This window comes from Polypterus senegalus, chromosome 8 (assembly GCF_016835505.1).
Source record: "Polypterus senegalus isolate Bchr_013 chromosome 8, ASM1683550v1, whole genome shotgun sequence".
Classification (NCBI taxonomy): Eukaryota; Metazoa; Chordata; class Cladistia; order Polypteriformes; family Polypteridae; genus Polypterus; species Polypterus senegalus.
In genome coordinates this window covers 57530120-57674298 of record NC_053161.1, presented here as the reverse complement: position 1 = coordinate 57674298, position 144179 = coordinate 57530120, and the positions used below count along the sequence as shown (strand labels likewise).

Sequence of the window (144179 nt, the reverse complement as noted above, 5' to 3'; positions counted from 1 at the left end):
GATTTATTTTGTTTTATAATTGTGTCTTTCATTTTTCTATTCTTTAATATGTAAAGCACTTTGAGCTACTGTTTGTATGAAAATGTGCTATAGAAATAAATGTTGTTGTTGTTGTTGTCCAACAGTATCTAGTTTTTGGGGCATTTTTGGTGTTATCTCAATAATCACATCCAGGGTTTCAGGATTGCCATCTGAACTTCCTGAGGCCAACCTCTTAAAATGTCTCCTACTGGCCCTTTGACTCCCTGCAGTCCTACACCAGAGCACACTGTTAAAGGCCATAACATGCCCAAAGATATCTTGCCAACCTTACACATAGTAGAAGACAATGCATACCAGTGACAGTCCCACTTGTTGCCCCTACCAGACTGGGCATGTTCAGTTAATTGGTTATAAATCCTCCATTGTTCTCTGTCTCTTTCTCTCACTGTATCCCTAATGCTCGTAGAATAACAACATCACGTGGATGCCCTATAAATGTGCACTCCAGCTTCCTCTCAAGCAGTACTTACTTATGCCTATTTCCCCTCTTGGGGTATAGGCCACCAACAAGAGCTCTTCAGACATGTCTGTCATGGGCTAGTATCTCCAATTGTCTCCAGGTGTGACCTTTCCTCTTGGCATTGACTTTTTGGTCCTGGTACCAGATTTATCTTGGCCAGCCTCTTTTTCTCTTTCTCTGGGTATTTCTGGTCCTGGTGCCATGTGATGCTTGAGACTGGCTTACAATGGATGTGGCCTATCCACCCCAATGTCATTGGAAAATCTTTTATTCTACCGACTTTTGTCTTGTCTTTTTTTTTTGGTTACTGATGGTATCAGGCCAGCTAATCCAGAGGTTCCTTCTCAGACAGGTGTTAATAGATTTAACATAACATAACATTTTGGTGGTGGTTGCCGTCGTTCTCTGTGTCTCAGCTCCGTAGAGTAGGACTGGCTTCATGTTGGAACTGAATAGCCTGATCTTGGTGGTGATGGACAGGACATTGGATCCCCAGACGTTCTTCAGTTTGGGGAAAGCAGCCCTTGTCTCAGTGATTCTTGTCAATGATACTGCCAAAGTTGGTGCACCGTGCCACCTTTTTCCGTGCTTTGCCTTCCAATGTCATCAGGGTTGAACTAACAGAGTTGAACTTGAGGACCTAGCTGTTCCTCCTATGGATGTTAAGTCCCAGGTAAGTGGAGTTGTCTGCAATGACACTAGGCTTTTCCTGCATCTGTTGGGTGTGGGAGAGGAGGGTCGGGTCATTCACAAAGTCAAGGTTATCCAGTTGTCCACTAGATCCTGTTCAGCTTCTGTGCTATGGATGTCTTAATAACACAGTCTGTTACCAGCAAGGTGACAGCAAGTAACCCTGTCTAATTCATGTCTGTACTTGGAAGGCATCAGTGAGTTGACCACCCCATACCACCTTGCAGTTCATCTCCTTGTAAGAGTTCTGGAAGATGTCTGTGATCTTCTATAGCGCCCATAGCGTCTCAGCAGCTTCAAGAAGGTCTCCCTGTCCATTTTATCAGTGCCTACTTGTACTCAATAATGCAATACTGGAGTGAATTCCACTCCAGCAACTGTTCCAGGATGATGTGCAGTGTTGTAATCTGATTGATGCAAGATCTGTCCTTGCGGATGTCAGCATGGAAATAGTTCAATCCTGTTCTCTGAGGAAACTTTACAAGTTGGGGTAAAAAAACTAATTAAAAAATAAAATGAACACAGAGTTACTAGAGTGTCTACATTTAGTGTATTAGCCAGTTGTGAGGTTCAGCGTCACATGTTTTTCACTACGATTAGCCACTACTCTCAACTCATAATAGTTAAACTGTTTTCATAATTTACCATGCTGACAGCCATGTGTTGATACTGTTCTATAAATCTACTATATGGAGGTACAGAATGCACATGTAATGTGACGAGGAGCTTTTCGGTAGCTATCCTGCACATTTACAAATTTAGACTAGATAGAAGATAACTATTAATGTTCTTCATTTTTGTCTTTACAGTATGTCATGATGCCACATATACTGTAGATAAGGATGGGAATTAGCAGACAAAAACAAATGTGAATTTCTGCTTATTGTGCAACAGAGCCCCATGTTCAACTCTGCTTTCTCTTGCTATCTTCAGCATTTTATTCAGGGATTGGCAGAGTGGAGTAACAGTGCTTTAAGCCCCTGCCATTTTACCCGAATTGGCCCAAGCGGCACCTTTTGCTTTATTTATTTGATCATTTACGCTACTTCTTTACTTTTTGGTAACCTTACGCTACTTTTTCACTTTTTAGTGACCTAACTGATCTCTTCCGAACACAAGCGCACACCTACTGTTTGCAGCAAAAAGAAGAGAAAAAATAAGAAGTAACATAACTAACTACATCTGTTGATAGATCTGTTGAATTTTTTTTGTTTGAAATCGTAAGAAGATGCATAGATTTTTTCAGAAGGACTAAGCAAATGTAACACACCAATGGTATGGAGTTCACTACTTCATATTCAAGAAATACTATTTTCATTCACCTGTTGAAATTTTGCAAACTCACCATCATTGTTTGCTGGCTACTTAGCAGTTAAGCAAATCATTTTTAAGCTATATCAGTCAAGTCGGCACCCAGGATTTTGGGGTACAGACTTCAGTTTCATACTTGTGCATACCTTATCTCCTCAAGATATTCAGTTAACTAAGTAAGTAAATTAGTCTTTTTTGTATTTGGTATAAAGTGCTAACATACTGTATACATTCCCTGCTGTGTGTGTATGTGGAATATATTTATAAATGGAAGTGCATATTTGTAGCTGGAGATCCATAAAGGGAGAAAATAAGTCATGTATCTTAAAACACCAGGTGTCATCATCAGAGGAAAATGATATAGCAAGTCAGGGGTGGGGTGGGATTATAAGGGGAGCAATTAATAAAGTGGTGCTCGGAAGGTGTTGGACATAAAGTCTTTTTTATTATTTAAGTGTTCTTCTTTTTAAGCCTGCATGTGCCAGGTTCAAGTCCAAGTGTCTGTTAATGGCATTTTCATTAGAGAGCGTCACGCTTCAGCCAGCTCTCTGGCACTCTTAGGGCATTGCAATGTTCCTGTGTATGCGTTGGAAGGGTTTTAGATGTTTGTCCCACATGTACCACTGGGCGTGCAGTGTATAGGATTTTGCAAAATGTGTTTCTTGTCCCTGTAGTTGATTTTTTCTGCTTTTGACATTGAAAAAGATAGTCCATAATGTGTTTGCTGGTCTGTGCACTATTTTGATCTCAGATCTGGACAGGACACGTGCTGTCATTTCTGACACACCACAGTGATAAAGGAGTGTGTGGTAAGTGTGGAGAGGGACCAATTTGAAGTCAATTGTTTGCTGAGGTCTGCAGGGTCTCCTATATAGGCAATGCTTAATAAATGTCTTGGGGTAGCCGTTTGATGTGAATAGACGAAAAAGATAAAATCTTTCATTCCTTTTTATGTCCATTGTGTTACAATGGGTGTTAATACTTTAGAAAAAAGTCCTAACATATCTCAGGTGTGTGATGAAGAGTGGTTGCTGGAAAAGTGTAGTACTTTGTCTGCATAACATTCCATGCAATAGACACTAATAATTAAACCGGCGTGGTTTTGATGGACATGTCAAGGAAATTAATGAGTCTGTTGTTTTCTTTTACGATCGCCAGCACAACTCTGTATTCCCAGCCATCTAATTCACACTATTGGAAGGAGCCAATTTTCCAAAGCAATATCTACTCCCCAAGTATGACAGCCATCAGAACGACCAGACCAATAAAAGATGAACCCACCTACAGAGATCTGGCCAATCCCAGGTCTGCACACCTCAGAGAGTGCCACCATTGAAATGCAGAGTTTATGAAGCTCTTCTGACTGCAGAGGAGGATGCTCAACATGCTGGATAGAAAAGACTTTCCACGTGCCTACCTGGAGGGGCCATCTCAAATTGGGACCTGAGTGCTGCCTTGCAGCGGGTCAGGACTCAGCACCACACCAGTTCCAATCCCCAACAGGCCTGACCCCATTGGCTCTCTGGTGGTTTTGACTTTTCTGGGGATGAGGCCCCCGAGGGTTTTCCCCCATCCCCTTCTAAATGTGAGCAGCCTTACTTAGGGTGGCTGCAGCAGAGCTACTTCCATGGAGTGCAGAAAGGAGTCCTCTATGCCATTTGGGAGCCACGTGATGTTTTTATTGTGGCTGGCATGACAATCCTGCCACCAACCTCCAAGATTTTCCTGCAAGTTGGAGGACCACTTGTAGGGCCGGATGCAGTTTAATGTCATACCAAGGACTGAGGATAGTGGTTGAAATTAAGGGCAAGTGCATTTAAAACTCAGCCAGGAAACGCTTCTTTACAAAAAGAGTTGTGGTAACCTGTACTAAACTACCAAAACATGTAGTTGAAACAGAAACCCAGATAACCTTTAACAAGTAAAACCAACTGGCTGCAAAGATGAAGATTTAGGTGTGTCATATTAAATCAGGTGAATACTAACACAATCAATTATTTTTTGTTTATATTTGCAATTTATACCAATTTGCAGATATCTGTTTTCACTTTGACATGATATAGTCTTTGATACTTTTACATATATATATATATATATATATATATATATATATATATATATATATATATATATATATATATATATATATATACACACTGGTGTAAAAAAATATTTGCCCCCTTCCTGATTTCTTATTCTTTTGCATGTTTGTCACACAAAATGTTTCTGATCATCAAACACATTTAACCATTAGTCAAATATAACACAAGTAAACACAAAATGCAGTTTTAAATGATAGTTTTATTATTTAGGGAGAAAAAAATCAAAACCTACATGGCCCTGTGTAAAAAGTAATTGCCCCTGAACCTAATAACTGGTTGGGCCACCCTTAGCAGCAATAACTGCAATCAAGCGTTTGCGATAACTTGCAATGAGTCTTTTACAGCTCTGGAGGAATTTTGGCCCCTCATCTTTGCAGAATTGTTGTAAATCAGCTTTATTTGAGGGTTTTCTAGCATGAACCGCCTTTTTAAGGTCATGCCATAGCATCTCAATTGGATTCAGGTCAGGACTTTGACTAGGCCACTCCAAAGTCTTCATTTTGTTTTTTTCAGCCATTCAGAGGTGGATTTGCTGGTGTGTTTTGGGTCATTGTCCTGTTGCAGCACCCAAGATCGCTTCAGCTTGAGTTGACGAACAGATGGCCGGACATTCTCCTTCAGGATTTTTTGGTAGACAGTAGAATTTATGGTTCCATCTATCACAGCAAGCCTTCCAGGTCCTGAAGCAGCAAAACAACCCCAGACCATCACACTACCACCACCATATTTTACTGTTGGTATGATGTTCTTTTTCTGAAATGCTGTGTTCCTTTTACGCCAGATGTAACGGGACATTTGCCTTCCAAAAAGTTCAACTTTTGTCTCATCAGTCCACAAGGTATTTTCCCAAAAGTCTTGGCAATCATTGAGATGTTTCTTAGCAAATGTTCTTTGTGCTTAACAGTGGTTTGCGTCTTGGAAATCTGCCATGCAGGCCGTTTTTGCCCAGTCTCTTTCTTATGGTGGAGTCGTGAACACTGACCTTAATTGAGGCAAGTGAGGCCTGCAGTTCTTTAGACGTTGTCCTGGGGTCTTTTGTGACCTCTCAGATGAGTCGTCTCTGCACTCTTGGGGTAATTATGGTCGGCCAGCCACTCCTGGGAAGGTTCACCACTGTTCCATGTTTTTGCCATTTGTGGATAATGGCTCTCACTGTGGTTCGCTGGAGTCCCAAAGCTTTAGAAATGGCTTTATAACCTTTACCAGACTGATAGATCTCAATTACTTCTGTTCTCATTTGTTCCTGAATTTCTTTGGATCTTGGCATGATGTTTAGCTTTTGTGGTGCTTTTGGTCTACTTCTCTGTGTCAGGCAGCTCCTATTTAAGTGATTTCTTGATTGAAACAGGTGTGGCAGTAATCAGGCCTGGGGGTGGCTACGGAAATTGAACTCAGGTGTGATACACCACAGTTAAGTTATTCTTTAACAAGGGGGCAATTACTTTTCACACAGGCCCATGTAGGTTTGGATTTTTTTCTCCCTAAATAATAAAAACCATCATTTAAAAACTGCATTTTGTGTTTACTTGTGTTATATTTGACTAATGGTTAAATGTGTTTGATGACCAGAAACATTTTGTGTGACAAACATGCAAAAGAATAAGAAATCAGGAAGGGGGCAAATAGTTTTTCACACCACTGTATATATATATATATATATATATATAATACATTGTGAACCTCCAGGTGCACCAGAAAGCCCCAAACCCCAGAAACCACTTTACAGACAGAGGTCCTGTTCAAATAAAAGTGGTTTATGATCATCTTTAGCTTCCAGGAAGGGTACTTTCTTATCTCCTCCTCGACATCTCCCAGGCGAGCTTTGTTCACTTCCACCAGACACTGACTCACCTGGATGACGTCAAGTGTCCTCTTTATCTTAGATCCAGATGAACTTCTGGTGCTAGGGCATAGCCAGATGGAAGTATTTCTGGGTCATTTGGAAGTTCCACAGTATTTCGATTGTTAACCCATTCAGCTCCCCTGACAATTCCCATAGAACACCACTGGGCTGCATCAAGGCATTACAGGTTCCAGCATGCATTGCAGGAGTCTGAGTAGGAACTTTAAATTGGGGAGGTTGCCACCTGACATCTCGGGGGAGGAAATGTACCAGATCGATTTTTCTTCCCAGTCCTTCCATTATACGGGCCTCTCGGCCGGGTAGTATTCCTGGATATAACCCAGCCAGGATGCCAGTGTATTCATTCTGGCATTGGCATCCCCTGCCTGTCTACTTGGCAAGACAGACTTTGCCCAGTTTCTTGGAGTGGCATCTGGCTGGCCTCCTGTATTACCTTGCCTGAAGAAGGGGCCTGAGTTGCCTCGAAAGCTTAAATATTGTAATCTTTTTAGTTAGCTAATAAAAGGTGTCGTTTTGCTTTACTTCTCACTACATCCATAATGGCTAAAACAATACAACACCTAAGTACTACTTGCAAAAAAATAGGGTATACAAAAAAGTTTTATGTATTCTACATGTAGGATCTCCTAGTATCATAATAGAACAAACAAAAATAAATAAAATGACTGCCTTTTCCTTTCTGAACATTGTTAGCTTTTGGTTTTCTGTTTCGTATCTTCCTTTTGTGTCTTTCAGTGCTCTCTATTCCAGTTCAATGTACTGTTGCCCCTTACCTTGACATGTGACTCTTTTAGTTGAAGGAGATAAAATGTTGCAACACCAAAGCCAACCATTTTGTATTTGGTTCATACATTTAAAGATTATCACAACAGCACAAGTAGCATATGCATAAACATTTATTGAGTTTTAATCAATATCTAACACCTTTTCAGGAATTTTCACAAAGAATCATGTAAATGGCTTTAAGAAGTTACATTTTATAAAATAGAACCATACAAACAAATGATCAATCTTTTCTTTACCATGTCCAACAGTACTCACTATAATAGCCAATAATATAAGCATAATTTGCAAATGTATTTGTACTTTATGATATGCATTCTCCAAATGTTTTTAATAAAGTGACTATGTATGTTGCCCTGCGGTGGGCTGGCGCCCTGCCCAGGAATTTGTTTCCTGCCTTGTGTTGTGTGCCTGTGTTGGCTGGGATTGGCTCCAGCAGACCCCCGTGACCCTGTGTTAGGACATAGCGGGATGGAGAATGACTGACTGACTGACTGACTATGTATGTCTGGACAAAATCTACTATAATGCTAAATCATTAGACCTTACTGATGATTTACATTCTTGCCATAAATTTACTTGTATGTTACTACTTCTTATGCAAGAAAGGACAAACCAAGCCATAAAAGAATCATTAGAAAGATTATTAAAGAATGTGATTTAAATTTAGCATTTTCAGATCTACCACGTATAAGAAGAAAAAATCAAAACATCAGGTGTTGTAGGCGCCTAACTTAATTCTGATACACTTTGAAAAATTAAGGCCAAAGCCTTCTTTTTCTTTAGGATTTGTTGTTCTTAGAACACAATGAACATGAGCAGCTTTTAATGTACGTGTAATTGAAGTGTTGGGAACTGCTTTTAGCTTGGTTGCAGGTTAAGGTCACATTTCTCTGCTCTGTTTCAAGAGCCTGACAACACATGCAAGTAGACTTCATAGTTCCAGAAGAAAGTGAAATACTAAAAAAAAAAAAAAAGAAAACAATGAGAGGCATATTTTTTAGATGTATGGATTATTTTCTTAATTTTTTTTGAGGTAAATGTTATTGTTATACAGTATTTGCTACAAACCTCAACATCGTGCCAGCAAACTGCAGAACACCATACAGATTTAATGGTGTTTGGTAACTGCTTATCATATGTGACATACAAAGTGTACTAAATCAAGTTTATCTCTTTGTTACTCAAGTTACTAAAATCAAGTTACTAAAGTCTAAATCAATGTACAAAATGAATAGCAGAGTGTCCAATAACTCATTTTAGGAAACCATACTCTAGATGGGACTCACATGTATCATTAATGATTTACTGCCACTAGTTTTATATTTAGTGCTTGTTATTGTCCAACCGCTTGGTATTTACTGCACTTTGGCATTAGAGAGCATGAAAAGTAAATAAAAAATGAATCAGTACCTTGTCTCAGATGAACAGCTTCCTTTACAGTTTGCCACTTCAAATTCACCATAGCATGCACCAGTGTTGAATGTTACATTTGACACTATAACATCACATTGTTGTGGTGGTGTTTCTAGAAAATAAAGAGAATGTTTTGTAACTGATCTTGATATTTTGTTGTCAATTCATTGATTTTTGTGACATATGTTTTTTTTTATCTGACTTGGTATTCTATCGACTGCATCCATCCTTTTTAAAATCTGCTAATGCATTTATTACAGATTATTCCACCTTTCGCAGCAGCAATGGCCACACAGAAGGAGGCAACTTAAGGCAGACTCATTCACACACCTGGGTGTCAGAATAACTAACACTTTCATAACTTTGTATTGTTTTGTTTTACTTTTTCATTATAAGAAACCCTGTCCTCTGTACTTGTCTCTTCTGTCATGTATAGGTGGGTCAGAGACACCACGGAAATAAATATTACTCTTCAGTGTTCATGTTAAAATATTGAACTTTTTAATTTAACACTTCATATAACAAATCCTTTTTCTCAGACTGACAAAAATACTGAAAATTTCCTTACCACATTTATAACAGCAACCACTGGGGTCTGGTACATGAATTTCATCCTCTGTACAGTTTACATCGCAGATGAATGGCTCACAAACTTCTGTTAGAGTGACGGCATCACATTTGCAACTGTGACAGTTGGATTCCCATGTATCGCCAACCTAATCAAAATTTAAATACGATCAATAGTTTGAGCCTCAATCTCACCTGTAGGATCATTTATAAAGATTTCAAAGATTGTTTATAATATGTTAGCCAATTATTAATCACTGTGTTGAAAGCCTGTCTTGGTAATTGGTTAAGACTGATAAATATTACTTGACTCCTTATCGTATACTTAAAACTGTTCAAGTCTTTAACACAAAAGAAACACTCAGTCGACTACATGTGTTAAATTTAAAGCAACTAACAAATTAAAATTATTAACGTATTTCATTAAACTAAGCCAAATTTTGTTATTACAAAAATGTAGCAAACATTCCATCCATGTTGACAGATTTACATTCTGTTTCTAAAGTTTTTTTTTGTGTGTAAATTATACATGAAAGCTTATTTCCTTATAATACAGTGGAACCTCGAGATACGATCACCTCTGTATACAAGAAATTCAAGATAAGAGGAAAGTATGAGCGAAAAATTCAGATCTAAATACGAGCATTGGCTCGCGTAGAGCCACGAGCCAGGCTGTGGGTATGCGTGAGGCGTTTCCCGATCCACCTTGACTCGGGGATTCACCCAAGCTGACGCTGCGAGCCCGTCAGCTCACTCAATGTTCCTTGTTCTCCCGTAGTGTGAGGATATATGCATTTGTGCGCTTGTGATTTCATTGTTTCACTGTAGCAGTTCGCCGTATAAGCGTATCCAAACATATCGCGGACATGCAGACGGAGAATAGGAGACGACTGCCCCCAAGAGGAGGGAAAGAGAGACACGTGCGAGAGAGATAAGGAGAGAGAGACGCGCACGAGAGAGAAGAACCATCAGCTCAGTTATGATCACATGACGCTCAGCAGACAAAGTGTATCCATACTACTTGTATTGCAAGACATTGCTCGTTTTATCAAGTCAAAATTAATTAAAAAATTTAGCTCGTCTTACAAAACACTCGTAAACCAAGTTACTTGCAAACCGAGGTTCCACTTGTATATATTATTTATCAGTGTTATTTGTTAGGAAAATTGATTTTTATGTTGATATTTTTGGGGGTGCGGAACGGATTAACTGGATTTCCATTATTTTCAATGGGGTAGTTTGTTCTAGATATGAGAAATTCGCTATACGAGCTCAGTGCTGGAACGAATTAAACTCGTATATCGAGGTTCCACTGTAATTGCCTTGTTAGCTCGAAATATGTAATGATCAATGAACTTAACAAGTACTGAATGTAACACTGCATGTAACCTTTCCCTCCAAAAAACATCAGCAATAAAAGTACTTTTTGGAGACTTTTTTTTCTTTTACCTCTAATTTGAATACAATAAAAAAATAAGATAATGTCAAGAGAAAAACTGATACCTATTCTTAAGAATTAATAACTATATAGAGATAATTTATCGTTTTGTTTTTTTTTACCATTTTGGGTTCTCCCAATGGGCCTTTGCAGTCTAAAAGAGAAAAAAATATGTTAAGATTGTAAAAAGTGTGGAATGCACAAATACTATTTCATTCTATATCAATATATAGAAATATCTCTTAACAGTAATTTAATTAATAATATAAATATAACAGGAGAGTAGTAATTTGGAAAAATAAACAACACACAGTAGTCAGAGGTCACAATCAGTTTACTGTATGCAAACTGAAGGAGGGAGTCTTTTTTACATTACGTTATTATTTTACAAAATGCTTTAGATAAGTGGGTGGCATGGTGGCACAGTGGTAGCGCTGCTGCCTCGCAGTTAGGAGACCTGGGTTTGCTTCTTCGGTCCTCCCTGCATGGAGTTTGCATGTTCTCCCCGGGTCTGTGTGGGTTTCCTCCGGCACTCCAGTTTCCTCCCACAGTCCAAAGACATGCAGGTTAGGTGCATTGGCGATCCTAAATTGTCCCTGGTGTGTGGGTGTGCACGGTGGGTTGGTGCCCTGCCCAGGATTTGTTCCTGCCTTGCGCACTATTTTGGCTGGGATTGGCTCCAGCAGACCCCTGCAACCAGATATAGCGGGTTGGATAATGACTTACTGACTTACAATTAGTAAGCAGAAAGATGAAAAAATGAGCTTAGTCTACATTATGTTAAAGGAAATGATTTCTGTAGGTCTACTCCTATGTTTAGGGTTAAGAAGGTACATTTGTCCATCCATCTTCCTAAGGTGGAGCCCAGCCAAGCAGTCATTGTGCACAAAGCATGTGCAGGGTTCCATTGCAGAGTGAAAACACACATGCACACACACACTTGAGCCACTTTAGCAATGCCAGTTCATCTAAATTGCATATCTTTGGATTGTGGGAAAAAACGGGGCACCTGGAGGAAACCCATGAAGACATGAAAAGAACATTGAAACTTCACACAGGGAGCACCTAGGAAATTAACCCTGGTCTCCTTACTGTGATGAAACAGCACTATCCATAATAAACCGCAGTGCCAACCAGGTACATTTGTAAAAATATAAAACAGAAACAGTAGATGTTATCAAAATATTAAGAGCATGTAGTTATGAGCAAATCTGATGTTAATGTAAAGTAACAAATATAATATAGGGGAATGGCAATTTGAATAGACATAAGAAAAAATCTCCCAAACTGAACTGTTAAAATATATTAGGGAGCCATGCAGCAAAGTTACACCTTTTCTGATTGGTTTTCATTTCAACTCCATTCTGTTATGTCGCCAACTTCTGCAGTTTATTTTAGATAATATTTTATAAGATTTAAATTTTTCTTTGCAGGCGTTTCCTGTTTTTTACCTATGGCCCTTTACATTTTTGACAAAAGTGTATCTTTTCTCTATATGTTATTTAATATTTATGATTTCTGTCTTAGAATAATATGTCTACATTATCTCATCAATATGTATAACAGATTCAAATTGGAAATACATTTTGACACTGGTAGAAAATGAAGCAAAACTGAAAAGGACATAGATAAGAATGATCAAACTGATGTTTGGAGTTTCACAGAGTGCAAAAAACATGAATGAAAAACATGAATGAATGAATGATAAAACATGAGACAGACTTGGTGTGGGAGGCAATAGGTGTGAAGCTCAAGGGGAACAGACTAAGGCGGTTTAAGACAGAAAACGACTGAGTGAGGAGGTTAACAAAGACAAAGGTAAAGGGGATGAGGCCCAGAGAGAGATCATAGGAGACAGGAGTTGTCGAATCATATGAAAACAATTGGTCTTAAAATGTGCTCAGGATCTATGATTTGGTGAACAACTGGCTAACCTGTGTAAACCCAAAAAATCACAGTGAAACTGGTGATGATGATGATGAATCCCCTCTATAGAAAACCAAATTACTTCTTCTAAGTGGATATCAATTATGTCATTAAATAATTGTAATTTCAATTAAATATACTATATTGCTCAAGAAAAATAAAGGAACACTTTTTAATCAGAGTATAGCAACAAGTCAACAAAACCTCTGATATATTGACCTGGTCAGTTAAATAGCAGAGGGAGCTGTTAATCTGTTTCGGCTGCTTTGGTGTTAATGAAATTAACAGCAGGTGCACCAGAGGGGCAACAATGAGACAACCCCCAAAACAGGAATGGTTTAACTGGTGGAGATCACTGACATTTTTCCCTCCTCATGTTTTCTGACTGTTTTTTCACTAGTTTTGGCATTTGGCCATGGTTCGCGTCGCTGCTTGTAGCATGCGGCGACACAGGGACACTACAGAAGTTGCACAGGTAGTCTCCAGGACGGCACATCAATACATGCCATTGCCAGAAAGATTGCTGTGTCGCCCAGCACAGTCTCAAGGGCATGGAGGAGCTTCCAGGAGACAGGCAGTTACTCTAGGAGAGCTGAACAGGGCCATAGAAGGTACTTAACCCATCAGCAGGACTGACTGGTATCTGCTCCTTTGGGCAAGGAGGAACAGGATGAGCACTGCCAGAGCCCTACAAAATGAACTCCAGCAGGCCACTAGTGTGAATGTCTCTGACCAAACAATCAGAAACAGACTTCATGAGGGTGGCCTGTGGGCCCAGTGCTCACTGCCCGGCACCGTGGAGCTTGATTGGCATTTGCCATAGAATACCTGAATTGGCAAGTCCACCACTGGCACCCTGTACTTTTCACAGATGAGAGCAGGTTCACCCTGAGCACATGTGACAGACGAGAAAGGGCCTGGAGAAGCCATGGAGAACGTTAGGCTGCCTGTAACATCATTCCGTATGACCGGTTTGGTGGTGGGTCAGTGATGGTGTAGGGAGGCATATTCATGGAGGGACACACAGACCTCTACAGGCTAGACAAGGGCACCTTGACTGCCATTAGGTATCGGGATGAAATCCTTGGACCCATAGTCAGAACCTTTGCTGGTGCAGTGGGTCCTGGGTTCCTCCTGGTGCATGACAATGCCCAGCCTCATGTGGCGAGACTATGCAGACAGTTCCTGGAGGGTGAAGGAATTGATACCACTGACTGGGTCCTATGTTCGCTTGACCTAAATCCAATAGAATACTTCTGGGACATTATATTTCGGTCTATCCAACACTGCCTGGTTGTACCTCAGACTGCCCAGGAGCTCAGTGATGCCCTGGTCCAGATTTGGGAGGAGAGCCCCCAGGACACCATCTGTCATCTCATTAGGAGCATGCCCTGACATTGTCAGCCATGCATACAGGTACGTGGGGGCCATACAAACTACTGAGTATGATTTTGAGTTGCTGCAATGAAATTTCGGGTAAATAGACTAGCCTGCCGCATAATTTTTTTCATTGATTTTCGGGGTGTCTTTGAATTCAGCCCTCTGTAGGTTGATAATTTTAATTTCCATCAAACAATGTGGCATCCTTTCGTTCCTAACACATTAACCAGTCCATATCAGAATAGATATCCAGCATTATGTTTCTCATTGAGATCTGATGTGTTTTCAAAGTGTTCCTTTAATTTTTTTGAGCAGTTTCTATATTTCAATGCTTTTTATAAAAGAAAGTGTAATCCTCTTTAAATAATTTTTTACATGTATAAATCAGGTCAGTTGCAGAAATACTGCAAGGCCATGGGGTGTGGCCTTGACTAAACAAAAAACACAACCTTTAAGGCAGTATCAAAATGCATAATCCTGGAGTTTAGATGGGATACTTCAATGGATTTAAACATTTCTAAATTATAACTTGTCTTTCAGATGTGATAAAATCAAACACAATATATTTATGTAGCAGACTTTATCTGTTTTGTTCCTGACCTGTGCTTTTCCAATTAATACATTTCTGACAGAAAATTATCTTAAAATACTTACTTGGACATTTTGTAATACACTCTTCTTTGTATATTTCTGCTCGCATCGTGCCATACGGACAAAAACACCCAGAAGTCATTGTTCCCAAGTTGGTTCCTGAGATCACCGCTCTGAAATAATGACAATAAATGTAATTTATAAAAGTCATTATAAAGGTTGCTCCTGCACCTGAATGATCACCATGTTGTACCAAAAATTATACTTTGATGCGGCATGATAGTTTCTATTTATTTTGGTAATTTTTCTCTTTTATATTCTCAGAAATTCTCTCCCGGTGAAAGTACCTGGTGACAAGATTTCAGTCTTAAATCAGGCTTACAGGGGTCTGGGTAAGGCCAGCAAATGTGTGGTGTTGGGCGAAGATTTTCAATAACAGGTGTAATTGTGGAGCCATTAGAGGCCAGTTAATTGAAGCATGCTGGGACATAGCCATCTAGAGTTAGACCAAAATTTGGGAGGTGATGTTTACAAAGTGTGCCAGGAGGTAGGGTTTTAATCCTAAAATTGAATCTTACCCCACTTTGATGCATTATGGGTCACTTCCTATTTGGGAATATTAATGAGCTGAAACCAGAAGGCAAATGAAACAGACCTCTGGCTGGATGATGAACAGATGAATTTGCTAATTTAGGGCAAAGACTGTGTTAGTGTTTCAAGGTAGTCAGTGGTGAAAATTGGGTGGGCAAGCGGGTGATTTTTTTTTGTGCAAAAAGTCCTAGAAGTTTTTATCTGTCCCTTTTTTAATTATTTTTAATGAAAAGGCATTTTTGAATATCTTAAAATTTGGAACAATAGAATCAGAATCTTGACCATGTTAATTGCAGACTCAACATGACAGTGTGGCATATCAATGGAAAGTCACTCACTATTGTGCATTTTCTAAGATTAGTTAGAACCATATGTTAATTAGAACCATATGTTAATCTGTTCTGAGAAGCAAAGAAGGTTATAAACTGCCACACTGCTTGAGTTTAAGTGTCATACACAACCAACCACTGGATATTGGGATGAGGACAATTCAATGCAGGTCAACATGACCCATGATGTTTCAGTGGATTGCACTACTGCTTTACAGCTTCAAGGACCGGGGTCTAATTCCTGGCCCAGTCACCGTTTGTATAATTTTGAACATTCTCTTTGTACTGAAGTGAATTTTTTCAGAGTTTTCAGCCTCCTACCACATTAAAAAATGTATGTCTGTTAATCCAATAATTTATGTGTGTGTATTACTGAGAAGAAGTAAGTGTGTGAGTGTAATTTTCAATAGAATAGCATTCTGAAATCCCCTAGATGGATGCCATTATGTTTTAATAATCAAAGCATTTGATGAAAAGGAATGGATGAATGGACATACATTTACAGTGCACTTACACTGCTATGAGAATGGGGTTTTATTATACAAACATAACAAATAAAAAGTGCTCACATCTATAACAAATCACTACATATAATGTAAACTTTATTGCCTGTTATCATCCACTTGCTTTTGGACATAATACATACCCAGCCTGACAGTAATTATCTGTGTATAACTGACATTCATTAAAAACGGTTCCATTTGGACACTGCACATCTGAAAATAACAAAAAGACATAAAAAATTAATAACCAAAAAATCATAATCACATATTTTCATTGATTAATATTTTTGAAATGTTAGAAAATGCTTTAGATATGTGACTGAAATATACAGTTACATTTTTCTTATTTAGTATTGGGCATTTTGCACAATCATGAACACTCATTTAAAGCATGTCAGTGGCCTTTTACATGACATGTGTCTAAAATTCTTTACATCAACTCAAACCACCAAACATGTCTAAATATAATTTACAATAGATAAAAATATGCAGAACAAGCTGACATTTGGCAAAAAAAAAATAAAAGATGAAACTCGTTATGGTAAACTGGGCTTCTCAGTATTTACGAGCAGATCTCTCCATTAAGTAAAGGTGTTAATCAAGGCAAAGTAACATTTTGCTAGTTTTCTACAGACTTCAGATATCTGTTCATGGCCTTAGCAATAAGAAGAATGACCCCAAATTCAGCTTTCCAAGACCTGATGGATAATCTTAAGCAAAACATTTCACCAAAACTACTGTAGTTATACTTTTACTACCATTTTCATTATACATGTTTGCTTTCTAAACTTGAACTTGGCATCTTTTCTCCCATCCCTGCCCTTCTGCAGATGTCTTACTCCCTAGGGCACATCCCTCAAGAAAATACTTGATCACCCCTCTGTGATTCTAGTGTTTAGGCAGCAGACGTGGAAGGTATAGATGATAAATTGAGACAAAATAAAACATAATACTCTGTTTAAAAAAATGATCTGTAGTTGATCAATGGCACAATTTGAATGCAAGCAAAAGCAGAATACAAACAAAATAATTAATCAGGATTACAAAAAAAACAATGCTTTGAAGAAATGTCCAACACCTAAAGTTCCAGTTAGTTCAGTATGCAGCAATGAGAATCTAAATCAGAAAAAGAACTTTTGAGCACATCTCACTTGTCTTAGCTTTGTTACATTGGTTACCCGTGTCATTTAGAATTAACTTTAAAATGCTACTAATGGTGTAAACAATCTTGCCCCTTCCTATATTTTGGAATGCCTGATCCCCTAAATTGTTCTAATGGTGGAATGCATATCATTCTAAGAGACTGAAAAATTTGGAATAATTTACCAAAAGAGATATGGATCATTCTCAAAAAAATACCAAAACCCAGTTTTTTATTTTGGGTTTTTGTAGGTATATTTTACTTATACTCTTAAAACACTTTTAATTTGGCTTTTTCATAGCTACATTTTAGTTTTACTTCTAATAGACTAATCATGTACAGATTTTTCATATTCATCAATGGAACTGTACTTATTATTAACCTCTTCTTTTCTCTGTTTTCTTTTATGGTTTGTAAAACACCATCTGATCAAAGCACTGTGCAGCAGCCTGTGATGCTTAAATGAAAGCAGATACCCAATCACGTATCCATGAGATCTACTGCATCTAATCTCCAAAGATGAAGCCTAAAAATCAATAAGGAACTACTTAAGAACATTTGTTCTAAGTAGAATACCCAGTCAGGGCTGGGTGGTCTTTTGGCTTTGGAACCCATGTAAATTTGGCTTTTCTGTCCAGCATTTTATCCTTGTACTCATTTTAAAGACTTACTGTATAAAATGATAGTACATCTAAGGACTTCCCTTTTGTACTAATTAGATATCTATTTTTTGTATGTGCATATTGAGTAAGTTTTAGTATGTTATTTATTTTTACCTAATTTAATTTGTATTTCTTTTCTTATAACTACTTCTTTGACTTCTTGTAATACACTTTGAGATATATTCTGTGTATAAAAATATGCCATAGAAATAAATGTTGTTATAATGCATTTAATACTTCCATATCATGTCACAGTCAGAGGAATGAAACAAGGTGTCTAAAAATTAATACAAAATGAATATAACAAATTCACATGGCTTCGCTTTCATTCCCTCCTCCATATAAATTATTCTAGAGATAGATTGAACACTTAAGCAAAAAATTAGGAATAAACATACTAGTAATAAACAAGTAATTGCAACACAAAGACTGACTTAATCAGTTTTAATATGAAAAGATGTAGATGAAAGAAGAGAAGCAGCAGGCCACTAGGGTGGAGAAAAGAAGAGCTGCTCAGGAAGCAGCAAGCGCATCAACCTCTGAGCAAACGAATGCTAAATGCTAAATGTACAGTGAAAGAAAGTCAAGTGTGCGCAGTTACTGGTAATTTTATAATTTGTATCATTTTTTATAATTGAACAATGATGATGGATTATTCTTTCTATACTAAATAATTGGTTTGCATTTTACATTTTCTTCTTGTTCAGTATACCTATTTGTGTTAACTTTCCTGCTTATTGTTGAGGAGTATGATTAATATGAATCCAGACTGCAGCTGTGGAACAGACGAGTACATTATTCATTTAATTTATAATGAAATGCACAATTAAATCAATTTCTCTGTTTAAATATATGAAGAATACCCACCACATATTCCATCTACATATGGTCTCCAGATGACACAGACTCCGGCCTGTTTGCAAAGTGACACAGCTTTTGAAATACTGGAACAGGCCACGTCAGTACTGTTTGTTAAGTTGGTGTCAAAAAAGCAGGCAAGCTCATAAGGCGTAAGATCTACTACTTTAGTACATTCTCCAAAAACTGTCCTAAAAAATAATAAAACAAAGATAATATATTTTAAGTAACAAAATATGTTTCAGCACTGTTGACAATTGTTTCAAATTAATTTGGAAAAAAAGTTACAAATCCACAGTGATCCATTATATTTAAGTGGAAATGTAATTCTGGCAGATTCATTTATTGCATTCCATGTAGTGTAAAGATACATTTGATATCACTGTGACATTATCAATCTTAGTTTTTGAAAATGTTACCAGGCCTAAACTAAAAAAGGTATATTGCAGTGATTGCCTGTTATATTTGCTATGCACAATGATATTTGTGGTAATACAACAATAGCCCTCTTCTGTCATGCATTACTTTGATGGTTTTTGTTTCAGAGAGAATGTAATATACTACAAAAATAAAAACAGTCATCCAAAAATACTGCATGGGCAAATGGCACAGAACAGTATATAAGACTTTTCTTAAAACTTACATATCTTGGTATGTCACTGTGTCATTGTTTTGTAAACAACATTGATTTGTCTTCTTGCCATTACTGAACTGAACTCACACAGATGCAGCCTTATAATTCAGCATCTTCTTTTCACGCCTTAGGTCTGGGCCATGTGTTGTTAAGATTAGTTAGAATGTGAATGCTAAAGTTGACCATGAGGAAGCTCCTAAAAAATTAATAAGCAAGATTCTTGCACACAATTTATAATTAATCATGGAACTGAAAAATGTCATGTTTATCCTGTAGAGAAAAGCCAAGCAAAATGACACCTTTTATTGCCTAACTAAAAAAGATTTTAATTGTCATTTGCATTTCATAATGTGCTTATGATTTCATGAGTTTGTGTTTCATTTTAAAAATTAAGTTATACTTTTTCATTCTGTGACAATGATAATGGTATCTTATGAGGTGTTTTTGTTACCTATTCTGTATATCTTATCAGAAACTACTTTGCAGTTTTTTTAAATCTTTAGAAATACCCCCTTTTAAACATTTATCTGCTTTCATTCCAAGCTCCGAAAAGTTTAATTTAGGAAGGCTTTTACAAAAATACCAGTAAAACAGAATGTGACCAACCCTTGCAAATTCACATAACCATTTGTCACCATTCACAACAAATCAACTTGCAAATTTCATCTGCTCTTCCTTCTGTTAGCTTGCACTGCTATGTTGTAATTTGGATACGAAAACCGCAAAACAGGTTAAAAATGGTACATTAGAGAAACCATCAGGTTAACTTATATGATTTAATTAAACAAGTAATCTTAGATGACTTTGAGCAGAACATGTGTAGTACAAAACAATAATATGATATTCAATATTACTTTTTGCACTAAACACAAAAGAATATTTCACAAAGGCAAAAACAACTATTAAATAAATAAATGCTATGGTGAATGTAGTCAGTTTTTATACTAAATACAAAAGAATACTGCATAAATGTAATCTGGACTATTTAATATACTGTATAAATGCAGACTGAGCACCAATCACTCAACCATAAAGTGATAAAAAAGGCTGCACATGGTCCCCAGTTTATAAGAAGCTGACTGTAGTGCCAATTGATGGTAATTGTGGGGTTTTAAGTGTTAAAGAATATGGCATTTTGTTTTAACAAGCCAAGTGACAAGCATGCTGTATCACCGGAGGCATAAAAAATACCCCCTGCCATTAAGAATTTAAAAGAAAAATAAACACAGTACCACTCATTTACTCTCAAAACCAAACAAATAAATGTTTTTTATAACACACCTGCCTTTTTGAATAAGGAATATTCTGTTGGTAATGTGAGCAAAAACACGCTAGAAAAATTTTACCTTTTTGAAAGTATACAAGTAAAGAAATGGAAATAATACCTGTCTGTGCAAAAGTTAAGCCAAGTAATTATGTTATAAACAGTTCCATTTCATACTTAAAATCTGAAAAATTTAAATGTAATTAAAATATTTTTTACATTACTAATGGAAAGACTGGATAGGTGGAGAAGGGGAAACTGTGCTCTTTTTTATAATGCTGTGAGAACGTTTTTTGTTGTTTTCACCAAATCATCTGGCTGCATCTGTAATATGATTTCATTTTCATATTGTATTTAAACAGAACATTTAAAAAAAAACACTTAAATGTTCATATTTGGCATTTTTAAAATGTTGTTGGGAACTTACGTATTTTGAAAGATACTGCAGATTGAACGATTAGTTAATGGTGCAACTGATGGAGAGGTTATGCTGCCTGTCCTTATTGACATGCTAGGAGAGGAAGGTGTGAAATTTGTTGATATTTTTGTCCATTCTGATGATGTTGAACTTGATTTAGATGAAGATGAAGGAGCTGGAGTTAATGTAGTTGATGAAACACAAGGTTTATATGGAGGATTTGGTGCACAAGATTTTTTTGAAGAGTCATTCGTTATCCAGTCGTATGCAGTTATTCCACAGCACGTTTCAGGTTCTGCTTTGCCATTAGGACGTATGCATGAGTTTCCACCACATTCTCCTTAAATAAAAATAATTAACTTGTTCAGAAAAATATTTAGAATCTATTGGTTCCTAATAAAATATAAACATTGGTTTCAGTCTAGATGCCTACTAATCCTGCTATACACACCATGATCCTGTATATACATTAGTAAAGTCTATAATATGGCCTCACATTTTTTGTTTCTGATAATGTATATTTGTATATATTGCAGCATGATCACATCTAAACTAAATATTTTTAATCAAAAAAATGACTGACATTCTGGGAAGCACAATGGTACAGCGGGAGGGTTTATATCCCGAGTCCTCCTTGCATGGAGTTCAGGGGACAATTTTTGCCTTGTACTTTGTGCTTGCTGGGATAGGCTGCAGTTTTCCTGTGACCCTGCTCAGGATAAAGAGGAATTAGGAGATGGGTGGATGGATGGATTAAGGCTTTAACATGTCTACACTTTACTAAGTTTTCCTGAAACAATTATATCAAGAATAATGACACTATACAGAGAGAAAATGGGACTAGTTTAGTTTCTGAAAGTGACACCACTCATAATGAAAGACTTTTCACTGTTTCCTCTTAGTTAACTTTTTCAAATGATGACTAGCTAATAAAAAACAGTAATTCCCTTTTTGTTAAAAAGGGCAATTATTCAGATAATTAAATTATCTTATATTAGAACATGCAGTGGGGAAAAAAAACATGCAGATATAAATATGTACATAAGGCATAATATTATATATGACATAATATTCAGTTGTTTTCTCCTCATCTCTGCTGAAGAACTTATTGTATGTTAAAGTAATATTTAGCACTTCTCTTATGTCCTTTAATGCAATTCTAACATCTCTTAGTTACTATTTTGCCGAACCTAAACTAAAAACATTCAGCTCCTTATTAGTCTAATGGGTCCTTTCTTAAGTTTCTTTGGCATTGCTATGTCTTTCTTGTAATAATGACATCAAAATTACACACTTTGGTTCATATATTGTCTTATACTGTAAGTGCAATTTAAATAATTATCTTGATTTGTACTCCCACAGCATGTGTATAACCCAGAATCATTTTTACCTCTATATTTGTTCCTAGTAGTGTGTAGTATCTCTAACAATTTTGCAATGTATAAAACTTAACTACAGTTATTTATACTGCTTAATTTGCTATTCATCCCAGATTTCAGTTTTTAGCTGCCATAGAAATTATTCATCACCTGCAAATTCAAACATTTTTGACAGATGTATGTAACCAGAAAAACTGTTCTACAGTAAAAAGGACTGTTGGCCCTAGCACTGGTTCTTGTAGGAATCCACTAATAATAGTCCTTAATGCATAAAGGTATAACACAATGTTTTCTCTGGTTTTAAAGGGTTTACTTATCTGCATTGTGCACTTACTGCAAAACCCCAAAGTGTGATGATTAGTGTCTCATAAGGAAGTTTATCAAAATTTTTTGAGACTCACCACAGTTAATGTCATACATTTATCCTACCTTGGGTGAGTGCATAAACACCTGCTGGCTGTGTCTCAATATACCTGCAGTAGATAAACGCTTTTCTGGTTTTCTGATTACTAAGGTCTGCACAATTTCCTTCTTAATAACATGGATTTGCACTATTATTCTTTCATTACCTTTTGGAAATTTGTAGTACTAGGGTGTTGTACTGTGTTAGCCATTGTGAATGTAGAGAGAAGTCAAGCAAAATGACACCTTTTATTGGCTAACTAAACAGCTTGCCGGAAGAAGGGGCCTGAGTTGCCTTGAAAGCTTACATATTGTAATCTTTTTAGTTAGCCAATAAAAGGTGTCATTTTACTTGACTTTTCACTACTTTTGGAAATTTTAAATTTTAAATGTACTCAAACTATACACATGAAGTATTTTTTTATCATCTTTCCTATTCAGTCAGGTACTGCATTAGTGACTATATAATTAATCATGTATCTTATTAAGCACACCCCTTTTCACTTTATTCCTGTCCTATGATGTTTATGGTTAAAATTTACCATCTTTAAATGAAATCTATTTTATATTTTTTCCAGTTGTCATTCCCATAAAATTGGGCAATTATTAGTATATTATTAATTAATAGTTCAGCTACATGTACATTCTGAATTCAGCCATAATTACTTTGACACATGTAGTTCTTCTTAATCTAGAGAGTTAGCAGTCCTCCTAGAAATGCTCTCTTCTATTACCAGTTTCCCGATTTTGTTATGGAGATTGTGCCCAGCATCCCATTACAAGAACTTCGATATGGCCACTTGCCCTCAAAATCTCATTCTTGTAGTCATTACATACTGTATGTTGTGTTTTAAATAATTTTACATAAGAGAATCACTAAATGAGAATAATTTTACTTACCGCATTGACCTTGTGTATTTTTCCCAAAATACAGTAATGGAACTCTGATGTTGATAGAACCATATATATTAAGAGACAGTTCACTATAAATCTCATTAATGAAAACATCTACTAAAGTCCCTGTTGTTTGCAAATCGATTCCATTGAGACTGTAAGGAGCCTTCACTGTTTTTCCATTAAATGTACTCTAAAATAAGTTTAAAAAAATTGTTATTTGTTACATCCAACAATTAAGATATTCAATGTGATCATAAATATCATTAAATAATTATCCTGCTTGCCTTTTATAACTTAAAAATTAACATGCATAAACATGTCATGTCAATATTTCAACCTGCTTAATCTACAGTAGACTAGAGTCTAAGGGAGGGAAGGGGGTGGGCTTAGGGGACAGCTGGAGCCTAACCCAGCTAGTATAGGACACAAAGTAGGATCAAACCATGGACTAGAAGCCAGTCCATTGCAGGCCGAGCATACTCGCACACACCTACACACACCCAGGCCAATTTAGCACCACCAGTTCAACTAACCTGCATGTCTATGGACAATGGGAGGAAACCAAAGCACCCAGAAGAAGCCCACACAGACACAGGGCGAAATGAAAGCTCCACATAAGGAGGACCCAGGACATGAACCCTGGTCTACTTACTGTGAGGCAGAAGCACTACCACTGCGCCACTATGCACACACCTGACCCATTTAATTTCTTTATAAATTAATTCCTTGTCAAATTAGTATGTAATTCTAGTTTAATTGTTATCATGTCTATTGTGCTAGGATCACCCAATTTAAACAAATGTCACTTTAGAGTTGCATTATTGTTTAAATCACTTATGCAAAAACTGTAACTGGTAGAAAGAGTTTGATTTAAGAATGATGCAAGAAAGACTGAAATATCAAAACATTTTCAGGATAGGTTTTGATTTCCTACAGCTCAGTATTAGAAAAGGACTTTGCAAAATAATGTATAAATCTGATAAGTTTCCATACTATAGCTAATGTTTTTACAATATACAATATCTTCTTATGTTGTTGGCATGGTTGTATCTAGCTTAGTTTACCTGCTTCATTGATCTAGTGTCCTGGGTTCACACCCAGCAATTATCTGTATGGGGTTTTCATGTTCTCCCTGTTTCTGTCGACACGTCCAGAAGGTAGTCTAGCTTTCTTCAAGGTTTGATTAAATGGTAACTCTGGATTGACCTAGCTCTAGGTGTGCCTGAGGGTCCCTACAATAGACCAGTACCCTGTTTAGGACTGTTTCCTGCCTTGAACCCAGAGCTGCTGAGATCCTGATGTTGACCTTTGAATTGACTTAATTATTGCTTGTTAACCAAAAAATACTCCACAAAAAGTAAAAGCAAAACTCACTATTATTGCATCGTCATTTTGTATGGCGAGTTTCACAGTGTTGTTGCGGAATTTTATTATAATTCCTTTTGCACAAGAAGCTCCTGCTGAACAGTAGTAATTGTCAACTGCAACAGAAAACCCATACACTGGATTTTTTTCCTGTACTAAAATATAAGTACAATCCTCCAAGAAGGCATACTGATTGCCAGTGAATGTTATGTAGTGGGGATCACCAAATACTTGACACTGACCTGTAAATACAGGAAAAATAACAGTCAATATATAAAGAATTACATTAAATTGACTTGAATATGTAAAATCAAAATGTTTGAATAATATTGTACTCACAGCCACAGTCCCACGTCTGACAACAGCCATTTTGGATCAATTTTGGAGGCAGATTTTTAGCACATTTTGGTTTTGGATTTGGAGGACAACTGAAAGATATAGACTGAATTGAGCCACTTGGAGTGCAGGTGTGGTTGGCACAGTTTGCATACCATGATTCACCAACAACATATGTCCTGTTTCCTGAAGTGCAAGTTCTAGGTGGAGAAGTAGGTGAGGAAGTAGGTGAGGAAGTAGGCGAAGAAGTAGGTGAGGAAGTAGGTAAAGAAGTAGGTGAGGAAGTAGGCGAAGAAGTAGGTAAGGTAAAGAAGTAGGTGAAGAAGTAGGTTGAGTAGTAGAAGGAAAAGGACTACAACAAACCCGAATTTCATAATCAGCACATATGCTCATGTCATTTATAGGAATCTGGTTTTCATTTTTGCAAACTAAACCTTGCTGTATGTTGCAAGTTACTTTTTGATTATGATAACTGGGATGTAAAGATTGGCACTGAATGTCTGAAACATTGTAAGGACACAATCCTTCCACTTTTTCAAAATCTCCACCATTTTGTAGACTAGGGTGAAATTTATTAATCCAACTTGTCCAGAATCCAGAACAAGGAAATTCTAAAAAAAAACCCAAAAAAAAAAACATTAAAGGTTTAATGCTTACTACTAAATATTCTTACATTTTTATTGTTTATGCATATATATATATATACTAGCAAAATACCCGCGCTTCGCAGCGGAGAAGTAGTGTGTTAAAGAAGCAATGAAAAAGAAAAGGAAACATTTTGAAAATAACGTAACATGATTGTCAATGTAATTGTTTTGTCACTGTTGTGAGTGATGAGTGTTGCTGTCATATATATATATATATAAATATAAATATATATATATATATTTACACACACACACAAACATATATATACATATCTATACATACACACATACATACATACACACACATATATACACACAAATACATATATATATATACATACACACACACACATATATAAACATATATATATACATATACATACATATCTACATATATACACACACAGCTATTTCAGTATCAGTGCAATACGCTGCTTGTTAAAACGGATAACTCCAACTCTTACGTGCAAGTCTGCGTGGATATTATGAACTATCGTATTTGTTCAAGTTCTATTTAAATTTTAAATAGAAGGAATTTTTATTTAGTCGACAGAAATATCTTTGGTAGGAATGGTAAAAACAGACAGGAATATTATTCCTGAATAAATCAATTCAAACCTTAAACAACTTATAATATTTTGCTCTCCATAAAAATATATCCTGTCTAAATTATACAAGTTAGAAATAAAGTAAACATTAAAAGAACAAACATTCAAATTTCTTTACTCTTATGTAATTTTATATTTTATAAAAAATAAACTTAGATTTTAAATATCCCAAAAGATTTTGCTCTCCATAAAAATATATCCTGTCAAAATTATACAAATTCAAATATGAACATGCTGCATAACAAAACCTGGAAATATAAATAGAATGTGTTCCTTTCAGCAATAACAAATCAAATCATTCAGTTGTCTTTGCTCATATGTCATTTTAGAGCTGGACGCCTGGCATCTTTTTTTGGCCACAGGTTCGTTTCTGTTTGGTGTGAGGTTCTGTGTTGTGGAGATTCTCAGGATGGATTGCAGGTGCTCATCAGTGAGGCGACTCCTGTGTGCTGTTTTGTTAGTCCTTATCACTGAGAAGAGCTTCTCACACAGATATGTGCTACCAAACATGCACAAGGTTCGAGCCGCATGTAGACGGACTTTTTTTGTTCTTCAAAGTCACCAAAGCGCCGTGCAAACTCAGTGCGCTCAGTTTATCAGCAAAGTGCATATTTGGGAACACCGTAGTGACGACTTGGTTTAACATTACTTGGTAACAGGGAAAGTGGGGCAAGTGGTTGTGTCTCCCATAAAAGCAGCCTCAATTGAAATCACTTTGTGATTGTGCACGGGTAAAAACGTCCGCTGAAGTGTCAGATTCTTATTTAATTCTTCTGCTTTCTGTATCTTCTGCATTGCATTCAGGTCTTTCAGGTTACCCTGATGTTTTGTTTTATAGTGCCGTCTTAGATTAAATTCTGTAATTACAGCCACAATAGCTCCACAAATGAGACACACGGGTTCAGTAAACATATACTCAGCCTCCCATCGGTTTTTAAAGGCTCTATTTTCAGAATCAACTTTTCTCTTCAGCATCGTGTGAGCTAGCGTTGCATTATGGGATCTGTAGTTTATTGTGTTACCAGTGCTTCATATACCCGGGCTTTAATAACAATAATACAGTATATAAAATGATCTTGCGGGCCGGATATAATTACACGCCGGGCCGGATGTGGCCCGTGGCCCTTGAGTTTGACACATATGGACTAAATAGAACTTGAAAAGATATATTTTTCAAATGTGATCGCAATTCAGATAGAGTTGACGCACTACAGCCTGCATGCCTCAATAAGTCATCCTCCTCGCTCTTACTTTTTACCGTTCATCTAATGAATACACTGAGTATGGCTTTACCAAAACAATCATTGATGGCGAATAAAGTATCCATTATTCGAGTATGTAGAGCGGGATATATATATATACATATATATATACCCGCGTATCGCAGCGGAGAAGTAGTGTGTTAAAAAAGCTAGAAAAGAAAAGGGAACATTTTAAAAATAACGTAACATGACTGTCAATATACAGTATTTGTTTTGTGAGTGTTACTGAGTGTTGCTGTCATCAAGGATTTGATTATCATTATTTCTTTCAATCAGGTTCGTATTTGTAGGATGTGTTGTGTTCAAGTTACATTCCGTGTTTGTCAATCGTTGTAAAGATAACAGGTTTCATTCATCGATTCGTTTCTTACTGCATCAATAAACAGCTCGTCTTCTTCTTTATCTGAGACCTGACACACTGCATGCACGGGTTTTTTTTACACTGTCTTCCTTTAGCGGGACATTGACTTTATCCAACGTGTGCTTTGTTTCCGCAGTAGTTGGATTTATGAATATGCTTGTATGTATGAGACGCTTCATATTTTTTGCTGCCTTTTCAATTGTGTAATTCGGTTTTTGTTCAGCTCTTTGGAACTGTTGCCTTTTATCTGTGCACTCGCGTCAGTTCACGTGAGCCGCTCGGTGTACATGCATCGAAGTTCCCCAGTTGTGCTGGTGCCATCTCGTGCTATGTCCATGGCTGTATTTAATGTTACCTTAGTCCTGGCACTTAAAACTTTCTCTCGCAGTTTCGCTGAGTTTGTGTCAAACACCACCCTGACCATCTCATCTTCCTCTCCATAAGCACAGTCCTTCACCCGTGAATATTTACCCGTGGCAGTTTGCTATTGGATTGCCGCTGACAGACAGCCTTATATGGGCAGGCACTAAATTACAAACGCCAGCGGCAACCTGTCTATGAACTTAATTTAAAGTGTAGGTTTACATCGTGCTTTGTTTCCAAGTAGCAGAACTCATGAATATGGTTGTATATGTCACTCGCCGCTTCTTATTGTTTCGCTGCCTTCTCAATTATATAATGCATGTTTTCTTGAGCGCTTTTTTGAGGTCTTCCTGGTTTTCTATGTACTGCGTGATAACGTGGGAGGCATGATGATGTCACACGAAACTCCGCCCCCACGGCGTTGAAGCTCATCTCCATTACAGTATATGGAGAAAAATAGATTCCAGTTATGACCATTACGCGTAGAATTTCGATATAAAACCTGCCCAACTTTTGTAAGGAAGCTGTAAGGAATGCCAAATTTCAGCCTTCCACCCACACGGGAAGTTGGAGAATTAGTGATGAGTCAGTGAGTGAGTGAGTGAGTGAGTGAGTGAGTGAGTGAGGGCTTTGCCTTTTATTAGTATATATATATATATATATATATATATATATATATACTGCATATATAGTGCACACACTAACAAAGACAAACAATGACAATTCTGTCCAGGGAAGATTCAATGGTATTTCAATTTGTGCATGAATAATTGTGTCTTTTATAAAGAAGTTTCATTCTCAGAGGATTCATTAACCAAGGTATTACTGTACTCTACCAAGCAAGAAATCACACTTGCAGTTAAAATTCAGTACTGACAATATTTCAGTCTTTGAAGGCTTTGTATAAATATGGAGAGAGAATAGCTGGAAAATGACACAAATGTCATTTTGCTGTGACATAGCACTGTAAACTGACATAATAATTTCATACTGGATCCTAATGATCTCTTGAGCCTCTGCAGTTACCTACTTGTTGAGTGGGGTTATCTAAAGAAAGAGTATAACAAGAGTCAGGTAGCTAAAAGACACAAAACATTGTCACAACAAATGGCTACATTAAAGATAAAGAAAAAAAATGTTAATAGACATTCACCTTCCTTGATGTTGTTAAGCAGAAAGAACAAAAGCAGGGTTTATATGCAAAAAGATCAACAAAGTAAAGCTTGAAAAAAATAAAACTACAGGACATGAGCCAGTGAAATAGCAAAATATTACCAGCTTACTGACTTGAAACAAATCTTATGTATTGACGAAGTAATTTGTGCCACATAAAAATGGCATGCACATGATGCGAGGAACAGTTGAGACGCATACATTGTATGATATATACAGTAGCACTTGCAGTATGTTTGCTTTCTTGATTTAAGTATTTCTGTATAAAGTTTGTATGTCCTCTCTATACAGTACTTGTAAAACCCTTTATACAGGTTTCCTCTAGACAATCTTAAGAGTCCAAAGGTGTGTTGTTTGGTGAAAGATTCCAAATTTAGTTGAAAATTTTGTGTACAGGAAAGTGTCCTTTGAAGGTACTATCCATCCCTGTCATGATAGACTTGGACTCCCAGCAATTTAAAAAAAAAACAAAAAAAAAACAGACATAGAATGCCAAAAGCAAAAGCCTAAGAAAAATGTTAAAATGGCACATTCTGTATTTAAGAACATAAATAGCATAGTTAAACAACTAAAAGAGAATTCTCAATGAAAACATTTTCCATGCTTAATTCATCCGCATTGTTCTTAGACAAATGGGCATTTTCCAATTTTTCTGGGGCTTTGGTATCACTAGGCCTACTTTGTAAAAGAAATAAGACATAACAGATGCAGAAAGGCCCTCCGTCACCTGCATACTGGGGGGGATGCCTGTTCTCATTGACAGTTGGTCAGCTGGCTTTTAGAGCTTCATATGATAATAAAAGGTGTTAATCAAATGTGAGGTGACTCATTTCAGGACAAAGAGCACCAAAAGGGACATTAATCCTAAATTTAGACCTGCAAGGCATGTGGCATAAAATGGCACAAACCTTTTTCAGTTTTCTTAATGAACTTGCACCCCTTTAACCAGCGGATGGCATCTGGGACCCCAAGTAATGTGAACGCTCTTAAGAAAAATTGCATCATGCTGGGAAACATACACAAAAGTATAATTCACATTATAAATACAAATTGTTTTATTTATAGAATGCCTTTTCCATGCTTAAGAAAGTAACATGCATTGAGACTTTTTCTTGGGCAGTGGATAAAAAGAAAAGTAAGGGCTGAGTTTGTTACATTACAGTATCTCATACTCTGTGCTTGTGCTGTATTTTTTTAATGGAGAGTTTTGAGAGTCATTAAAACATTCACAACCAGAAATAGTTCATTCTTTGTCCACATAAAAAATAATCAATTCATTAGTCTTTAACTGATAGCAGGTTAGCAAAGTGGAGTTTAATGTTTTCACATCCCCAGTAACATGCTGTTTGTTCCATTGATTGAGTACACTGGTGTAGGATAAGCACCCAGGGGCCTCTAACCCAAAATCTTGCTTCCTCATCAGACTACTATAAATCCATCCATTAAAATAAATATTTCATTTTTGAAAATAATTAAAAATGATAAATTACTAAGTGCCAATTACTGAGTTTGTGAGTAAAAATTGTAATTGAGCACATATACTGTAACTCATTACATGCAGGACTGAAACATGACGGCCTGCAAGTGCTTCACAGATGACCTAATACACATTGTTTTTCTCAGTTTATAATGTATGGAACTTGTTTGGCAACAATTTGAGTTTATTTTTATTTTTCTCATTTACTATTAGCATAATGTGAACTACTGTTCACGAAACTGTGATCATTGCTCTTGTGAGGTAGCCAGAAGTACTGGTATAAATACAGCTGTTGATAAAAATAAATAAATAAACAAAAATCTTTAGCATTAGTTGATTTTAATTCTACGTAGGGCAAGTGCTAGGTTAATTTCAGTTTCAATCCCTTCATTGCCTTTAACTCAGATTATTTGTTTGCTCCAGTGCCCTGTTTGTTCAATATATCTGTTGATCTTCCAGTTTTGATCTTTAGTTAGCACTGAATGTGATTATAGTACATTATTATATCCTGGTCCTTAATCACTCACAATAAATCTAGAGACTATTTAATAACAGTGAAAATACTTGAGTGGTGGAAAGGAATAAACAAAATTCTAAGTAGACATTATTACTCTCCTGTATTCAACACCATATCAGTAATCATAATGATTATAATGCCGATTGCAGATAAGCTGATAGTAACAAGTATAAACTAGCTCCCAGTTCATATAAATTTGGAGAAATTACATGTTATCTGTCAGCAGCAGTACGCAATGGCCAACAAAAGATTAGTGTGTGATTTAAAAGAAGTTATATTTCAGACTTCAGCAGGAAATGTTCAGTGAAAGCAAAACTGTGGTAATGTTTGACAGATAATGTTTATGTGTGATCATGTCACATGTCTGTGTGATACTGGCATGGTTATTGTTTGTAGATTTCATATCCATATGTAATGCAATTTGTATCCCTAAGATACACATACCTGAAATGATAACATTCTCCATAGTATTAATTAAAATGGTACCGCCGAGTACGGTTGCCATTCTGCCGGCTCTGATCAGATCATGTGTTTACTTTTTTGTTAAGTGTTATTTGCTTATTTTACACCCCAACTTTGGATTTATGATTACAAGACACTCAGAAATACAGGGTTGTGGGTCATTCACCACCTTTCTGACTCCATATCTGCTGACTGAGTGAGGTCCTTTGGGAAAACAGCAACAGCAACAGTAGATGTACTTGAAAAAAACACTGAGAGAAGAATGACGGAATGCACTATAGGCTGAGGGTTCAAGCATGTCAACCACCACTACCCTGCACCCCACTAGCCAATGTCCTAGAGAACAAACTGGATGACATCAGAGCAAAGGTAAAGTTCCAGCGAGACATCTGGGACCACGACATTGTTTAACTTACAGAGGCATGGCTGACACTTACAGTACTGGATCCAGCATTTCGACTTGCTGAGTAGCTCTCCATTTACCAAATGGACAGTACAGATAAGTCGAACAAATCAAAAAGTGGGGGTGAATATGTCTTGGATAACAATAACTGGTTTAATCATGCTACTGTTCACCCAATTAGGAGCTATGGACTATTAAATGCAGACCTTTTCTTCGTCTCAGGGAGTTTACTTCTGTTAATATCATGGCTGTGGATATTCTACCATGGGCACTAACAGTGTCCAGACAGAACAGTATAAGACACTAAATTGTCACAAGGATGATAACCTGGATGCTGCCCTATTCATGGCTGGAGATGTCAACAAGGCATATCTTAAAAGAGGCAATGCTGAACTTTTATCAGCACAGTTCATGTTCTACCAGAGGGACAGGATCACAGCCATACACTACTTAAATATGGCTATAAAGCACAAACGCAGCTGCCGTTTTTGCAAAAATAACCATATCTCAATTTTTCAAAAGCTCAGATTAAAAAAAAAAGTTAAATCAAGAAGCTCCAGTCTTTCATGAGATCACACAATGGACAGACCAATCATAGACTGATGATGACATCAATGTTTTTATGGAAGCTGTGATTTCCTATATTGGACTTCGTGCAAATGAAACAGCATAAAAAGTCATTATCAGGACTTATCCAGCAACCATACATGATGCACAAAACGCATGCATCGCGTGCAAGATGGATCTTAAGTCTGTGTATATGGAGGATTACAAAGCTGCATTGTACAATCTAAAAAGAGTTGCAAAAAGGAATAAACCTTGTCATTTGTATATTTTTCAAAAAAGTCAATTTGGGAAACAATATGAAAATGTCATATAGATTAGACTAGCAAAATACCCGCGCTTCGCAGCGGAGAAGTAGTGTGTTAAAGAAGTAATGAAAATGAAAAGGAAACATTTTGAAAATAATGTAATATGATTGTCAATGTAATTGTTTTGTCACTGTTGTGAGAGATGAGTGTTGCTGTCATATATATATATATATATATATATACATACATACACACACACATAAACATATATATATATACATATCAATACATATATACATGTAAACATATATATACACACACACACATATATACATACATACATATATATATATATATATACATACGAGGTGTGGCAGAAAAGTAATGAGACTGGCAACACTGCAAGTGATCTGGCAACGCTGCGCTGTTGTCCTTGATAGAGCACGTGTATCAGTACCCTCCCATAGCTCAGTGTGAGTTTCAACTCCTTCCATTAACTACGTAATTTTTGTGACTGCTATTAGCGAAGTTGTGTTTTTGGTTGTGCGTCACGCAAAATGGAACAGCGGAATTTGGAGCAACGTTGTGCCATTAAATTTTGTGTTAAGCTTGCAGAATCGGCAAGTGTGACGTTTGAAAAGTTAAAACAGGCCTATGGGGAACATTCTTTATACCGAGCTCAAGTTTTTCAGGGAGGCCTTCAACTTCGAAAACCAATGAAAACATCGAACGTGTGAACACTCTTGTGAGATCAGATCGTCGTTTAACATTAAGAATGTTGAGTGAACAATTAAATTTAAACAGATTTACCGTTCATCAAATTTTGACTGAACATTTGCACATGCGAAAGGTCTGTGCCAAAATGGTGCCGAAAAACCTCACAATTGAGCAGAAGGACAATCAAAAAAACGCATTCCTATGGTTCCCCAGCCCCCTTATTCACCTGACCTCAGTCCATGTGACTTTTTCCTAAACTGAAAAAAAGTCCTCAAAGGACGTCATTTCGGGACTTTAGAAAACATCCAAAAGAGTGTAACGGACATGCTGAAGACCATACCGGTTGAAGACTTCTCCATCGGTGTGTAGCTGCCCAAGGGAACTACTTTGAAGGGGATAACATTGATGTTTGAAAAAAATATAAAAATAAAAATAAAAAATCAGTCTCATTACTTTTCTGCCACACCTCGTATACATATATACATATATTTTTACATATCTACATATACACACATACATATACATACACACACATATATACACACAAATACATATATATATATACACAGACACAAACATATATAAACATATATACAGTATACATATACATACATATCTACATATATACATATACACACACACACATATATATATCTATACTAATAAAAGGCAAAGCCCTCACTGACTCACTCACCCACTGACTAACTCACTGACTCATCACTAATTCTCCAACTTCCCGTGTAGGTAGAAGGCTGAAATTTGACAGGCTCATTCCTTACAGCTTACTTACAAAAGTTGGGCAGGTTTCATTTCGAAATTCTACGCGTAATGGTCATAACCGGAACCTATTTTTCTGCATATACTGTAATGGAATTCAGCTGGATGGCCGTGTGGGACGAGGTATCGTGTGACATCATCACGCCTCCCACGTAATCACGTGAACTGACTGTGAGCGCAGGACGTAGAAAACAAGGAAGAGCTCCAAAAAGCGCTGAAGAAAACATGCATTATACAATTGAGAAGGCAGCGAAACAATAAGAAGCGAGCGAGTGAAGCATATTCATGAGTGCAGCTACTGCGGAAACAAAGCACGGTGTAAACCGTAAGTTTAAATTGTTTATAGACACGCTCCCACTGCCGTTTCTCATGCGCAGTGAGGCATACAAGCATATTCATGACTGCACCTACTTCAGAAACAAAGCACGGTGTAAAGCTAAAGATTAAATTAAGTTCATAGACAGGCTGCCGCTGGCGTATGTCATGCCCATGACTAATGCGGGATACAAGTTTAATGAGAGGACGCAGGGTATAAATGAAAGTTTTGATCACTTTGTAACAAAGTTAAAATTGCTGGTGAAGGGCTGTGCACCAATACTCACAGAAAAATCCACAAGTTAATACACACACTCTGAATTCTCCAGGCACTACTTACAAAAGGTTACATTGACAACCATGTTACGTTATTTTTAAAATGTTTCCTTTTCTTAGCACAAGCACAGCTGAGAAGCTTTGATGCATGTGCTCCATAACGCGTTAAAAAATAACGCATTTAATCACACTTTGCATTCCAAGCAAAGGGGAAGTTCTCTCAATGCATGATACTGCGGAAACAAAGCACGGCGTGAACTGTAACTTTACATTAAGTTTATAGACACACTCCCGCTGCTGTTTGTCATGCATACCACGAATGACGGTATTCGCGAGATACAAGTTTACTGAGAAGACACGAGGTATAAACGAGACTTTGGATCACTTTGAAATGGAGTTAAAATTGCTGTAGCAAGAAACTGAACGAAACGTTAATGTTTAACTTTTAATAACTTATAGACTACATTTTATTTTTTTCCCTTGCACTCAGTGAGCGAGGCCAATGGGTGATCAGTTATATATATATAACTATATATAATATAGTATATTGCTATATATGTGTGTATGTATATATATATATGTATATATATATGCCAGCAACACTCATAACAATGACAAAACAATTACATTGTCAATCATGTTACATTATTATTAAAATGTTTCCGTTTCTTTTTCATTACTTCTTTAACACACTACTTCTCCGCTGCGAAGCCCGGGTATTTTGCTAGTCTAATCTATATGACATTTTCATATTGTTTCCCAAATTGACTTACTGAAGTTTTTAGAAGTTGGCCCATATTGATAGAATAGCATCTTGCAGTTGATGGAGATTTGTGGGATGCACATCCAGGGCACGAAGCTCCCGTTCCACCACATCCCAAAGATGCTCTATTGGGTTGAGATCTGGTGACTGTGTGGACCATTTTAGTACAGTGAACTCATTGTCATGTTCAAGAAACCAATTTGAAATGATTCGAGCTTTGTGACATGGTCCATTATCCTGCTGGAAATAGCCATCAGAGGATTGGTACATGGTGGTCATGAAGGGATGGACATGGCCAGAAACAATGCTCAGGTAGCCCGTGGCATTTAAACGATGCCCAATTGGCACTAAGGGGCCTAAAGTGTGCCAAGAAAACATCCCCCACACCATTACACCACCACCACCAGCCTGCAGTGGTAACAAGGCATGATGGATCCATGTTCTCATTCTGTTTACGCCAGATTCTGACTCTACCATTTGAATGTCTCAACAGAAATCGAGACTCATTAGACCAGGCAACATTTTTCCAGTCTTCAACTGTCCAATTTTGGTGAGCTCGTGCTAATTGTAGCTTCTTTTTCCTATTTGTAGTGGAGATGAGTGGTACCCGGTGGGGTCTTCTGCTGTTGTAGCCCATCCGCCTCAAGGTTGTGCGTGTTGTGGCTTCACAAATGCTTTGCTGCATACCTTGATTGTAACGAGTGGTTATTTCAGTCAAAGTTTCTCTTCTATCAGCTTGAATCAGTCGGCCCATTCTCCTCTGACCTCTAGCATCAACAAGGCATTTTCGCCCACAGGACTGCCGCATACTGGATGTTTTTCCCTTTTCACACCATTCTTTGTAAACCCTAGGAAAGGTTGTGCGAGAAAATCCCAGTAACTGAGCAGATTGTGAAATACTTAGACCGGCCCGTCTGGCACCAACAACCATGCTACGCTCGAAATTGCTTTAATCACCTTTCTTTCCCATTCCAACATTCAGTTTGGAGTTCAGGAGATTGTCTTGACCAGGACCACACCCCTAAATGCATTGAAGCAAACTGCCATGTGATTGGTTGATTAGATAATTGCATTAATGACAAACTGAACAGGTGTTCCTAATAATCCTTTAGGTGAGTGTATATATATATATATATATATATATATATATATATATAAACACTCTTTGGGGTGCCGGAATCCATCAAGGAAGAAAAATTAAAAACATTATTTGTACAAAATCTTAATTTATTTATCCATTCCTAAATACAGTGGTACCTTGGTATACGTCTGCTTTGGAATAAGTCCAACTTGGTATACGTCCTGTTTGGACACGAAAACTTTTGCTTGGTATACAACCTTTGTTTGGAATACGACTCGCGTGCTAACCTTGTTTACCTCTCTCGAGACAAAGCCACGACTGCCCACGAGCGTTAGTGCGCCAGTTGCTAGCATTCAGCGAACAACCCTCGCTATAACTCTCTGTGAACTTTCACGTGTGTGATATAGCGATTCCACAGCTCCTGTCAAAGTCCAGCTTTAAAATAAATAATCACCGCGCTCGCAGCTTGGTGAGGGGGCGTGGTGGTTATGTGCCTGAAGGTTGTCAGGGCGATTCGCAATGTGGGCGTTTCTTACCAAAGTGCACCTGTGAGGGACCGTCCGCATTCATGATTGTTCTTGGGGCTGCTTATCTTGATAAACAGAAGCGCGAGTCAGCTAGAAGGGGAGTAAAAAGAAAGAACGGACGAGAGTTTGAGTGAGTGAGTGAGTGAGAGAGAGAGGGCTGCATATCTTGATAAACAAAAGTGCGAGTTGGCTTGAAGGGGAGTAAAAAGAAAGAAGCAGGGGAGCCGCCAGGTAAAAAGGCAACGGGCTTCTTCTTAAACTTTGTTGTTTTTAAGAAGACTTTTTTCTATTGTTTTTAACCTCCACGTTTCACTTCTGATTTTATGGATTATTTATTGGAACTTTGGAGACTGCACTTTAATTTGAACACCATGTTTTGTTAATTGTTTTAATAAAAGCACTTTGCACTTTTTCACCATTCCCTTGCTTTACCGATGAGGTTAGCAGTAAGGCACATTACCGATGGTGTAGGTTTCAAGGGCTCCCCGGCAGCAGATGGGAGCATACAGCAAACCAGCATCGTCACAACATGATTTTGTGTTTTTTTCATGTAAATTTGAATTGATTGTTGAAAAGTATGAAGGTGGCATGCGTATCCGGGACATGGCTGTTGCATACTGTTTGCCGAGAACGACGGTATCTACGATTGTGAAAAACAAAGATGTTATTAAAAAGTAAAGTGAGGTAAAATTTTCATTTATTTCATCTAATTGCTTTTGTATTTATGTATTTTAGTGTTAAGCAGTGTTTAAATTATTTTATACAACCCCATCAATGTATAATATCCCAATAGCAATAGGATTTTTTTTTTCATGGGAACGGATTAATCATTTTCCCATTATTTCTTATGGGAAAAATTTGTTTGGTATAAGTCAAAGGGTCTGAAACGAATTAAGGACATATACCAAGGTTCCGCTGTAATTAAATAGGCAGGATATTTCGTGTCAGTGTCAGTGCAATACGCTGCTTGTTAAAACGAATGACTCCCGCTCTTACGTGCAAGTCTGCGTGGATATTATGAACTATCGTATCTGTTGAAGTTCTATTTAAATTTTAAATAGAAGGAATTTTTATTTAGTCGACAGAAATCTTTGGTAGGAATGTAAGTTAAATGTAGGCATCATTGCATAAATTTTTCTTCACTACAGAAATGTACAGAGTAAATTCGGCTTACATCCCAACCAAACATATTTGTGTCGACTAAATAGAACTTGAAAAGATATATTTTTTCGAATGTGATTGCGCAATTCAGATCGAGTTGACGCGCACTACATCGAGCCAGCGTGCTATTGTGGTATCGCCTGCGTGCCTCAATAAGTCACCCTCCCCTTGCTCTTACTTTTTACCGTTCATCTAATGATTACACTGAGTATGGCTTTACCACAACAATCATTAATGTCGAATAAAGTATCCATTATTCATAAAGCTTCAATTGGTGATCTGTCTTTCTGCGTTAACCCGCATATTTTTTCATACGTCTCAAACCAAGGAGATGCGAGGGTAAAATGAATCGGGATTCGCTGATATATATGTATGTGTGTGTATATATATGTATGTATATATACATTGAAATAGTTATACTGTGAAATAATGCAAAGAGTATGTGACACGTGTTTCGCCCTAATTTTGGGGTCATCAGGCGTACATACTCAGTGCACCCCCTCTCGGGAATCGAATGTCGGTCGTCGGCGCTAGAGGCGAAGCCTCTTCCATGGCGCCACGGTGTGTGGTTTGTCTATTTCAGAGCATGTAGATCGGGGTATATATATATATATATATATATATATATATATATATATATATATATATATATATATATATATATATATATATATATATATATATACCGCACTTCGCAGCGGAGTAGTAGTGTGTTAAAGAAGTTATGAAAAAGAAAAGGGAACATTTTAAAAATAACATAACATGATTGTCAATATACAGTAATTGTTTTGTGAGTGTTATGAGTGTGGCTGTCATCAAGGATTTGATTATCATTTCTTTCAATCAGGTTCGTATTTGTAGGATGTGTTGTGTTCAAGTTACATTCCGTGTTTGTCAATCGTTGTAAAGATAACAGGTTTCATTCATCGATTTGTTTCTTACTGCATCAAAAAACATCTCGTCTTCCTCTTTATCCAAGACCTGACACACTGCATGCACGGGTTTTTTTTTACACTGTCTTCCTTTAGCGGGACATTGACTTTTTGTTGACTTTTTCTGTGCTTTGTTTCCGCAGTAGCTGCACTTACGAAAATGTTTGTATGTGTCACACGGTCATATTTTTTTGCTGCCTTCTCAATTGTGTAATTCGGTTTTTGCTCAGCAATCTTTGGAACTGTTGCTTTTTGTCTGTGCACTGCGTCAGTTCACGTGAGCCGCTCGGTGTACATGCATCGAAGGTTCCCAGCTGTGCTGGTGCCATCTTGTGCGATGTCCACGGCTGTATTTAATGTTAGCTAAGACCCGGCACTTAAAAGTTTCTCTCGCAGTTTCGCTGAGTTTGTGCCAAACACCACCCTGACCATCTCATCTTCCTCTGCATAAGCACAGTCCTTCACCCGTGAAGATTTTGCGGCAGTGTTTCTATTGGATTGCCGCTGACGGACGGCCTTATATGGGCAGGCACTAAATTACGTGGGAGGCGTAACTCTGCCTCCCACGGCTATCGAGCAGAAGTCTATTATAGTATATGGATGAAAAAATAGGTTCCAGTTATGACCATTACGCATTGAATTTCAAAATGAAACCTGTCCAACTTTTGTAAGGAATGAGCCTGCCAAATTTCAGCCTTCTACCTACACGGGAAGTTGGAGAATTAGTGATGAGTCAGTGAGTCAATCAGTCAGTGAGTGAGTGAGTGAGTCAGTGAGGGCTTTGCCTTTTATTAGTATAGATAAGAGCTGTTTCAGATATGAAAAAAACCTAAAGTAGAGAGTTTACAATGACAGAAAATTAAAAAAAAAGCTAGCATCACAAAAAAGATCCTTGTTTTCAATTGCAACACAGTGGCAATTCAAATATTTTTTTCAATAAATAATTAATGTCATTTGCAGCAGTTCTACAGATGAAGACACACTGAAAAATAATAAAAACAACTCCTGTTTTACTCTGACTAAGGTTGTCAGATAATTATAAGTATAATTGAATACTACACCTCACCTATTCTGTTTCTGTTCTCGGTACCCAAATGTGGCAATTGGTGCCACTGCCCACCTGCCAAGTTGTTTGCCTGCCTATGGTAAAGTCATCCCTGATGGAGGATCACAGGAATCATGGGAAAGAGGGGTCCTTTCATCGGAGCAACGTTTCAGCCGTGGAATGGCCAAATGGGGAGGCAGCTTGATGGATGAGGTCTCCAGGACTCTAAAATTATCCAGATCTTATTATGTGATATCATCTACTGTTAAATTCTGCTCCGTACTTCTAAAATTTTTATTATTATGCTGTATTAAGGATTTGTTCTGTTCTGTGTATTGTATTGAACCCCTTCTTTTGACACCTACTGCACGGCCAACCAACCTGGAAAAAGGTCTTTCTTTGAACTGCTTTCCCAAGGTTTCTTCCATTTTCCCTACAAGGTTTTTTGGGAGTTTTTCCTTGTCTTCTCAGAGAGTCAAGGCTGGGGGCTGTCAAGAGGCAGGGCCTGTTAAAGCCCATTGCGGCACTTCCTGTGTGATTTTGGGCTATACAAAAATTAAATGTATTGTATTGTATTGTCCAGAGTCCAGTCAAAAATCTGCCGAGACTATAGGGTGCTACCATTCCGCCAGATGTTTTTCATCCTAGTGTTCAATAATTTGGTTAGCGACCGATGTGCAATGCCTGGGAAAACTGCAAAAACTGGTACTTTCTCTTTCAGACAAGTCGTTAACTCGATGACTAGCATAAGTACAGAGACGTTTTTGTTTTCCATTGTTACAGAGTGGAAATTAAAACATTTTATTTCAATACAAAATTAACGTCATTTATGGCAATTCTACAGATGTTGACACACCCTGAAAAATCATAAAAACAAAACCTGTTTTACTCTGACAAACAGGGAAATAAAAGGCTAATTTCAATTCCACCATTCATATTTGAATGGCATATGGTGCAAAATTAATTTCTGTTTGAGGGTGAAAAGGTAACTTCAGGCTAAATATTAAAGAATATCAAAGTCTACGCTTCTTTTTTTTTTATCTACAGTGACAATTAAAGAGCACATAACAATTTGAATATATCAATGTTAATTTGCTGTTGCAAATATAAAAGTATTGTTTCTCACGTTAGATGTTCAATTTGATACAGACGCCAAATAATGGAAGATAAACACATAATAGAGAAAATAACCTCATTTGTATGTTTATCTGCAAAGAACATCATTTGTTACACCTTCTGTAAGTCAATTTGGAAAAATGTTGAAGACGTGATATATGTGGGAAATGTTTCAGATATGAAAAATGCCTAAAGTAGAGTTTAGAGAGCAAAGAAAAAAAACAAAACAGTGACTATCCCAGAAATGGCTGCTAAATTAATAGGTTATTGATGAAGACGTATCTCACAAATTCATTTATGTTTGCCATTTGGATGAAAGACGTTTGCAAAATGATCTTGATTATTTATTTAATTGGAAAAAGTTTACCTGTTGTTATTATTGTTGAAGTTGTGCTGGGTTTTTCTGTTGAAAGGAAAAACAGAAATGCTTTTAAAGGAGCATGAATGGATCTTTAAACATTTTCAAAGGGAAAGTGAACAACGTCTGGTGCATATTTACTTTCTATTTAGTCTGTCCTAAACTAGATGTAAAATGTAGTGAGAAATGTTGAATATCAAGGTATCTGACAGAAACACATGAGTCTTTTTCTGTTTTGAAGTTGTCAAAATTCATAAGGAAACTAACTCAAAACTTCACTTCCAACATTACTTTGTATTCTTTCTCAGTTTGGCTAAAGATAATTGAAAACAGTGAACTATAAATCGTACGCTGTGAAAAAATGAAAGGATCTGGACAGGCAGCTGTGTTGTACACATGTTCTCTAAAGGTAAGCAGGTTGTCCAGAGTCCAGTCAAAAGTCTGCCGAGACTAAAGGGTGCTACTGTTCTGCCACATGTTTTTCATCCTAGTGTTCAATAATTTGGTTAGTGACCGATGTGCAATGCCTGGGAAAACTGCAAAAACTGGTACTTTCTCTTTCAGACAATTCGTTAACTCGATGACTAGCATAAGTACAGAGACGTTTTTGTTTTCCATTGTTACAGAGTGGCAATTAGAACATTTTATTTCAATACAAAATTAACGTCATTTATGGCAATTCTACAGATGTTGACACACCCTGAAAAATCATAAAAACAAAACCTGTTTTACTCTGACAAACAGGGAAATAAAAGGCTAATTTCAATTCCACCATTCATATTTGAATGGCATATGGTGCAAAATTAATTTCTGTTTGAGGGTGAAAAGGTAACTTCAGGCTAAATATTAAAGAATATCAAAGGCTATGCTTCTTTTATTCTATCCACAGTGACAATTAAAGAGCACATAACAATTAGAATATATCAATGTTAATTTGCTGTAGCAAATATAAAAGTACTGTTTCTCACATTAGATATTCAATTTGATACAGATGCCAAATAATGGAAGATAAACACATAACAGAGAAAATAACCTCATTTGTTACACGTTCTATAAGTCATTTTGTGAAAAATGTTGAAGATGTGATATATGTGGGAAATGTTTCAAATATGAAAAAAGCCTAAAGTACATTTTACAATGAGAGATAAGAAAAAAAAACAAAACGTTGACTATCACAGAAATGGTCGCTACATTCATAGGTCATTTATGAAGACATATCTCACAAATTAATTTATGTTTGCCATTTGGATGATAGACGTATGCAAAATGATCTTGATTATTTATTTAATTGCAAAAACTTTACCTGTTGTTGTCACTGCTGAAGTTGTGGTGGGGGAATATTCTGTTGAAAGATAAAATAAAAATGCCTTTAAAGGAGCATGAATGCATCTTTAAACATTTTCAAAAGGAAAGTGAACAACGTCTGGTGCATATTAACTTTCTATTTATCTTGTCCTATTGTAGATGTAAAATGTAGTGAGAAATGTTGAAAATCAAGATATCTGACAGAAACACAAGACTTTTTCTGTTTTCAAGATGTCAATACTCATAAGGAAAGTAACTCAAACGTCACTTCCAACATTACAATACAATACAATTTTTATTTATAGAGCACAATTTAAAAACAACCGAGGTTGACCAAAGTGCTTTACAACACTATTAATAAATACACAGTAAAACAAACACAAATTATAAAACATGATATCACACAAGCTGTAAACACAGGCGAAGTTCCTAAGGCCAAAAACACAGAACAATAGTTCAAGAGATGTTGAACGCCAAGGAAAATAGATACGTTTTAAGAGTGGACTTAAAAACAGACAAGGTTGGAGCAGTTCTGATGTGAAACGGGAGATCATTCCATAACTTTGGACCAACAACAGAAAAGGCACGGTCACCTCTGGTTTTTAGTCTTGACCTAGGCACTTGCAACAAATTAAAATTAGTAGATCTGAGTGATCTTGGTGGAATGTAAGGCTGTAACAAATCAGTTAAGTACTGTGGGGCCAGACTATGTAAAGATTTAAAAACAAACATTAGGATTTTGTAATCAATTCTATATTTAACTGGCAGCCAATGAAGTGAAATTAAAACCGGCGTAATATTCTCGTATTTGCACTTTCCTGTGAGAAGCCGGCTGCTGCATTTTGGACTAACTGCAATCAAGAGACACAAGACTGAGAGACACCGACATATAAAGAGTTGCAGTAGTCAAGCCGAGATGTTACAAATGCGTGCATAGCTATTTCAAGCTTCTTTAGAGATAGAAATGGCTTTACTTTTGAAAGAAGACGAATATGGTAAAAACAAGACTTAACCACTGTACTTATCTGCTTATCAAATTTGAGGTTACTGTCAAACAAAACACCCAGATTTCTGACACATGAGGTACTGTACGGTGATAGAGATGTACTTTTAAAATCATATACGCATTGATCAGTGGGACCAAACACTATGAATTCAGTTTTACTCTCATTGAGGCTCAAAAAGTTTGTTGCCAGCCAAAGTTTTAGCTCCTCCAAACAATCCAGAATAGGCTTAAAGGTATTCTTATTTCCACGCTTTAAAGGAATATAAATCTGAGTGTCATCTGCATACAGATGGAAAGAGACCCCATATTTACTAAAGATAGACCCTAATGGAAGCAGATAGGGATCGATTCTGGGTCCAGCGTTGTTCTCTCTTTGAGGTACACCAGATCTTAACTGTATCTCAGAAGAGGAATGGTGCCCAATATTGACCACAAACCTCCTATCAGAAAGATATGACCTAAACCATTGTAATACTATGCCCCGTAAACCAACGCACGTTTCAAGACGTGAAATTAGAACGTTATGATTGACCAGATCAAAGGCAGAGCTGAGGTCTAACAAAACCAAAGCCGTAAACTGGCCAGAGTCCGTAGTCAACATGACATCATTTAAAACTCGTAAGAGGGCTGACTCCGTGCTATGGCAAGATTTAAAACCAGACTGAAACTTTTCGCAAATAGAATTATAAGATAAATGTGACTGAAGTTGGTTTAAAACAACTCTCTCAAGGATTTTAGATAAAAAATGCAGATTTGAAATGGGACGGAAATTAGACAGCAGTGTGGAATCGAGATTTGTTTTTTTAAGATGAGGTCTCACTGTAGCAAGTTTGAAATCATGGGGAACAGTACCAGTTTGGAGACACTTGTTAATAACAGACAGCAGATCGGGGCCAACAGTGTCAATAATCTGCCTGAGAAAGCGTGGTGGAATAACATCCTGGGGACACATTGTGGATTTCAAACTAGACATAGTCCTAATCAAGGTGTTCAGGTTCACAGACTCAAATCCAGACCAAATAGAACCAGAATATGGAGCTTCAACCAATTTATATGAAGACATTGACAATGTAGCTGTTATTTCAGAGATCTTATCATTAAAATAAACAGCAAAATTCTCACATAGAGTGACAGATACCTCAGGAAAAAGATTAACTTTTGGATGAAGTGCAGTCTCAATAGTAGAAAATAAAATATTTGGCTTATAGCTGTTTTGTGTTATTAACTCTGAGAAATATTTACACTTTGCTGCCTTAGCAGCTCGCTGAAAGGCAGAAAGAGAATCCGTAGGATTTCATATGAAACTTGTAATTTGTCTTTTTCCACTTTCGTTCTGCCTTTCTACAAGCCTGTCTAAGGGAACGAGTGGTATCATTATGCCAAAGTACTGAATTTTGCTTACGTTTTTTCACCCTTAGTGGTGCGATAGAATTTAAGATATTTAAACAATTATTATTAAAATTACTAAGATGTTCATTTGCATCCAAGCAACAGGTGAGAGAGTCCATAACCTGAGTAGCACTTAATAGTTCATACTTCGAAGAGAATTCTTCTCTTGAGCGATCCGTAAAAATACGAGTCCAGCGTAACAGTGATGATTGGCTTGGGTTATTTCCGTCGAACAACATAGAAAACCGAATAGACAGATGGTCAGATATACCAGCGTCCATGATCTTTATATCAAACAGTGACAGACCACGAGATAGGATCAAATCCAATGTATGTCCCTGAGCATGAGTAGGTCCAGTCACCCATTGCACAAAATCAAAGGAATCAAGTATACTAAGAAAATCCTTTGAAAATGGTTTAGAGCCACAACACACATGGATGTTAAAATCTCCCAGTATTAAAATCCTGTCATAACTAACGACAATTTCACTCAGAAATTGAGCAAATTCATTAAGAAAATCCTTATTAACATTGGGTGGTCGATAGATGACAGCAAAAACAACAGGGTTCACTAGAAAAAGTTGAAACAGCAGAACTTCAAAACAGTTATGAGGCCCAGTTGACAGTCGGCTGCAAAGATACGAGTTTTTGAACACTGTAGCCAAGCCCCCACCACGGCCAGATAACCGAGGTGAATTTAAAAAGCTACAGCCCGGGGGCAGGAGTTCGGTGAAGGGACTTAAATCACCAGGTTTAATCCAAGTTTCGTATTCTTCTCAATATGGATAAAGATAATTGAAAACACTGAACTATAAATTGCACGCTGTGGAAAAAAATGAAAGGATCAGGACAGGCAGCTGTGTTGTGCACATGTTTTCTAATGGTAAGCAGGTTGTCCAGAGTCCAGTCAAAAGTCTGCCAGGACTAAAGGGTGCTACCGTTCTGGCAGATGTTTTTCATCATACATTTCAATAATTTGAGTAGTGACCGATATGTAATGTCTGGGAAAACTGCAAAAATTGGTACTTTCTCTTTGACACAAGTCGTTAACTCGACGACTCGCATAAGTACAGAGACGTATTTCTTTTCCATTGTTACAGAGTGGCAATGAAAACATTTTATTTCAATACACAATTAACATCATGTGTGGCAATTCTACAGATGTAAACACGCTCTTTAAAATGATAAAAACAACTCCTGTTTTACTTTGACAAACAGAGCAATAAAATGCAAATTTTAATTCCACCATTCATACATGAATGATATATGGTGCAAAATAAAATGCTGTTTGTGGGTGAAAAGGTAAATTCAGGCTAAATATTAAAGAATATCAAAGGCTATGCTTCTTTTTTTCAATCTACAGTGACAATTAAAGAGCACATAACAATTAGAATATATCAATGTTAATTTGCTATTGCAAATATAAAAGTATTGTTTCTCACGTTAGATGTTCAATTTGATACAGACGCCAAATAATGGAAGATAAACACATAATAGAGAAAATAACCTCATTTGTATGTTTATCTGGAAAGAACATCATTTGTTACACCTTCTGTAAGTCAATTTGGAAAAATGTTGAAGACGTGATATATGTGGGAAATGTTTCAGATATGAAAAACGCCTAAAGTAGAGTTTAGAGAGCAAAGAAAAAAAAAAACAAAACGGTGACTATCCCAGAAATGGCTGCTAAATTAATAGGTTATTGATGAAGACGTATCTCACAAATTCATTTATGTTTGCCATTTGGATGAAAGACGTATGCAAAATGATCTTGATTATTTATTTAATTGGAAAAAGTTTACCTGTTGTTATTATTGTTGAAGTTGTGCTGGGGTTTTCTGTTGAAAGGAAAAACAGAAATGCTTTTAAAGGAGCATGAATGGATCTTTAAACATTTTCAAAGGGAAAGTGAACAACGTCTGGTGCATATTTACTTTGTATTTAGTCTGTCCTAAACTAGATGTAAAATGTAGTGAGAAATGTTGAATATCAAGGTATCTGACAGAAACACATGAGTCTTTTTCTGTTTTGAAGTTGTCAAAATTCATAAGGAAACTAACTCAAAACTTCACTTCCAACATTACTTTGTATTCTTTCTCAGTTTGGCTAAAGATAATTGAAAACAGTGAACTATAAATCGTACGCTGTGAAAAAATGAAAGGATCTGGACAGGCAGCTGTGTTGTACACATGTTCTCTAAAGGTAAACAGGTTGTCCAGAGTCCAGTCAAAAGTCTGCCGAGACTAAAGGTTGCTGCCGTTCTGCCAGATGTTTTTCATCCTAGTGTTCAATAATTTGGTTAGTGACCGATGTGCAATGCCTGGGAAAACTGCAAAAACTGGTACTTTCTCTTTCATACAATTCGTTAACTCGATGACTAGCATAAGTACAGAGACGTTTTTGTTTTCCATTGTTACAGAGTGGCAATTAAAACATTTTATTTCAATACAAAATTAACGTCATTTATGGTAATTCTACAGATGTAGACACACTCTGAAAAATGATAAAAACAAGTCCTGTTTTACTCTGACAAACAGAGAAATAAAAGGCTAATTTCAATTCCACCATTCATATTTGAATGGCATATGGTGCAAAATGAATTTCTGTTTGAGGGTGAAAAGGTAACTTCAGGCTAAATATTAAAGAATATCAAAGGCTATGCTTCTTTTATTCTATCCACAGTGACAATTAAAGAGCACATAACAATTAGAGTATATCAATGTTAATTTGCTGTTGCAAATATAAAAGTACTGTTTCTCACGTTAGATGTTCAATTTGATACAGACGCCAAATAATGGAAGATAAACACATAACAGAGAAAATAACCTCATTTGTTACACGTTCTATAAGTCATTTTGTGAAAAATGTTGAAGATGTGATATATGTGGGAAATGTTTCAAATATGAAAAATGCCTAAAGTACATTTTACAATGAGAGATAAGAAAAAAAACAAAACGTTGACTATCACAGAAATGGTCGCTACATTCATAGGTCATTTATGAAGACATATCTCACAAATTAATTTATGTTTGCCATTTGGATGACAGACGTATGCAAAATGATCTTGATTATTTATTTAATTGCAAAAACTTTACCTGTTGTTGTCACTGCTGAAGTTGTGGTGGGGGAATATTCTGTTGAAAGATAAAATAAAAATGCCTTTAAAGGAGCATGAATGGATCTTTAAACATTTTTAAAAGGAAAGTGAACAACGTCGGGTGCATATTAACTTTCTATTTATCTTGTCCTATTGTAGATGTAAAATGTAGTGAGAAATGTTGAAAATCAAGATATCTGACAGAAACACAAGACTTTTTCTGTTTTCAAGATGTCAATACTCATAAGGAAAGTAACTCAAAAGTCACTTCCAACATTACTTCGTATTCTTCTCAATATGGATAAAGATAATTGAAAACACTGAACTATAAATTGCACGCTGTGGAAAAAAATGAAAGGATCAGGACAGGCAGCTGTGTTGTGCACATGTTTTCTAATGGTAAGCAGGTTGTCCAGAGTCCAGTCAAAAGTCTGCCAGGACTAAAGGGTGCTACCGTTCTGGCAGATGTTTTTCGTCATACATTTCAATAATTTGAGTAGTGACCGATATGTAATGTCTGGGAAAACTGCAAAAATTGGTACTTTCTCTTTGACACAAGTCGTTAACTCGACGACTCGCATAAGTACAGAGACGTATTTCTTTTCCATTGTTACAGAGTGGCAATGAAAACATTTTATTTCAATACACAATTAACATCATGTGTGGCAATTCTACAGATGTAAACACGCTCTTTAAAATGATAAAAACAACTCCTGTTTTACTTTGACAAACAGAGCAATAAAATGCAAATTTTAATTCCAGCAAATTTTAATTCCACCATTCATACATGAATGATATATGGTGCAAAATAAAATGCTGTTTGTGGGTGAAAAGGTAAATTCAGGCTAAATATTAAAGAATATCAAAGGCTATGCTTCTTTTTTTCAATCTACAGTGACAATTAAAGAGCACATAACAATTAGAATATATCAATGTTAATTTGCTATTGCAAATATAAAAGTATTGTTTCTCACGTTAGATGTTCAATTTGATACAGACGCCAAATAATGGAAGATAAACACATAATAGAGAAAATAACCTCATTTGTATGTTTATCTGGAAAGAACATCATTTGTTACACCTTCTGTAAGTCAATTTGGAAAAATGTTGAAGACGTGATATATGTGGGAAATGTTTCAGATATGAAAAACGCCTAAAGTAGAGTTTAGAGAGCAGAATAAGAAAAAAAAAAAACGGTGACTATCCCAGAAATGGCTGCTAAATTAATAGGTTATTGATGAAGACGTATCTCACAAATTCATTTATGTTTGCCATTTGGATGAAAGACGTATGCAAAATGATCTTGATTATTTATTTAATTGGAAAAAGTTTACCTGTTGTTATTATTGTTGAAGTTGTGCTGGGGTTTTCTGTTGAAAGGAAAAACAGAAATGCTTTTAAAGGAGCATGAATGGATCTTTAAACATTTTCAAAGGGAAAGTGAACAACGTCTGGTGCATATTTACTTTCTATTTAGTCTGTCCTAAACTAGATGTAAAATGTAGTGAGAAATGTTGAATATCAAGGTATCTGACAGAAACACATGAGTCTTTTTCTGTTTTGAAGTTGTCAAAATTCATAAGGAAACTAACTCAAAACTTCACTTCCAACATTACTTTGTATTCTTTCTCAGTTTGGCTAAAGATAATTGAAAACAGTGAACTATAAATCGCACGCTGTGAAAAATGAAAGGATCTGGACAGGCAGCTGTGTTGTACACATGTTCTCTAAAGGTAAACAGGTTGTCCAGAGTCCAGTCAAAAGTCTGCCGAGACTAAAGGTTGCTGCCGTTCTGCCAGATGTTTTTCATCCTAGTGTTCAATAATTTGGTTAGTGACCGATGTGCAATGCCTGGGAAAACTGCAAAACTGGTACTTTCTCTTTCATACAATTCGTTAACTCGATGACTAGCATAAGTACAGAGACGTTTTTGTTTTCCATTGTTACAGAGTGGCAATTAAAACATTTTATTTCAATACAAAATTAACGTCATTTATGGTAATTCTACAGATGTAGACACACTCTGAAAAATGATAAAAACAAGTCCTGTTTTACTCTGACAAACAGAGAAATAAAAGGCTAATTTCAATTCCACCATTCATATTTGAATGGCATATGGTGCAAAATGAATTTCTGTTTGAGGGTGAAAAGGTAACTTCAGGCTAAATATTAAAGAATATCAAAGGCTATGCTTCTTTTATTCTATCCACAGTGACAATTAAAGAGCACATAACAATTAGAGTATATCAATGTTAATTTGCTGTTGCAAATATAAAAGTACTGTTTCTCACGTTAGATGTTCAATTTGATACAGACGCCAAATAATGGAAGATAAACACATAACAGAGAAAATAACCTCATTTGTTACACGTTCTATAAGTCATTTTGTGAAAAATGTTGAAGATGTGATATATGTGGGAAATGTTTCAAATATGAAAAATGCCTAAAGTACATTTTACAATGAGAGATAAGAAAAAAAACAAAACGTTGACTATCACAGAAATGGTCGCTACATTCATAGGTCATTTATGAAGACATATCTCACAAATTAATTTATGTTTGCCATTTGGATGACAGACGTATGCAAAATGATCTTGATTATTTATTTAATTGCAAAAACTTTACCTGTTGTTGTCACTGCTGAAGTTGTGGTGGGGGAATATTCTGTTGAAAGATAAAATAAAAATGCCTTTAAAGGAGCATGAATGGATCTTTAAACATTTTTAAAAGGAAAGTGAACAACGTCGGGTGCATATTAACTTTCTATTTATCTTGTCCTATTGTAGATGTAAAGTGTAGTGAGAAATGTTGAAAATCAAGATATCTGACAGAAACACAAGACTTTTTCTGTTTTCAAGATGTCAATACTCATAAGGAAAGTAACTCAAAAGTCACTTCCAACATTACTTTGTATTCTTCTCAATATGGATAAAGATAATTGAAAACACTGAACTATAAATTGCACGCTGTGGAAAAAAATGAAAGGATCAGGACAGGCAGCTGTGTTGTACACATGTTTTCTAATGGTAAGCAGGTTGTCCAGAGTCCAGTCAAAAGTCTGCCAGGACTAAAGGGTGCTACCGTTCTGGCAGATGTTTTTCATCATACATTTCAATAATTTGAGTAGTGACCGATATGTAATGTCTGGGAAAACTGCAAAAATTGGTACTTTCTCTTTGACACAAGTCGTTAACTCGACGACTCGCATAAGTACAGAGACGTATTTCTTTTCCATTGTTACAGAGTGGCAATGAAAACATTTTATTTCAATACACAATTAACATCATGTGTGGCAATTCTACAGATGTAAACACGCTCTTTAAAATGATAAAAACAACTCCTGTTTTACTTTGACAAACAGAGCAATAAAATGCAAATTTTAATTCCAGCAAATTTTAATTCCACCATTCATACATGAATGATATATGGTGCAAAATAAAATGCTGTTTGTGGGTGAAAAGGTAAATTCAGGCTAAATATTAAAGAATATCAAAGGCTATGCTTCTTTTTTTCAATCTACAGTGACAATTAAAGAGCACATAACAATTAGAATATATCAATGTTAATTTGCTATTGCAAATATAAAAGTATTGTTTCTCACGTTAGATGTTCAATTTGATACAGACGCCAAATAATGGAAGATAAACACATAATAGAGAAAATAACCTCATTTGTATGTTTATCTGGAAAGAACATCATTTGTTACACCTTCTGTAAGTCAATTTGGAAAAATGTTGAAGACGTGATATATGTGGGAAATGTTTCAGATATGAAAAACGCCTAAAGTAGAGTTTAGAGAGCAAAGAAAAAAAAAAACAAAACGGTGACTATCCCAGAAATGGCTGCTAAATTAATAGGTTATTGATGAAGACGTATCTCACAAATTCATTTATGTTTGCCATTTGGATGAAAGACGTATGCAAAATGATCTTGATTATTTATTTAATTGGAAAAAGTTTACCTGTTGTTATTATTGTTGAAGTTGTGCTGGGGTTTTCTGTTGAAAGGAAAATAGAAATGCTTTTAAAGGAGCATGAATGGATCTTTAAACATTTTCAAAGGGAAAGTGAACAACGTCTGGTGCATATTTACTTTCTATTTAGTCTGTCCTAAACTAGATGTAAAATGTAGTGAGAAATGTTGAATATCAAGGTATCTGACAGAAACACATGAGTCTTTTTCTGTTTTGAAGTTGTCAAAATTCATAAGGAAACTAACTCAAAACTTCACTTCCAACATTACTTTGTATTCTTTCTCAGTTTGGCTAAAGATAATTGAAAACAGTGAACTATAAATCGCACGCTGTGAAAAAATGAAAGGATCTGGACAGGCAGCTGTGTTGTACACATGTTCTCTAAAGGTAAACAGGTTGTCCAGAGTCCAGTCAAAAGTCTGCCGAGACTAAAGGTTGCTGCCGTTCTGCCAGATGTTTTTCATCCTAGTGTTCAATAATTTGGTTAGTGACCGATGTGCAATGCCTGGGAAAACTGCAAAATTGGTACTTTCTCTTTCATACAATTCGTTAACTCGATGACTAGCATAAGTACAGAGACGTTTTTGTTTTCCATTGTTACAGAGTGGCAATTAAAACATTTTATTTCAATACAAAATTAACGTCATTTATGGTAATTCTACAGATGTAGACACACTCTGAAAAATGATAAAAACAAGTCCTGTTTTACTCTGACAAACAGAGAAATAAAAGGCTAATTTCAATTCCACCATTCATATTTGAATGGCATATGGTGCAAAATTAATTTCTGTTTGAGGGTGAAAAGGTAACTTCAGGCTAAATATTAAAGAATATCAAAGGCTATGCTTCTTTTATTCTATCCACAGTGACAATTAAAGAGCACATAACAATTAGAGTATATCAATGTTAATTTGCTGTTGCAAATATAAAAGTACTGTTTCTCACGTTAGATGTTCAATTTGATACAGACGCCAAATAATGGAAGATAAACACATAACAGAGAAAATAACCTCATTTGTTACACGTTCTATAAGTCATTTTGTGAAAAATGTTGAAGATGTGATATATGTGGGAAATGTTTCAAATATGAAAAATGACTAAAGTACATTTTACAATGAGAGATAAGAAAAAAAACAAAACGTTGACTATCACAGAAATGGTCGCTACATTCATAGGTCATTTATGAAGACATATCTCACAAATTAATTTATGTTTGCCATTTGGATGACAGACGTATGCAAAATGATCTTGATTATTTATTTAATTGCAAAAACTTTACCTGTTGTTGTCACTGCTGAAGTTGTGGTGGGGGAATATTCTGTTGAAAGATAAAATAAAAATGCCTTTAAAGGAGCATGAATGGATCTTTAAACATTTTTAAAAGGAAAGTGAACAACGTCGGGTGCATATTAACTTTCTATTTATCTTGTCCTATTGTAGATGTAAAGTGTAGTGAGAAATGTTGAAAATCAAGATATCTGACAGAAACACAAGACTTTTTCTGTTTTCAAGATGTCAATACTCATAAGGAAAGTAACTCAAAAGTCACTTCCAACATTACTTCGTATTCTTCTCAATATGGATAAAGATAATTGAAAACACTGAACTATAAATTGCACGCTGTGGAAAAAAATGAAAGGATCAGGACAGGCAGCTGTGTTGTGCACATGTTTTCTAATGGTAAGCAGGTTGTCCAGAGTCCAGTCAAAAGTCTGCCAGGACTAAAGGGTGCTACCGTTCTGGCACCAGTTTTTCATCATACATTTCAATAATTTGAGTAGTGACCGATATGTAATGTCTGGGAAAACTGCAAAAATTGGTACTTTCTCTTTGACACAAGTCGTTAACTCGACGACTGCATAAGTACAGAGACGTATTTCTTTTCCATTGTTACAGAGTGGCAATGAAAACATTTTATTTCAATACACAATTAACATCATGTGTGGCAATTCTACAGATGTAAACACGCTCTTTAAAATGATAAAAACAACTCCTGTTTTACTTTGACAAACAGAGCAATAAAATGCAAATTTTAATTCCAGCAAATTTTAATTCCACCATTCATACATGAATGATATATGGTGCAAAATAAAATGCTGTTTGTGGGTGAAAAGGTAAATTCAGGCTAAATATTAAAGAATATCAAAGGCTATGCTTCTTTTTTTCAATCTACAGTGACAATTAAAGAGCACATAACAATTAGAATATATCAATGTTAATTTGCTATTGCAAATATAAAAGTATTGTTTCTCACGTTAGATGTTCAATTTGATACAGACGCCAAATAATGGAAGATAAACACATAATAGAGAAAATAACCTCATTTGTATGTTTATCTGGAAAGAACATCATTTGTTACACCTTCTGTAAGTCAATTTGGAAAAATGTTGAAGACGTGATATATGTGGGAAATGTTTCAGATATGAAAAACGCCTAAAGTAGAGTTTAGAGAGCAAAGAAAAAAAAACAAACGGTGACTATCCCAGAAATGGCTGCTAAATTAATAGGTTATTGATGAAGAAGTATCTCACAAATTCATTTATGTTTGCCATTTGGATGAAAGACGTATGCAAAATGATCTTGATTATTTATTTAATTGGAAAAAGTTTACCTGTTGTTATTATTGTTGAAGTTGTGCTGGGGTTTTCTGTTGAAAGGAAAAACAGAAATGCTTTTAAAGGAGCATGAATGGATCTTTAAACATTTTCAAAGGGAAAGTGAACAACGTCTGGTGCATATTTACTTTCTATTTAGTCTGTCCTAAACTAGATGTAAAATGTAGTGAGAAATGTTGAATATCAAGGTATCTGACAGAAACACATGAGTCTTTTTCTGTTTTGAAGTTGTCAAAATTCATAAGGAAACTAACTCAAAACTTCACTTCCAACATTACTTTGTATTCTTTCTCAATATGGCTAAAGATAATAGAAAACACTGAACTATAAATTGAACGCTGTGAATAAAATGAAAGGATCTGGACAGGCAGCTGTGTTGTACACATGTTCTCTAAAGGTAAACAGGTTGTCCAGAGTCCAGTCAAAAGTCTGCCGAGACTAAAGGTTGCTGCCGTTCTGCCAGATGTTTTTTCTTCCAAGCCCAACTCCCTCCCAACTCTCACTGCCGTTCCTAGGACCTGAGGGGATGTCCTCCAGGAGTATTATTGGTTGCTCCTACTCACTACCTACTCAGCAGGAGCAACCCTCAGGCCCTCTTGAGCCCCAGCCACATTCTCCATCCCCAGGGCTCATATTTCTTTACGCCTGCTTCTACATTGTCTTTGTGGTTTCTCCTCAATATTTAAAACAACTGCAGTAAAAGTAAGACATTGTTTCGTTGATAAGTGTTTTGGTGATAACTATTTATTTTACAGTGCTGATTCTTGTATATTCTGCAAAGTAGAGTATTACATATAAGATAAATGGATTTCTTTAGTCAAAGACCAGTTTGTTACAATGGGATGTGAAGCTGTTAGCAGTAGGTTGGTTCATGTTTTATTATTCTACCTATTGTTTAAGCATATATTGGTTCAAAACAAGTCTAGCATTTTGTTTAATTGTACTCAATTAGGAAAGCAATTCATGAGAGTAATTAATCAAATTCATTTTGTGGTTTGCTGTTCACCAATCCTCTCATGGACTCTCATGAACGGGAAATACATCCTTACTCTATATTTTATGCGTTAAGTTGTGAAGGAACCATGCATATCCTGCTTTTGTTTGTTTTAAAAATTCTAACTTTTCAGCAGTTAAACACTGCATGACATAAGGGAGATAGATATGGGTAGATTTGGGAGCGGGGTCTTAAAACTTTTAAATTATAATTTACAACATAGAAGGTTGTTCAAAACTTATCTTTGATAGGAGTTGAATCCATCAATGTTTATTAAGCCTTCTATTTGTTAATTAACTTAATATAGCTCATTTTGTTTCCACAAGATAGCTTTCTTACTTATTCCTTTCATTTTGCACTTCTTTATGGAACAGACATTTAATGCAGTGAAGTGGCAGAGCTTATAACAGCATCACATATCTCAGTGTAGGAACAACCCATAACTTGGACAACATTCCTTGAGAGTTTACTGTCATACATCACTCCCAGACTTAATACGGACTTAACCAGAAAATTTATTTTTGGACATTGGCTCAGTAAATATTTTAAAAATCTTTGCTGATTGACATATTTTTGATTTGTGATAGTGGTTTGTTCACAGGATACCATATTAAGGTATGGAGGTAAATTCAATGATACCATGTAGTATCAAATATAACAATATTATAAGAGAAGTATTTTACCTAATTCCAAATCATCATGAATATGATCCACTAACAGTTGTTCCAATTTATTAAAAGTATTCTAAAATTAAGAATAAAGAATTCTGCCAGGGAGAAGAAAGGCAGATGCAATTTTAAGGACCAGGAGATGGAATTGCAACCGGGGAAAAACAGACAAGACCTCAAAACTGGAAAAAACAAAACTCAGCACCTTAACAGCTAGACACATTTCTAGTAGATTATTTGTTGTAGGATTCTAAGCTTTAATGTCAAAAATACTGAGCACCAACGTCAAAAGTATGTGTTAAAATTAAAGCTTTAGAAAATAAAGTAAAAACTAAAGAAAGCATATAAAAGTTTTTGACTTATCCACAATCTTGGACAATCTTAGAATACACAATGCTGACTGCAAGGATGACATCATGTGCCAGACACAGAAAGAAGGTGGCACCCACAGAGAAAAACTCTCATGATAGTGATGCCAACAATAAAATGGAGGAGTGTAACAACAGAAATATAATAAGTTAAAACCTAATCAAAAGTAAAACATAATAATAGAATTAAACATGATACCAAATCCCTAATTATACCACAGGTTGGCAGCATACTGTAGGTGGACTAGAGTGAGGTGAAACAAAATATTAAAATTAATGAAAGTAATAAAGAATCAGATTCAGGGGCTTTTTGCTTTGTCTGAACTGAGCTGACACCTTTAAACCTGGGAAGAGTATGTTGACTCTTAGTTCTTTGTAATAATAATTTAGAAAACTCCACATCTACAGCCCAAGAACTATCCTGTGTATTTCTGAAACAAAAACTAGTGAAACAGTGATAATGCTTTTGCTCAAGCTGACCAACAATATATGTCTGTGCTCATAACACATTTGTTGTGTAGCCATTTTTGCCTGAAATTTCAATAATTAAATTGAAAATACTGAGTTCTGTTGTTATTTATCTAACATGTACTTAATTATAAACTAATAAAATGTACACAATACTTCATACACTAAAATTCAAATACGTACAGCTGAAACCAAAAAGTGTGTCATATATATAAATAAACATATCAAGGTGTCTGTTGATGAGTTAGCATAACTGGAAATGGTCTAGCTCACTGCTCTGTTGTGTTAATTGATTAAAATATTATATTCCTTTACAGTTAGCGTATGTGTGTATGGGTATGTGTAAGTATAAATACAACATACTGACATCTTATATTTAAATTATGCTGGTTAATTTTCAAATAGTAATAATGTAAGTAAACAGGGATGTAATGTGCCAGTGGCAAAAGAATAAAGGAAAAACCAAATTCAAGACTGCACTGACTGCAGAGAAAATAAAACTGAGATGTTTAAATTCATGAGGAAAAGGCAAACCATAGTCAATCTGACCCTGGATAACTCTCCACCTTGTTCATTCTGTAACATACTATGGGGGAAGATAAGTTTGGGTGCTATAGGTTGAATTCCTGAATGTATACCAAGTGGGACAAAATCAAAATAGTGACTGTTGGATCAAGAGTTACTAGACAGTTTAAAAATTAAATAATATTTTTTAAAACATCTTCCTTGTAAATAGGTTTAATTTATAAAGCAAGTTTAGGTAGTTAACTTACCTACACAATGCATTCTGCCATATATGCATGTACTGAAAAAAACAGAAAATTAGTGTTATAAGCATTTTGTTTGTATTATCTTCTCCCATATTCCATAACACTCATTATCTGTTAAAGAAAGGTTAACATTTTTGGAATAATTAAATTATTCAGCATTTATAATGTAAATATCAATTTATCCACTTTCTGTGCTGTTTGGCAGGAAAGGTGGCATTCACCTGAACAGCCTGATTCACAGCATCCACAAAATACTACTGCATTTGCGTCTTCACTATAACAAAATCCTCATAAGGATTTATAGGAACGATTCTTCTTTTAACTTTCTGATTTCATTTCTTCTTTTGGATTTTGACTTTTATGAAACATCAGCTGGAATTTAGCTGTATTATATCATGCATTATATCTTTGTTTTTTGACCATTCCCTTGCCCAGTCCTATTAATTAATTAACCAACAGCCACATACTGGGGGAGTCAGATTGTTGCACAAAGTTTTGTAATGAATTGTTATAATTTGGAACTCTTCTTCTGTGTGTTAGCTTGATCTATTGCAGTGGTTCCCAAACTTTTTTAAGGTACGACACACTTTTGGGGAAGAATTTTGTTTGTGACCCCCACTACCATACTCAACCCCATTTGTAAACAAATAGCAGCTGAGCAGCAGTAAAATAGGCATCAAATAATAGAAATATTGGAGTCATCTGTTATCCAGTAGCAGATTTTGTTTGCCTTTGTTTTTTGTGTTTCCTGGACTTCTCACCATGTTCAAAAAAGCACATCCTAATTATTTTTAATCCCTGCATTGTTCCTTGATGGCACTGGAGTCTTCTGGAAATTTCCATTTGGCTTTATTTATATAAGCAATGAAGTATGATGTGGAACCATTTCCAAGCTGTGCACTGTGCTGTTGAATGAATATTCAACAATAAGTTGCCCATTTTGTTAAAGTTGGATACATTTTCAAAAAGATCATTGGATCTGTGTCTGCCAGTGACAAGAGTAAATAGAAAAATAGATCATATAATGATGAATATCTCAACTATAGTTTTACTGTTATTTTTATAGATTGCTTCCAGTATCACAGTGTCTTCCATCTAATATTTATAATTGGTATTTGTTTTGCCCATGTATGGCACTTTCCATACATGCACCTGCATTTTCCAGGTTTTTGTCAAATTCTAAAGGTTGTCCAGGTCATTTTGAATTCTTTTTGCTGCCTCCAGAGTGTCTGTGAATTTGACATATTTACTAACTATACCAGAATTAATGTCATTAATACAATACAGAAAAAGTAATGGTCCAAAGGCAGACCCCTGAGGTACTCCACTGATATCCTTGCTCCATATGAAAAGGGCATTACTATCAAGTTATCGAGTTGCATTACACATGGCAAAAGGCAACAAGCCATATATAATTGCCAAAAATCTGATTTGTTTATGTTTCTACATGCAAAATAAATATTTGTTAAAAATGCATTTTTTGTTTTGTTTTAGAAATTAGTTATGAACCCAGCGAGGGGTCACAACCCACACTGTGAGAACCATTAATCTATTGTATTACTTCTCTATGTTTTATGGGGGGTTATATCTAATAGAATTTAATCCTTTCATTAATATGTTGATTTAAGCTGTTTTTTAAATGTTTAATATTATTTCAGGCCTTAGTGTGCTGCCATTTTGTTTTCTCTCAGCTTCAGCATTTTGTGGTTGTGTTGCTATTAAGCATGTCAGGTCTTGTCATTGATACAGAATTCACATCATCCAGTATTGTGGATTCTTATTAAAAATCTTTTGCAGTGCTAAGGAGTTGTATTAGTGTTTCAGGGCATGGAATATGGAAGGCTCTTTTTAATAAAATTTTTGGATTACATTTTGGATTTAGTTATTTTGCACAAACTGATTTTCAGTATTGAATCCGGCTTGTTTTGGCCACAATTTTGGCTGTTCCTCTCTTAAAATTTTAGTAGAATATTTTTACTTTCTCCTGCTATTTGTCATGAACACAAAAGTATGTTTCATTTACAGCAAAATGACTTCATAGATGTGTGAAAGAAAAATGAATGACTTGCAAGTTACTAAGGGTTAAAAGCTGATAAAGCTGTTTTGCTATAATGGTAGGTGATTCATACAGGCGTATGTCATAAGACAGGGTGCAGTAAGCTGACCAAGGACAACCTCCTCTTTAGGAACACGTCTGTTAGACACAGGAAATTTCTTCTTTAGGGTCCCCTCTGACACATACATAAAACAGAAACGGTTGGACGATTTGTGCAATATAAAATGAAATTCTTTGGTAAACAATATTATGCTTTTTTATAAGTAAGGGGAAAGGGGGAGGTAGAAAATATAAAAATGCTGACCGAAAAGCGGAACTTCACTCTTCTGCCTTACAATGCATGAATCCTGTGTACTCACTGGTGACTGAATAAAGACTGATTGATTGAGCTATTCCTGTCTTCTTCAGGGATTACTTCCACAGATGACAAGTAAAAAATGCCTATGTAACTTCTCTATTAATCACAAACTTCTCAAATAAGTGTCTGCCCTGTATGATAAGGGTCTTCCCTTTAGTTCTACCTGCGAGAGTCTCTTAACCCAATGACAGACACAGTGACAATAGGTAAATTTGTTTCTGACACCACTGTAAAATCAGGGTATTATTTTAATATACTAATTAAATGTGTTTTGTTACTGAGCAGAACTCACAACAGAAATATATTTTCTCTTTAACTCATAATTGGCACATGAACCATAAAATTCTGCCAACCTGAAGTTGCCACTACATGGTATTTAGAGTGGTGTTATAAAACCCAATTAAGGCCATTAAAGGCTACTGGACATTTGATGAATTTAAAACAGGGCAGCTTATCAGTTGGGGAGTTTGCCTATTACAACCTTTAAAACTGTACAGGGAGACACTGTAGAATAAGGCAGTGTTCATTTTTTACATTCAATAATGTAATGTTTGAGAAAATGAAGGATGAATTGACAAGTCTTGGTTAAATCCGGGATGAGGTGATTACTTTGAATTAACAATCAGTTATCCATATTTTGAAAAGGAAGTAGGAGAGCAGTCCTCAGGCAAATCAATGATAAGGACAGGACTATTTCAGGTGAACTGGAATTTGTTATTAAAAATCTACCATACCATCTTCTAAACCCGCTTTATTCTAAGCATGGTCATAGGGAATGGAACCTATCCTGGCAACCAAAAGGTATACATTTACATTTATTTGCCTAGCAGATGCTTTTATACAAAGAGTTTTACAAAAGAGTTCAACACAATCAAGTAACATTTGTCTGGGGACTGTATGAGCACAAGTGTAATAGGACAAGGGTACAAAATGGATAGTCAAAAGCGAAGAGCTCAGAACAAAAAACAAGTGAGTTACAAGTCCCATATTAACAAAACCTAACAGCTAATATCAGTTAGGTAGAAATTCACCAAACAAGAAAGTCTTCAAATGCACCTCGAACACATTTAGAGGGTAGAGCATGCTACCACGAGGGCGGAGCTGGCGGACGGCAGAAGACGATTGAGCGCGGCTGAACTGGTAAAGCCGGAGTCCTCGCGGCCGCCGCCTCCTCTGATTGCGGCGCTAACCGAGGGGGACGACAATGAGTCGTACCTCGCTATATTCGAGCGGACGGCCACCCGTAATCAGTGGCCGCGTGCGGAGTGAGCCACAATTTTGGCCGCGTACCTAAAAGGCCCGGCACAGCGGGCTTATCATGACCTCCCTGAGGAGGAAGCCGCCCAGTACACCCTCCTTAAGGCCGAGATCTTTAAACACTACGGCGTGACCTCCGACCAGCAGGCGAGGGAATGTCGGCATTGGCATTTTGACCCCAATGGTCCCCCTAGGGCCCAGGCGTTCGAGTTCTGGGGTAAGATCGGGCGCTGGCTACGGCCAGACGTAAACCAGGCTCGACAAGTGGTGGAGTTGGTGGTGTGTGAAGCGTTCCTGTACACAATGCCGGACTATCTCGCCCAGCAGGTCTGGAGATACCCATTTAAGAGCATGGACGGTCTTTTAGAGGTACTCGAAGCTGGCGGTGAACCGACTCGTGGAGGCGGAGAGGTCAGCTCGCGGGGCTCGACAGGGACGTGTGGCCATTCCTGAGGCCACCCACCACGGTCTGGAGGCTCCGGCTAGACCACGTGAACGACAACCCTCCTTGCCGCGCTGTTTCAAGTGTGGTGAGCCGGGGCACATCGTTAGCTCCTGCCCGCTTAACCACGAGCCGTTGGACTGCAGCTGGATTCGGGGTGAGAGGTACTGTGCACTGTCGAATCCCCTGGTGGTCAAAAATACGGGAGTGGTGTTACTTAATGGGCACTCGGTTGTTGCGTTGTTTGATTCTGGGAGTAACATTACCATTGTTGCTCGCCGTTATGTCTTGTCGCGACAGTGGGCTGCACCAAATACGAAAGTCACTTGTATACATGGGAAGACCAGGTCGTATAGGTCCGTCAACTGTTGCATAACCTGGAAAGGGGAACCAAAACGAATGTTTGTTGCTGTGCTACCCGATCCCCCCTTTCCAGTTATATTAGGACACGACTGGTCGGAAAGCATACGCGGTGAGACATACTCCACTCCTGAGACCAGGTTGGGTCTGATCATGGAGGGGCAGGGTCCCCTCCCAGCTGTTCCCACGCCGTGCACGTCGGCACCTATTGATGACGCAGGGGAGACCTCCTCACAGGCGGACCTTCCCCCGATTGTAATAGAGGAGGCTCCGCCTCCGGAGGATGTGGCTCCCGATCCCCTCGCCGGTGTGGAGTATCAGTTTTGATACACATCCGCGTCCTTTAAGAGAGAACAGTGGAACGATGATTCCCTTTAGTTTGCCTGGAATGTAATCGTATCTGCGAACGACATGCCGTTTGCTGATTCCACGCCACCGGGGCCCCACTTTGTACTAGAAAACGAATTGTTATATCGGGTGGCGGAACACGAAGGGGAGGTACAGAAGTTGTTGCTAGTCCCACGGACCTACCTCTGGGCCGAAAAAACACTGGAAAGAATTAAACTCCGGTTTTACTGGCCTGGGATCAATGAGGAGGTCCGGCGTTTCTGTCAGTCCTGCCTGGTCTGTCAGCTGCGCCAGATTCCCAGAAGGGACCGAGCCCCTCTCATCCCTGTACCCCTCATCGATGTGCCATTTGAACGGATCGGGATCGATCTGGTGGGACCCCTAGAACCTTCGAAACGAGGACATAAATACATTTTAGTTATGGTCGATTATGTCACCCGATACCCGGAAGCGGTTCCCTTGCGAGCCGCCAATTCGAAAAGCATCGCACGGGAGCTGGTAGCCCTCTTTGCACGGGTGGGTATACCCAAAGAAGTCCTCACGGACCAGGGGACCCCCTTTACTTTGGGTACGTTCAGGGAGGTTGCCAAGTTACTCCACATTAAACATCTCAAGACGTCTGTGTATCACCCCCAGACAGATGGGTTGGTGGAACGTTTCAACCAGACCTTGAAACAGATGCTCCGCAAGGTAGTCAGCGCGGATGGTCAGGACTGGGACTGACTTTTACCCTTGGTGCTTTTCACGTATCAGGAGGTGCCTCAGGCTTCTACCGGGTTTTCCCCTTTTGAACTTTTATATGGACGCCAACCCCGAGGTATTTTGTATGTAGTAAAAGAAGGGTGGGAAGGAGAGGCGCTTCCCTCCATTACAATTCTAGAACATATCGCGCAGTTACGCGATAGGCTAGAAAAAATTAGGCCCCTCCTAAAGGAACACATGTCCAAGGCTCAAGCTGCACAGGCCCGCAACTACAACAGGAACACATCCCTGAGGGAATTCCAGCCGGGGGACCGCGTAATGGTGCTCGTGCCCACTTCCCACTCCAAATTGTTGGCGCATTGGCAAGGCCCATACGAGGTGAAAGAGAGGAATGGGCTTGTGGACTATTTGGTGCTCCAGCCGAATCGTCGCTCGAGCGAGAGGGTTTACCTCGTGAACTTGCTAAAACCCTGGAGGGACAGGGAGGAACCGCCACTCCCAGGGGCGGCCCTCTCCCTTTTCTTGGGAAAAGATGACCTTAACCTCGGCCCAAATTTGACTCCCCAACAACGACAGGAGCTCTTGGGAGCCATCCGGTCGGTCCCGGAAGTGGTCAGCGAGACGCCAGGGCGGACTGCGCTGATTAAGCACAACATAGTGACAGACCCGGGGGTGGTAGTCAGGGAAAGACCTTATCGCCTCCCGGAGGCGAAACGCACTGAGGTGGAGCTAGAGGTACGACGGATGTTGGACTTGGACATTATCGAAGAAAGCCATAGCTCCCTGGTCCAGCCCGTTCGTTCTCGTAATGACTTCAGATGTCTCAATCAGGTCTCCAAGTTGGATGCCTACCCCATGCCCCGGATAGACGAGCTTCTTGAAAGGCTGGGGATCGCCCGTTATCTGACTACCCTGGATATGACGAAAGGGTATTGGCAAATTCCCTTAACGGCATCCGCAAAAGAGAAGACAGCCTTTAGTACCCCTAGTGGACACTGGCAATACAAGGTCCTCCCTTTTGGGCTGCACGGAGCACCGGCGACCTTCCAACGTCTGGTAGATAGAGTGCTACAGCCCCACCAGTCCTACTGTGCCGCCTACCTGGATGACGTGGTCATCTTTTCCGGCACCTGGAAGGAACATGTATTACAGGTATATACGGTTCTCCTGACACTAGCAAAAGCCGGCCTTCGCATAAACCCTCGCAAGTGTTATTTTGGTTTAAGTGAGGCCAAGTACTTGGGCTACCTGGTGGGGGTGGACCCCAGTGTAATAAAGTTAAAGCCATTTTAGATTGGCCCCGCCCGATGGTCAAGAAACGGGTGCAAGACTTCCTGGGACTCGCGGGGTATTATCGTCGGTTTGTGCCTCGTTTTTCTGAGAGGGCAGCACCCTTGACAGAGTTAACAAAGAAGCGGGCCCCTGTCCAAGTGGTGTGGAATCAGGACGCGGAACGGGCATTCAGTGACTTGAAAAATGCCCTTAGCTCGGCACCTGTTCCTGTTCCTTTCCTCCTCCAGACCGATGCTTCGGACACAGGTCTTGGCTCTGTGCTAAGCCAGAGCATCGATGGTGTCGAACACCCCGTCATGTGCCTGAGCCGGAAACTGCTGGACCGGGAGACCAGATACGCAGCGGTTGAGCGGGAGGCCATGGCCATAAAGTGGGCCGTAACGTATCTGAGGTATTACCTCCTGGGTACGGAGTTCACCTTGATTTTGGACCATGCCGCTCTCCAGTGGATGGCGCTGCATCGGGAGTCGAATCCCCGGGTCACGAGGTGGTTTTTGGACCTGCAGCCCTACAAGTTCACTGTCACTTATCGCCGAGGTGGCCTGCAGGCCAATGCTGATGCTCTCTCCAGGGTACACAACCTCTCGGTTCAGTCCGCCCGACCAAATGGGTCTGGGCTAAGGGGGGGTCATGTCACGCATGAGCACATCGGGAACAACTGAACAACTCGACGGGCACCACAATAAACTCGGCCGGGGGACAAAGACAACGTACTAACCTCTCTCTCCTTTCTCTCACAGAAAAGACGAAGCCACGTCACCATAAAGCCCGGAGCACGCGACGGTCTTCACTTCCGGGGTCCTTTCTTCCCTCTGGTCCCCCAAAGATGACATCAAGCTCCCACAATCCATCACGCCTTCCCAGCAGCCATCACGTTTGATTTCTTTTGTCTTATAGTTTTGCTGTTTTGTGTCAAACGAAGACCTATTTCTGTTACAGTACAAGGGGTACAAACTCCCTAAATCTTTATGCTTGTGTCCTTCTCTTCCTTTTACAATATATATATATATATATATATAGCAAAATACCCGTGCTTCGCAGCGGAGAAGTAGTGTGTTAAAGAAGTAATGAAAAAGAAAAGGAAAAATTTTGAAAATAATGTAACATGATTGTCAATGTAATTGTTTTGTCACTGTTGTGAGTGATGAGTGTTACTGTCATATATATATATATATATATATATATATATGGAAGAAAAAGAATCGCAACACGTATACAGGAACACCGCAACGCCGTCAGAAGAAAGGACGCACTGTCATTGATCTATAAGCATACTAAATCAACAGGACATACATTTAATTGGGACGATATACAAGTAAAATTTAAAGCCAATAATAAAAGTGCTAGAGAGCTGGCTGAAATCTTGGTTATCAAATGAGAATGCCATCAACAGACACTTGGACATAAACCCAGCATATACGAACTTAAGAAGAACTTATTCTTAATAAACAAGACTTTACTCCCAACAACCTTAACACGGACCTAGCCATGTAAGGTATTGCTATATATTGCCTTTGATTCTTGTATGTCTAAGCATTATCCTCTGATGAAGACCCCTGGTAGGGGTTGAAAGCTCAGGAATAAAAACTACTTTATGATACGTGATTCATTTTCTCCCTTTGTGGATCTCCAACTGCTAATATATATATATATATATATATATATATATATATATATATATACACACACACATATAAACATATATATATATACATACACACACATATAAACATATATATATATATACATATCCATACATACACTCAACTAAAGGATTATTAGGAACACCTGTTCAATTTCTCATTAATGCAATTATCTAATCAACCAATCACATGGCAGTTGCTTCAATGCATTTAGGGGTGTGGTCCTGGTCAAGACAATCTCCTGAACTCCAAACTGAATGTCAGAATGGGAAAGAAAGGTGATTTAAGCAATTTTGAGCGTGGCATGGTTGTTGGTGCCAGACGGGCCGGTCTGAGTATTTCACAATCTGCTCAGTTACTGGGATTTCAACGCACAACCATTTCTAGGTCTTGAGCATTGTTTCTGACCATGTCCATCCCTTCATGACCACCATGTTCCCATCCTCTGATGGCTGCTTCCAGCAGGAAAATGCACAATGTCACAAAGCTCGAATCATTTTAAATTGGTTTCTTGAACATGACAATGAGTTCACTGTACTAAAATGGCCCCCACCATCACCAGATCTCAACCCAATAGAGCATCTTTGGGATGTGGTGGAATGGGAGCTTCGTGCCCTGGATGTGCATCCCACAAATCTCCATCAACTGCAAGATGCTATCCTATCAATATGGGCAAACATTTCTAAAGAATGCTTTGAGCACCTTGTTGAATCAATGCCACGTAGAATTAAGGCAGTTCTGAAGGCGAAAGGGGGTCAAACACCGTATTAGTATGGTGTTCCTAATAATCCTTTAGGTGAGTGTATATACATATATACATATACACATATATATATATATATATACATATATACACATACATCCACATATATATACATATTTACATATACATACATATCCATACACACATACATACACACACATATTTAAACATATCTACATATATACTGTACACACACATATATACAGATACTGTACACACACACACACACACACATATATATATATATATATATATATACTCTTTGGGGTGCGAGCAACTGTTGCAGGGGGTGCCAGAATCCATCAAGGAAGAAAAATGAAAAACATTATTTGTACAAAATCTTAATTTATTTATCCATTCCTAAATAATTAAATGGGCAGGCTATTTTGTATCCGTGCAATACGCTGCTTGTTAAAACTGATCACTCCTGCTCTTACGTGCAAGTCTGCGTGGATATTATGAACTATCGTATCTGTTCAAGTTCTATAAGACTGCTATAGTTAAACCCCTGCTCAAGAAAAATAATCTTGACCCCTCTGCCTTTGAAAATTTTAGACCCATTTCTAACCTACCCTTCTTAAGTAAAATTCTAGAGAAGGCAGTCATTATGCAGTTAAATGACCACCTAAATAAACATGCTATTCTTGATACATTTCAGTCAGGCTTCAGAACAAATCACAGTACAGAAACTGCACTCGTTAAAGTAGTAAATGACTTGCGGGTAAATGCAGACAGAGGCCATTTATCTGTTCTCATCCTCTTAGATCTGAGTGCTGCATTTGACACCATTGATCATAATATTCTTAGAAATCGCCTTAGTCAATGGGTGGGCCTCTCTGGCAGTGTCTTAAATTGGTTTGAATCCTACCTGGCGGGGAGAAAATTCTTTGTGAGTTGTGGTAATCAAATCTCAAAGAGACATGATATCCGATATGGTGTTCCACAAGGCTCTATCCTGGGTCCGCTGTTCTCAATCTACATGCTTCCGTTAGGTCAGATTATCTCAGGTTACAACGTGAGCTACCACAGCTATGCTGATGACACACAGCTGTACTTATCTATAGCACCTGATGACTCCGACTCTTTTGATACACTAACACAATGTCTTACTGGTATTTCTGAATGGATGAATAGTAATTTTCTCAAGCTAAATAAAGAGAAAACTGAAATTTTAGTAATTGGCAATAATGGATTCAGTGAGGTTATCAGAAATAAACTTGATGCACTAGGTTTAAAAATTAAGACGGAAGTAAAAAATTTAGGGGTAACCGTTGACTGTAATCTGAATTTTAAATCGCATATTCATCAGACCACTAGGACAGCATTTTTTCACTTAAGAAACATAGCTAAAGTTAGACCTCTTATATCATTGAAAGATGCGGACAAATTAATTCACGCTTTTGTTTTCAGTAGACTAGATTACTGTAACGCACTCCTCTCAGGACTACCCAAAAAAGACATAAATCATTTGCAACGAGTGCAGAATGCAGCTGCTAGAATCCTAACTGGGAAAAGAAAATCCGAACACATTTCTCCAGTTTTGATGTCACTACACTGGTTGCCTGTGTCATTCAGGATTGACTTTAAAATACTGCTTATGGTTTATAAAGCCTTAAATAATCTCGCTCCATCTTATATATCGGAATGCCTGACGCGTTATATTCCAAATCGTAACCTTAGATCTTCAAATGAGTGTCTCCTTATAATTCCAAAAGCTAAACTTAAAAGAAGTGGTGAGGCGGCCTTCTGCTGTTATGCACCCAAAATCTGGAATAGCCTGCCAATAGGAATTCGCCAGGCAAATACAGTAGAGCACTTTAAAACATTGCTGAAAACACATTACTTTAACATGGCCTTTTTATAACTTCACTTTAACTTAATACTGATACTCTGTATGTTCAATTCTTCATAATAACTATTCATGGTGGCTCTAAAATCCGTACTGACCCCTACTCTTTCTTCTGTTTCTTTTTCCGGTTTCTTTGTGGTGGCGGCCTGCGCCACCACCACCTACTCAAAGCATCATGATGCACCAACATTGATGGACTGAAAGCCAGAAGTCTACGTGACCATCATCATCAGGTCCTTCCATGAAAACGCTAAATACAAAGAGGACTGTTTGATTTATGTTAGGTAGAATGCCCAGAGGGGACTGGGCGGTCTCTTGGTCTGGAACCCCTACAGATTTTATTTTTTTCTCCAGCCTTTGGAGTTTTTTTTTGTTTTTTCTGTCCACTCTGGCCATCGGACCTTACTCTTATTCTGTTAATTAATGTTGACTTATGTTTATCTTTTATTGTGTCTTCTATTTCTCTATTCATTTTGTAAAGCACTTTGAGCTACATTTTTTGTATGAATATGTGCTATATAAATAAATGTTGATTGATTGATTCATTGATTGATTGATATTTAAATTTTAAATAGAAGGATTTTTTATTTAGTCGACAGAAATGTCTTTGGTAGGAATGTAAGATAAATGTAGGCATCATTGCATACATTTTTGTTCACCATAGAAATGTAAAGAGTAAATTCGCCTTACATTCCAACCAAAGATATTTGTGTCGACTAAATAGAACTTGAAAAGATATATTTTTTCAAATGTGATTGCGCAATTCAGATCGAGTTGACGCGCACTACATCGAGCTCGCGTGCTATTGTGGTTTCGCCTGCGTGCCTCAATAAGTCACCCTCCCCTCGCTCTTACTTTTTTACCGTTCATCTAATGATTACACTTGAGTATGGCTTTACCAAAACAATCATTGATGGCGAATAAAGTATCTATTATTCATAAAGCTTCAAATGGTGATCTGTCTTTCTGCATTAACCGCATATTTTTTCATACGTCTCAAACAAAGGGGATGTGAGGGTAAAATGAATTGGGAAGCGGTGATATATATGTATGTGTGTGTATATATTTATGTATATATATATTGAAATAGTTTTACTGTGTAATAATGCAAAGAGTACGTGACACGTGTTTTGCCCTAATTTTGGGGTCATCAGGCGTACATACTCAGTGCACCCCTCCTCGGGAATCGAACCTTGGACGTCGGCGCTAGAGGCAAAGCCTCTTCCATTGCGCCACGGCGTGTGGTTTGTCTATTTGAGAGTATGTAGATTGGGGTATATATATATATATATATACTCCGCTTCGCAGCGGAGAAGTAGTGTGTTAAAGAAGTTATGAAAAAGAAAAGGGAACATTTTAAAAATAACGTAACATGATTGTCAATATACAGTAATTGTTTTGTGAGTGTTATGAGTGTTGCTCTCATCAAGGATTTGATTAGCATTATTTCTTTCAATCAGGTTCGTATTTGTAGGATGTGTTGTGTTCAAGTCACATTCCGTGTTTGTCAATCGTTGTAAAGATAACAGGTTTCATTCATCGATTCGTTTCTTACTGCACCAATAAACAGCTCGTCTTCCTCTTTATCTGAGACGTGACACACTGCATGCACAGGTTTTTTTTTACACTGTCTTCCTTTAGCGGGACATTGACTTTTTCCACCGTGTGCTTTGTTTCCGCAGTAGCTGCACTTATGAATATGCTTGTAGGTGTCAGACGCTTCATATTTTTTTGCTGCCTTCTCAATTGTGTAATTCGGTTTTTGTTCAGCACTCTTTGGAACTGTTGCTTTTTGTCTGTGCATTGCGTCAGTTCACGTGAGCCACTCGGTGTACATGCATCAAAGGTTCCCAGCTGTGCTGGTGCCATCTCGTGCGATGTCCACGGCTGTATTTAATGTTAGCTAATACCCGGCACTTAAAAGTTTCTCTCGCAGTTTTGCTGAGTTTGTGCCAAACACCACCCTGACCATTTCATCTTCGTCTGCATAAGCACAGTCCTTTACCCGTGAATATTTAACGGCAGTATTTCTATTGGATTGCCGCTGACGGATGGCCTTATGTGGGCAGGCACTAAATTACGTGGGAGGTGGAGATGTCTATTATAGTATATGGACGAAAAAATAGGTTCCAGTTATGACCATTACGCGTAGAACTTTTGTAAGTAAGCTGTAAGGAATGAGCCTGCCAAATTTCAGCCTTCTACCTACACGGGAAGTTGGAGAATTAGTGATGAGTCAGTGAGTGAGGGAGTGAGTGAGTGCTTTGCCTTTTATTAGTATAGATATTTTCATATTTATATGTTATAATGGATGGCCGGTTTCCTATTCTGGCCCTTACCCCCAGGCAGCCAGGAGGAGCTCTCCCGAGAGCATGTACGGGCCCCGAATTCCAGCAGGGCCTCATGGACTATGTAGTTTTTATGCACAGCCCTGTTGGATACCTTGGGGGCCACTGGGAGTCGCTGTCGGGAGGCCAGTGGACTCTTTTGCGCACTATGACCCGGAGGTTTGTCACAGGAACAGCGACGGGCTTCCGGGGTGAGGAAAAGCATTGTTTACCCTGACCCAGGAGGAATAAAGACTTGTGGACTGTTGGATTGGAAATACTTCCGGGTCGGGGAATATAAAAGGACTGAGGGAGCACCCAGACGGCGAGCTGAGCTGGGTGGTAGGAGGGCAACGTGTCTGGGAGTGGAGGATTGTGATTTATTGGATTGGTTAGTGTTTATTGAGAATAGTGGAGTGGTGGTGCTTTGTGCACTTAATTATTATAATAAATAATAATTTTTGGACTTTTACCTGGTGTTTGGCGTGGTACCTGAGGGTTCAAGGGAGCACTAGCGCCCCCAACTGCGACAATGTATATTTTTATATGAACACTTTGGGCACTTGTTGAACACTTTGATGAGCAGATAAGTTTATATGATACTTTTGATGCTACTTTTTGAGCACTTAGTTACACTGTTGAGTACTTGTTATATTAAGCACATATTATATTTAAAAAAAAAGCGAATTACTGGATTTAGCAATCAATATCAAAAAGCCATTAGAAAATGGCAGAACTAGAGTTATTCTACTGAAATATTACTCCAGAGGACTGGGTGGAAGATTAACAGTAACAGTGTATGGTTGACAATGACTGGAGACAAAGGTAGCAAGCTGCCAAAAGGTGTTGATTATCAGCATAAGGGGTGTAATTATTCTGTTGGTATGAATGAGCAAGCAGGGGATAAAAGTGGCACAGTGCTGAAAGGTATTGGTCATGAGCATATAAAGGAGTGGACAGAATATTTAATGTGAAGTCAATTCTGTATAAAATATGCTACTCTGTGTCTGCGGGTTAGCTGTTTTCATGAAACTAGCATGGCTTTATTATGTGTTTATTGAAATCTCACTGAAACCAAATGCCTCCTGTCCTGGTGTCAATTCCTGGCTAAGAATATTCCACAATATTGATTGCACATTTGCACATCCTTAATGTATTCATGACTAGCCATCACAAGATATGAAGATCACCTGCATGCACAATAATGCCAACCAGATTAGGCAAAATGTTTTGCATAATAACGCAATACTTTTCCAAAATAACACAATACTTTTGATTAATAATGCAATACTTTTACAGATTAACACAATAATTATTGCATAATAAGGCAGTATGTTTGAGAAATAACCCAATACTTAATAGAAAATAATGGAATACTTTTGTGAAATAAGCTAATAAGTAAGTAATAATAACCCTAGACAGGGTGCCAGTTCATTTCAAGGTTCACCAATACTCACCCTGGACCAATCTGGAATCACCAGAATATCCTGAAGCAAATTTACGCAAACACAAATAGAATGTCAAACGTAGCATAAATGCTGGAGAAAAGAAAGCAATACAGAAGAAAAATGGTGTAGGGTGATTGGTTTTCCAAAGTATAAGTAAACTTTGCTCAGGTTGCTCCATCAGCTTGAAGCAGAGTGTGTGTGCAAGTAAACAGAGAAAAGTTTCTGTACAACTTCAAATACAGATTCAAATTTAGCTTGAGAGGGGCCACAGTATTTTCCCCTTTTACAAGTTGTTAAGCTACTCCTGTTGGCAAACACATCCTCAAGTAGTCTCAGCTGTTGAAATGGCTGCAATGTTGCATGAACACTGCAAACAGCAATGCAACGGTCTGAGCAAACCTCTATCTCAAGTCACATACACTCCTTTTACAAAATATTTATCAATCAAAAATGTCTCTTTGATTAAGTAAATAAAGAATTGAAAATGCTTTGACTGTCAAAACAGTTAGCCAAATCCCAGAATGCAACTGAAATTTTATGCCATATGTATATTTTCTAACAAACGTAAAAGAAAAAAATCAACATTTACTGTCATTTCAATTTTGCTAAGCTGTACTTGTGAACGTTTTTGTAAATTTCAAAGTTTTAAATGTCAATTACTGTAACATAAGTGAGGTTTAGTTTATATTGTAATGTTATATTACAAACAATTTGTGATATTTGACTCGGATTATGATGTAAATATGTAACGGTAATCTGAAAAGTGCAATTATCTTGTATGGTTTGTCTGCGCCCCTACCGCCAGCCTAAACTCTGCCCATGCTTTGCCTCTATACAACCCTTGGCTAGATTAAGTGGATTCTGCAAATGGACAGATAGATGGGTGGACTTTAACATGATTTCACTGCAATATAAAATGGCACTTAATAAAATATCCATTAAAATAAAACACCCCATGACTCACCAGCTTATATATGAAGGAGTCAGTATCACTGGGCCTGGCGGATAAAGGTTTCCGTTGTAGGAACAGGTACAGTTTTCCAGACTTGTGCATGTCATTGTATTTTCATCAAGATAGGATGCATCATCTGGGCACTTTGCATAGCAGCCTGTGAATCAGTGAATTTTATAAATTGTTAATGAAGCAATTTCTGATCTTAAAAATAGAACAAATAGAGCAAATTTACACAACCACAAATAGAATGTCAAATGCAGCATAAACCCAGGAGAAAATAAAGTACTACAGAGAAAAGAAAAATATTACTCATTCAATACACAATTCATTAATAGGAAAACAGATCTAATGACAGGCTGTATTCTAGTGACCAGGATAAAAAATGAACTTCCAATTGGATGAGCTTATTTTCCTTTAATGTTTTCTATTGGGTATACAGTATATGTGTGGTGTGAACATACAGCTAAAAACAATGAACAAAAAATGTAACTGAGCAAGTCCCTCCTAGACATTAGTGCTCACCTGTGAATCCAATAGTTTACTCAATAATTATTTACCTACTTCACCTTTGTATTCTTCATTGTAACATTGTAAAACTGCACGTTTCCCTAAATCACTTACTGACTAAAGCTCATATTAATGTTATTAAGCACTCTTCTTTGAAGTTTCATGGCAAGTTTTTGGTCAAAGTATTTCAACTCACATCAGGACGTTATACTGTAGACTTTGTTGTCCCCTGTTACCATGGAGGCTTTGTGTGTTAATTTTCAAGTAGCCTCTATAATCTTCCTTAAGGATATATTTTACTGATTAAAAATATGTTAATTATTGCTCCATATTGTAGATGTTATTTTACAATTATAATGTTTACCTGTTTAATTACTACTTTAACAGAAAAGCTGTCTCCGGAAACCGTGACAAGGGATCAAGAAAATACAGTATATAAATGAGTATTTAGTTCATATTAAAACACACAGGACAAACATGAATAATGAAAAAACAGGCTCAATGGAAAAGATCAAATAATAAACCTGCAGCACCTATAAAAGATAGTGATGATCCTATCGATAGACTGCTGGTTGGAACTGGTGGATTTTAACTCCAAATAACTTATCTTTTTTTTGTATTGTTCCTTTACATGAGGTGTTACAGTATTTAAGAAATCATACGTGCTATTTTAGTACCATTTTTTTTTTTTGTAAGCAGAGAGGGAAGAGAGTGAAGAAAGGAATATTGGTTTTTACATTAAGGAAAGTGGAGTAATAAACTGAGAAAAGGGAATCTGAGTAGTTATACTGTGCAAGGAGAGGAACAGTAGGGTGTAAAAAAAGTGAGGCACATCTTCAGCAGAACTGAAAAGTTAAGACTGAGTTCAGACCTTTTAATGTTGTCATGTAATTAAAATAAACATTGCTTGTCTGAGTGTCAAAAGTGGGCAAGCTTGTGTTTAGTACAGGAGTTCACATTTTTAATTATAAAAAGGACAGATAAAGAGAAATTTGCCTTATATTAAACAATAGTTGTTAGCTTAAGAAAAATGTCTAGATTTTACATGTAAACTGGTTAAGTATGTTAGCCTTGTATCTTGCTGAGAAACATGAACATTTTATTAGAATTGTGGTTTGCAACAATGACAAGACATGTGTATTATAGATAAATATTTATGTTTTATTATGTTTTAAAGGGGTTTAATTTATTTTAGTATTTTTGTGGTTACAGAACAATAAACCTACAGGCAACACCTGTGGTCTATAGTTTAATTACAAGAATATAATTTTAACATAGAACATATTGTTTCTACATGGCTGGTTTTGCAGGAGCTCAGTATAAAAAATGTATTTAGCTTAAGACTCTAAAGCTTTTAGCAGCTGTCCTAGCAAGTGTGACATTGTGCCCAACAGGCATTATTAATACAAGAGCAAACATTTTATTTGTACATTGATAAAAGTGAGCTATGTTGACATAATGATCAACACAGCAGTAAAAAACAAATTTACTGACCCAGTACTTCGATCAGAAAAACAATTCTTATTCAGAAATGTTAGTATTGCCATTATTTTCACCAAAGTGAAAAATGGAATTTTTGCTTGTTTTAAGATGGTGGCTGCCCTTACAGCTCCACAGTGCTTAGTTTGATACCTAGTCCAGAAACACTGCCAATGTGTAGTGTGCATGTTCTCTCTGTGTTTGTAAATTTACTTTGCCCAACCCTATCTTGTACATCTCAAAATATTAGCAGGTTAGGTTAATTGGCCATTGTAAATTGGCCTATTATGAGTGAGTTTGTGGATTCCTATCAAGGTTCATTTCATTGTGCCAAGTGTTGAATAATTCTGGAATAAATACTTATTGAACATGCAGGATTGAAGGGGTGTTTGTAAAAAATGACCCCTTCTTATTTGAATGTGGTGATATAAAGTAGTACATTTACACTATAAAATTTTGCATAACTTTATAATATCAGCAGAACTGTGAAATACTATAATTTTGCAAATAAGCATTTACATTTCTGAAACTGTGTTGAAAACAGAAAAATATACATTACCTTCAAGTTTTGATGAATAGAACATATTGGCACTGCTACCACTACAGGTCTTCACTGGCAGTGTTCCACAAGGTTCATAATGCCAACTGCATCCACCAGGCTGATTGTAGTAGTCACAATACACAGCTGCAAAGGAAAGCTTATATCATTTCTAAGCACTGAGTTCTTTATTCTGGAAGATGCTAATACAACCGCTCTTTCTTTTTACAGTAAGACATTAATAACATTTTGTATTTATTAAAGATATATCATTAAATTCATGTTCTGTAAAAACACAATAATTTGCTGAAAATTAAAATTTTGTCTTTGTAATGTCAAGTAATGTTTTTATTCCAGAATACAACCATATATCTTATAATAAAAACATTTCTTTTTTAATATATGCCTTATATGCTACATTATGTACAGTTAGGAATTTTCTTGCATTTTATTTGGCTGCATATTCAGCTATTGTAGTAGATGTAAGAGACATGTAGGCATCTCTTTTACTTTACTCTTTGCTCTTTTCAAGAATGTTACTATAAAATATTTTTAAAAAGATTATTGTTTAATAAACAGTTTTTTTCCTGGTGGCAAATGATTACATAAAAACCTTATACCCTTGCTTTATTTGTCTTTACTTCAATTACATGTTGGCATGAAATGTGTAAGAATGGTTTTTCACATTTTAAATTATGTGCATGGAATTTCTCTTTATTTTGCGCTAATTATTAAATGACCTAAATATGAGTGTCCCTACTATGTTAGTACAGTACTATATTAATGATGGTTTTGCATTTTTCATGCTATGCTGTACATACGGCAGAGGTCAGGTGTTCTCCATTTCACACAGACATTTGCTTCATTGCAGGCCTCAGCATATGCAGCCACAGCAGTGCAGAAACCCAGGAACCTTCCTTCCATTTCACATGCACATGACTCTTGTACACAAACATCATAGTATGGCTGAGGATCCACCTAAATTTAACAATTTTCATAAATGAAGTAGGACAATTTAGTAAACTTAACTGAAATAAACAGTGACAAAAATTCAATATTTATCAATTGATATTTTTTGTTTCACCTTTGAATGACATTCTTGAAAGGTTCTTTGGTAAATAATGCTGCACCTTCTCTGGGCCCAGGCAGAACAATACCAGTGCTTCTCGCAAGGAAATGTTTGGTTTACAACGTCAGAACAACTTTCAACTTTCCAGCTGTTTCCAAATTCCAGGATATTCGCCACCACTGAGTTTGATCTGGTCTGAAGTTCATTCTTTGAGTTTCCATCAAAATTACCACAGAGGCCGCATACTTTATTCTGCAACCAAACCAAATATTATTATTACAGTATGCTAACGTTTTGGCCAGAAGTGAAAAATATATTCCAGAAAATCTTCATGATACCAACTTGTTTTCATTCTCTGTAAAGGTAGCTGAATCAAAATAAAACATTGTCCAGGTAAACAATTTTGCATGCTGTCTATCATCAACAAATATTGTATGACTTCTAAATTACCGTATGTGATTCATTTCTGTTACTAATGAAACTCATCACTAAGTACTGAAGTGTGCAATACAAAACCATTCTCTCCTTAATTATTTTTTGGATATGAATAAAAGCACCCAACAAATGCTCCAATTTATTGTACCTCCTGTGTATCACAGACTTTATCTTATCACTGTGCTTCTTTCCTAAACATCCATGCTATGAATATAAATAAAGGTAGAACATTTATCTGCTCCTTATTACAAATATGCATATAAATACAGAATTAATGCACTTGGTTATCACTGCTTCAGAATTGTAAGGGCTCAATCAATGGATTGTTCTTCTTAGATTCATTAAGAGAGAGAAATAAAAACTATGAAAAATATTTATCTCCTTAATTATTACAAAGGGTGATGAAGTGTATCTGCTCGACAGATTCAATATATTTTTCTGCCTAACAGGAATTTGAACAGTAGCTGTCTTGATTTACTATGATTTACGGTCGGTTTATGTATAAAGGTGGACGTTTGCATAAATAGAGGCTGTACCGCCCAGAACATCATGAAATGCCAATTATAATGCTACTGATAATGTTATAATTATATCTCAGCAAGATCTTGAAAAAAACCAAATCATCCATACACAGGTATGGTTGCTGAAAGAACAAAAAGTCAAAGTAAGTCCATCCAGTCCTCCGTTATCAAGCCTGTCTTGTGCAATGAAGCATCAAGGTGACCAGAATCTATTCCGGCAGCATCAGAAACAAGACAGAAAAACCAGTGGTCAATTGGGCCCACACTCATGAACACACCAAAAATCCTCACTCCAGGCCAAACTATGCTTAGCAAGTAACATGACATGCTGATTTTTGGATTCTATGGGAAATTAGAGAAAATCCAGAAAACGCCATAAAGCCAGTGAAGGGATCTGGGAAAGTTTATGAGTTAGGAAACCTCATGAAGTTCGACAAGGAATTTTACATAGAAAAGCTAAAAATATTGTTAATGGAATAATCTACAAATGTACTAAAAATGTTCCTGCAAATGGGTAACACTGTGATAAATGTCTGTATGTAAAATAAAATACTGTAGGTTAAACATCTATAGTAAAACACAAATTACTTAGCTATGTGAGAGAAGGCGTTTGGATTGACAATTTAGTTAATACTTGTTACTTTAAAATACTGTAGATTTACAAGCCAGCCAATAATGATTAATACCCCAACAAAACTGTCACTTACCCTCCACTGAGACTTTAGTATAACTGTAATTCTTGTGTGCTTGTCCCATATTAGTGTTATTCCATTGGAGATTGTGACAATCAGATAGAGCCCAACCGTTTCAACAGAATAATTTATGATTCCTTCTGAAATGGTGTTCTGACCAGCTGTCTTCTCTGTCAGATTCAAGTCTCTCAGGACTAGTTCTGTGTTCTGTATAGATATTTATAACCATATTAAAGTAACTGTATTACTTTTAAACACCAAGCTTAATGTGGATTTCTAAAGCATCCTTACCTTGAATGTCACTTTCACAGCTCTGGAACATGTCAGTGCTTCCTCACAGCAAGGAACGCTTTCTACTGTTATCCGGAATGTGCCATTTAAGTTTCCACAATAATCCTATACCAAAACATGTGTAGTTATGTTAATTATTTCACATTATTTGTTTAAGGTTATATAATTTTACATTTTCATTTCAAGGTCTCCACATAGTAGGAAACCATCATTGGGTTGTGGAGCATGTCTTCATATATATTACCCATTGGTACAAAAAGTGAAGTACAAAACGGAAACTAGTTTTTTTAATAGGATGCTGTCTGTGATGTTAGTAACCAAATCACATTTATTAGGTGTAAAGAGGATTTAGCTGTGATCTCCCTTTGGTCAGGGGTTTAATCCTAGAGCATGAATTTTATATGTTTCAGTTTGCTTGTTTAAAATCAACTGTTTAATAAAATATCCTTAAAGTTAACTTACAGCTTATTTGGTCACTAGTCCTCCTCGGGGAGTAGAACAATTTCTGAACCCTCCATATTTGCAGTGTATTGTCTCATATTTAAGTGTAAAACACTGAAATCTAACTTAAATCTTCAGCATTTGTTTTTTGAGAGTAAATCATGAAGGAAAGAAGCTTTATCTCAGGACTTTCTTCAAAACTATCAAGAAAATTCTTCCCACAAGCAAAAGACAAGACTTTTCCTTTCAGAAACTTGTCTCAACTACATTCTTTCTGCCATTTAATTTCTCCCTAATCTCTTTCAGTTAGATTTTCCTACTACTTTACTACCCTTGATCCTCTTCTGTCTCTCATCCTTATGTCATGGACTTTACACTTAGATCAGATTATTGGCTCTTATTTCCAGATCTTGGTTTGTTCCCTTCGTCATGGATACAATCACTTTCTCTTCAGTCTAGCTCTGTTCTTGCTGCTCTCCATCTTGTGAGAGTTGTCCCAGTACTGAGGAAACCAAAAGAGGATCTATTTGCATGTTTTAGCATCTTTACAATCTGCATTGCACCCTGAAAATAGCACCAAAGTTTCCGTTGTCACAATTGTAAACAACTTTCGCTTCAGTGCTAATAGGGTTTGACCTTCTGCAGTGCTATTTGTTGGTTTTACAGGCACTTTGGATCACTGAACCTTTCTGGTACACTGAAAGAATTATAGTACACTAACATAAGCCTGCTGCCACTAGATGTCATTTTACCTCCTGTAGCATGTAGTCCGTTGTCTTAGCAGGTGAATGCACCTCCTTGTATGCTCTCCCACATCACATTTTGTGGCTACATACATCTAATAAACCTGTTAGACAGCTAAGATCTCATTACAGTTCTAAGACCCTCAGACACAAATCTTTGACAATCCTCATTCAGAATGGGGAACTTTTTCTCTGCAACTCATTTTCTAGATTTTGTTGCTGACATTCAGTTGCTGTCTGCAGACACACCTGTCCACTCTCTCTCTCTCTTCTACTGCTGTCCCTTTTTCTACTATGCATTGTAATAGTAATGTTAAGTTTCACAAGGTAAAATTATAATAATGTGGACTGCTAGCTTTGAAAGCTCTGCCTATACTTTTCAGTGTACTTCTTCCTTGCTACTGGGTCTGTATTTCTTTGTAGTTTTATGCTGTAGCTGATCTATAGATATAGCACTATTTAAAATCTTTCAAATGTGAAGTATTATACCTCCTGGTGTTTTTATTAGACTGCTTATTTTTTTAAATTTGACACTGCATTATGACCGTGTTTGCTCTACAAAATGTTTTGAGATGGAGCATTCTCCTGAAGGCAGTCTATAAAATAAAGACTGATTGATGATGCTCACTAACATCTTTCAGTTGATTTTGCCACTAAAATATGATAGTCAAAGAAGAGTATTTTTTGCAGCAGTAAAAATTCAAGTAAAGGTTTATTGAAGGCCGAGTTGAAAAATATATTATGAATTATCCCCAATAACCCTTCTCAGGATTAATTAGGTTTGGAATATGGTATGGTATGGTATATAATGGATTATTACTATCAAGTATTGAAGAGTTGTGTTTAAAGTGCATTGCAATATTAACCTTAGCAGTTTTTGGCACTGCTTGCATCATTTTGACATTATTTAAAAGAATTTCTGTTAAACTGACAAAAATATGTAAGTTCTTTTTATGTATATTAGGTATATTATTTTGGTGTGCTGTATACAGTAAAAAAATTTACTTTATGCTTTCATATAATATTACCCCCACCCTGTAACCCTACACAGGATTAAGCAAGCTAGATAATTGATGGATGTATGGAGTTTTAAAATGAAGTATGGGTTTTTTTTGGGGGGGTTACATTTATATATTTGCTTAATGATCCATTTATTCTTAAACTGCACAGCTATCTGTTTTAATTGCATATTTCCTTTTAAAGAGAAGCAGAAAGAGAATGACGTTTATGAGAGTGAAACACAGTTAAGTCCTGAAAATAAATAGGACAAATGCTGTCCCAGTGCTAATACTGTGTATATTTCTCATATTCTCAAATATCTCTGCTGTTCCTTACCTCAACAAATGTGTATTCACAGTTTCCATCAAAGCTGTACCATTTCATATCAAATGTTTGATAATGTCCATCACCATAAACCTGGCATTTTCCTGGGCAGTCATTATGAGTGCAACTCCATGATGCATTCATGCAAATACTAGAGACCAAAAAAGAAATGTAATTTACATTTCACTAGTTTTAATGTTATAAAGTACTTATGCACATTGTTTGCTCTTACCATGTATTGCAGTCAACTTGAACACTGTCACCAGAATTGTAGACTTTGCCTCCAAACATACACGGACACTGATCTAGTGGGACACAGTTGCCAGCATTGTCCATATAAAATCCATCTTGGCAATAACACCCACTTACACACTTGAAAGACACACTCTGTGAGCATATGAACAAATTTGTATTACAAAATTAGTAGACACATAATTAACACAACTTTTAAACGAAAATAAATTAGAATAAACAGTGGTGGTGATTAATGCATTTTTAAAACTTGTAAACTTACAGATATGGACACCGAGGAGCATGTTCTGTAAAACTGGGAACTGGGTGGATTTATGCAATCTACATATACTTGGTTTTTCTCACATACTAAGAAAAAGAAAATAAAGCAGTTAGTCTAAACTGTTAACATCAATTTGTATAGCCTAAAGCAGCAAACAAAACCTGTATAATTATTTCTGCCTATAGGGCAAAAAACAGGCAAAGATTATGTATTTTGGAAAGCATTTAAAAAATATAATATATACAGGACCCTTTTCAGAAATCTGAAATATATGGAGTCGATTTTGAATCTACAGTTCCTTGCCATTCCATATAGTGAAATATCACATACTGTATTGTGAAACGTCCAAAGTAGGCAAAAGCACATCTATTGCTTTAAATAAAAGATACCTGTATAAACCTTGTGTTTTTTTGCATCAGACATGCCACTTTGTAGTAAATCTAACACAGACATTTTTTGAGCAGATCCCTGATCCTTGAGCACAGAGCCCTGATTTTTTTTAATTTAAAGTTTGTCAAGAATGCAGTTGGTCTGATAGATGGACAATGAACGCCATATCCAATGCCACATGGTATCATGTAGCTGAGCATGAGGGTGAGGTGAGGTCATTGCTGTTAGTCACACAAATTTACTGGCAGCAGGTTTGCAAATTAGCACGTGACCACCTTTGAGGGGGACATTTGGGAGCCAAGAAAACACTAGCCTGGATTAAACTCCAATTTTTTTGGCCAGGTATTAATGAGGAGGTCCACTGCTTTTGCAGTTCCAGTCCAGAATTAAAACTACATCATTTGGATTGCATTGGGCACTGGTGACCTTCCAGCTTCTGGTGGATAGAATGCTGTATCCCCACCATACCTATAGTGTTGCCTACCTGGATTAGATCTTCATCTGTCCCAGAATACGGTGCTCCTAACACTAAGCGAAGCAGGTCATCGGATCAACCCGAAGGAGGGGAAATACTTAAGCTACTTGGTGAACAGAGGTACGATATGACCACAATGCGATAAAATCCCCCCTCCCTGTTCCCCGGCTAGCCTGCACACACACAGCATGGTAACATTCCGGGCCCAGGCACGCTTTTGTGATCACCATACGAACTTGTGTAATGCAAAAACAACATCTGAACATAGAGTGACAGTATGCATGTCAAAATAATTTTCCTTATTTTGTATTTATTTTGCAGTTGTGTAGGGCAGAATAATGCTCTACCCTCTTAAAAATTTATTGAGTGTGCAGCGTTTTGCTGTTAATCGTGCTTTACATACGAGAAGATTCTTACAGAATCAAATGATGTTAAGGGAGGAATCTGCAACTTTTTTTTGCCAACTACAGTTCATGTTCATCAGTAATGTGAAAATAAAAACCTATTATTAACTCAAGTGGTATCAAATGGAATCACGTTGCATCATTGACGTTATGACTGTGTTCTGTGCTTGGGTACATTTAGTGATCCCATGGTTCCTGAATCCTAGTGGGCCAGGGCATGGTATGGTTGGCCCTGCACAGAGCGATCACACTAGTGAAACAGACTAGAGAAGACCATCCAACCCCATCACTGACCTTATTTCCAGGTGCACCACTAAAGACACGCCTCTTTCATCCTCCCCTCTATAAAACTGCCACTCCTCTTTTTCTCGCTCAGTCACGTTTTGGGACTCATTCACAAGAAACTAGTCATTCTATACTACTCTTTAAATTTTGTGCACAATTTTTTCATGTATACGGGGTGGCTTCCCAAACCTTTATCTTGTACTTGTTTACTGTCATTACAACATGTTAATCTGCACATGCCATATGCCAAACACAAGTTGCTTCATCCAGTTAAATGAAAAGAGCCTACTTCTATAACAACTTCCTCTAATATTTCCATGTGTGGCAGGACTGGTAGCAGTAAACAATAAAGTAAAGCCAGTGAATCTAGAACACAACAGAAGTCTATTAAAACAGACAAATATAAATAAATCTTTTAAGTTTACACATTAAACTTTATACAATATATATTCAAAACAGACAACACGTTTTATAAATTGAGTTGGACTTTACATATTCAGAATTAACTCCATATATAAAATGTAACTCTATTTATTATAAAATACGATATCCTATGTGCCTGGTTGGAACGCCATAGTTCTCTTAATGAATACACATTGACAAATCCATATTGGGCACTTTTATGTTTTGTAAGCATCTCCCACTGAATATACAAAATAGTTTAAATGGTTAAACCAGAAAAATGCCAAATATCAAAAAATGCAATAATGTTTAAAAATATGGAAACATTTCATCAGCTGTGTCAACTAAAATGGGACACTTACCTACTACTGGCTCAGGACATGAAAGAGCTCCATATTGACAATCACTTCAAAAGAAAAAATATATATATATATACTTTTAATTAATCCAATTTATCACCTTCAATGCTATGCTCAAACATATTTCATATGTGTTATTTAATGACTTATTTTAATTAATTATTTAATAACTTTTTAAAGCTATATCTGTGCAGGCCCTGCTTCTGATTGTAGCCCTTTTTACTGCTAACATTTGGTCTAAACATGCAGGCTGTTTCAGGAATTTACCTATTAACTGCTAGCTGGTGATATTTGCAAGTAAAAGCTGCTCTGAATATAAAATGTTCTCCTGATATCTACTGCCTTGATTTTTATTTAAACAAAAATTGCTGGGTCAAGCATGTAAAATGGCTTTATGTGGGTTTTGCTGACAATATTGTGAGTAAACTACAGTATTTACAGCAAGTAAATTTTACCTAAGTCTGTGAATAATATAAGAGTTTTAACAAACAAATGTGCAAGGATAATTATTAGAGAAATAACTAAACATTAGATAAACTCTGAACTATGGGTGGGAGTCACCATCCACCATTGTTAATTCATTGAGTAATGTCCGATTCACAGCTACATCTATATAAGTATGGTAACTGCACACATCTTTCACTAGTAACGAGGAGTGAACCAGTATAGAAATTTACAATGAACTTGGTGGAAATAGGGCTTAAAGTAATTTTTCTGAAAAAATAAAAGATGCAATAATACAGATTTTCAAATCCTGGCTTTTTCTAATTTTACTGTGCAGTTTTTCATCCATAGTTGTGTTGGGTTTTAAAAACGTTATGCATAAAATGTCTTTGTCTGGGATAAGGGAGTATTAAGAGAAATGCAGCACTTGAATTCCACTGCTCACCTATTTTATTTTTGGCAAAAGTGATACTTGAAAACATTTACAAAACTTTCAGGACCCCGATTCCTTTCCTGGTACTATTATGTATGAACACTATTATTTCTCTCCAATAAGAATGAGAAAATGTGCCTTCAGCTGCATAGACAGACCCAGCTGCTGCTAGCTACAACCAGGATGCATAATTAAGAGAATAATTATGGTCACACTTTTTATTGGGTTATCTTAGACTAGGGGTGCCCAATTCCGGAGGGTCTCGTTGGCTCAGGTTTTCCTTCTAACCATTTTCCTACATGGTGACTAGTTATTTCTGCTAATTAACTTAATTTAATTGATGTGCTTTTTAAGACTCAGACCCTTTAAATAAGGGGTGAGTAATGTCTGTCCTGGAGGGCCGCTGAAGCTGTAGGTTTTTGCTCCAATACAATTGCCACGTGAGAAGTCATTTATTGCTGATGGAACACTTATTTCTCAAGTGACACTTTTCTGCTTCATTTTAGTTGTCTTGCTTGTTAAGATTTTGAACTCATAATTTCTTATTTTAGTTTTAAATGGCTGCACTCGCTATAATTGCTCCTTATTTGCAATAAGATGCAAATGTCAATGGAGCTGGCATGTTTTCTATTTACATTTGTGAATTCATCATGTATTATTTGTTTTAGTAAAATACTTAGAAATAAATTGAAGAGGAAAAACTGAAGGACTAAAAATGAATCATCCATTTTAGGCTTTAAACCATTTGGATGATATCATTAGAAAGGAAAAATAAATCTATGATTTACCTGACATTGTGTAGTCAAAATACTAACAAACCATCAAATTAAATAAGACCTCTTATTGGCAAGGACTGTTTTCTAATAAAGCTACTGGGTTGGAACGAAATCCTGCAGCCACTGTGGCCATCTGTGACTGACGCTGATCACCCTTGACTTGGAGTATCAAGTGTGATTTTATTTTTATTTTTCGCTTCTTGGACTTAAGTTTTCCTTAGTTCTATGGCCAATGTTGTTTAGGTTGTTCAAGTTTTAACTCCTGCATCTTCTAACCCTTCCTTTGTTTACAATCTATAACACAATTACTGGGAAGGAGATTGACATCAAAACAACATTACCAATGACAACTCCCATGTGGCCTTATGTAAAAAGCAAAGACACCCAAAGTAGTTATTAACTGTATGTAGTGTTTTAAGAAATATGATTTTCCTTATTAAAAATAGATAGTACAGTCTTTTCTGTAATGCTGTCTTCAGGGCAGAATCCAGCTGTTTTAGTCTCTAAGACTGTGGTTTTAATGCTGAATTGGGAAAAGCCAAGTACTGTATTTGGTCTGCCAAGTGGTTTGAGGGCATCTGTGACATGTTTAATAGACATCTTGACCCAATGCACTATGACTATAAGGAACAAAAGATATTTTTTTTTTGTGAAAGGCTCTCACTAATTCACAATTTGGATCTTCAGCTGGTTACATTTAACACAGTTTACCACTAGATGATCGTAGGAAATGATATGAAATGGATTTGTCAGTCTGAAAAAAATTATTAAAATGCATTCCCCTTCAATTGGAATGCTCTAATTAAAAATGGACATTACTAACTTTGTCTGGTAAAAACCGACTAAAATGCGACCTGTAGAAGATTCAAATTGGGAATGATCTCATCAAGGATCCACTTCCCTGGATCATATGTTTTACGTATGCTCTACACTTATGCCATTTTGCATTCTCAATTTTTGCATATCTCTCACATAATCAAACAGCAATATTCAAAGTAACACAAATTGGGATAACTTTATGTAATAATAATGTAATATTCTATTATCTTTACAAATATTTATTTTCAACTGAAAGCATACTAAACTAGATCATATAAGCCATAGAAGAAGTCATGTCTTATACTAACGTAAACAAGGCAAACAAAAATTCTCTGTGTGAGAAACAGTTCAAGATTCTAGTAACTTCTAATCACTTCTACACTGAGTTTTGCTTATAAGATTTTCCCCTTTACTTCTTAAGCTTTGGATTCCTTGCTCAGGTACTCTGACTCAAAATTTACTTAGCTATTTCATTCTTAGATTTGTTAATGTACCAATGCTGCTGTCCTTCATCTGCCTGTGGAGTTGTCTACATATTGATTTGTAATCGGTCTTAGTAAATCCTGCAGTTGGCTGTATTGTCCAATTCAAATCTACATCCTTCCAGATGATGCATATGCTCAACTCATAGTGAAATTCATGAATTTAATGAAGAAGATATGCAGGATTAAACAATAGAAATACTTACGCAACAATATGACGAATAGGTAATATATTATAAAAGGAACATTTTAATTTAGCAAAGGAACATTTTAATTTCTTAATTTGTTAATATTTAAATGTAAAAAAAAAACAGATTTTTATTATAAATTATGAAATGCAAACACTCACCATTCATATCCATTAATTTGGGTCTTCCCTGGAATCAGGCGTTTTCCTTTATAGTAACATGGACATTCTATATTTGATACACATGTTCCTTCATCATTCATATATTGTCCATTCAAGCACCCACAGCCATCAACTGGATGGCTCTTCACATCACAAGAAATGTCATACTCAGATAAGGACTGGCAGGTATGGTTGCAGGACACCATGTTGTAAATGAATACCTGATTGGAAGGGCACTGCGGAACTGGTAAGAAAAATGAAAAATTGTTAAAATGAATATACTGAGAGTGAATTTAAGATATTTGTAACATTTTAATTAATTATAGTAATATCTGGAATCCTTCAGAATATAATTTTGGGTTACACTACCTACAGTCTGGAGCTTTTGAGGACATAAAGCACCAAAATATATGACTGAAAGAGAAGATGTGCAAATGCAAATTTTAAAAGAGGTTGTATTGCTGGGTCCTTCAGTACTGTATAACAAAATTAGGCTCGGACCTTTTCACATTTTGTTGTAATACAACTTTGATTCTGAGAGGATTTAATTTAGCTTTTTGACACTGATCAACAGAAAAATACTCTTTAATGTCTAAATAAAAACAGATCTCTGCAAAGTGATCTAAAATAATTACAAATTAAATACAAAATAATAAAGGGAACCCATTTGTAAGGGATTTCAGAACTTGGAAGGCTTCAGAGGTTGTTCTGCTTACTTTGATTTCTGGCATACTTAACATGCTTCTGAACATTAAAAGGAAACCTATGAATAACAGAGACAACCATGATGGTCCTCAGGGAAATAAGGAGACCTGTCTCTTCCAGCCACATAAATGCTACACCAGGTATCAAAGAATGAGAGCGGAATTTAACAATAGTAATTCACAGATGGTCACAGGAAGTGACAGAAGTCTCTAGAAGGGTGGGTTATGGTTCACTTTTATTTCTTTTCCACTAGAGTCTCCCTCTCTGCTAACTATGATTAGACTTGTTAGGTTGTCAGAAGTCAAGGAATAAAACATTTCTTGTGTTTCTTTCAGTTTTCTTTATTTTACCGTTCTTTTTGGTGGTATCTGATTCATTGTTATTTTGTAAAGCTGGGGATTAGAACACTGGATGTTGCTGTGCATGTGGGCCCCACACAGTTGGAAATGTGACATCATGTTGGCCACCCTTTTTAAGTTGAAGCTGCTTGTTTATACACATATGGATTTTATTTAAAATAAAGGAAAGACTAAGCAAAATAATTTCTTAAGAAATTCAGTTCTAAGAGTTAATTAGGTTTAGGCCCTCTGATTGTTTAGTGACTTTAAATTGTGTTTTACCCTGTGTATTTATAGTGTGTATATGTATAGTTTGCTGATCTCAGTCTTTTATTATATTAATCCCTGATGTCATCTGATTACCCTGTTGGCTGTCTTTAATAAATCTTCACCACTTGATTTTCTTATCTGTACCAATTCTGCTTCTCTTTTGATTAAAGTGAACATGACATTTTTTACTTTTCTGTTGTCCAGCAAGAACTATGTTGACTTTAATTTGTTTTGAGCTAATGTAGTTACATTAGCAGTACTTGCACTAATTTGGTCCCCCTTAGATAGTCGGCACCAACTTAATATCAGAGCAATATCAATTGCTTAAAACAACCTGCAGCAACCCATTGCGATACACTTTGAAAACTGTACATGACCCATTCTTTTCTTGAGTAAAGTTACCTCTGTAATGTGATTTCACTGAAGAATAGACAGAATTAATTTCAAATATAAACAAGATGGTTAATAACAAATTTGAATGGGGGCCTGACAAAATATGAATCATTTATTATCATCGTAATAGAGATAAAAAGAGTGCAAGAGGCAGAAGAATCCACACATGTAAGAAATGCACTAGACCATGATCTATTGGGGAGACCTTATAAAGTTATCCATAACACAGTTCCGCATTCAGTTGAATACTCCAAATTTCACTTTCCCACTAATTTCGTCTCAAACACTAGTAAGAAGCAAAACCCAAAATTAGAGGTGCTTGGTGCTGGTGTAAGTCACAGAGTGACAATATAACCTGTACAGGTGTCTGGGTTTCCTTTCCGGAATGCAATAAGATTAATACTGAATTAAGCTACCGCTCTGCTTAGAAATGATCAAAGGGCTCTGTTGAAATTGCCATTGATAACTCTGCTACTTGGAAATGAAGTATATTCATTTCAGAAAACTAATACGAGAAGCTACAGAAACATATGGATTATTTAATCTTTATGAACTGTTGACCAGTTTTCAATATCTGCATGTGTAATGAGCTACAGATTAGAATTTCAAAAAGCTTCATGTATTTACTGGTTCAACAATCCCTCACCAAGTTCTGCAGGTGGTTTCACATTTCTGAAAAGGTTTTTGGTTTCGTCTGTGTATTAATATAAAGTTTTTGAGAAATAGCTTGGATGTACTTTCATGGATTTCAATATTGTTGGGACAATATTCTTCCTTCAGATAAGTATAAAAAGTCGTACTGGTTATTCATCTTTTCAATTAGTTTTTTGGTTCAAGCCACCAATATCAGCAGTAATTTCAGGATTCTCATTTCCTCCAAGTGTCACCTTAATCCACAACTCAATGACAATCTGAGTTTATAAGAACCACATGAAGACCTGAATGTTCCATAAGTGGTTCTTTAACAATACATGCTAAAGACATCATGAATATATGGTGGGTTAAAAAGTTCTCTCTCTCTCTTTAAGAACTTTGGTCCATCCTTAAAGCTAACCTCAAGGCACATTAGATCACGTAGGATTGTGAAACAGCAAGAATTTGTGGTTTATTAGTTAGATTAACCTTTCTTTTCACGTGTTGTGGCTAAAACCAGAAATAATGCATGTTTTTTGCATCATAAGTCTGTTCCTCCCTAGTGAAAACTAATGATTCACTAGACTAAGGTTCAGAACATGTCAGAATTAATTCAAGAAAACTCTAATGTTCAGGATTTGGCACATTAGTGGAAATATGGCTGGAAAGATCAAACCTTGGTACCTATAGAATAGCCATAGCAATATGATTTGCATTTGTTTTTCTTAAGCAGAACTGTTTAGGATGATTTAGTGTCCCTTCTGTCATGATTCTCAGTGTGGTGTAATTCCAACTGGAAATGGGTAACTGTCAATATACACAGACCACTCATTCCACAGTTTTGCTCTTTTTGACAACACCAAAAAAGATAACAATGTGGAAGTATTATCTCCAGGAAAGGATTGATATTTAAAGAACAAGATGTTGAATCAGTATATTCTACAGTTGTCAGAGTGAGAACAAGAGAAAAGAAAGAAAAATTGTGAAAGAAAATCAAAATATTTTGTACCAAATTATGAATGAATAATTAAAGACTCCCAATCTAATGGTGTTTCCTCCTGCTATTGTGGATTAATAGTTGTAGTTCATTTTCTTTGCTGAAAGAATGCTCGGTAGCTCTTGCTGTCTTGTTTACAAGTCAAAATCTTTCTGTTGCAAAGGTCTTGAATTGCATATTAAAACACTTTTTTTTTTCTTAACTCATCATTGCAGAGGCTGTTAGATGTACAATAGTGTAATCTCTGAATAATGCATGACACGTTTTCCTTTGTGCCATTGTAAGATGAAATGAACACTTCAGTCTTTTAAACTTTTACCTTAAGGCTGATATTATAGTAATATAAGATTGTTTATTTTTAGCTTTTTAGGTAAAAACTGCACCCTAATTAGGGGACAAAGTAAACCACATACCACACTCTTCACCCCTCCAGTTTGTCACATTCTGGCCATTTGCACTGCAGGCTTTTACATAGTTTTCCAAAGCAGCACACATGCATTCTTGAGGCTTGTCACAGAGGCAGGTGCTGGTAATGCATTGCTAAAAGTTGAACAAAGCATATGAATGGTTTATTTAAAAGTTCTTAATAAGAATTTGTTTTTCAAGAATTTTATGACAGATATCTCTAACAAGCGAGGACTGGTACCTCTTTCCTGTACCAGTGATTGTTTTCTTCGTGTTTTGACTTGCATTAGGATTATTACCAAATTACTAAAATCAACAACACACACTGTGAGAATAAAATCTTGAAAAACTGTACAATGCTTTGTTTTAATTATTGGCATAGCAATGTGTGTCAAATATACAACAAACCAAAATTAACCATATGATAATTATCAGTTTCAAAAAATGTAAAAAATTCAGAAAGCCTTCATAAATTATGCCACAACAGACACCTGCCCTAAGGACTGGTTTAGCTTTAAGGTTATGACTTCTCAGTCTTGTCTAAAATAATGCAGTTTTTAAAAACATATTGGAAATCTTGGGTGAGTCTTAACATTTATGTGTTAAAATCAAACATTTAAAAGCTGCTGGTAATGTATGATGTAATTATATTGTGTAATGACTATAATTACATTAGAGCTTGTTTATGTATGTAATTGTACTCCAGCTTTCAAAAATGTACTTTTCTCAGAGAATATTAGTTTCATGTTTCCTTTTAGCCTCCACCCTAAAAAGTTTTTGTATGTATTCCCATTCTGCAGCATCTGTTTCAGAAATAATTAAAGGTGTTGTAAAACTGTTTAAGTTAATTTTTCATACATTATTAGATTTTACAATTTTAAATAATACTATGCTTAGAACACTCAGTTATTATGGTAAACTCTACTCAAATGGTCAATGGCCAGTAGAGTCAAGTTCAGTAAAAGAGCAAAGTAGCTCAGGTTACTTATAAATGGCACTGGTGGTGCCACCTCTGTGTGGCATCAAACCTCAATCCAGACCCTTTTCATGTGTAGCTCCTAGCTAGTGGAACAAGATTCTCACCAAAAGCACCACACATGTAAAGAGTTATTAATTTTTAAAATTACCTGAAGAGTTTCTTATTTGGTGAATTTCTGCCTGACTGATATCAGCTGGGAAGTTTTTGTAATCGAGGAATAGTAAATAGTTTATATTTTGTTCTGAGCTTTTCACTTGTGAGGATCAATTTTGTGCAAGAAATCCTGTGTCCTGTTACATTTCTTCCCAAACAGTCCCCTTGACTGATGTTTACTTAATTCTGTTGACCTCTAGTATGCAAATATATGTACACTAAAGGTAAAAGTGAAATTCAAGGGACTTACCTTATAATAATTGTTATATTCAACAAAGGAGTGGCATTGGGCAAATAATCCAAGGGGATCCTTGAGCACAGCACAGTGTTCCTCGGCATATTTTGCTATAAAAATATTTATAATTATTTATTGAGCTATTCATAATATTGTTAAAAACAGACACAGAAAACATAGGCATTGTATACTATAAGCATTACATACATCCATTCATTCTTTTCTTTTGTGAAGGGGCATCAGGCAGTCAAGGGAGATGTATCTCCTGTGATGTATACAACAGTGTATGCTGTCACACAGAGCCAGATATAGGCTCAACCGTATTAATATTCAAGAGAGCTCTGTTAATAAAGGCCCTCTTTATAAGTATACTTTTTTGGTTTATTATTATCTGTTGTGTCAGTCACAGTGATTTGTGCTTGGGCCAAAATAATGGTAACATTCAACTACTGAATTATCATACTGGCATACCAATTATACCCATAACATAAATGTGAAAACTGTGTAACTTAATTATGATTTCCTTTTGTATGCTTCATATCTTCATGGTATTGGGTATTTTTTAATTGTGCAATTTTAATAGTTAAAAACAGAATCCAATGTCATAATATTATTAAGTGGAAACTCCTAAATATGATGTGTATTGTTATATTGAGCAATCTATTTCATGATCCTCCTTAAGTATTTGAAGTTAATAACTGTATATCTACTCTCTCTATATATAAAATCCTAAGCCTAAAAGTGCAACAATTTTGTGCAACGATTTAATGTGACATTTTTATGTCATGTTTATTGTCACGTTTTAAATCGGGCTTATTTTAAAACCTTCATATATATGTTTGGTATCATTCTTTTCAGAATTTATCGAACTTTAGTGTGATGTAGTTAGTTTTCAGTTTCTTATTCCTTTTTTAAATTAGAAACTAAAAAATATCAAGAACTCACATCCCGCGAGACGAGACTTAACCAAGAGTGCCAAGAAACTTAACCACGCCTGGGGCCGGAAATAAAAGACAAAGAGTAGGACAGCGGCTGTATAGAATTTTAAATGTTCAAAGTGCCACACAAGATGCAGATCATGCAGCACGGCAGCAGCAGCAAGCCAACAGTTGATTGACCAAAGAGAAGGTAAAAAAAAAAAAGTATTTGTTTCCCATTCTTTCACCATTTAAGAGGGGGTTTCAAAGGAGCGACTGTATCTCCTTAGGGTGCGTTCAGCCCCCCACTTCACAATGTGAGCGGCAGATTGGCTGTAACTGGTGGTTGGGCACCAAAAGTGCCGGGGGGCTTGTACCCCTAGTATTTAATATAACATTAACTGCTATTTTCATTCGCAACACAGAACCTTTCAGAGCCAGGGTTGATCTTTCCACATATTTGACACCCACTTTTAAATTTACATTCTGTCACACATAACTACTACTGCTACATATTGTATGTATGTGATACTATAAAAGGGGAACAAATATTACTGTAATAAATGTCATACAACGAAAAACATGGCACCCGCAATACAATACATCTCTGTTCCTCCATCTAGCTCCCCATTCATTTTTAAGAAGCCACTCACTCCATTACAGAGGTATAGGTGGCCATTGTCTATCCTGGCAGTTTAGAGTACAAGGTTGACAAAAACATCTGATAGGACATCAGTATATCTTGCCCTTCCTGATACACACAAAATGTAAATATTGCAGTCACCTATCTATCAGTAAAGCCACTATATTTTAAATAAAATGGTTAGCACTGTTAATTATTACTTGAATTAGAATGTGTTTTATATACATTCTGGGGAAAAAAAAAAACTTACCATAATCTGATCTAGTACATTCTGGGTATATGTTTTCGCATTGCTCAGACTGTGTTGCCCAAGACATGGCAAAGGAATCAGCAGTTGGTTCTAAAATTCCACTGCTTGCCATGAATTCATCCGTAACTATGTCATTGTAGTTGCCACAGAGGCCTGCAAGTAAATCAAAATATGCCAATGAAACATGCTTTGAAATGCCATTTTCTTCAAATCCAAAGGAATACCCTGTTTAATCTACATTCAATCAATCAATATTTACAGTATTTTAAATAGCACCAGCACATTGCTGAGCAAACAAGACTACAATACAATATCAAATATACAAATTGAGTGTTAAATATTAAAAATAGTGCTAGGTATCAGGATTCTGGAAGCATTCTTGACAAATTTTAAACAATTATGTAAAGGAGCTATACATATTATGCACAGTTACAGTATAGAACTTCAGGAGTATAGACAAGAGTATACAATATAGAACCAAAATAGTGACTGAAAAAAGAAACTGAATGCATTGATAATTATGGACAGGGCTTTCAAAACATATATTGAGGTAGTGACAGTACAATTACAATGAGTAGCTGCAGGTCTGGAAACTTGTAAATGTAGAGATAGCAATTAAAAAGTCAACGTGAACAGGTAAGAGTTCAGGTGGGACATACAGAGCATCATGAATTGACCAAGGGACAGAGCTGTTTCTGATCATGGAAGGCAAAAAGCTAAATGAGCATTTAATAAGAGCTGAGTAACATAAAATGAAGGAGGATAGCATTACAAGATCTTAACTGTCTGATGGATTTATTTGGTGTAGCAAACATACTATAATTTTCTAGAGTAAAAGAAATAGCTCTATTTGTTGTAATACAGTTATAAAGTGGTCTTTGATATCTGATAGAAAGCCAAAGTAAACAAGTGACAGACAACTACTGTGTTTCTTAGTGTTTGATTTAAGTGTATACTTTGGCAACTGTCTGAACCTGTTGAGAATTTGCACAATAAGACAGAAAAAGGAAATAGCAGTAGATCGTTCAGTGAGTGATTAAAGGCTTGGCAGGATACTTCAGTTGAAATACCAAGCTGTTGTTTCCTTTCATATTGAGCAGGAATGGTACTGTTACAACCCCAGCTCTCTCTCCCTATTTTGAACCATCTAACACTCGGTGAATTCTGCTACACAGTGCTAGGAAGGCCCAACATCAATGGATCAAGAAGTTATGTCACTTTGTACACTTGGCCACCACAAACCAATTACTTCTATAATAACTTTTTAAATACCTTTTGCCTAAAACAAAAAAGGATAAAGGATTGTGAGGCTTCCCTTTCACAAGCTGCACTCATACTAAAAATCAAGATTAAGATCTTGATCGAGATGTTTTCAATAATGATGTGTTCAGAAGGATTCAGGGAGAGTAATAGTGAACAAAGGTTTACTGAGCAGCTCTTTCTTGGGGGATTAGTGAAAGAGTTGTTAAGAGTCGTTAGAAGTATCGTTACAGACAGAAAGCTTCCTTAATCTTTCAACATATTAAAGAACATTCCTAAATTCTTTAATAACAAAAAAAAGCAATATTTGAAACCAGCATTTCACTTCCTATTAGTTTGTTTTTTTCTTCTTTTGCTTATGTCTTTAACAATGGCCTTCCATTTGTTGGGTTAAACTACAGATGCCTCACTGTGCACACTGCTGTATTTTATAGTGCAGTGATGTCGGCCTTTAGCGCTATTTCTTTATATATTGTGTTACCTAGCAATATGACACAAAATGACGGTGCCCATGACTACCTGGGGGTCAATGTACTGTAGATGTTTAAAGGAAATACCAATGCACAAAATGGTGACATAATGATGTAATCTTGTAATGACAAACATGTCAAAACAAGACAAAAACATCAACAGATAATTAATTGCTAATGTTTTCCTGACACTGGGTGGTTTCTGGCCTTATTGATATCACTTTAGGACACCGGTGTTATGGAGTGACAGATGGGCTACCCTGTCAATCGTCACTCCAGTATCATTCTTGGAGCAGTTTACACACAAGAAACAAGAGTGTTAAATGGATTCCCCTCCTATCTCACCTAATGATTGAGAAAACAACAAGATGATGTCTCTTTCATGAAAAAAATACATTTTCACTACAGAAGAAATGCAGAATTAAAAAGACAGCTACAATCATGTGAACCTCCAATGCTGAACTCAGTGGAATACTTAAAAAAGAATGATTATTGTTCAGTATTCTTAAAAGAACTTATTCTTTATTAATAATCACACTAAATATTGTGACCACAAGGAGGCGCCACAGAGGCCCAAACCCAAGACACAGTAAAGCACCAGACATTTTGGAATAAAAAAAAAGTAAATGTTATTCTTCACAAGCACCTCTCCACAATCCTCCAATAACCAGATACAGTAACATTACAAATAAATTCACCAATTTTTCCTCCTCTCTACTTCCCACTGAACATTTCCAGGCATTTCCGGGTTGTGTGGAAGCCAGGGTAGTCCTCCCCCACGACAGCTCCTTCTAGTGGTCTACAAAGACCGCCCCAACAGGGCTGCATTTCGAGTCTCCAACTCCCATGCCACCTTGTAGGTGACCTGATCAGGTTTAATTCAAAGGGATACTGCCACATGTCATGGGTTGGTCGGGGGGATTTAGGGTGATCTGCTCCTGCCGAGTCTGTTTGCCTGCTCCTTCCATTATGCTGGGCATAAATCTTTCCTTTGTCCCAGCCAGGATGCCTGCCCTTTCTTTATTATATTTACAGTGTAACATACACAAATTAACAGAAAACACAAGTAATTCTGTGTGGCATTAAAGGTGGTCTACCTTTGATTAGGCCCTTTGCTTCCACAGGTAACATCACATAGAGCTGCATGACTGGAGCTATCTGAATCTGTAGCTTCATAGCAAAGGATGTTTGCACATAAATATATTGAGAACATTGCCAGGAAATGGCCACAGCATCTGAAAGGTAAAAAGAGTAAGGGATTAATCCTTAACTATATTATTACTATAAAATTGTGTTTAAAGGAAAAGAGGTCTGTATCTGACTTGAATTACGAAATCTTAACCATTTTCTAAAATGTAAACATTAACAATACTTTTAACTGCATTTCTTTAAAACCTGATACAAAGAATTCAAAAAATGACCATAATATGTGTACAAGATTTCATTAATTATCTCACTGCTATTTGGTGGAGGTTGAAGTGGTCCCCCACTGTCTATTTATAGTGCTCTGAGTAGGTTAGAAAAACACTGTTTAAATTTAATTTATTATTATTATTATTATTATAGTTGACCAATGTAGTGCTAACTTAATTCAGATATGTTAATGAGCTACAATAACACGGAAATTGCTTTAAATGTAAGATAGAAGTGGTATGGCTGAAGTTAAATGCAACATATTTTAAGAAGAACACACTAATAAATTCCACTATACTAGGTAAAATGATGTGTCTATTGTGGAGCAATCTGAAGAAGTTGTATTGTATATAGCATATTTTGACAGAAATAGACCAGCTCATATAATATCTAGTAATGCTTGCAAACTCATCGATTAATTCAGTTGTTTTGTAATTCTGAATAGGCTTACCTGATCCTGTTATTAATAACTTTGCCCATGTACATAACTGAATGTGATGTGTTAATCAGTTTTGGCATATGCCTGAAGACAATTCATCAAAATTAGATAGGTAAACATTACAAAAAATGAACTTATAGATATCATCTTATTTGTAACCTTTTTTTACCTGATTTGTAGTTACTTGTGATTATTTTAGAACCAACTCCAACTTTTTCACTAGAGAAACTGTATGTAATCTGTTAAAAAAAGAGTGACATTTTATCAAATAATCTTATTTCTGAATAATGAACATGCTGCTTCACAGGGCATTTTTAAAAGATTAATCAGCATGGGCTCATATGAGGGTATTCAAAAACAAGTATTTCAAGTTATGGATGATGCATTCACAAAGGAAGAAGTTCTTTAACAAGGCATATGAAGAATCAGAGCAACAATTAAATCATTAATATTAATAAGATACATTAACACTAAGAAAGGAAAAATGAACCACGTTAGAGACATCTGAAATTGTGATTTGAAGTAACACTAAAAGAATCGATGAGCAGGACTGTGAGAGTAACAAATACTTTTGAAATGAAAGGCCTATACCTTCTTGAATCAATCTAGTGAGAAAATTCAATAAGACTAAAAGATAACAAAGATGTTAAGAAATGTCATAATAGAAAATGGATCATCTTGAATTCTGCTCTTCAAATAGAACACAAGTGAATGAACACAATAACAACTGCTATATCCTATTATAGCTAATCATTCAATTATCCTTTCTTTTACCCTGTCACTTTCTAAAGCTGCTTTTCCAGTCAGTTTCACAGAGAGGTGGACCCTATATAATGGCAAAAATGGACAAAGAACAAGAATCGGCATAGGAAATCACTATCCTTACATACATGCCCACTGACAGTTGTGTAATGTATTACTGCCTTAAGAGAATTTTTTTTAACTAATGAAGAAAACATAAATGACTTGATGATATCCACATAAACACAAGCACATCCTAATTCCAGACAGAGTGTACCCTACCCTGAAACTAAGCATTTAACCAAACATTGAAATAGATGTCATAGTACATTAGTCATTAATCCCTAAAACCCAATGGCACACATCATGTTTACTGTATTATCTACTGTGATGGATGGCCAGAAATATTACCTGGCCAGGGCACCAGCTGGTTAGAAGGACCGGGAGGGAGAGCATCCACAATGTATTACTTTCCCCAAGACGCTAGAGGGCAGTCCCCCTTGGTGGCTGTGGCACCACAGATTCCCATAGGACACACTAGGAGTTGGAGCTTGATGCAGTCCTGTTGGATTCCGTGGGGGTCGCTAGGGGGAGCTGCTGAGACAGTAGAGGCCTGCTATGTTGGGCTTTCACCTCACCTGGGAGTAACTCTAGATGTTGCTAACGAATCACCTGGGGCATTCCCAGGAAAGAAGCTGCCCGCCTTCACTCGGAGCCAGAGTCGTGAGGAAGAGGACGAAGTTCGCTAAAGAGGAGTGGAAGTGCCAAAAGAGAGAAGAAGAAAAGAAAGTATTGTGTACTTTGCTTACTGCTGCACTGGGCTGTGTTGCAAAAAGCTCTTCTCACGGGAATAAACGTGTGCTCTGCCTGGAACTCATGTCTCTGCCTATCTGTGTCAGGTTGGAGTGGTTCACACCAGCATGGTAAACGTAAAGAAATATGTTGACTGTGCAATCACAATTTTTTTTTTAAACTACCACTTGAAAACCACCAACACTGTATATATGTTATAGAAAAAGTTAAAAACTTACTGATTTAAATAAAAGTTGCACCCCTGTGAGGCATATGCTCTGGCCACACTGATCCAAAGTACCAGTTAGAGTCCACATCTGGTCCAGGCTCTTCATTTAAAACACAACCATTCAAAAAAATTAAGTGATCAGTGAGGATCTACAGTACACCACTAAATATACCAAAAAATGAAAAATATAATTCAGTATTCTTACATGCATATTGTGATAACATTTGTTTTTCATACTCACTGTTGCAATGACATACGTGCAGATTCCATTCACTGTGTAGGATCTCCCATCAAAAGTTGTGAAGAAGGAGCCACTTTCAATTTTACAACGAGATGTGCAGTTTTCCCGTACACATTCCCATTTTCCACTTTTGCACAAACTATAAATTAATTTTAGCAGTGAACCATTATTAAAACATAATGTATTTACTTTGTAATGATTTAAGTAATCTTTAAACCACTTATTCATTATTATATTCATTTTTTTTTAATTTGCTACTTACCATGACTCGCATAATGATTCACGGCTTTCTCCGGATTGATAAACAACATCATGATATTCACAAGGACACTGCTCTATTGGCACACACTGGGCTTGTTCTTCAAGGTCATTAAGAATTGTGCCTTAAAAAATAAGTGCCCACAAATTAATGATTCAGCATGAATGGAATTTGATGTTTACTGACTAGTAAATTAAGTAAACTTCATAACTCAGTGTGTTTATTTATATATTTGCATTACATGGAATAATTAGTCCAACTATAAGGACCCAGGTGACAATGACCTGTAAAGAATTTAGCATTTCTCAGCCTATAGAAATGAGCACAATTTTTAGTAAGTGGTCTGTCTAAAGGTGTGTGGAGCAAGTATGGGAAGGGATGCCCCATAACTGGTTTCCCTGAAGTAGATTCACAGGGGTCCTCAAACTGCTGTATGTATGGTAGGACATAGTGTCAAAACTATTAGTTTTTATGCTGCTGAATAAGGTAGCTTATCTGATTATCTTCTCCCAGAACATTTCCTTTTCTACATTCTGCCAGTCAGTTCATCTGTATGTGACGAAGAGAGAAATTTACAAAGAGATTACAGGGATCCTGATACACATAAGGTGGGACATGCTGCCCAATTTCCAGGTAGTTTTAACACCAGCACCATATGCAGATAACATCAGGTTCAGAAGGCAACCCCATAATCTTGCATTCATAACAACAAGAATAGCTGTTTCTTAGAACTCATGTGTGTTTTACTGTTTTGTACTGATGTTTCTGCACTGAATTTATTTGTATTGTGGCTCAATAACTATATTGACAATAAATATTGTTTGGCAATTTGTAGTGGTGCAGTTTTAGAAAAATTATCAAAAACAGAAAAATATGTAATACTATAGCATAGTGCGACAGTATTTAACAATGGCAGTAATTACTATCTATAATTTCCACAGTGTATAATAAACATTCAAAGTACCCACACGATAGACAGGAACTCTATTACAGAAGGTTCAACTGTGTCAAGTAATGTGTTTTTAAAATACCATGGCTTACTTTATTATTATTTCTCTGTATGTGAATCTATAGATTTCAAAATGAAATAACAGAACAACTGAGTGTGGCTTCTATCCATTGGTAGCAGTAAGAATTAATGGTTCAGCCATCTAGCATCCATGAGATGTACACGTTACCCAGTTGATCTTAGCATTACAGAACTGCACTATAACAAGAAGGTTTGCTGGTAATATCAGAAACAGAATCAGAAATCAGGTTATGGACCAGTTAAACTAATGTGTGCTAGGAATTTGTCTTGATAGCATTGGTGCAAAAGGCTTTGATGATGCACTGCAAATTGGTCTTAGTCCAAACCAGACAGTTACAGATGAAGTCACAATGGACTCAATGATGGCTGTGTAGAATTGGACCAATATTTCTTGTGGGGGATTGATTTTCCTCCACTGACGCAGAAAGAACATTCTCTGATGGACTTTCTTAATAATGTATTTGATGTTACTTACCCACTTAAGGTGTTGTGACGGCACAGTGCCCAGAAATATAAATGATACTATCATCCCAATGACTGAGCCATTTAAGGCAAGTGAATGGGGAGCAGATGTCTGTTTTCTGAAGTCTATCATCATTTCCTGATTTTTTTGAATGTTAAGGTGAAAATTATTATGCCTGAACCACAATGTCAGATTTTCCACCTATTGTCTGTATATGGATTCATCATTGTTTGAAATGAGGCCTATCAGTGTGATGTCATCTGCAAATTTAAGAAGTTTGACAGATGAAGCTCCAAAGTTACAGTCGTTTGCATAAAGTGAGAACAGTAGTGGGGAAAGGGCACATCCCTGTGGTGCACCAGTACTCAGGGTTAATGGGTCAGAAATGTGTGCCCAACTGCATGAACTGTTTCCTATCTGTAAGAAAGTCATTGATCCAATGGCAAGTTGAACTGGGTGAGTTTCTTATCTTGGAGCTCTGGGATGATTGTATTGAAAGCAGAGCTAAAGTCCACAGACAAGATCCTCACATATGCCCCTGACTTATGAAGGTGTTGGTACATAAAGCTCAGAACTAAATTCACTGCATCATTCACAGACTGGTATGCTCCGTATGCAGACTGAAATGGGTCCAGGAGGTCTTTTTTAGGTTGAGATAATTCAGAATAAGGCGTTCAAAGGTCTATATTACCACACAGGTAAAAGCTACTGATCTTTAGTCATTCAGTAATTCTTGTTTAATGGTATGATGGTGGAGGTCTTGAAGCAGACAGGAACAGTGCACAGATGCAGAGATTGGTTAAACAATGTCTACAAATACTGTAGACAACTGGTCTGTACAGTGCCTGAGTGTGAAAAGGGGAATAAAGTCTGGTCCTGCAGCTTTTTATAATATTTTTGATTAAGCTGCAGTCGTCTTTTGCAGTGATGACAGGAGGGGGAAACTGAGAAGTGTAGAGTGATAAAAGTGAAACTTTCAGGTAGCTTTATGTCCTATTGTGTTTCAAAGTGGCGGTGAAAATGATTTAACTGATTGGCCAGAATGGAATCAGCAGAACTGTTTGTTTGTTTCTCGTAATTAGTGACCTGTTTAACACCTCTCTAAACTGATGTGCTATTGTTTGCAGACAATTGTTCCTGTAGCTTACTGTATATGAGTACTTTGTTTTAACACCTTTGATCCCTCTCTCCGAGGTATACTTGGCTTTCCTCAAGATTGCCACATCTGAAAGCACACGTTTTTGCTCTGATGCAGTTGTCAAAGCCCTGGGGTGAGCCAAGGCTTATCATTGCTAAACTTCACAATTGTTTTTTGGAATGCAAATATCTTTACAAAAAACTAATATATGAAAGTTACATCATCAGGACATTTATTAATGTTGGAGTTTGCTGTTTTGAAGGCACTCCAGTCTATATAGGCAAACAGTCCTGAAGTTCCTCTATTGCCTTGCTGGTCCACTTTTTAACTGCTCTTTTTACTGAGTTTACAGTTTTCAGTTTTTGTTTGTAAGCAGGAATTAGGTGAATGATAAAATGATCAGAATTACCAAGGGGGTCATGCGAGAAGGCATGATAAGCATCCTTTAATAGCTGCATAGCAGTGATGCAGAATATGTCTAACTCTGGTAGGGCAATTTATTTGCTACTGATATTTAGGAGGGACCTGGTTAAAACTGACAAGGTTAAAATAACCCAAATTAATGAGTTGCAAGTCCAAATTATCTTTTTCAATCTCAGTTTACATCAGTGAGTCGCTGCTGTACTTTACAAGGGCACCAGCTGGAGTCAAAGAGCAAAACTCATGTGGCAACCAAAGATCTCTCTTAGGCTAAAATAAAACTTAAAAACAAACACACAAATAACATTTTTGTCATTTTTCCTCTTACCATTAGGACATTGACAAGATATTGTTTCTTTCGTATCAGTAGGTGATGGGTTGGAGCAAGTTGGGGGTTGTGCAGGGCCAGATTCTGTAAAGATCATGTCTCCAGGGCAAGAAGGGGTTGCTGCATGAAGAAAGAAAAATGATGGTACTAAATTAAAACTGTACAATTTAAAAGATTCCGATCAATATTTTATACTAGGCTGACCCGCCTTTTAAGTTGACCACTTCTTAAGGCAATTCAATATGTAGATCAATTTGATATTTTATACAAACTCATTAATTTGGTTATATTGCATTTGAGCGGTATTACTTTAATACTCATAGTTTCTGTTATTTTTGTGATGAAATTTAAACTTTTTTTCTATATTGCGGTCGCCCTTTTGAACCCCCCTGATATTTACTACGCGGTGAGGCATTTGTACTCCATCAACATTAATTATTTCCAGAGACATAATTTTGTCTATTTTTCCAGCGCATCGCGCACAAAAGCAAGGGAACGATGGGAGCACCAGAACTCTGCTCACATCATGTCGCTTCGTACCACAAGCTGCAAGTCTGTGTAAGTCTGTGATAAGCGGAATACCGCTACGCTTTCCACTCACGGGACGGAAGGACAATCCCGACCGCTTTTATATAGTAAGAAAGAAGAAGAAGATATCGCACAGTCTGGAGTAGAAAATCATCTTTTACGTGGAAAAACGAAAGTACAAATCCCATCATGCATTGCAAAATGGACGGGGCGTGTGTGAAAACCTGTGCTACTCGCACAGTCTGGAGTAGAAAATCATCTTTTACCTGGAAAAACAAAACTACAAATCCCATCGTGCATTGCAAAATGGACGGGGCATGTGTGAAACTCCGCACCTGCGTAGCACTCACGGAATGGAAGGACAATCTCAACTGCTTTTATATAGGATTGACCAGAAATATATTTCACTGACGAAAAAACTAAAATTATTGAATAACATGATTGAGTTATTTTTGCATTTTACTGACTTATTGTATGTTTTTACTCAGATACATTAAGAATATTTCAGTGACTGTAATGATATACAAATATGGTTATAATAATTAAGTTATCTCTTACGGCAGTTGGTTTCTTCTCTCCAGTTCCTTGGGATACTTTCATAAAGGGCTGTGAGTCTTTCAAGAGGGCACTGACGAACTACTTCTTCAAAGAATGCACACAATGCCGGACATGGAGTTTGGTCAGCACAACTGCAAGAATCTACTGCACACTGCTTTTCATAAGCCACTGCTTTTGGTGCTGGTATGCAGTAGAAAACGAAGTACTCTGAAATAATATTCCTACATGTCTAAAAAAAAAAAATATGTGAATGATATGAAAATCACAGAAGCAGCATTAAGGTAAGACATACTTTCAAATTTAACAGCATGCATTGATCATAATATTTGCATTTGTTAATGTGAAATGCACAAAATCACAAACCTCTTCCCATTGCCTGTGGATGAAAGACAGCTTACCACTGAATAGGCCTAAACAACTAAGATAGATACATAGAAGCTCTGTAAATAAATAAATGGAAATATAAATAGATATACAACACATTATGGTCTCAACACACACCTAAATGACTAATGGCACACATATTCACATATACTGTATATATGAATATTCCAATCATTCTGTATCTCTAATTACTGATCTGCATTCACAAGAAACTGAGCAGCCCCAATTTTCTCTACACAAAGAGGGCCGAATCCTTTACCCCTTCCTGATCTCGACCACTCTTAAATGAAACACTACCGATAAGGAATAACTGAAATCACTGCATGGCTTTCTGTCAATGATAAACTAATGTTTCATGGAGAGAATAAGTGATCACCCTTGGCAGATACATGTATGTGGATGTGATTTCTCTGTGTGATGTGTCTCTTAAAACCAGAAGAAAGGAAAAAAATGAGATTGTGATTGAGATATTTGGTGAATTGGTTACATTCAGTCAGTACAGATCAACTAACAATGATTTCTGAATGCTGATCAGTGATCAGGAATAGAAAATTATTAGATTATTTCTGCTTCACAAATAACTAATGTTTATTTCTATATATTATATTGTAAACAGCCACCCCCCAAAACACAAGCACCAATGGACACACACAGTAAAAACTAAGTAAGCGATATCTTGCATTAAAGTGAGAAGGGACAAGTAAAACCCAGAGTGCCATCCATTACTTATTTTTCAGAATCCTTTTTGAGTGTAGCATATAAGAAACATTGTTGCCTTTTATTAACTAACATTTTAATATTTTTCTTTATTCTCTTGTATCGGTTTAGATATATATTTTTGTTCAGATATACAGTATATACATCTGGTTGAATATATATACACTGGTTTGAATATATTTATATGTTGGTTCAGTGGGTACTTATTAGTCCTTTCTCATGTTAAGACAAGTTGGCTATGCTGTGCCTGCGAGTAAACCATTCTATTCAAACCAATGTATATATCTGAACTAACCTATATATCCAAACAGATGTATCTCAGCGGATGCACAGTATATATCAGAACAGATCTTTGTATCTAAACTGATCCTTTAAAGCCTAACAGACCTCAGCAAACAGTGGACTCCAACTCGTTCCCCCAACACACTTACCACACCCTCACTTATCATTGTGGAGTGTCTGAAAGTACAGCAGGGATCCTCTCCAGATCTGGGATTAAAATAGCAAAGAAACTGGCAAATACTTCACAGACTGTCCTTTTCAATGCTAAAAGCAAAAAGTCAACCACGGAGACAAGAAACACAGTTTACAGCATTCCATGCACTGCATGCCCAGCAGTATACGTGGGAAAGACATCTAAAAGACTTGAGACACGTATACAGGAACATCGCAATGCTATAAGAAGGAAAGTTGCACAGTCGCTGATTTACACACATATAAGGTTTCACCGGACAAACGTTTAACTGGGACACTGTGAAAGTAAAATTCCGGGCCAATACTAAGAGTTCCAGAGAACTGGCTGAATTGTGGCTCTCTACTGAAAACACCATTAACAGACAATGGTACATGAACCCAGCATATGCAGGCTTAAAGAGAAGAACATCTAAATAATAAAAAAAAGACTAAATGACCAACACCTTCCAAACACCCCTTTATTAATCCATCCCACCTTACAACCTACCCCTCCACCAGCTATACAGTAATACCTCCTGCGTTCCAGAACCCCCCGCGATAGATGAAAATCCACGAAGTAGACAGTTCTTTCTCACAATTAAAAGAATGCAAACATATCTTCTCTTCTAAGGAGCGCAGTCAGGAGCAGAGAATGTCAGAGAAAGAGCGAGATAAAAGCAAACAATCAAAAAATCAATACGTGCTTTTAAGTATGCCGAAGCACCGCAATAAAGCGGCATTTTGTAGAGGAGCATCCGTATCCTCTAGGCAAACAGCCTCTGTGCAAACAGCCCCTCTGCTCACACCCCCTCCGTCAGGCACAGAGAGTGAGAAAGATAGAGAGAAGCAAACATGCACTGCGCGGGAAGCATATCTTATATCATTGAGGAGTTTTAGTTAATATGTAATACATGCTCTGATTGGGTAGCTTCGCAGCCATCCGCCAATAGCGTCCCTTGTATGAAATCAACTGGGCAATCAAACTGAGGAAGCATGTAACCTAAATTAAAAGACCCATTGTCCGCAGAAATCCGCGAACCAGCGAAAAATCCGTGATATGTATTTAGATATGCTTACATTTAAAATCCACGATAGAGTGAAGCCGCGAAAGTCGAAGCGCGATATAGCGAGGGATTACTGTATATTGCTTTTGATTCCTGTATGTCTAATCATTTTCCTCTGATAAAGACTCTTGTCAGGTTTTGGAAAACTTCTTCGCTTCCATATATATATTGGCAGACAGCCAGGGTCCTTGCCCCGCTCGGATGACCCTATAATGGAAGGACTGGGGGAGAGAGCATATTCGAGACATTACCTCCCCTAGTACACTAGAGGGCAGCCCCACTGGCTTGCAGCAGGGCCATGGGTTTGGAGAATGGAAGCTTAACCCTACTGGGGCATGTGGCACCTGCCAAGAGGCGCCTGGATATTTGCTGAGCCATTGGTAGTAGCACTTCCGTCACGCCTGCACCTACAGGTGCCCTATAAAAGGGGCCGCCTCAATACATTCAGGGACCCATAGTTGGGTGGAAGAGGATTAAGCTTATTAGGAGATGGGGAGGCAAGGCACACTGAGAGAGAGAATGTACTGTGTTGAACAGGTGGGAAATGGGGGAAGGTGTTTCCAACAGGAAAAAATAAAAGCACACGTGTTACACTTGTGTCCTGCATTAGTCTGTGTCAGGTTTGGCCAGTGGGAGTGCCCTATATATATATATATACAAAGTATATATATATATATATACCAAGCAAAGGTAATTCCATGCCAGGCCAGGGGGTGGTAGGGTGCACTAAACCTCCTGTTATCTCTACAGACCAGCCATGGGAAAACCTGTCTGATTCAGAGCTGATGACGTCGCTTCCAGCACTCAGCATGATGTAACTTCCAGTTCCGGCGCACAGACTGATGTCAGAAGAACATCACTTCCGGTCTGATCCGTTAAAGCCGCCATCTTTGCAAACCCTTGTCAGTTCTGTTTTGTATTGTATTTGTTTTAGTATTGTGAACATCTCTGTGCTATTCAAACCCATTTTGCAGCCAGGAATATTATAAGAGCGGCTGACCCAAACCTTTTTAAGTGTGTGAAGTCTGTACCTGGTGTACAGTATATGATTGTTCAATGATGCTTTTGTCCATTGCTTTATGTTCGGGTATTGATTGCTATAGTCTGCGTCTTTTGAGACGTATGACTGCCGGAGGGAGGGGTGTGGTTTAGAAGGCACTCTGTATGGAGAGTTGGTTAAACATGGTTCAAAATAAACAGCATTCGAAACGTTATTCTGAGTGTGTCACTACTTCAATCTAGAGAACACTACACTACCCTTGTTTACCTCTCTTGAGATAAAGCCACAAATGCTCACAAGCGTCAGTATGGCAGTTGCTAGCATTCACTGAACAACCCGCGCTATAACTCTGTGAATTTTGACATAATTTTGTGTTTTTTCATGTAAATTTGAATTGATTGTTGAAAAGTATGAAGGTGGCATAACGTATGCCGAGAACAACGGTATCTACGATTGTGAAAAACAAAGACGTTATTAAAAAGTAAATTGAGGTTACATTTTCAATTATTTCATCTAATTGCTTTGCAATTAACAAAACAAGGTGTTCAAATTAAAGTACAGTCTCCAAAGTTCTAATAAATAATCCATAAAATCAGAAGTGAAACGTGGAGGTTAAAAACAATAGAAAAAAGTCTTCTTAAAAACAACAAAGTTAAAAGCGGGAAGCATTCTTTAAAAAAACAAGAAGTCCGGTGCCTGCTTCTCAACTGGGGAGTCGTCCTACTTGCAGCTGACCTTCGGTCTGCCTGCTTCAGCCACTTCATCCATGCGCGCTCTCGCTCTCTCTCTCTCGTCCGTTCTTTCTTTTTACTCCCCTTCAAGCCAACGCGCTTCTGTTTATCAAGATAAGCAGCCCTCTCTCTCTCTCACTCACTCAACCTCCCATCTTTTTTTTCTTTTTACTCCCCTTCTAGCTGACTCGCGCTTCTGTTTATCAAGATAAGCAGCCCCGGGAACAATCATGAATGCGAACGGTCTCTCACAAGTGCAGTTTGGTGAGAAACGCCCAAATCGCTAATCGCCCTGACAACCTTCAGCCAAATAACCACCACGCCCCCTCACCAAGCTGCGAGCGCGGTGATTATTTATTTTAAAGCTGGACTTTAACAGGAGCTGTGGACCCGTGAAAGTTCACAGAGAGTTATAGCGCGGGTTGTTCACTGAATGCTAGCAACTGGCGCACTAACGATCGTGGGCAGTCGTGGCTTTGTCTTGAGAGAGGTAAACAAGGTTAGCACGCGAGTCGTATTCCAAACAAAGGTCGTATACCAAGCAAAACTTTTTGTGTCCAAACAGGACGTATACCAAGTTGGACTTATTCCAAAGCAGACGTATACCGAGGTACCACTGTATATATGTATATATGTATAAGTATATTTATATATATATTTTTTTTTATTTTATTTTGTTATTCTGGTAGTGATTATATGTTTTTGTGATTCTACAGTCACTAGTATGCTGCCAATGTATCACCACATTCACCTTTTCATTTAACTGACACTATATAGTTTTTCTAACATATTTGAACATTCCTAACTCAAAACTTTTTTCATAGACTAAGTGTTACTGCTGTCATTGCTGCTCCAGACCAGTGATGTTATAGCATAATATAGGCTCTAAGGACCTGACCTTCTCTCTCTCTCTCTTTCTTTTGTAGGACATGAAGTGGAACCAAACGTGGAAAAAGAAAATGGCTGACATTGAGATGGAGCACGTTGTTGGAGAACTCCAGGCCCTCAATAACCAGATCCAGAAACTCCTGTCCAGACGGAAGAAATGAGGAAACTGAAGGTTCGTCTTCATCTGAGATCGTCACAGCATATCACATCTCAGTAACCTCAAGTCCACACCGTGCCGCTTACTTTCAAGGCCAAGTGAGGTTTATCCCCGTACCTTTTTGGAGCAACGATGTCAACGATGAGTGAATTGGCCTGTTTCAGCTATGCAGGCGGGGGTTTAAGGCTACATTATCTCCATCGGCCCACGCAAGTATATCCACCCAGAACCGATTCGACCCTCTCCACTCCCCCACTCTGCCTTCAGCCCCAGGTGATGTATTTGTGATTGGAGATTCAATTGTATGAGATCTAAACATTTGTTGCCCTAAACAGAACTCTTTTGTTTCTTGTTTTCCCGTTGCTCATGTTCAAGATGTTATGAAAAGAGTGCCAATTGTCTTCGAGAGACACAACATAGGGCAGTGGGATCCATCATAATACACACTAGGGTAAATGATGTGAGATATTGACAGTCGGAGATTCTTAAGGCGGACATCACAGAACTTGTTAATGCCACGAAGGAGAGGAATCCGGCAGCAAGAATCTTCACCTTGGTTCCCTTACCTCTTGTCAGAAGTTCGAATTAGTACTACAGTCATCTGCTGGCATTAAACATCTGGCTGAAAGGCTTCTATGAGGTACAAAACATCGGGCTCATGGACAAATGGGACCTCTTCCAGGAGATGCCGCATTTCTTCAAGAGGGATGGTCTGTACCCTAATAGATTTGGCGCCCAGGTCCTCTCCGAAAACATCTCTAAGGTAATTTGTCTCTACTGACTATGTACTTTTAATCCTAATTCCTTTCATAATGCCTTCCTAGGACATGATAATTCTGCAACAAAATCTTCCTCAAAAGTACACTGCATCAATACTCTAATAACTAACCTCAATTCATGTAAAAAATCTAGAGAGTACGGCATAAAAGTACAAATAATTTAATTGCCAATGCACCTCTAGATGAGCACTTTATTAAAACTATAACAACAGACTATAGATTAAATAAAAAATATAAACAAAGTGGTACTAATGCAAATAATTTAATTACTATCTGAAACACCCATAATGCTACTACAATTCAGTGCTCTTCCGAAACCTTAAATATGGCCTTATTAAATTTTAGTGCATTAACCAACAAGACATTTTTCATCAACAATCTTATTAGTGATAGGAAAATCGATTTTATTGCATTAAGTGAAATGTGGCTTAGCTGTGATGGTGATGCTGTTTTAATCAAATCTGCACCTCCAAATTACAGCTTTACTAATGCAGATCGCCAAGGTAAGAAAGGCGGCGGTTTAGCAAATATTTACTTGAGCCAGTTAAAGTGTAAAGATGTTGGTTTTGGTACATTGAAGTCCTTTGAATATCTTGCCATTGTTATTCAAGGATATTCTCAGTTTATAGTATTATCCATGTATAGACCTCCTAAATACAATGCGTCTTTATTTGAGGAATTCTCAGACTTAGTGTCAATTATAATTACGAACTATGAGACGTTCCTAATAGTTGGCGACTTTAATTTTCATATCGATAATCAGTGAGAATGAAAACAAAAGAATTCATTAACCTCCTGCACTCTTTTGATTTGAGCCAGCACATTATTTAGCCAACACACAAAGCAGGACACACATTTGGTTTAGTGATTACTAAAGGATTCAAAGTTGATGTGAGGCAGATCGTTGATATTTGTTTTATCTCACTATTTCTCTTACTATTTAATATAGAAATAATGATAGAAAAAATTAATGAGAAGCATATTGTTAAAAAACGCTTCCTTGATTCATCTGCAGCTTCAAAGTTTACAAACATTTTAAGCAACCAGTTCATTTGTAGTGCTTACTGCAATAGTGAGAATAATGTGAATAGTAAGGTGGAAAATTTAAATACTAAAGTGAGAACTGCCGCTGACATAGTTGCTCATGAAAAGACAGTTAAAAAATCCTCCAGCATTGTTTCACCATGGACTCAAAAAGTGTCTGATCTAAAGAAAATGCCGGAGAGCTGAACGAAAATGGAGGAAAACTAAACTGATTGTCCACTATGAGATAGTTCGCCTCGAGAGGCAGTGCTATTTTTCTAAAATTATAATTAATAATGCTAGTAATCCAAGAGTTTTTTATCTTCTACATTTGATCATCTGCTAAACTCAGGTCATTCAATGGATTGTGTCCAAAAAACTTCCAGTGAAACATGTGAGGCTTTTGCTATATTTTTAATCACAAAATGAATGATATTAGAAATAATATAGTACATCTTTCCAATACCCATTTAAACCCTGGTACTCTATTTTAAACAAATTAAATTCTTTCACCAGGATAGATTTACCTGATTTATATAAAATAATTTCTGAAATGAGACCCTCCACATGCACTCTTGATCCAATACCAAAAAGTTTTTTCAAAGAAGTATCAAATGTACTAACTGAGAGTGTTCTTGATATAGTAAACATGTCATTAGATATGGGGTTTTTCCCAGACTGTCTTAAAACTGCTATTGTTATATCCCTGGCTCAAGAAAAATCTCTTCTGCATGAATTTCTGCACAGCAACTCATAATTTTAGACCTATTTCTAACCTGCCTTTCTTAAGTAAAATCCTAGAAAAGGCAGTCATTATGCAGCTAAATGATAACCTGAATAAACATTCTGTTCTTGAAAAGTTTCAGTAAGGTTTTAGAGCAAACCATAGTACAGAAACTGCACTCGTTAAAGTAGTAAATGACTTGTGGGTAAATGCAGACAGAGGCCGTTTATCTGTTCTCATCCTCTTAGATCTGAGTGCTGCATTTGATGCCATTGATCTCAATATTCTGCGAAATCACCATAGTGAGTGGGTGGGCCTCTCTGGCAGTGTCTGAAATTGGTTTCAGTCTTATTTAACAGGTAGAAATTTCATTGTTAGATGTGGTAATTTTATTTCAAAGACACATGATATTCAATATGGTGTTCCACAAGGATCTGTCTTGTCTAGCATCACCCCAGTTTTGATCTCACTACCACTGGTTACCTGTGCCATTTAGAATTGACTTTAAAATACTGCTAATGGTTTACAAAGCCATAAATAATCTCGCTCCATCCTATATCTCGAAATGCCTTTCACCTTACACTCCAAATCGTTACCTTAGATCTTCAAATGAGTGTCTGCTTATAATTCCAAGGGATAAACTTAAAAGAAGTGGCACCTAAAATGTGGAATATTTTACTGATAGAAATTCGCCAGGCTAATATGGTGCAGCACTTTAAAAAACTGCTAAATACTCATTATTTTAACATGGCTTTCTCATAGCTTCATTTTAGTTTAACCCTGATATTGTGTATATGCATTTAATTGTCATTTTGTTTCATGGTTCCAAAATCCGTACTAACCCCAACTTTCTATGCTATTCTTTTTCAGGTTTTCTGTGGTGGTGATCTGCTCCACCACCCCATCAAAGCATGGTCCAGTCCTTACATTGATGGACTGAAGGCCAGATGTCCACATGACTGTCATCATCTAACTATTTCATGTGAAGCCTGTAAACCATGAGGACTGATTTAGATCATTTATATTAGGTAGAATGCTCAGAGGGGGCTGGGCGGTCTCATGGCCTGGGAACCCCTGTAGATTTTGGTTTTTTTTTGTTTGTTTTTTCTGTCCTCCTTGCCTATTGGACCTTACTTTATTCTTTGTTACTTAGTTTTGCCTAATTTTATTTTTATTTTTTTCTTTTTTCATCCTGTAAAGCACTTTGAGCTACATCTTTTGTGTGAAAACGTGCTATATAAATAAATGTTGTTGCTGAGCTACTTGTCTTGCAAGTGATGCTAAATTTTTTGTTTATCCACATCTCCTCACAAAGTAACACACATATCAATGTCTATTCATTACGGCAAGCAATTGACCCAAAAGAAAAATTACTCTTACAAGAGACCATGTTTACTAGTTTAATCTCACCGTTTCAGTTTGACAGCTGGATGGATCAGGTTCGTTAGATGTAATACAGTCACTTTCACCGGGAAGTTTACTCTGCTGAAATAATTCTGCAATATTATGATCTACAAGAAAAAAATGTAACAAAACAAGAATGATTTGTTTCTAAATACACAGTCTGAAATGTATGCTGCAGTTCTGATGAATTCAAACATCTTCTTTTCCTTTCAATGGTCAGAGTGCCTACTATGATTATATAAATGACGAACAAAGTGTAAAAATATATTTACCATCTTCATTGTAATTTCCACACAATCCTGATGTTTTTCCACGATAATCCTTACGAAGCTGCACCTAAATAAAAATATGAAACAACATGGGTAAACACTTCTCTTTTGCACTATGCATTTCATGCTTGTGTACTTCATTATACCAGACAGGAATTTCATTCAAATAAATCCCATTGCTAGGTACTATTGTATAATGAATAAGATTTAGTATTGTGATAAAGCAACTATTGTTTATAAATGTACACTTAATCACTCTGAAACATGAAGCTTTAGATAATCCATCCATTATCAAACTTGTTTAATGTCTATTTAAACCGTTTTGAGTACAAAGCTGGAACCAACCCTTGAAAAACAGCCAGTCCATAGCAGGACACATGCACTTTTCTACTTAGAGCTGTCATTAAGCCTAAGCTGGATGTTCTTGAGATGTATGAGAACCTCCTGACAAAAACTTCATTCTGACATGAAGAGAACATGTAAACAGATTTTAATAAGGACATTTTATAAGTGATAATGAATATATCGTCACTACCAAAATATATACAAATCAATGTATAAACTTTTAAATAGCTCATTTTTCTGAAGACCAATTATTTTAGCATAGCATACTCCAGGCAGAGCTGCTAGAAGTTATTGATATTGCTTTTATAATTAACTGTATTAATTTATTTATTTACTTTTATTACCTATTTTCAGCCTTCTACCCAAATTAAACTATTCTGCAGTTGACCTGGGAAAGTTGAAATTCTGATATAAACCCATCCTATATATATATATATATATATATATATATATATATGCTAGCTGTTTAAGCCCATGCTGTAAAAAGACAGGGCTCTCCTAGAAACTAATGAATTCTGGCACTTGAATCAATCAATTGCATTGATTGTGTATTAGTGGCTAAGCAAGTTTCTCTTTTCTCGGTGGTTTCACTTTGGCGACAGAGTCACTTTCATGCTGTAGCCTTACACTTCCAGGCTGAACAGACAGACACACAAACTTCCATGCTATATATCTATACTAATAAAAGGCAAAGCCCTCACTCACTCACTCACTCACTCACTCACTCACTCACTCACTCACTCACTCACTGACTCATCACTAATTCTCCAACTTCCCGTGTGGGTGGAAGGCTGAAATTTGGCAGGTTGATTCCTTACAGCTTCCTTACAAAAGTTGGGCAGGTTTTATATCGAAATTCTACGCATAATGGTCATAACTGGAAGCAGTTTTTCTCCATTTACTGTAATGGAGATGAGCTTCAACGCCGTGGGGGTGGAGTTTCGTGTGACATCATCACGCCTCCCACGTAATCACGCAGTACATAGAAAACCAGGAAGACCTCAAAAAAGCGCTCAAGAAAACATGCATTATATAATTGAGAAGGCAGCGAAACAATAAGAAGCGAGTTCTGCTACTTCGGAAACAAAGCACGATGTAAACCTACACTTTAAATTAAGTTCATAGACAGGCTGCCGCTGGCGTTTGTAATTTAGTGCCTGCCCATAGAAGGCCGTCCGTCAGCGGCAATCCAATAGCAAACTGCCACGGGTAAATATTCACGGGTGAAGGACTGTGCTTATGGAGAGGAAGATGAGATGGTCAGGGTGGTGTTTGACACAAACTCAGCGAAACTGCGAGAGAAAGTTTTAAGTGCCAGGACTAAGGTAACATTAAATAAAGCTATGGACATAGCACGAGATGGCACCAGCACAGCTGGGAACCTTCGATGCAAGTACACCGAGTGGCTCACGTGAACTGACGCAGTGCACAGATAAAAGCAACAGTTCCAAAAGCGCTGAACAAAACCGAATTACACAATTGAAAAGGCAGCAAAAATATGAAGCGCCTGATAAGCATATTCATAAATGCAGCTACTGTGGAAACAAAGCACACGGTGGAAAAAGTCAATGTCCCGCTAAAGGAAGACAGTGTAAAAAACCCGTGCATGCAGTGTGTCAGGTCTCAGATAAAGAAGAAGACGAGCTGTTTATTGATGCAGTAAGAAACGAATCGATGAATGAAACCTGTCATCTTTACAACGATTGACAAACACGGAATGTAACTTGAACACAACACATCGTACAAATACGACCCTGATTGAAACAAATAATGATAATCAAATCCTTGATGACAGCAACATTCAATAACACTCACAAAACAATTACTGTATATTGACAATCATGTTACGTTATTTTTAAAATGTTCCCTTTTCTTTTTCATAACTTCTACTTCTCCACTGCGATACGCGGGTATATATATAAATGTATATATATACCCCTATCTACAGTACATACTCAGATAGACAAGCCACATGCTGTGGCTCAATTGTAGAGTCTTCGCCTCTAATGCCGACATTCGAGGTTCGATTCCCGAGAGGGATGCACTGAGTATGTACGCGCTACTGATTCATTTTACCTTCGATCTCCTTGGTTTGGGACGTATGAAAAATATTAGGTTAACGCAGAATCATGTTACGTTATTTTTAAAATGTTTCCCTTTATTAGCACAAGCACAGCTGAGAAGCTTCGATGCATGTACTCCATAACGCGTTAAAAAAATAACGCATTTAATCACACTTTCAATTCCAAGCAAACGGGAACTTTTGTCAATGCATCATTTCCTGGTACATCCATTACACTGATGCACACATCACAGCTACAAAAATGTTAGAGTCGGAATAAAGCGCGTTCCTACGACTGATCATTTCGACTTCCGAAAGCCTTGATAAAAGCATGGTTTTGTGCACAATGAAAAGCAAGCAAAATTAGATGCATTACAGAAAGCAGACTTTGTGGCTCTTACTGGGGATCATTGGACTTCCGTGACCGTTAGTAATTCTAATTACATCTAATTACAAAATGTTCAATGATCACACTGTTTTAGCCTAATGTACAAAATAATTTTGGCTAAGGTTACTCAGAGTTTAAAGATTAAGTTGGTCAAATTACCTTTTATGTTTCTGACTTATTTTTTAAGAAGAAAAACTGCACTTTATGTTGAAATTTTGGTTATTATTATTTAAAGACAATACTATTCTGAAAATCTACTTAAAGTACTTAAACTACCACTTTATTTTTAAGTCTGCCCAATTTTAACCAGGGATGATATTTTTGTTTCTGTTTTGAATTCAAATGCAGTTTAAAGGCTTTTTTTTCAGAAATTAAAACAGCTTCAGTTTACAATATTCATGTACATGTCTATTATTTGATTCTGTCGCCCACTAAAACACTTTTAAATAAAAAAAACATTTGCGATTTGGGGCAAATTTACGTGCGATTACATACGATTAATCAAGATTAATTCTTACACAGCCTCTAATTAATTGGATTAATTTTTTAATCGAGTCCCACCTAATATATATATATATGTGGATATATATATGTAGATTTGTATATATAAATGTGTATATACAGTATATATGTAGATATGTATATGTGTATATACAGTATGTATATATACAGTATGTATATATACAGTATGTATATATATGTATGTGTGTATATGTATATATATATAACTGTGTATATATATGTGTATAGATGTATATATATATATATATATTTATATATATATGCCAGCAACACTCATGACAATGACAAAACAATTACATTGTCAATCATGTTACGTTATTATTAAAATGTTTCCTTTTCTTTTTACTTCTCTGCCAATCGGGTATTTTGCTATATATATATATATATATACAGATATATATAAATATATATATACAGATATATACAGATATATATAAATATATATATATATAAATAGATAGATATGACAACAACATTCAATATCAATGACAAAACAATTACATTAACAATCATCTTACGTTATTTTTAAAATGTTTGCTTTTCATTTTCATAACTTCTTTAACACACTACTTCTCCGCTGCGAAGCGCGGGTATTTTGCTAGTATATATATACATACAGTATACATATATTCTAGCAAAATACCCGCGCTTCGCAGCGGCAAAGTACTGCCTTAAAATTTTTATTAAGAAGAAAATTAAACCTTTTTAAACTGAGGGAAAATATACCAATAATTATTTGTTAAGGATCTCTTTGTATACCACATTGTGAGTTCGGCCCTCTGGTTGTAATATGACCAAGCTGTGCACTGAGCTTACTCTTGAGCATGCAACGTACAGTTGGCCATGTGAACAGTAATCTTGTTTCAAATCTCACAGCTTGGATTGCTGCTGTCATAATCGGTTTGAGTTTCATGGTTTGTTTCAATTACGACAGTATTTGCAGGACTTGTGTTGAAGTGACATTCGGGATCTGTCAAGCATTGTAAGCATACAACCGGTTTCATCGATAACTTCACATTCAGCTTTTGAGAGTTTAAACATTCATAAACATCAAAGTGTCCACTACTGAAATCGTCACCTGTGAATCTAAGATGTTTAACAGGCATTGGCGGTTGTCAAAAGGTATAAAATATTTGGCCATTTCGGTACACTTAAAAGCGACAACCGAACAATTCAGTGGCAGCCATCAACTCACATGCAGAACCATAGGTGAAGGGCTTAAGCATTTCACTCTTATAGTGCTCCTGTGTAATATAATTATCTCTTGTACCGTCATCAGTCCACACCTTGACCCTGTCCCAGTCATTCAATACATAAGACACATTGTTCCTCCGGATATCAAGAGTGAGCCTGATATAGCCGTGCAATATGTAACAAAGAGAATGGAAAAGGCAGGTGTCATCTCTGGGCATGTAAACCACTGGTAAGTGACAGTTCTTTGACCGATGGTGATCACCTCGATAGACATGTTAATGGTGGTATGGTTGGAACGATAAAGCAAATGGGTACCTGAACAATGTAAAGTAAGTCTACACAATACCTACACAATAACTATAATCGTAATAAACGAACAATAAAACAGCGGAGAAGCCATGGATTAAATAAAAAGGCTGTAGTTATCAGCAGGGAGACGTAAATCTAGAGAGTAAATCTGTAGAGACCGGAGCGACGGACGGCCTTATATAGGCAGGCAGCCAACAGCGTGGGAGGCATTGGGATGGGGGACCCAACGCCGCCTCACACGGTGACCAAGCTGCAGGCTATGGACGTATATATGTACGTAAGTAGGATTCAGTTAGCGTTGGGAACCCGTGTACCAAATTTCTTGAAGATGGGCCCATAAGTGACAAAGACTGTTTGAAAGTTCAATACAGCAGCCGACAGTGGTGTCATACCAACGAAATAAGTACGTACATTGGTTTCGGTTAGCACAGGGAAGCTGCCTACCAAATTTCGTGAAGATCGGGCCATAAATAAGAAAGTTCAACATGGCGGACGTTGTCAACCATTATGACCGTTATGTGTAGAATTTCGAAATGAAACCTGCTTAACTGTTGTAAGTAAGCTGTAAGGAATGAGCCTGCCAAATTTCAGCCTTCAACCTACACGGAAAGTTGGAGAATTAGTGACATTGTAAAGTTCAATATGGTGGCCGACAGTGGCGTCATACCACTGAAATAAGTACGTACATCGGTTTCGGTTAGCACAGGGAAGCCGCCTACCAAATTTCATGAAGATGGGGTCAGCGTTCTACCTACATTGGAAGTTGGAGAATTAGTGACGTTGGAAAGTTCAATATGGCAGTCGACAGTGGCGTCATACCACTGAAATAAATACGTAGTATTTGCACCTCACAGATCTAGCACCTTCGGTTTAAATCTCATGGCTAGTGTTGGCTAGGCGGAGTTTAGATGTTGTCTCTGTGTTATGGGTTTTTCGCTGGGTGCATTGGTTTTCCTCCCACATCTCCAAAGATGTATAGTTTTAAATTAAGTGCTGATTCCAGACTGGTCTAGTGTGACTGTGGGTATATGCATGAATGGCCCTGTCATGGACTGGCACCCCATCCAGATATTGTAAGGATAGGCTATGCCCGCTAGGACCCTGAACTGGATTAGCAGGGTTTGAGAATTATATTTTTATACACAATTGTACAGTTTTATACACGGTATATTGCATAATGTCCTACTGCATTGCATCCTGGACTCTTCAATAGAAGTATACATGATAAAAATAAATTAAAACTGAAAACTGAAACCCTTAGCAAGCAGTTATTTTATTGTATTTAAAATTATTCATCCATTCTGCGTCATCATTTCAAAAACATAAAGAAGCACTGGCTGTACAAATTACCACCAACTCAGACAATTTAAACTTACACAGTCGTTGAAATAGGGGGTTAGACAGAAAAACAAAGTATCTTGAGGACAGACACATAGAAAATAGGAGACTATGTAAGCTCCACAATATGATTTCAATATAATACTTGCTAATCATGACATTGGTGGGTGGTGACATGTTGCATGGTGGTTAGGTATGCAAATAAGAATTTAACTGTTCTATATACATGCAACAGAAAGCTGTGAGTCAGTAACACTAGCTGTGACTCCACTATACTTTAGATTATAAGCTACAAAATTCAACATCTCCGGTCATGGTAATCTTTACTTAGTTTGGACTCAGTGATGAGCTTAATGAGACATTAACATTATAAATATCCAAACAATGTAGTTTTTGATAAAAGTTTAAAAGTAAAATTGTTTAGCATATTTATCATGTCTCACAACCAACTTAAAAAATCACAGTTCTCTAAATGAGTGGTTTTCAAGTTCAGTTCTGGGTCTGTTTTGGCGGAAGGCCTTTGGTCCAATCAATGCCTTCTTTTAATTGGACTCCTAAACAAACCTGTTTGATTTTATGTCAGTTAGACAATAAAAGGAATTAAAAGTAAAAATTACTCATTAATTGTGAAAGTGGTTGGGACAAATGTTTGCAGCCAAACTGCCACTATCCCAAACTGTCTTGTTACTTTTATTTTATTTCCTCTCATACATTGTACACTTCCACACCAGGAGTGACAGATTTTCTACTTAAACACCAAAAAATCATTCTTTTAGTTAATACTTTGGGCTTTCTACCAAGATCATTGAGCAACTTTAGACTGTTCTCTTCAATCTTGAAGTCACTTTTTGGTAAATACTGGCCTCTTTTTAAAGTCACTTTGAATAAAAGCAAAAAAAATGTAATTGGAATATGTAAGAAAATTAATCTAGGACTAGGCATCACCATAAAAATGCAGAAGCTATCATACTACATCTCTTAATTGCAGCTATTCAGCTAGAGTCTTCTGGCTTTTGTGCAAATGGCCAGGCACGTATGATTGCTCAATGGCTGTTAACATGGTAAGCCTTCTATGCTTCCCACTGTACTTCTCTCTTAAGTGTGCCCCGCAAGCCAACACAGACACTCCAATGTCACATCAGTTTTTGAATAAACAGCCCAGATGTTGTTCTTCTCTTGCCAATAAAAAAGGGCTTCCCTTTGCTTACTGGGTTATTGCTTTGGTCTTTGAATTTAGTTCCAAATTTTGGGTTGGGTAAATTACAACAAAGAGCTTAATGGCAGCTTACCCAGACTTTATCTATTATGCTTCCTTGGGTTTCCCAAAACACAGAAAGAAATCCTCTCCTACTTTGCAGTCTGGTGAATATACCATAATTATGAATATGGATGGTCTTTTGATCATAAGGAAGAGAAATGCTGCAAAATAAAATATACAGTATATTATAAGATGTACTGTAAAATGATGTAAAATAGATAATCACAATAAACGTTGTTTATTGTATAAAGACAGCAAGCAAAATATAGCATATTAAACAATTATAAACTTATCAATGCTGTGTATCTATCTATTTATCTATCTATCTATCTAATGATAAAAGGTAATGTGATTATCTGGAAAAAAAATGTAATCTCTACACCCATATAAAAATGCAATCAGTGACATATGCTGTTGGTTGTTTAGGAGGTCTGCCTAATAATAAGTGAATATGCATTATGAAGTGTGAAAAAAGTGGACTTCATTATCTTCACTTCAGATGCTCATTTGTAGCCAGGCATGTCTTGTTTTCATTCACGAAAGTGTTTTCCAGAAATGACTTATTGAACAATATCTTATTAAACATACTGTACATATGTTTGGAATGTTGTGAGCATATGACTGGATGACTTCACATTAAGATCATGCGACATGGATGTTTTGATATTGTTTGTTGTTGTCCAGCGTTGCTCACCATTAACTTATATTGCATCAGAAACTTTTTTTCTGCAAGAAACAATTACATACATTTTTTTCTCACCCATCCGTACAAACAATGGGGTAAGTAATATACAAAAAATATTTTCAGGTGTAGTATTGCTTTAAGGTGATGTTAATTATATGTCTTTGAAAAGGCCTGACTATTCTTCTTTGCATATATAAAAATAACATAATAAGACATGTTAATAGAAATGTAAAAATTCCTGAAGAATAAAATCATTTTAAAAGGTAGCCACATCTCTGAACTGGTATTATGCAACTTTAAATAAAATAAATAAAATAAAAATAAAAATGCACCATGTACCAAATACCATGTACTTTGGTACTAAGATGGTAAAATTACGGCTTATGTTTTCACTGCATGTACTTTGCTTTAGTAACCTAACCCAGACAGCTGAATGTGTGTGTATGTGTTTTGAACCCAACTCTGCCAAATGCTGTACAGATTCCTCATTTAAGCAGAGCACAATCACAGACTATGTTTTGTTCTGAACGCTCTACCCTAGGGAATTTTTTTTAGTGATCACACTTGCACTTTATTGGAAAAGTGCCCCAATAAGACATTTTTGGGAATTCACACACGGAGGCCAAGATGACCCCTATGGTTGGTTTAGTCAGTGAAGTTTTGATTGCACTATTTTTTTTCCCCCTGGGCAATTTATTTATTGACCAAAACTGCACTTATTCAACCCTATCTCAGTTCTGGGTACACATGCTAGTAAATGATAAAACTCCATTTCTTCCATCAGCATTGCCTTAGCAATGGGAGCCTAAAGTGGTTGACTGTTTTTAAGATATGGGTAACATTAATAAATCATGCGATTTTCCACTAATATTAAAATGATAGCATTCCACTTCAGAAGTTTCTCCATATTATTATAAACAGTGCTTTAATGTGACTAGTTTTTTTTTTCCTCTTAAATAATGCTATTTTTTAACATGCCTTCTTATGAGTTGCCCAGAAATAAAATTCAAGATTTACCTTTGTCCATCAACTGATATTGTACCATTTTCAATTTCTGTGTCAACCTTGTCCACGGTAATCATTATTTTGATGAAGTTACCATTCTGATCTCGCTGGATATTGATGTTAAATTCAGCAGTGGATTCTGGCGATTGAAAACGGCTCAGCGTTAAGTAGCAAGTTGACGACAGGTAATAGAGAGTTCCTTGAAATGTTTGGTAGGAGCCAGTTCCAAAGGCACTGCATTCATCTAAGATCAGAGCAAAAACATTATTTAAGCAAAGTGACTTCAAATTTAGAGGGATGTTTTGCTGTTTTTTCTATTTTTCAGTATGTTTACTTCATTGGTACATTTTTGCTTCTTGATTTCCTAACTTAAAGCTGGAGAATCTGTGGTGGAGAGGTACTGATCATATTCTACAAAGAGACAGCAACACACAATGGTGACAGATTAGTATATCATATATTAGTAATAAATAATATATAATAGTATAACTACAGGGGCCTCATATTAATTGAATTAGCAGGGTAGGACTGGCAGAACATTATCGGAATTCTTTCAAGTCATTAGAATGTAGCTGAAAGTTAATACATGGAAATGCTGAGATTATATTTGTTATGGTGGAGTGGCCAAATCAGGGTTCCCAGCTCTTTAAACATGGATCAAAAGTCAGGACTGCAGTGCTATTGGAGGGGTACAAAACCCCCACCCATTACTCCAAAGAAAATACCTGATAAGGTTTAAATAATGGCACCATGCCAGTGTTTCATGTATCTAAAATGGTGGTAAAATGGGATGGTGTGAGGAGACTTGAGTTTAAAGAGGGAAATTGCAGCCCAATTTACTACAAGAGAGAAAATGATGAGTGCACCAACAATTTCACATACATCTGTGTAGTCATCCCTTCTTTATTTGCTATGTAATAAAGAGGCCATTTATACAGGCAGCCCAATTTGCAATAGGTTTTTGTATGAAATTGCAAGCCACAATGGCAAGTAAAGAAGCCCTGTAAAAATCAAGTTGAAATTCAAATTTATTACACAGTACAGCCTATGCAGGCAAACTGAGAATGCCAGACAGTGGTGCCTCTTGTACATATTATCTCTAGGTACATCAATTTTAAAATGTATTAAGGAGGGTTAGCAGGACATTATTAGAATTTATCTCAGCCACTAGATAGTGGGCTATAAATCCAATGAGACTTACAGTATGTAAGACAGCAGGTAGAAAAAGAAGAAGTTCTCTGGAACTCTGAACAATAAGCAAGACTCGGAACCATTAAGGGACTTCATTGATCAAAGAGGCTGATAACACCAAGGCAATCTGAGAATACCTGTACCTCATTCTGGTATAAAGATCGCCCCACCTTGATAGCTCTTATTTAGAATAGGGTCAAAAGGCTCTGTAACTTTAGTGAAGGTTCACTGATGGGAAGTTAGTGCAGTGGGACAAAGAAAAAGTGGTGAGATCAAATATTTTTTGGTGTTTTTGGATATGGACGTGAGAGGTTACCAACCGTTGAGTGTAATACTGGCTTTTATGTCTGTTAAGAACTTTATTTATCTTCTTATTATCTTCTATCTTTTGTGTTTCTTCTGGTTAATAACATTATTTACAAGTTAATGTAACTAGTAAGAGGCACTATTTTATTATACACTATTATGGTCTTTTAGCAACTAGTCTACTGTAGCATTATTAGTATATTTTGAGAGTAATGTAACTTTTTTCTCCTGCCTTTTTGGTATTGTTGGTCACTGGTGTAGTGCTGCCAGAAATTCCTGACCACATGTCTACTCAGATCACATTGCCACCACTTCAAATTCTCCTTTGGATTTATCAGTCTGCACCATAACCCACCGAGTCACCCATACACTAAATTTACCATCTGAAAATGAAGAGATTAGTAGAAAAACAAACAAACCCATCTGGTGCATATGAATAAAGATTTCCTTAAAACGTACCAAAGTCAACATCTTGTGAGGTACTGCCAGTAGCTGAAAAGAAAGATTGTAATGTAAATCAGTGAACATGACAGCATAGGCCTATGGGTATTCAATGATGCTGTAGACATACTGTAAAAGCAGAAGACAGTTAAAGGCACTTGTTTAAACAGTCATAAAATTCTATACATCATTATTTAATGCAACTAATAATTATTCAATTAAAAACGCTTCAAAAACAGATGTTGTATATTTAATAAAAATTAACAAAATAAGTAGGAGATTACCTTATGAGATTACAGCAAAATAATAAAGAAAAATATACTGCTATACTTACAGCTTGTACTGGAAAGTTCACCTATGATAAACAAAGTTCAAGTATATATATTACGTTAAAGAGAAAAGTACAAAAAATACAAGCTAAAACTGGTCAAATCACCTATTATTTTTTTATAATTTAATTGTGTGTTAAAGCTCAAGTTCACAGCCATGTCTACGTAGGACAATGAAATTCTTACTTTTCAAAATGTTTAACAATAATGCAACACCAAAACATATAGATGAACCACTATTAAATATATTTGTGAACTAGTCTTCTCCTGAATGGCACCTACTATATATATATATATATATATATATATATATATATATATGATTATATGTATACATTTCATCAGTAACCTGATCACTTGTGGGTATAAACTGTCTCTGACTGTTGGTATGAGAGCCATTGGTACTGTGCCCTTAGCCAGAAAGAGTGAGAACAGCAGCTATGCATGAAGGGTGAGGTCTTTACTAGTCCTGTTTGTAAGTCAGCAAATGTTGTGTATGTCTTGAACAGAAGGCGTTCTGTGCTGCCTTCACCATCCTCTGCAGTGCATCACGTTCCTCAGCCAGACAGGTGCCTTTCTACGATGTGATGCATCCAGCGAAGATGGACTCAGATGTGCGCCTACAGAAGTTTCTGACCAAAAATGGAGAAATGTGAGCTGCCCCCAAACATCTGAGAAAGTAGTGGTGCTACAAACCTTTTGGGGCATATGATAAAATGTGTTGTGTTCATCAGTGACATGTGTTCAGTTCGTCTTTGAATGGTGGTAGCAGTACTAGTTTATAATAATTGATCATCTTTTTGAAATGTGTTAGTAAATGAAATAAAGTGTTTTACTCAGAATTACATTCTAGTTTTTAAATTTTAATTAAGATTTAAGTGCCTATAATATGCTGAGAAATATTGTATATTAATATTATAAACCCTTGTAAGTGAAAATTATTTTATCTCTGACAGTGTTTTATTTTTCTCTATTTACTCATATGTGATCACTTCATATTTAACAGTGTATAACATTTTATGTTATCCTTTTTTATTTCAGAGGATAAGCTTGATAGCTAATGTATCTCTATGGCAGTAAGGCATTACGTTAAAATGTAATCTAAGAATAAGATAGAGAAGTGAACTTCTTTGATATATAATCCCATTAAGGAGAGTACTGAATGAAATGCTTTTTACTGAGCATCTATGTACAGCAGTGTTTCTCAACCTTTAAGTATCTGCGACCCGAGTTTTCATAACAGTTTTAATCGCGCCCCCCCTAGTATTTTTTTGAAATGTAGATGCATATTTTATTATACCTACTTAACTTTTATCGACATTTATCTAACTCTATATTTATTGTTCTAGTATCAGAATGTAGTTTAAGTTAATTTGTTTTGGTTTCAACAGATGTTTTTTTCATATTTTTGATTCTTGTTTTCTTTTTTCACATCTTCGCGCCCCCCTTTTTATTACTTCGCGCCCTCCCAGGAGGGCCCGCCCCACAGGTTGAGAACCACTGATGTACAGTATAGCACACGTGGAAATGCTTTTGAAAGTTAGGCTCATTTGTATATGGAGAATAGTATGAGAATTATAAAACACATTATAAGAGGGTCACGGCGCTGCATCCTTTGCAGGTCATTTCGTATTTGGCTCTGAATTACCTACTGGATGGTGGAATTCAAGTGACGATTCTTGCTGAGCTGTAGAACTTTCCTTTGGCTCTGTCAGTTAGTATTGCACTTCATTTGTGTGAAAGTAGACATGTCTTTCTACATCGGAAACCCTTAGCTATATACCTAAATTAACTGATTTAATTTATGTGTTCCCTTATTTCTATAAAATATTCATTCTAAACACTTTGTATGACACTCATTTTAAAACCAAAATGGCAAACTACATAATTGTCAGAAACTTACCACTGCCTGCATCAGATTCTTCTAAAAGAAAAAAAAAATCACAACCAGTAATGTTATCTTCAAGTTTCTAAAATATCTTTGATAATGCAGTACGGACATATGCTTTATAGTTATCTAATCATTTAGACATGGCTATTTAATAATGTAATACATTTAAAAAAAGAATAAGAAAAACTAAAAATATATTTATACGTATAGTAAAATCTTGTATTTGGAAAATAAGTCATTTTTTATTAACACCGTTGTAAATGGTAGAAGCTGATTTAATGGTGAATGAGGCAACATTCTGGTATCATAGAATTCAGATCAAAGTTAAATCAACTGCGTTGAATATTCCTGATTTTTTTTTTTTTTTTTACAGGCAAATACAGTATATACATGTAATATTTTGATGCCAAACAAACACCACTCAGGCTAGGAGAGCAGACCTTAACATAAACATTGGGACATAAACACAGAATGCAGATGCATCTTATTCTCTGGTGTCCTGGTACAACCGATCAGTTGTTTACTATGCTGGCATTGTTGACGTGCTCTTTAATCCATGGATGTAACTATTTGTTTTTGTAGTTTTTCTCCACTGTAAATATGGCTGTCTTTACAGGAGTATTCAGTGTCCCTGCTTGAATAACAGGCTCCAGCCCCACAAACCCTAAATTGGAGTAAGTGGATTGAAGGATGTTATTTTATGTTAATAATGATGTAGTAGTAGTAATGACACATGTCATAAGATATACTAATCGTTTATTATTTGAAAATCCAGTGAAGAAATTTACTGCATTTAATAAGTACATTGTAACCTAGAGCTTGATTCATATTAACAAAATATGTAAATATATAATTTGCAAATTTCCTAATAAGTTTCATTGACTGTTGCTTTCACTTAACCTGAATGACAGAACATACATTTCTGTGAAGTCACATTTAATTCTGGTGTAAGTTTATCAGTCAGCAGTTAGCTGTCTTCTGTGAGCTGGGGCATTTCTCGTATGTGTACGTGTTTTATAGGACTGTGACTATTCCATGCAGTACTAATTCAGTTCTCAACAATAAATGATGATGTACTTTAATTCATATTTTAACGAGAAATAGGCGTATAAACAGTATGTGGGACTACTCTTTATATCCTACAGAACATTGCAATTTTTCTTTTTTTGATTTTAATAAAATCAAATAACATTCCATACAAATAAATCAAGTTTTATAAAAATAGGTTTGAACAAAACAACCCCCACTCCTGAGAAAGAGAGCTAGGCTAGCAAAATAAAAATAAGTAAATAGATAAATTAATAAATGAATAAAGATAAATGAAGTAAAAAAAAAAAGAAAAAAGAGGGGAGAGAATCTGCTTCCTCAGTGCTTTAAAAGCTTATTCTAAAAAGTTATTGATTCGATCCTGCCAGGTTTTGAAAAAGTTCTGCACAGATCCTCGAAGTAAGAATCTGATTTTTTCCAATTTCGAATAGTATACAACATCAGTTACCCACTGACTTAAAAGAGGAGAGTTAGGATTCTTCCAATTGAGCAAGATAAGTCTACGTGCCAATAGTGTAGTAAAGGCAATTAGAGTCCTTCTTCACTTTAAGCCCATCTGGGAGTTCACCAAACACAGCTGTTAATGGATTAGGAGGGATTGCGACTCCAAGGCTGTCTGAAAGGCATTTAAAGATTTTTGTCCAAAATTATGTTAACAGTAAGGCTGGAGCTCGATTACAATGTTCACAGGTTGAATCTTGCCTTGGATAAATTTTGGACAATTTTAACCTAGATAAATGCTCTCAATAAAAGATTTTAAGATGATTGAGTGCTTTGTGCTTATGGAAATAGAGTAAATTCTGTGCATGGCTACCTTCCACTGCTTTTCTGAAATGTTAAGTGACAGATCCTTTCCCTATCGTACCCTGGGATCTTTCAAATAAATCAAGACTTATCAGTATTTCTTCTGGAATAGAAATAGGTAGGAGGTGAGGAAAATCGGGCTGGTTCCATTTAGCAAAGTTTCTAATTTGAAAGTAGTGGAAAAATTGTGTGGATGAGAAGTTAAATTTGAAGCGTAATTGTTTGTGGGATGCAACGGGATGCAAAGGCATTATCTATGTACACATCTCTAAGTATTGTAATCCTGTACATTTTCTAAACATTAAATACTTTTCATGTTTGAGGGGTTGGAAAAGAGTGGTTTTCATGTAGAGGTGCGACAGATAAAGGCTTCTGTGTCTTAAAGTGCTTCCTACTTTGGTTCCATATTCTGAGAGATTAGTGGATTATTAGTGTATTGATGATAATTTGTATTAACTGTGGTACAGAGTAGGGAATATAAAGAAGTACTGCAAGATTTTAAATCTATTGCAGACCCGACTTGTGTATATTCATCGATTTGTGTCAATGTCCAGGGGCCTCATGTATAAACGGTGCGTACGCACAGAAATGTTGCGTAAGAACTTTTCCACGTTCAAATCGCGATGTATAAAACCTACACTTGGCGTAAAGCCACGCACTTTTCCACGGTACCTCATGCCTTGTCGTACGCAAGTTCTCCGCTCGGTTTTGCAAACTGGCGGCACCCAGCGTCAAAGCAATGGTACTGTTCTTGTGTGATTACTCATTATTTTCATGACGCGGCTTTATAAATACACAGAAACTAACCGCATATTGTTTATTAGTGTAATGCATCTGATTGTAATTAACTTGTAACAATATAATGGTAGAGGGAACAGCCATAGTATTCCAAATGCCATAACTGCTTTAGCGTTGTTACTCTCACTTCTTCTTCTTCTTCTTCTTTCAGCTCCTCCCGTTAGGAGTTGCCACAGCGGATCATCTTTTTCCATATTACTCTCACTGCACCACGCAGAGTATTTATATCACTGTATCTGAGTGTGAATCACAGCAGCAGCTGATCGGAAAGAGAATTATCGGTATACAGCTTTAAGGACACGCTGTCTCAGCCACTGCAAAATGTTTAAAGCCTTTCCTGTACGGACCTCGCGGTTCAGAAACAGTTTAATCCCAAGAATTTTAAATGCACTCAATCAATTGCTCCTTGTAGAACGGTTTGTACTTATAAGTACAATCATCCCACTGTAAACTTGCACTACAGTTATAATATCTCACAACCTGGGCCACTTTATAAAGCACGTATTTACATATGATGACGATATCATTTTAAGGTGAAATGCAGCAAAATATGTTTGTTAAATTATACACATAAAACTTTAACTTCATTTAAATAATCTATATTCTTCACTGGGAGTGTCGTGAAGGATAGAATAATTAAACATGTACTACGAAGATATTTCAATGTTCTTTAAACGTTTTGAAGAATCGGCGCTAAACTTACAGATTGCTTAACGTCTATTACAGAGCTGATTGTGTGGCGATCGGTTACTTGGGGAAAGAAAAGCAAGGACTCTTGGGCCGCCACGCCAATATATATTGAATATAAAACAGAAAGAGAAAATAACAACACAGCTAAAAACGCAGCGACAAATTTCGACAAAAGATAATGCTTGTCATGAGCACGAGGCTCATGAAACACATGTTTAATAATGTGCTTTAGCTCCTATCATCATGAAAATGACATCACGTATACATCTCAGTATTTTAGTTATTCAGAGAGCTGTAATATCACAAATGTAATGGACTCTGTGTCCAGATGGAGGAAGAGAGCCAGTTTAAGAAGCAAGTAGTGATTCACACGCATAGATCACATACGAGTAGAAGATCAAATACAAAACAAAGCATTTAACGTGCTACTTTAATTACGATGTAATTTTGAGAAACTGGTTAATTAAACGATTTTAAGATGAAGTTTATAATGTTCTACTAAAAGACAAAATAAACTACGTGATTAAAGTGGAAAATTCGAGATTAAAGTTGACATTTCGTGCTTTTTCCACACCGTGTGCCTTTTTTCTCTGTACCCTAATAAGCTTTCATATGACACTCAGACAGTGGGCTTACAACTCTTCTTTTCACGGCAACTTTGATATGTGACTTCTTTTTTATTTCCGGCACTGTGCGATTTTGTGAATGTGAGCTTTCAAGTTTCTCCAACACGCTATGTCACTCGACCAACTTCATTTTGTTGATTATACCACGGTTTATTTGAACAAATAGTATTTTTTACTTTGCCTCCACTTGGTATTCGCTGAAATTCTTATATTTTCCCCGTGCTTTTCCCATTGTCTTTTCACAGAAGGCTGCGCTTAAGGGCGATTTATATTGATTTGCATATTCAAATAGGCATAATTCTGGGAGGATTTGGGGCGTTACAAAATGCGCGTTCACGAGCGTTAGTTTTCACGCTGATCGGGATTTATGTAACGAAAGAACGTGGAAGTTGGAGTACGCACAGATTCCTGCATCTGGATTTTTCTGTGCGTAAGCACATTCCGGCTTTTGTGCTTACGCCATGTTATAGTGCGAGTTCTACGCACGGCATTATACATGAGGCCCCAGGTCTTTATGGCCTGTATTTTTGCTGACCTGTAATAAAATTGAAAGTTTAGTAGTGCCATGCACCCTTTCCTCTTTAGGTCGTTGTACAGTCACCCTTTGGATGCATGGATGTTTCGAATTCTAAATAAATGAGGTTATGAAAAAAAGACTTTAAAAAATGTGTTGATGTATATGGGAATGGTTTGAAATAGAAAAAGAAGCTTGGGAAGGATAGTCATCTTAACAGTGTTGATTCTCCCTGCTAATGTGAGATGGAGAGTAGACCATCTATTCACATCTTGTTTAATTTTTTTCATGCAGACAGCAAACATTTGTTGAAAAACAGCTTCATATTTACATGTAAGTAGATATTTAATCTGATCTGCTAAGATAAATGGGAAGGTGTCCAATCTAATATTGTGTACTAAAGAATTCACTTTTATTCAGTTTGATTTTGAGTCCAGTTATCTTTTGAAAATCTTCTACTGCTGTTAGGACAGCAGGCACAGAATGTTGTGGGTTTGACATATACAATACCATATAATATGCATATAATGACTTCTCCTGTTCAATGCTTCTATGAAAATCTCCTTTATCTTTGATGCATTTTGAAAGAAAAAAGCCAAATGGCTCAATGACGATTGCAAAGAGCAACGGTGATAAGAGGCATCCTTGTCATGTACTACATTCTAGTTTGAAGCAGTCTGAAATAATGTCGTTAATACAAACTAAGGCTTCTGGAGTGGTAGGGAGTAGGCTGATCCATGTATATTTGTATGGGATGAACCCAAATTTGGGCAATGTGGTGAATAGGCAGTCCCATTCACCCATATGAAATGCTTTTTCTTCATCCAAAGACAGCAAGATCTCTAGGGTGTTAGATATAATGGATGAATATATTATATTAAGCAAACATCGAAGATTAGAAGCGAAGTGTCTGCCTTTACTAAATCCTGTTTGGTCTTGTGATATTACAGAAGGAATCACTTTCTCAATCCGTCTGGCTAGAACTTTGGAAAATATCTTAATGTTATTATTCTGAAGTGAGATTGATCTGCATGATGCACATTGTAGTAAGTCCTTATTATTCTTAGGAAAGATGGTAATTAATGCTTGGCAAAAAGTTTGAGGTAGAATTTTGTTGTGTCTAGCTTCTGTAAATGTTGCTAATAAAAGGGGAGCTAACTTCTTTGAATTTTTTTTTTAATTCCACTGGGTAGCAAACTGGGCCTGCTGCTTTCCGTCTTTGAAGCGAATTTATAGTGTCTAGTAATTCTGAGAGTGACAGACATTTATCCAGTTCCACTACACTAACAGTATCTACCTGTGGTATCTGTAATGAAACATTCTACTGTATTAGACATGAGTGCAGCATTCAACAGCATAGACCATGGCATTCTTATTAATCGTCGTACCCAATGGAGGTGGGGTACTCCCTGATAATATCCTAAATTGATTTCAGTCTTATTTAACACAAAGGAAATTTATTGTTAGTTATGGTGATTGCGCAAGTATCCAAGATATTTTACATTGAAAACCACAAGGATCCATTCAGGGCCCACTATTATTTTCAATTTATATGCTCCTGCTAGGCCAGATTATCTCAAAACATAATATGAACTACCACATTTATGCAGACGTCAAGCAGATTTACTTATCTATAGCACCTGATGACCCTGACTATCTGTGCCATCTGATCCAATGTCTGTCTTGTATTACTGAATGGATGAATAGTAATTTTCTCAAGATAAATAAGGAAAAAGCAGAAAAATGGTGGGAAAAATGGAAATAATGAAGATCTTAGAAATAAACTTTACCTCTTGGCACTCAAAGTCAATGAGGAAGTTAAGATCTTAGGTGTTATCATGGATTCTGATCTAAACTTTAACACACATTAACTATATTACGAGGACTGTATTTTTTCACTTAAGAAATATTGTAAAAGTTAGAACTCTTATAAGATTGCAAGACCCTAAAAAATTAATTCACACTTTTGTTTTTAGTAGACTAAAATACTGAAATGCTCTCCTAACAGGACTATCTAGGAAACACATCAACCAATTGCAGTTAGGTTAAAATGCAGCAGCCAGAATGTTAACCAGCAAAAGAAAATCTGAGTACATGTCACTTGTTTTAGCATGGTTACATTGGTTTAGAATACATTTTAAAATGTTGCAAATGGTATATAAAGCTCTGAATAATCTTGCTCCCTCTTAAAGTGCTTTGTCCGATTACATTCCAAATTGTGACTGCTTATTACACTGAGATATAACATTAAGGAAGGAGTGAGGAAGCCTTTTGCTGTCATGCACCAAAAATGTGGAATACTTTACCAAAAGGGATATGCCAGGCTAACACCACTGATCAATTAAAAAAATATTAAAAACTCACTTTTTCAATTTTTCTATTCTACTTCTAATAGATTATATATGCATTGCAATATCATATATTTCATGGATGTCCCATCATTATTACTACAATTCCTACTTTTTTCTGTTTTCTTTTCCAGGCTCTCTGTGATGGCATTTTATGCACCACCTCCTGATCACAGTACTATAATGCCACTGTGGTGATGGAATAAAAGTAGGTACTCTAATTGTCTATAAGACTCTCTGCATCGAATTCTCTAAAATGAAGATTAAAAATAGCAATACTGACTTTAGAACCATTATGTTAGGTAGAATGCCCAGTGGGAACTGGGTGGTCTTTTGGCCCTGAACCCCTTTAGATTTTGTTTTTTTTCTCCAGTATCTCAGCCCTTTATTGTTTGTTAGTTTTTTCTGTCCTCCCTTGCCATCTGAGCAAAGGATCAGACTTAACATAATGGACTTAAAAAACTTCCTTCCAAGATTTGCTTTACTGGCTGGCTGTCCTCCCTTTCTCTTTTTTTTTCTTTTGGGTGGTTTTGTTAAGTTTGATTTAATTGTATGAATTGTTATTTCCTTGTAATTCAAATTAATTAAAAATTATCTTAAAATTAGGATGATACTACTTTCTGCATTATGGAAGTGCATATTGATTCTTCATAAATTATTTTTTATATATTTATTTAGTTAAATAAAACAATCTGTTTCTAACATGCTGTTTTTTCCCTTGTAACTCTTCTTTTATATTGTGTAAAGCACTTTGAGCTATATTCCTCGTAGGAAAATGTGCTATAAAATAAAAAAATGTTGTTGCTATTATTTACTGGGACAATTCAAAGGCTCCAGTTAGAGGAAAGTTGGAGGACCCATAACAGAACCCACACCAACACAAGGGGAAAGTGCCAACTCCACCTGGACCTGGAGTCAAACCTAGAACTGCGGAGCTGGGAGGCATCAGCACTATCCATTGTGCTACCCAAAAAGCTACAAAAACCACAGATTGTCAGTGAAAATTTGAAGCTCTTTTTGAGCTTGTCATCTTTCATTTGTTTAATGCTTCTATTTTGAACTTTTCTACAAATATTAAGCAAACTGGGTGTAGGTAATTGATTGATAATGACTGGCTAATGATATCTATGTTTACCTAAGTATGTCATGTATGCCTGTCTGAAAGGTGTATCTATCAAAACATATATAAGCTTTCCTTCACTTGCTTACTGTTGCAATAGATCAACAGATTCACTTTTGATTATTAAAAATATGTAAACGTTCATTCATGGCAGTCACCGTGACCATCACTTCATACCCTTTTAAGTTATCTCATTCTGCTGTATTACGTAAAGCTTTCAAAAAGTATTAGTGTATTTATAAACATGTCAGTCAAACACAAATGTTTAAGGTTGAGTTGGAGTTGTATTTGACAGTTGCATTTTATCTATTTTCTTCCATCTATGAATCATCTTACAATGAGGGAGACAAGGATTCATCAAGAAATCAAATAACACTACTTCTGCACATTTAGATTCAAATCAGATACGTCAAACAGCCAACAGAGCGATGTGAACAAAAAACCCAAATATATTGCAGTTTGCAATATGTTGTGACATCAACACAGACCCTGCTTGTTTATTTTAGTACAGAAATTTAGATTTTTTTGTCCTAATTATAAGTAAAATCAGATATCCTGCTCCCACTGAGTTTGGGAGGCTGGCATAGAATTTATCTAAATGAGAACAATATGAGGATAAGAAGTTGTGTAGTGTAAGATACCACAATGGATTCTTCATTAATAAAAGTTGTTGTGTCTCAGAGAAGTGTTATCCCAGCATTTGGATTAAATGCAAAACTATCTGACAAACAAGCCTTTTTTTCAGAATAGGATTTAAATGTAGGAATCGCCCAAACAAATGTCCTAGTGAGGCAGGCACATCACACCTTCATTCACAATTCAGAACTTCTCCTGGGTATATTTTGGTCAATCTTAATCAAGATAGGTACTTGCACTGTACCATTTTTAACTGGAAAACACCTTCTTTGCACAAGTTGGTGGAGAATATGTTGTCAGTAGCTAAATTTAATTCTTAATCTGCCTCATCTATGGGTTTAACTTTTGAAAAACGTTAGTAAAACTTGCAAATATTACTTATGCCTTCATCAACACTAAATAGAAGGTGCAGCCATGGATATTGAAGGAGATTAGGAAAGTGGGCTGGCTACTCTTAAAAAAGTTCCTAACTTGCACATACTGTAGTAAAAGTAGAGTTCTACCGGGAGATTATATGTGAGGCGTACACTGTTATAAAGATACAAACATATTTCCAGTATAAAGGTCTCTAAAGGAGAAGAGACCAAGCGACTTCCACTCATTAAATGCTGTAAAGTTGATAAATGTTTGGTGTCAGAGCAACTGATAGCTTTAAAGTGTATTTTGACTGCATGTTACACCACCAAACTGCTGGCTAATTGGCAATAATTAGTAAATCCGAATGTGCAAAGCAAAGCTTACAGTGAAAAGATCATTCTCTTGTCTAAAAAAAGATGGCACATTTTTGTTACTTTCTGCTTCCTTGCATTATTTTAAAGTATACATATGACCCGGTGACAAAATCAAAAATACAGTAATGCCATGTCCCCATTTGCTTTAGGTCTTTGACTTTTTTTACATGTGGCTTTCTTGCATTAAAATAAATGAAGTAACATTTGCATCTAATAAAGAAGAAAAAACAAATAGCAAACACAGGAATACTTTGAAAAACATATAGAAATTTGTGGAGATATTCATTTTAACAATATTAATTCTCTCTGCTTATGTTCCCACGACCTTTTTATGGATGTTTGTATGATAAATGAGAAAATATCAAATACAACGTTTTTATATAAGTACATCAAGTATTGTGTGGATCACCTAGTGCCGGTATTATTAGTCTAAAGTAAATTACTATAATCACTGGTTAAAATAAAATGTCAGTCATCATAATAGCTGTTTCACAAAAAGTAGTATATGTTTGCAACTTACCACTATTTCCACTCTGAGAGTTGATTCCTAGTGTAAAAAATATTAAAAAATATGATGTTGTATTATAAAGTGTAGTATATTTAAGAAAAACATTAACACAGAAACCTGCTGTGGGCTGTTGCCCTGCCTGGGGTTTGTTTCCTGCCTTGCACCCTGTGTTGGCTGGGATTGGCTCCAGCAGACCCTGTAGTTAGATTATAGCGGGTTGGATAATGGATGGATGGATTAACACAGAAAAAACAGAACATCTAAAATGATAATGAGAGTATTTTTCTACTGACCAAGTTAATAATTAGTACAGTTTATTCTTTGTTAATTAAGCTTGACCAATACTGAATTTTCTGGCATCAATGTAAGGTTCGGAGAATGCATACCATTGCAGTAGAAAATAAGCCAATTAAATTGTTTTATGATCAAAAAGACAGGCACTAAAATACATTTATAAAATATAAACCTAAGAAAGCTGAAGAGACATGCAAATGTGATATCTCCAACTGACAAAATATTCTTTGAGCTCTGTGGCTAAATTTCTTTCAGCATAAGTTGCAATCACTGGTCGAGAAGGATAGCTCTGTAGCTACAAGATAAAGAAAGTGCTCCTGGGCACAAATGGGAACACACAGTTTAACAAAAAAGAAACTCATCATGATATCAGGAAATTCTTTAGCACCGCTTTCTCAACTGCATAAAAATTCCTAAGCTGCAGCATCTGTACCATCTAGGAGGTATCTAAGTAGCATGATACAAATAAAAATATTTCTCTTCAGTATTTAATAAAAAAATTTATATAAATCAGTACAAAGATAGTACCTTTATATTAAAATGCAAAGTAAGAGCAGAGCAGAGCAATAGTGCTTGAGCATTTCATAACAAATAGTCTTAAATAAATTGTCAGATGGAGCCAGGAAGATGCTCTTTTGCATACATATATACATATATATATATATATATAAAAATAAAGACGATGATTATGAGTTTTTGAAATTGTTTACCTGTGATCAGAAAAACCCCAAGGAGAAGTACAAGTGAATACCTCATGTTGCTATGAGGTACAACTTCTAGAGAAGTTAAAAGTACTGCAGCACCAAGTGGTTCTTTATATATATATATATATATCTCATCATCTGTTACCTGCTTGTTAAAAGCATGAGGAAGTATATGACATAATGCATGAAGTAACATGTAAAAGGAAGTAGTAGACTTATTACCTTAAAGATGTCAATTTGATAAAATATAAGGAAATCCACAGATTTGTATTCATTGGCTAGACATTTTAGACAGGATTTAGATGACTAAAGATAAGTCAAGATTTGAGATGCTTCAAATTCTGATTGAATACTTCATTTCCATGGAAATTGTTACCTGTATTATACTTACCATTCCCAGTTTATTAATCATTTACCAATGCAATGACATTTTAAATTACCCTTTCAGCATCAGAGAAATTGTGAAATTTTAGCTCCTGCTACCCCAAACATTACAAATTGAAAATTTTGCTAATGAGCTGCAAGCCACAAAAACACTCTTGAAATCTTATATGGGATTATAAGTGAACTTTATTAATTTCATAGGCTCCATTTACTAAAGAGAATATTTGACACACTGTAGTGATGTTACCTTTGAATTCCTAAAACAAAGAATTTACAGACTTTCATACACTATAAATGGAGGCTGACAGGTTTCAGCAGAATTTTGTACAGAAATGCAGTGCCTAACACAAATCAGTTAAAAGACATACTGGAAGGAAAACAAAATAATATTTAACAATGCCCAATAATTTACAAATAAATTGCAGTAATGAACAGCAGCAGCTGTGTTAGCGACTAATCAGAATAAAAGTATATGATATTAGTTCATTTTTTTTCAGAGAGCTTAGATAAAGTAATATACAGCAGGCTACTGATCAGACTAAAGAAGTGGCAAATTAAGGCATGGTGTGTACAGTAGAAGGGGGCACAATTGGCTTAAAAACAGAAAATAAAGTGTGAGGGGGAAGCTTGTAAAAATTTGTGGCCCTGGTGCTCCTCAGGGATTACTGTTGAGACTATTGTTGTTGCTCATGTTACAAATGTTACTGCTCAAAAGAATTAAAGGAACAATTTTTTTAAATAGCTTATAGGGTTTTTATTTGTCACAAGTGCAGAGTACAGTGAAATTCCTATTTGCATGTGTTTTTTTTAAATATTTTATCTTATTAAAATCAAAAGACATTCCATACATGCAAGTCAAGTTTAACAATACTGGTTTGAAACAATTTGAATCCCACCCATGAGAAAGAGAGCTAGGTCATCAGAGTAGCACTTTAATAATACGAAAAATATGTAAATCCATCCATCCATTATCCAACCCGCTATATCCTAACTACAGGGTCTGCTGGAGCCAATCCCAGCCAACAAAGGGCGCAAGGCAGAAAACAAATCCCGGGCAAGGGTGCCAGCCCACAAATATGTAAATAAATAATTAAATAAAAATAGATTAGAAAAAGAGGGGAGAGAATCAATTTCCTCAATTTAAAAGCTTATTCTAAAATGTTATTTATCAGATCCTGCCAGGTTTAAAAAAAGGTTCTGCACAGATCCTCTAAGTAAGAATTAGATTTTTTTCCAATTTCAAATAATATAAAACATCAGTTACCCACTGACTTAAAAGAGGAGAGTTTGGATTCTTCCAGTTTAGCAAAATAAGTCTGCGTGACAATAGTGTAGTAAAGGCAATCACAGTTTATTTGTCCTTCTCCACTTTAAGCCCATCTGGAAGAACACCAAACACAGCTGTTAATGAGTTAGGAGGGATTGTGACACTAAGGCTGTCTGAAAGGCATTTAAAGATTTGGTCCAGAATGATGATAATTTGGTGCAGGCCCAAAACATGTGACCCAGTGAGGCTGGAACTTGATTGTAACATTCGCAGGTTGGTTCTTTCCCAGGAAACAGTTTGGACAATTTTAAATGAGACATATGTGCTCGATATATAATTTTGAGTTGAATAATTGTATGCTTTGCGCATATGGAGCTCGAGTGGATTCACGGGATTGCTACCTTCCACTCCTTTTCTGAGGTGTTGAGTGAGAGATCCTCTTCCCATTGTCCTCTTGAATCTTTGAAAGGGAGGGAGTACAAAATGTTTTTATATTGACAGAAATGCTGTTTGAGTCCTCAAGACTGATCAAAATTTCTTCCAGTATAGAAGTAGGTGGGAGGTGAGGGAAATTGGGCAGGTTTTGTTTAACAAAGTTTCTAATTGGAAGGTAGTGAAATAAATGTGTTGCTGGAAAATTTTATTTGGAGTGTAATTGTGCGAAGGATGCAGAGACGTTATCTATGTACAGATCTAATTTAATCCTGAATGTTTTCCAGACATTAAATACTGTGTACGTTTGAGAGGGTGGGAAAAGGTGGTCCTCGAGCAGAGGTGCCACAGATAAATGCTTCTTTATCTTAAAATACTTTCTACATTGGTACCATATTCTGATTGAGTGAAGCAGAATCGGGTTGTTAGTATATTGGCGATGACTTGTACTTATTGGGGTACAAAGCAAGGAACATAAAGAAGTACTGTAGTGATGCTTATAAACGGTGATAAAATGTAGCAATATACTGTATAATAATAATAATAATCGAAATTGGCTGAATCATAGGGACAGGATTTTTTTTAATATTCCATAACATACCATTCTCAAACCTGCTTAATTCAGTTCAGGATCACTGAAGGCCTGAGCCTATCCTGGCAATACCAGGCACAAAGCAGGAAACAGTCCTAGACAATATGTTAGCCCATCACTGGGCCCACCCCTATACATACCCATGCTCAACATCACAAATATGCAAATGCCAATTAACCTGACAGGCAAGTCATTCAGGAAGTGGGAGGAAAGCTGAAGTACCTGGAGACAGACCCACTAAGACATGGGCAATGTTCAGAGGTGGGATTCAAACTCAGGAAACACTGAGGTTATTTACAAGGTGGCCACACTGTTCACTGCACCACTATGTCACCCACCTATTTGGCCACCAAGCTGCCTTTTTAAGTAAGGTGTTTTATTGTGTTTTAAGACTGCATTCCAGTAATTAATTTACAGGAATCTGATTTGAGTGTAAAATAAATAGACAGGGGAAATCAAAAAGATGGAGGAATGACTACATATTTAGAAAAAATATAAGAACGATTCTGCCTAAGATAGGGTAGTGATGATGTTTGGGATAGAATATAAAAAAATAAGGACAGACTCTTGAAATATTTTATAGACCCTGTCCCACCCCTGTAGTTTTATTAACTTGATTAAAAAATGTGTTGCTGCATTGTGTATTTACTTTATTTAGTAAGTTTCTGTTTTAACCTGCTGATTTATAGCCTATAGGTATTTCATTGTTAATGTTATCTTCTTTGTAATTTGTAATAGGTGCTAAGTATATCAAATAACAGATCACATCAATGACCAAACATAATAAGTTTTTTTTATATATCTCAGTGTAAAAACATAATGTGTGCCGCAAGATAAAAATACCACTTACCTAGTACTGCATGCATAATTATTTAAAAATATTATCTGCCAATGTGGCCTGCAGTTATGAGTAATAAACCATAATAAAAGCAGCTCTGATCATTATTCTGACAGCTAAATTGTAAAAAAAACTTAACATCAAGAAAAAAATATTCTAGCGGCACACGCAGACTGATTACAGAAACTACCTTGCCACAGGCTCCAGTTTACCCTCACATCAACTCACTTTATAAGTTTCAGTTTTGTTTTCTGCCCCAGTCACACTACAGAAACAGCAATAACACACGTTGTCAGTATGCCATTCTAATGCTGTCGGAGGATGAAAATACTACAGCTATTATGGTATAGATTTCAAGGAGAGCCTTCTGACACCATTGACCACTTTGTTGTTTTATACAGGCTTGAAAAATCTTTTGGGCTCTCAGGCATTGTCCTTTTTGGTTTCACTCGCACCCATTCGATTAAATTAATAAATGTCATTAAGTGCTGAAAGTAGATATGGAGCTGTCCAGGCTCAGGATTCAGACCTTTGTTAATCTTATTTTATATGATGCTGCTGGGAGATACACTTAGAAAATGTAACATTTGCTTTGCTTCATTGTGTTTTTGAATGATCTTTTGAATTAAAAGAGC

General features: G+C 36.5%; 1 protein-coding gene across 3 annotated transcripts; it reads right to left on the bottom strand.

Annotated features, from left to right (window-relative positions):
- Positions 1–25163: 25163 nt before the first annotated feature.
- Positions 25164–140124, bottom strand: LOC120533958 (mucin-19-like). Of its 3 annotated transcripts, XM_039761112.1 has the most exons (42): positions 140038–140119; positions 139046–139072; positions 129224–129244; positions 127326–127346; positions 127010–127042; positions 125066–125297; positions 123395–123524; positions 115951–116014; positions 115685–115785; positions 106355–106583; positions 105269–105388; positions 101893–102013; positions 101631–101769; positions 101400–101489; positions 99797–99866; positions 98873–99010; positions 96046–96198; positions 94251–94345; positions 92877–93003; positions 89128–89371; positions 85828–85871; positions 83510–83595; positions 83228–83382; positions 83008–83146; positions 80489–80593; positions 80213–80404; positions 78565–78801; positions 78302–78458; positions 77502–77627; positions 74966–75110; positions 59159–59190; positions 55884–55919; positions 54552–54590; positions 53261–53296; positions 51925–51963; positions 50634–50669; positions 49298–49336; positions 48005–48040; positions 43806–43844; positions 42512–42547; positions 25353–25960; positions 25164–25255 (listed from the first exon to the last, which is right to left on the bottom strand). In XM_039761112.1, the coding sequence occupies exons 1-41, from the start codon at positions 140081–140083 to the stop codon at positions 25389–25391; spliced, it is 4527 nt and encodes a 1508-aa protein (XP_039617046.1). In that variant the 5' UTR covers positions 140084–140119; the 3' UTR covers positions 25164–25255; positions 25353–25388. The 3 variants fall into 3 exon arrangements, with proteins under 3 accessions (XP_039617046.1, XP_039617047.1, XP_039617048.1); XM_039761113.1 differs by lacking the exon at positions 53261–53296 and having other exon boundaries at positions 140038–140124; XM_039761114.1 differs by lacking the exons at positions 48005–48040; positions 49298–49336 and having other exon boundaries at positions 140038–140121.
- Positions 140125–144179: the final 4055 nt, after the last annotated feature.

Coding starts and splice junctions, on each gene's coding strand:
- LOC120533958 (XM_039761112.1), bottom strand. CDS start 140,083: ATGAGGTATTCACTTGTACTTCTCCTTGGGGTTTTTCTGATCACAG. Junction 116,015..123,394: donor GCATAATAGATAAAGTCTGG/GTAAGCTGCCAT, acceptor ATTTTTATTTAG/GTGCAGCTTCGTAAGGATTA. Junction 51,964..53,260: donor TTCAACAATAATAACAACAG/GTAAACTTTTTC, acceptor ATCTTTCAACAG/AATATTCCCCCACCACAACT.